Here is a 144,179-nt window from a genome sequence, read left to right as displayed (position 1 = left end):
GTCATTGACAATAACCCTGTTTCTTCATTTGAATTAAAAAATAAATAAATTACATTTCAAGATTATAGAGTTTTAAAAGGAATAATTTAAGTACTTAATAGATTGTCTTTCACATGGGTAATGCTCACAAAAACATAAATCATTTCCTCTAATACATTCTGACTTCTCTTCCATGTTATCCTAAATTCACTGATAGCTAAAATGCATCCTGAGAGGTAAGCAATATTCAAAACCACATTGCCTGGTGGTGGGTATTATGGAGGGCACATATTGCATGGAGCACTGGGTGTGGTGCATAAACAATGAATTTTGGAACACTGAAAAGAAATAAAATAAAATAAAATGGAAAAAAACCCACATTGCACATTTCAGGTTAGATTAAGTTATGCTGTAGTAACAAATGACACCAATATCTCAAAGTTTAAAAAACATTATTTCTACATCTATTAAATGTTCAGTACAGGTCTGGGGGAGAGTGTTTACTATGTACATCTAATATTAATCCTTGGATTTAGACAAATGCAGTCTTATCATATAATCCAGAGAAAAAGAGATCTGAAATATTTGTGGCAGCCCTAATAACTGGTACAGCATTCCTCATGTCCTATCTTTCAGCTTTTATTGATAATGTTCAAAGTACACCATTACTCAGCCAAAAGTATGCCTAAAATGGAAAAGAATAATGATACCAAATGTTGAAGAGGATCTGAAACAACCAGCATCCTCATACCCTGTGCTACTGGGAGTACAAAATGGCATGATTACATTGGAAAGTTATATAACAATTGATTAAAAAGTTGAATACACACCTAACCTTCAACGCCATAACCCCAATCCAAGAGAATTGAAAGCATATGTTCACGCTAGTATAAGAATGCTCAATCAAATTTATTCATACTAACCAAAATCAACCTGGATGTCCACCAATAGGAGAATGGATAAATAAACCACAGTTGTAGATTTATACAATGTATACTACTCACAATCAAAAGAGACAAACCACTGACATATCCAAAAACATAAGTGAATATCAAAACAGTTTGCTGAGTGAAAGAAGCCAGAAACAAGGAATATTCTGTAGATTCCATGTATATACAGTCCTAGAATAAGCAAAACTAACTTACAATAATAGAATCATAAGATCATTATTACTAATCATTAGATCAGTATCTGCTGCTAGCTTCAAGGGTGGTAGAAACTGAACAGGAAAGAGCACAAACGAATTTTTTTTTACTGACAGAAATGTTCTGTGTCTTGAGTGAATGTGCATACATTGGTTAAAACTAATTGAACCATTCACATAATAATTGGGCATTTTATTCTATATTAATAATAGCCTGACTTTTTAAAAATTAAAAAGTATTCAAGGACATTTCAGCCATATAATTTTTAATATTACTCTGACAAACCTAATACTATTCATTAGCCATTTCAGGACATTCTCTTTGACTCAGATTTTTAAAGTAATGTTGTACTAAGAAGCTTGGGGAAAAAATTAATAAAAACATCAACATCACCCTGAAAATATGCCAAGACAGTAAAATTTTCATGGACCATATTTTAAAGTCTGTAAAATTCAACTCATTTTAGACTGCTTTGGCTGTTCATTCAATTTTTTTAAATAAGGAAACTATATTGAAAGAAAGCATTAAATCACCTAGATGCTGACATCTGGTGAAGCATTTCTACCCTTTATTTCACCAGTTATACAGCTATTTAACTATTTACTAACATCACTTAGGATAAAGCTGTAAAGAAAACACTCCATCTACTAGTAATTGAGCAAGAGTTCTAATTATCTTAGCTTGTTTCTCACTTGCTAAACAATACAAAAAGCATCTGAAACAGTGCCTGGCCCATGATATAAACTTACTAAGTGTCAGTTTCACTCTTGTGCATGAAGCATCCTTAACCAATGGGTTTGTTTCCCTTTTCTTTCTCTCCTTCTCCCTCTTCTTCTTCTACGTCTTCCACTTCTCTTGCCTCTTCCTTTTCTTCTCATTTTCTGGCCTCTTTTGCTTCTTCTGGCTTCTCCCTGTTCTCTCCTACTTGCTCCTCCTCTACACCCTCTTCTTTCTCTTTCTTCTTGTAATATATGCCCATGAAAGGGGTGGCAGGGAAGAATGAGAGAAAACTTATATATGAGGTTTATAAAACTGTATTTTCCAGTTGTTTTCAGATGTTACCTAGTGAATTTTAGTATTATAAATAACAAAAATGTAAAAATCATCAAAAACATATTTCTGTTGTATGAATCAATTCCAAATAATTTTTAAACTTCTAAATTTAGGCCTAGAAGATGGTTAGTCACAAAGAGTTGGAGTATTTTCTACAAATATGGGAGAGTTCCTGATGTATTAACTTCCTGACTTAGAGAAAGAACAAAAATCTCTGGGCAGCTGTGGACACCATCACTGGGAAAACTTGGCTGACCCAACACACTGAACCTAACCTGACAAATGCACTTTCTCGCTTCTCCAGAACAAATGGGCAAATCAAGTCCTTTAGTATACACTTCTGACAATTGTATTCTTTTCCCAATGTTTTAGCATTCAGTGATATTTCTTATCTGAATTATTTATTATGATGGCTGTTTGTGATTTTTCTACTTCTGTTATTATAGGCTTATGAGTTAATATTGTATTAAAGAAAATCTATTTATTTATTTATATTAGTGTGGACACATGGATTCTTATCTTATTCCATAGATTATGATATATTATTATTAATTTTGTCCCAAAATTATCCCGTTTGGTCACGGGGAACCTCCTGAAGCTATCTCTTGTGTCCTTCTGCCATGATGACCCCCAACATTCTTTGAGACCTCCTTACTTTCTAACACAAAATACTGTTCCAGGCTCATCTTGTGTTTTCCCTCTCCAATCTATCAAGCAGTCATTTATTTCTTCATGAAAGCCCAGTTCTTTCCATGAATTCTGTTTGATAGAAATCAACATCTGGGTGATAGGTATGCTCATTATTACTGGGGTATTGTTATTCTCAGAACTGGGAAGCCTGCATTATATATATTTATTTATAACAGTTATTTCCACATTAAAAACCATCAGTTTTCATTGATACCATTAGAACCCTAAATCACAGGTTTTATATTTTTCATATTTGAAACTCTTCCCATATTTACAACTCTCATTTCTGGCAGCTCTCATTATCCTTATTTCTGTTGTATCTTTATACAACAAATGCCCCGATGCTTCCATTGTCCTTCATCGCTAATGCCTCTCTTCCTTCACTTGGATTCTGACACCTGATGCTGAGCCCTTGCAGCCACCACTGCTCTCCTTTGCCAATGCTCTTTTCTCCCTGCTCTGCTTCCAGCACCTTCTACCAGGCCAAGGTCACTGGCACGCCCAGAGAACCCTCCCCACGCTGTGCAGCCTCCGCACTCTATCAGCTCTGATAGCAGCATATCCTCATTCAAAAGCCAAAAAGCTAAGTGATTCCAAAGCACTTATATCAGCCCCGGTCCTCCAAGAAGTAGATGCCAAGACTGGATTAAATATGTAAGAACTTGTTTCAAGGAAATGACTGTGTGAGATAAAATAGGAAGGTAGCTAGACAAACCTGAAAGAGCCACCAGAGCGAAAAGAAGCCTGACTCCAAGTGAAAATACAGATGAGAAAATCTGGATGGAAGGGTCTAAGGAAAACGCAGCAAAAACCTATCAAGGGGTCCTCGAGCCAAATCAGACTATCAGAGGAGTCCCATCACTGCCAGAAATCTTGATGCTTCAGTATCCATCCCTGATATACTGCTATTGAACACAAAGAGCCTGTGGAACGTGTGGAAAGAGCACAAAGGAGGGGGTGGAATAAGAAGCACAACAGCTGGGAGCCCTCAGCCATTTTACCCCTGTACTCCATCCCAGAAGCAGGATCCATAATCTCACAGCTGCTCCAACACCAAGATCATTTTTTTCTTTGATTTAATATTGCCTCTCAGAATCACAATAAAACAAACTTTTTCTTATAAATTGCATGCAGTAACAAGAAAACATTAAGTTAAGTTAAACCCTTTCTAACATAAAGAAGATTTTTGGAAGGGTGTCCTTCAGAAAATTTCTGGAATGGTTATTGCATAAGTAATTATCAGTTATCAAATCTCTGACCACATGTCTGACACTATGAGACAATGCTGAACATGGTGAACCAGAGGTCTAACTAGTAAGTACATTTTTGCAAGTACATTCTTTATTTGTGGCCCACAGCATTTCAGAACTTTAATTTTCACTTAGTATGTTTGTATTTGTTTAAATGCTGTGTCCAACATTCTCAAATAAACATATACAAAGAACAGGTAGACTGTTTACACTTTGGAAAATGAAAGATAAAAAGTGGGGGGGTATCATGGCAATAGAGAACTATTTTATTTTTTTAAAAGATTTTATTTATTTATTTGACAGAGATCACAAGTAGGCAGGAAGGCAGGTAGAGAGAGAGGAGGAAACAGGCTCCCTGCTGAGCAGAGAGCCCCATATGGGGCTCGATCCCAGGACCCCAGGATCACGACCTGAGCTGAAGGCAGAGGCTTTAACCCACTGAGCCACCCAGGCACCCCGAGAACTATTTTATATTACATCATTTTATTGAGCAATTGTAGACATAAATCCAGCTCTTAGAGCTACAATTCAGCATTCATCTCTCCTGGATATTACCTCTGCATTTAATCCTCACATTTTAACATCAATTTGAGTGGAGGCCATATGTTTAAACTTCATTAGCTCGGCTTAAATTTTGGCATAATGCTGAAAAGCCCTGTGGTCCCTAAATACACAAAAAAGTTACTCAGAGAATAGAACAAGAAATCATATAGGTATAAAACTAGGTACCTACAGCAAACAAATACACATATGTAAAAATTAGACACTTGTAATGACTTTCTGAATAAAGTTTTGAAATCTAATTTTCACGAATATCCCTGAAATTTAGGATGGCCTTAAAGAAACACAAGAATTGGAGAAGACAAAAACCAAGATCTGAGCACTATTAGTATGATAAAAAATAAATGTAAAGCTATTTTAAAAAATATTTCTGGCTTATTCAACATTCTGTACACATTTGCACAATGTCTACTGTGTGGCAGATACAGTACTTACGTGCACAAATGCTGTCCAAAATGGCAATCTCTAGCCGCCTGTATTTATTAAGCATTTGAAATGTGACTAGTTCAAAATGGAGATGTACTCTACATATAAAATACACACCGGGGCACCTGGGTGGCTCAGTCGGCTAAGCATCTGACGTGATTTCAGCTCAGGTCTTGATCTCAGAGTTGTCAATCAAGCCCCACATTGGGCTCTGTGCTTGGTATGGAGCTGTCTTAGGATTCTCTCTCTTCCTCTCCCTTTGCCCCTCCCTTTCTTTAAAAAAAAAAAAAAATTCACAGCAGATTTCAGAGACTTAGGATGTAAAAAAGATGAAAGGAAAATATCTCATTAATACTTTACACTAATGAAATGTCAAATGATAATATTTTGCATATTGGGGGTTGATAAAGTGTATTATTCATATTAATTTAACCTACTCCAAGCTTTTCTAAAGTGGATACTAGGTAATTTTAAATCACATATGTAAATTCCATTATATTTCTATTGGGAAAAATGTTAATACATACTATTGTGATAGATAATCATGTTTGCCTAGAAATCTATCTTTCCATCCTTTTGGGGGGCTTGGTAGGACAGCACTTCCTCACTCTCTTTGAAGTTAACTGGCCAAGAGGCTTCCTTTGATTTGGTCAATTATGAGGAGAATTATGGAAATTATGAGGAGATGCAGCAAATGTCACTTCCCAGAAGAGGCTTTAAGAGTCTGTGTGAGTTTTATTTCCCCGCTGCTGTTACCACAGAAACAGACCTTGTGGAGAGGCCTGTGTCTTCCCGGCTGCTTAGTGCCTAAGAACCCCTTCATGGGCACTGCAGACATGGAGTCTGAAGCTGATATAAACTTAATGTTTTGAGGCACCGAAGTTTGGAGTTCCATCATAACGCGGTGTGGGGGAAGGTCACCAAGAGGATGTGACCATCAGTTGACCCGAGAGCTGGACTCCAGCAATCAGAGGCTCCTCGCCCCCTCCCCTGTCCTTGGAATGTGCATTCTACTTGCCCTCCCCACTCCCACAAACTCAAGGGCACGGCCTTGAGATAGTAAGATGGGGCTGGACCATCTGAACAGTACACATGACTGAATCCAATAAAGTCCCCTAGACAAGCTTTTCAGATGTAGCGTGTTGGTGTGGAGAGTTACTCATCCTGAGCCACCCAAGGTAAGTAAATAAATTCCCTTTTTAACCGGCCACCTACCAGCCTGCAGTGGTCTTCTCTCTCCCGTCTCTTCCGGCCCTCCGAGGCGGGTAGCGGTTTCAGGTGATACCCCTGAGGACCCCCGCCAGGTTGCGGACAAAACCACCGGCAGCTGCCAGGCGACAACGGAAACAGTCCTGGGGAAAGAGACATCCGTGGGGGCAAGCCCGAGTACGTCAGCCAGGGACCTCCGCGTGCGGAGAGGTGGCCCACACACGAGGGCTCGCAGACCAAGCCTCCCCGTGAGAACAAGGCCCGGCAAACACCAGCCGGTCTCCCGCGCTCCTTTGCGGAACTGCGCAGACCGCACTGCGCAGAGCCCCGAGACGCACTGTTTGCGCAGCGGGTCGGCGTCGGCCGTGCGCGGTAGGGCTGCACGCCAATACCCTACCGAGGCTGAAGGTCAACCTAGAGAACTGGAGAAGAGCAGAGGGTAGAGAATACATCAGCTTCAGGGCTGGCAGGCAAGGTGGGGGAGCAGGATGGTAAATTGGAGAATTTGGCCTGGGTTTGGAAGGTGGGGCGGGCGCAAGCTGCCACGGATTAAGTCCAGGGCTTCTAACTGAGGTTGACCCGGAGGTTTACAAGTGAAATCCCTGGGAAAGGGATGAGGAGGAAGATGTTGTGGTGATGGCCAGTGAAACAGAACAAACGCTTTGTGTCATCTGCCCCACTACAAAGGAAAGCAAAAGCACAGCAACAATGCCAGCTGGCCGAGCAGCCCCCAATTCCAGGAACATTCATGATGAGAGAATTCACTTCCACTTAGCATATTGATAGAGCTGCCAAGTTCCAGCAAAAGGCCAGGGAAACTATCCGGACATGGTTCGGGCGGCTATAGAATAGGGGAGACAATGGTATTTCTCTGACGTGGTAGGAGGGACAGATAATGAACATCACCACCACACTTCACACACTTGGCCTTGTGCCAGTGCCTTCATGGCACTTGGAGGGTGAACGAAAGCTGTTCAAAGATCCCTCCCCCCCCCACCCCCCCAAGTCTACAGACGAAACTCACAAGTGTCTGCACTTGGCTCTAATTCTGTTTTTCCAGGGGGTGGTGCCTTCCATTCTCGGAAAGTTGACCCCAACTACAAAATATACTCTTCTCTAGCCTGACAACAACCCATATCCCAGGGGAGATCAGAACAGACCCCCTTGAAAAACCTGCCACCTCCTATATCTGGTCAAGAGCCAACCCCCTCTTCAGAATTCCCATCCCTGGGCACGGCTGCAACCTTCTCACATCCTTCAAAACCCCTTGAAAGGCCCTGCCAAATGATGAGTGCTGTGAAATGTGTAAGCCTGACGATTCACAGACCTGTACCCCTGGGGCAAATAATACATTATATTTTAATAAAAATAATAATTTTTTAAAAGGCCTAGCCTAATAGAAATTCAGGATGATATCTCTCTTGATGTCTTGCCTCTCTCCTCCCTTGGAGAGTGAATGAACTCTGTCCTGCTTGTGCTTCTACTCTTGGTGCAATTCTTTGCCGCCCACATCACCAGTAGCTCTAACAGGGGTTCAAGGTATTCATCCCTTACAGGTTATTATCTCTCATGGAAGCTTGACCCAGTGAGCATGAACTTCCTGGGCATGTGAGACTGAGGATATCTATACAGAATGCACAACAAATTCTTAGGGATTTGGGAATGAGATAGGCAATTTACATACCTGTCTTTGAAGGTCCTGACTGGGCCACATTCACTGCAGGAATAAAAGCTTAAATACTCCAGCATTTAGGGTCCCCACCTAAACAGATGGATGGACAACACAATGCTATGTTGGTTGGCCTATGGAAAGGCTTAAAATATGAACAACAGTTCATATCTGCCCCTGCTGCTCTTACCACCCTTGATAACCCCCCTGCTCCAGCAGAGGCCTCAGGGTTATAGTCCTAATCAGGGTGGGTGCCTCCCACATCCTGGGTAGAGGATACAAGCCAAGATGTCCTCCAGGTAAGAGTTACTGGAGGTGGCCGAGACCTCATATTGAGCTCACTATTCACTGGTTCTTCAGAAATAAATGAAAGGTGGCAGCTCTGGTGGATACCAGAGCCAAATGTATTCTGTAGTGCATGGTAACCCTCCAAAGTTTTCTGGTTCCCTCAGCAACACTGATGGTTACAGTGCACAAACAGCTATGATCAGGAAGTTCTTTTTGACCTGCAAATTGGGCATTCTACCACCAAGAAAATAAGATTTTCATCTCTCCAATACCAGAGAACATATTGGGCATTAATATCCTACACGGTCAAACACTACAAACCTTTATTGATGAATTTCACCTCCACATTAGAGTACTTAAACCAGTTCCATAGAGAAATACCATTTGGGAACTGACAAGCCTGCCACCCCTATGAAGAATGGTAACTCTCAGATAATAGAAATTGCCTGGCAGGCATAAGCACACAGGAGAAACTATCCAAGAACTGCACCAAATGGGTATTTTATGTCCTTCCCATAGTACTTTCAGTAGCCCCATATGGCCAGTAAAAAAGCCAGATGGATGGGGCGCCTGGGTGGCTCGGTGGGTTGGAGCCTCTGCCTTCAGCTCAGGTCATGATCTCAGAGTCCTAGGGTTCTGGGATCGAGCCCCACATGGGGCTCTCTGCTCAGCGGGGAGCCTGCTTCCTCCTCTCTCTCTGCCTGCCTCTCTGCCTACTTGTGATCGCTCTCTCTGTTAAATAAATGGATAAAATCTTTAAAAAAAAAAAAAAAAGCCAGATGGTTCATGGCAGATGATGGTGGACTACCAGGAACTGAACAAGGTAGAGTTCCCCATCATGCAACTTTGCCCAACATTGCCATTTTGTTAGATACCTTGGCCATGATCCTAGAAATATACCATGTTCTACCAGACTTAGCAAAAGCCCTTTTCAGTATGCCCCAGCTCTGGGTCACAAGATCAATTTATCTACACACAGGAAGGGCAGCAAGGGGTCTTTTGAGTACTTCCCCAAAGTTACCTGCCCAGGCCCACCATATGTCATAGAATGGTAACCCGAGACCTGTCCCTATTCTTCTTCCCTATATCAATAAAATGGGCCCATTATATCAATGACATAATCCTAACATGGGAAGACTTGCCTCTGCTGCTGGCTTTGCTGGAACATCTGTGAAGGAGAGGATGGGCAATGAACCCACAGAAAATCCAAGGCCCAGGCACCACCATCAGGTTTTGGGAATCATTTGGTCAGGTAAGATGTACGTGTACTGTGCTTAAAAAGATGCAAGCCTACCCAACCCCTAAAAATATAAAGAAAACACAAGCCTTTGTATGGCTTCAGGATTTTAGGAGATTTTTTTCCCTACCTGGTAGTACCAGCATCCCTTTGCACTGGAAGTTGCAGTGTTCTAAGGAGATTAACTCTATGATTTGGACAATGGGAACCCAAGGGTTGGATGATCACTAATAAGCCCCTGTGTGGTCAGGATATATGGAAAGTCATTAGATTTGCCTGCAAGAGCCTGAGGCCGTCTCCACAGTTTTCCACTTCCCAGTCCATAAGGAACTGACACCCTGCTGGCAATCAAGAAGCTGTTGCCCTGAGGGGACCTGAGTGGCTCAGTTGGTTGATTGTCTGCCTTTGGGTCAGGTCATAATCCCAGGGTCCTGGGATGGAGCCCCGTGTCAGATTCCCTTTTTGGTGGGGAATCTGCTTCTCTCTCTCCTCCCCATTCATGTGCTCTCTCTCGCTATCTCTGTCTCTCTCTCTCTCTCTCTCAGTCTCTCTCTCTCAAATAAATAAAATCTTTTAAAAACAGAAAAAGTAAAAGAACCTGCTGCCCTCATTCAGATATGAGCTCTACCAACTGACCATTCTGTAGATACACCAGATGGGATGCACCGAAAGAGTGTCCACCGTTGCCCCCCAGGCAGGTTGGTATATTGGCAAGGATGCAAGATGGCCCTTAGAATACTTGCTTAATGCAATAACAACATGGCATGTGTGTTCTAAACAAACTGCCAAAGGAATCTGGGTCCATCCATCAGAGTTCCCAGACAGTGAAGAATTGGCAAATTGATTATATTGGCCCCTTCCCTCTGAGTGGGAATTCTAAGTTTACCTTAGTTTGCATGGACAGTGTGTCCATCTCAACCCAAGCTTTTTCCTGTCACTGTGCAAACGAGGCTGTCACCATTAGAGGATTGGAGAAGCCAAGCATCATGTATGGATACTCTCGTTGAATAAACAGATCAGAGGTCACATTTCAAAAGTCGGAATATGTAAGACTGGGCAAAAGAACATGATAATGAACAAAGGTTCATCTGTCCTATAATCTACAAACAGCAGAGTTGGTAAAAAGAAAAAAATGGAATATTAAAGCACCAAATTAAATTACTAAAAGGTAAAAGCATTTGGCCAGGAGAACTAAAGTACGGTCCCAGGCTTTAACACATATGAATTATCAACCATAGGGCCTATTGCCCTATATGCCAGACTGGGACCCTTGTCCAGATACCCAGTACCATAAAGGTGTGGAAATCACAGGAAACAGCCATTGCCCCAACCCTCATCATAAATTAACATGCTATGCTGCTGAGAATACTAAGCCCCACCATGCCTGAAAAAGGAGTTATGTATCAGAATTTACAATGGATGGGTGAGTTACTTGGCACCTCTGAGGGTGTGGGGTTAGGGACTACTCAGTCTCCACTGGAATCCCACTGTCCTGCTACTAGCTGGACCTGTTGAAATACACTGTGTCCAGAATGGAACATCCACCATGAAATAGGGGTGAAAGCTGGAGTCCTGGTATGGCATACCCCACCCTCAGACCATCTTCTCATGCCTGAGAGTGCTGCCTCTCCAAACCAGTATGTATGGTATATAAAATCAGGTCAAGTTCCTAAAGCTGCCAACCTCCATCTCCTTAAGGCCAGTTAGGTATGTTCTGTCTTCTACTGGTACAGTTATTTGGCAGCTCTCCTTGTTCTCCCACTGTCCTGGAGGATATTATAGCACACACAGAAGCCCTCACTAAATTCCCTCAGCAAGCCTTCAATGATAACCAACAAAACCTGGTCTTCATCGGACACTGGAATGTCTCTGATGAGAAAAGCTGTCCTCTAAAATAGGATGGCCTTGGATATTATTACTTCCTCATAAGGAGGCATCTTTGCCATTATCCGTCTAGAATGTTGTGTTTATACCTAATGAGACTGTTAATGTATTATCTTTATTAAATTACATAAGGATAAAAGTGAATGTCCTGAATGGTCTGATTCCTAACCTAGGGGACTTAATAAATCAGTAGTTCAGATCATAGGGCTCTTGGTGAAAAAATTGTCACTGACTTTGGGAACCATTTTCTTAATCCGTGTTTCTGCTTGCATGTACCTGTATCATTGCTGTGTCATCTGCCTCCAGTGCAGCCAGAGAGCCACCAAACAAGTGGTACCTTGCTAGTGAAACCCCTTGCTGACCACTCAGGGCACATTGTGGAAGAGGCAGCCATAAGAGATTTTAAGAGCTGGTCACAAGGGATAGAGTATTGGGTGGGGTCGCTGAGAAGCTATGATGGTGAGTTGACCCCGAACTGGACCTTACCAATTAGAAACTACCTACTCCCTCTCCTGTCTCTGGAATGTGCATTCAGCATGCCTTCCTGCTCCTAGAAGCTGCGCTAAGGACAGAGCCTTGGCTTAGTGACGTGGTGTTGAAAACACCTGGAAGGCATACATGTACAATATGTAGAGAGACTTGTACAGTCAGACTGGCTGGCTGATGTAGAGATCTGCTTCTTTTATGGTTATCCAAGACAAGGCTCGTAGTAAGTTCCCTTATAAAATCTGCCACGTACTGACCTGCAGTGGTCCCCCACTTCTCTTCAGTCTCACCCGCCTTCTGAGTACTGGGCTGGTTTCTGATCCCACCCAGAAATGCCCTAGGTTAAGAAATAACACCTGGAGTCCCATGTTTCCCAAACTTCAGTTTGCATCAGAATCACCTAGAGGTTTTGTTAAAAACAGACTGCATATCTGGTAAGTTCCCTGGTGCTGCTGATGCCACCGGTTTGGGGAGCACACTTTCAGAACCCCTGGCATGGCCTAGCCTGGCTGGCAGCAGCTATGAAACTTGGGACTGAATAATAGTTTGAAGAACTCCTACGTAATTGTAGATAATGAAGCCAATATTATTGTTTATCCTAATATGCTAATGAGATGAACATCAGCCCATCTATGTTGTGAGAAATTAAGATTATGTATTAGATGGAATTTTATTATTATTATTATTAAATAATTAATAATTAATTATTATTAAATAATTAATAATTATTAAATGTACTTTGATTTACACTATTCTATCTCAGGTATTGTCTACATCAATACAGTGGCATCTCCATGCATCCTTTTCCTTCGCCAGCCATTAGAAAATACAGGGGTTACATTGTATTCCAATAAGGCTAGTCACGCAATTTAAAACTTGGCTAGGAAAAAAAAAAATTCCTCTTAGATGGTCTCCGACAAATGGTACAATTTATTTACTAATCAACAAAAAAGTAAAACTAATTTTGCTGAAACAGTTTTTAATAAAAATTAACCTGGAAATCACAGAAACGTCTCTAACTGCCCACAAAGGATAAGGACTTTATTTTCAGCAAAGATATCCAAGAAAATCCACTGCTTCTATCTAATGTGATTAAACACACACACAGAAAGCACAGACAAAACCCCTCAATACCCAGGTATCTCACTCTCCTTCACTTGGGGGCAGTGTGGGTAGCCATATCTCCAACAATGCCCAACAGAAAATAACCAGCCACATACAAGTAAAAAGTAACTTTTAAGAATGACTCTGTAGCCTGTGCCCAGTTCTTGTCTTCTAATGCCACTCTCCAGTTTTTCCTTGAAGAATTAGCTGATTATAGGATAGGACAAGGTGAGCCTACAGCATTTTGAAGTGCCAGAAAGTAAGAAAGTGTGTAAAAAAGGACACAGAAGCCCACAGAAAGAGCTCCAAATGGCTAGAGTTGGAAAAATTGGAGCAGCAAAAAACAACACACTATTGCATTATTACTTAAAGTACAAAATAAATATCTAAGAATCCATAGTCAGATAAATAAGTCATTAGATAAATATATAAATAAATGGGAGAGAGAAGACAAATCTCCCCTACAGGTAAATTCTAAATAAATCATATAATTAATTATGTAGATATCCCCGACCCCCAGGGAAATGGTGATTTACCTGTGGGCTATGCTTAGTGATTTGTTTCCAACTACTACATACAGTGTGGAAAGGGCAGTGGGAGGAACAAGTTATTTTATAGTGGAGAAGACTGGCAAATGCTTCCTTTCCTAGGTGATAAAGACTGGCAAATGCTCCCTTTCCTAGGTACATACATAAAGGTATGTACATGGATCATACATACCTTTCATTTATAATGTTGAGAATAGCGTTTCACCTCTGTTGTCTTCCTCCCAAAAAATCATAATCCACTTCGCCTGAGAAAAACATCAGACAACCCCAGACTGAGAGACATTCTACAAAACATCTGATCATCACCCTGTAAAACTGTCAAGGTCATAAGAAAGCAAGGAAAGTCTGAAGAATTGCCGCAGCCCAGAGGATCCTAAGAAGACATGAAGACAAAATATAATCTGGTATTCTAGATGAGACTTGGGAACAGAAAAAGAACATTAAAGAAAAACTAATAAAAAATACAGTATGGGCTTAAGCTAATTATTTTTAGCTAAATATTATATATATATTTATATATATAAAAATTATATATTGGTTCATTAGTTGTGACCAATCTGTAATATTAGTATAAGACAGTAACAATAAGAAAACTCAGTATAGTATATGTGAAAACTTTGGAACTTTCAATAAATCTAAAATTTCTTTCTTTGGAACTTTTCAATAAATCTAAAATTTTCTAAAATAAAACTTTTATTTAGATATAAAAAGATGGTGACTACTTAAAAAGAAAGTCCTCATCTTTTAATTATGAGATAGCTAAGACAAGATTTGAGTCTTTCACATCCTGAATGAACTTCTAGAAATTTTTCCTGACCAGCTTTCTCAGAGGGTGTCTGTGTCAAGTAAGGAATGCTCCCTTCCTGAAGACAATATGTGAGCCTTCAGTCTGGTGAGATTTTCTAGTGTTCAAAATGACACAGGTAATTGTTTCAACTAGGCTTGAAAATGAGTTTCAATCTATGACTTGAAATAAACTGGACAATGGAAATGATTCCACTCAAAGTCCCTGTCAACTGATTTATAACATACATAGAGTGTGGAAGCCAGGAATGTGATATGTGTTCAGATTTCATACATAGACTTAATCCCCAGTTGTTCTCAGGGCACCTCTGTGGCTCAGTGATTAAGTGTCTGCCTTTGGCTTAGGTCATGATCCCAGGGTCCTGGGACTGACCACATCATCAGGCTCCCTGCTTAGTAGGGAGCCTGCTTCTCCTTCTCCCACTCCCCCTGCTTGTGTTTCTTTCTCTCGCTGTGTCTCTCTCTGTCAAATAAATAACATTTTAAAAAAAATTCCCAATTGTTCTCATATAACCAAATTCAAATTTCAAGCTAAAAATGTTTTTACAATATTTCCTTTATTTTTCCCTCTGACCTCTCTCTCTCTCAATTTTGGAAGCTTGTTCATAGTTCTCCATGTCCTAGAGAGACACCGGAGGATGGGAGGTTTCCGGGAAGCCTGGGGGCCTGCTGCTGGATGGGACAGAATGGGATGTGCACACATACGCCCATATCCCCGTGTGATGCAGGGCCAGCCCAGGGACAGCATTACCTGCCCTGTGTATTCGCACAGCTGCAGAGTCATTGAAATGACCTATGGGCCCTATCGCTGTACATATTCAATTAGAACCCTTTATTAATGGGCCAAAGATGAACAGGGAAATGGGAAAATTACCGTGCAAATTGCTTTAATCCATCCAGTCCTCCTTGGCTGTGCCTTCCCTGATTAGTCTCTAAATTTTTTCTCTTTACTTATCCTCTGTCTATAAAATCTATTTACCTTACTTTGTGGTGTTCTACATTTCTTTTCCTTTCCATTTACCATGCACACACATGCACACACACACACATCCCAGAGGTGCACTAATGTACCCCTCCCTGTGAAGGGTTTCTTGACTAAACTACTTACTCCTCCCTGCATATAACTTCTTGAAAAATACTGCCTAACATAGTGTTCTAAATCTCATAAAATGAATAAATATATGGACTAAGGGGAGAATTCAGTGTTTGACTACAATTTTGCAGGAATTATATAGTGCTACTGACTTCTAGATAAGAAATTAAAAAACCCTTAGTCAAATAGTTCTCTACATATATCCCAACCATGTCCTTTAAGAAAATCACATTGGGTTCAATTCATCAGACATCTTAAAGTTCAGATAAAAAAAAAAAAAAAAAAAAAAGTTCAGAATAACAAATCAGAGGTCATCTTTTAAAGTAAAATAACTAAACAGAAAAACATACCTACTGATTATTATATAAAATCTACTTTTTCTGATAAGGTTAAAGTGAATCATCCAGACAGTAGTTCAGACCCAAATAATTCTTCCTGGTTGTATATAAGCAGAATAAATCTCCCAAAGATATTACTCAGATCTAAACCATGGATTAAAGATTGTGAGTCGATGATTTCTGCATTTGACTTTACAAACATCTGCCTTTAGCCCTGCATAATTTTTTTGGTCATAAATTATTTATTTTGCCAAATCTACCATATGGGCCATATTATGCTGTTGGGTTAGGTGTAATGGAAGACACCGAGGATGGTAAAATGCAATTTATACCCTCTGGGAAATTATCATTCATTTATCATACTATTATAATATAAAAGAACACAGTTCTGCCACCATAAATGTGAAGACATATAGGTAGACTGAAAGAGTCAATGTTACAGTGACATTCCTCATCGGCACCCTTACCCCTTCCTATCTACCCATATCTAAAGAAGCGCCACATTAAACAAAAGATACTGGGCTTATTTAAAATGTTTTTTAATATTTATAAGTTTCCCCTTTCCTTTTGAACTACTGTGTGTATCACCTCTCCTAGTCTTTGACTCTTCTGTGCTTTTTTTTTTTTTTAATTTAATTTAATTTATTTGAAAGTGAGAGAAAGAGTACGAGCAAGGAGAAGAGGCAGAGGGAGAATCAGATTCCCCACTGATTAGGGAGCCTTATGTGGGGCTCAATCCCAGGACCCTGAGATTATGACCTGAGTCAAAGGCGGGGCTTAACCCACTGAGCTGCTCAGTCACCCCTGACCCACTCTATTTTTAATCTGGAACTGGCTATGGGGAGCTAGGGCCCTGGAATGTACCTGGCTGTCTCTTGGGAAGCTTTGTGCCCTTGAACAAGTAATTTACCCACTCTGCAACTCAGCCTCCTCCTCTGGTAAATGATGTTAATAATAGAACTTTCAGCATTTTCATGAGGGTTAAATAAATAATGGTATTTAATGTTAGATATTAGATAACAAGGTTTGATATATAACAAGCACAATCATTTAATAAATGTTGACTGTTATTACTGATCTAGTGGTTTGCTGCCTCTATTAATTGCTTCTTTGGATGTAGGAACTAAATCACCAGCCAGATGCCCCAAGCTCCTGCAGCCAGATGATGCTTTAAGGCAGCAACAGCCAGACCCGTATCACTAGGCTCTGGGAAATGGGGCATACAGCCATTCAGAGGGTAGAGAAATTGGTTTTTCAATGTAGGACAGTCAGATAAAGCTTCACACCAACATGAAATTTGTGATTTTCCCACACAAATATATAATTATATTGAAATTCTCTTTACAATGCTTTCTTCAAAAATTAAAAATAGACTTGGCTTTTAATACAGGTTGAAATGACAACGTGTTGTATTGATCCATGACTCCTCTCATGGAAATCATGCTGATATATTACCAATTGAAATTTAATTTTGCCTTGTTCTTTCGTAGCTCATTTTAACTATTACTTTGGGTTAACTCTTTGCTCTGAGAGCCTTAGGTTGACATTTAAAGGCAACCTCACATCTTCAACCAGGGAAAGGTCTCACAGCGGATGAGAAATTTGAACGTACAAGAATTCTTATTGAAGCACAGCCATCATCAGCAGACCATGAGTAAAAATATAAAAGCATAGTACTCTACTTGTAAAGAATTAAAGCATTTCCACCATGTAGAACAAAGAAAAGCTACACAAAGGAGAACCCAGGTTCTCTAAAGGGACTGCAATCATTTGGCTTTAAGTGACAAGGATAATTTACATCAATTTACAAATTAACCACCAGTATGACAAACATGAAGCCAGTCGGTATTCGACGTGGGGATATTATTAAATAACTGTCATCTTGCAGTATGTTTAAATTAGTTAATTTGTTTCAATTCATTAATTTTTAAATTAATCAGTTCTATATGTTCTTTTGCACAAAACAGGAAGGATTTTCCTGCAGCTCAACATTGCCCTCCTATGGACTAAAAACCATAATACGATATTTCAGATAATTAAAAAAGAAATAGGAAAGTCATTCTCCTATATAGCACAGGTTTTAAAATAAGCAATCAGTCTCAGAAATCTGAATAGCAGCATTGTTAAGTGATCGTATCGGATTTGAACACCTCCTTCCACAGATCAGTTCTGCCCTGGAGAGATTTCCTGACCTTAGACGTTCATGTGGTCTTGTGAGTGGGCAATCATTACAGAGAAATGAGCAACATCGTGAAGAATCAGTTATTTCACTGAATCTCACCAGTCATTACAGGGACATCCCAAGGTGATTTTGCTTACTGGGTATCAGGTATTTTCTAAGGTAACAGTTTATAAAACCTGGTAGATTTCTGGGAGGGTTGGTGAGCTTACAAATAAAGGATACTTTCTACCAATTAGGATTAGATTATAAGTGCTTGCCAGTTTTGTAGTCTAGGCTGCCCAAGAGAAATAAACCCGATTCTGTGAGGAATTCAACTGACCTTCTGGACTGAATTTGTGTAAGCGAGAGAGTTCAGTGATTGAGCATCCTAGAAACAACCAGGGAGTCATCAGATGGGATCAAGCCGGGTCAAGGAAAACAAAATACGGGGGGATGGGACAGTGATATTTTTAAAATAAAAACCATAAAAAAAGAAAAAAATTAAAAACCATTACACTCTCCTTTTTTGAAATTACAAAATTAAGAAAATGTTTTATGCATATACAGCATATACAGATAATAGTGGGAAAAGTGCTCCAACAGCAATCACAAAGTGCATGAAAAGCATATTCCTAAATGATTGTAAAATAATGACAAATCCATAATGATAAGTTATTTTCACCTTTATGAGTCTCAGTTTTCTCTTCTGTAAAGTAGTACTTCTGTTCCTATTTTGCAAGTTTGAGGGTAGAGATAAGAAACAACCTGGGGAAAGTCTCTCACTTAGCACACGTATCAGTACAGCCATTGTATAAAGGGCAACTGATTAATAAACAGTATCCATAATTGTCACCTTGGATTTTAGAATTTATCATGCTTTTTTACAGATATTAATTAATTTTATTTTATTAAATTTGGTAGCATCGTCACAGCCACTACTCAGTGGCGTAGCTTCCTTCAGAGTAGAGAACAAAGAGATCATTCTAGCTTGGGGAACTTGAAAGAATGTAATGAGAGTAAGCAACAGATTCATCATCTCAAATGCAACCGTCAAGAGCACAACCTTTAGCCAAAGCTTTATTAAAAAAAAAACCCACATTCACAATTGACCAATTGACTAAATCTCTTCTCATCACTTTTACAAATCTACATTCCAAAAAAAGTGGTAGGAGCCATTTGCAAGAGAAACTGGAGAAATGAGGCCAAGGCCTTCATCTTCAGGTCAAAGTGTTCCCAGAAGTCTTTTCTGGAAATCTTATCTTTTTCCTCAATATTCTTGGTGTGCCAGGATAGGAAACTTCAGCCATTCACTCTACAAAGCTTTACTGGAGGGACGCCTGGTTGGCTCAGTCAGTTAAACATCTGCCTTGGCTCAGGTCATTATCCAGAGTCCTGGGGTCCATGCTCATTGGACTCACGGGGCTCCTTGCTTAGTGGGGAGCCTACTTCTCCCTCTGCCTGCCACTCTCCCTGCTTCTGCTGGCTCTCTCTCTCTCTCTCTTTCTCTGACAAATAAATAAATAGAATCTTTAAATAAATAAATAAATAAATAAAGCCTTCTTTGCGCTTAACACACTCTAATCATTTTGGTCCCAAGGACTATTTACCCCATATGCATACTCTTCAACATCCAGTATGTTTAGGTAATTCAAATACTAGCTGTAAGCAACGGTGGGGAAGGTAAAGCTTCCATTTATTAAATTATGTTCCAGTCACAGAAAGGAGCTGAACGAGTCTTCTCAGGCAAAAGAAAACACAGTATGTTACTTGCAGTTCTCAATATCAATAGGCCCAAAATATTAGTAGACATTAACTGTCTAAAAAAACACTATCAAAATATACAGAAAGGAAATGTAAGCCAAACCATAAAGTGGTTTGAAATAATAAGAGTTAGTATTTCATTAATGCTAAGGCACTATTCTAAGTCCTTCACATGAATTGACGCAATTAATCGCTATAGCAAACATATGAAATATGAATGTACTATTATACACGTTTTACAAATTTGGAAACAGGCCCACAAAGGATAGGTTCCTTACCCAAGATTATGTGTGTTAGCTAAGTATACCCATATTAAAACCACAGACAGGGGCTCCTGGGTGGCTCAGTCAAGCATCTGCCTTCGGCTCAGGTCATGATGCCAGAGTCCATGATGCCAGCCCCACATCAGGCTCCCTGCTCAGCGGAAAGCCTGCTTCTCCCTCTCCCACTCCCCCTGCCTGTGTTCCCTCTCTCACTGTCTCTCTCTCTCTGTTAAATAAATAAAATCTCTAAAAACAAACAAACAAAAAAAGTCCAACAATAACGAAGATAAACCCAATACACAAATCAAAGTTATCCGAATCTAGAGCCTGAGCTCTTATCACTCCCTGGTACTGCCTTTTTAAGATTATTAAAACCATTCATACATACTTTTTTTCTCATAAAATATTCCACAAATCAGATTTCTTTGTATTGGTTAAGACACCTAGTAAGTTTGATTTAATATGTCTCCTTCTATGAGGTAAAAATCTGAGCCAATGTAATTAGACTTGTACCTTACTAAGAAATGACACAATGAAAAATCACATCTTCTGCTTGGAGAGAGGCTTGTGAAAAGTTAGTGTTCTTTTGAAGGGTGTCATCTTTGTGGGAGAATATGGAATGCCTGGTCCTGAGTCACAGACCAGGATTGCTTTGGGTGACATTCCATTGTCCCTAATTAGATGCTGCTCAGGGATCCAAGTCCACCCTGCTTATCTCTCTGAGGCATGAAAATGTAACTCTATGTCCCTGAGCCATGGCAAGAGGGCATCACTTTCAGCAACTACAGAAATCATTACTTGTTCCAGGGGAAAGAATGCCTGCCCCCTAAAATTAATGTATGCTCCAATAAAGACAATGAAAAGATCATAGTTAATGACACTTTCTTCTTTGTTTATAATACCCAAACACTTTTCTTTTCCCAATGTAAAAAGTAATTAATTTAGTTGATCATTTTGTTTGGGGATGGAACAATTTACAGGAGCTTCTGGAAAACTTGCCAGGCTGGTATGGAAAGCATTCTGGAACAGACCCTTAAGCTGAGTCTCCCTAACAAAATGCTTAAGCGGAGTGGGACTTATCAGGAGTCAGACTAGTTCATTTTAGAACTGACTTTCCACAAGTAGAAAGTTAAAGTCAGTTATAGCATACATAAATGAAAATAAAATGAGGCTCAGTTTTGTTCAAAAGGAAGAGAGTAAGCATTAGAAAACAGACTTTCAAAGTCTTGACTATCTGGCTCTTATGGAGGAATTCAAAACCCTATCAGAATCTTAACCAATTTTAATATAAATTTCTTATTAAAGACAATTATTGATGTCAGAACAGTAATGAATATTAATCAACTGTAATCAAGAACTTTGTTTGCGAAGAGAGCACATTGCCAGAGAAGGAAACAAGGCAGTAAATTAGAAATAGTAGTAAAATTCAGCCCTTACTAGCTTTGAAAAAGACACATCTATTCCAAAGATCAGCAGAGGACTAGATTATAAAGGGGAGAGGGGATGGAGTGTAGCCAGATATCACAAGGTAAGTACTGCATGTTAATGAAGAGGAGCACTGAAAATAGTCATTTGTCTCAGAAGAAGATATAGACAATTTTCACAATGCTTCAAAGTATCACCATTCAGAAACAAAGATAAGCCAATTAAAAGGTTTGAGCTTGAGAGACGTTTATTTTTAAAGTTCCCACAAAATTCATGATCCCAAACACAAACCCTGCCTCCAGAGACCAACTGTACATCATGATTGTGCAGATTCCTTCTGTAAGGCATATTTGAAAAAAGTTAACAGAAAGATTTTCATGTTCAATAATACTTGATATAACTCCAATTTCAATTAGATATATAAATGTTGCAGGATGCATTGTCAGGTTTAAAAAGAAATGAAACAAATTAAATACACCAATGGCCCTGAACTTAATAGGAAACATGGAAAACCATTCGGAAACAGGCTCCAGGTGCCTGCCTTGCCTCTGTTTCCTTGTTCGCCTCACTCACTCAGGGGATGAGAAGGCAGAATGAAGAGGGGAGAGGCAGACAGTGGTGAGGGAGGAGAAGGGGCTTGGAAAAGGGGGAGACATTCTGGGGATGAAAGGAAGAATAAGAAACAAAAGGAAGAAGTGTGTATTGGGTGGAAAACTTGGGGTGGAGAAAGAGAAGTAGATAGGATATGGAGGGAGGAAAAAGCTTCTTGATCTATTATTTCCCTAAAAGATGAGACCATTGGGAGAGTCGCCTATGTTGGAGTTGCTTAAATTCTCAAGCAAATGCTTTGTAAGTTTTAAAGTTGCATGCTTTGTAGTCCAACAAAAGAATCAATTCTAAAGGAGAACAGGAAGCCATTTTTTAATTACATCATCCTGTTATGAGGATATGGTGGTTAAAGAGAAAGTCAGTGTCTTCAAAAGATGCAGGAAGATACATGGTATAGAAAGTCTGCCACCCACAAGGAGAATCTGGAGGAGAACAAATTTCTGGTTATGTTACTTAAGTCTGGTCTTGTACTAAGGTTTTCCAGCCTATTTGCCAGGTTGCTGAAATGGCAACATAAATAAGATGTAATTATTGGCTTGCCTTTGAGAATTACAGACTTTCTGAGATGAAAGGAAAGCATCAGAGAGGTCACAAACCTAAAATCCCTTAGGTCACAAACCAGACATGTGGACTGAGGCCAGGGGCATGAGTGTCTGCGGGGGGCCCAGTGGGGAGCTCAATGAGCAGCAGAGGTGAGCCTGGGGAAGGGGGCAGGCGACATCACTTAGCCCCAGCTGGTCTTGCCATGTGAGAACCCAGGCTCTGCAGGGTCAGATCTTCTAATCTCTCACAAGAGACTGGAAACACAGATTTTTTTTTTTTAAAGATTATTTATTTATTTATTTATTTGACAGACAGATCACAAGTAGGCAGAGAGGCAGGCAGAGAGAGAGGAAGGGAAGTAGGCTCCCTGCTGAGCAGAGAGCCCGATGATGCGGGACTCCTTGATCCCAGCACCCCGGGATCATGACCTGAGCTGAAGGCAGATGCTTAACCCACTGAGCCACCCAGGCACCCCTGGAGACACAGATTTATATGTAAAATAACCTAGTTTTCTTTTTATATTTGCTTATTTATTTTAATCAACTGTTTTCTGAGTAGTCTGTTCATGACAAGATTGAACAGAAGGTAGAGAACTTCCATATACCCCCACACATGTATAGCTTCAAATCATGTTTGTCTGATTCCACATGCCATGTTATTTTCAATGAGTCAAATGACTTCTCAATTCCAAATGCTTCCAAATGCCCACCAACAACTTTTTTTTTTTTATTAATAAACTTGATTTTTTAGAGAAAACTTGAAGGAGTGGCAACTGAGCACAAATGGAATGGAAAATAAGAGTCCTGGGTGCCCTCCTCCCCGACACATGCCCAGCATCCCCCACTACCAGCATTACCCACCAGAGTGGTACATTTGTTACAACTAATAATCCGACATTAACTCATCATTGGCCCCCAAAGTCCACAGTTTCCACTGAGGTTCACTCTTGGCGCTGTACATTCTATGGGTTTGGATGAATGCATAATGACATACTGTACACTATCATACAGAGAAGTTTCGCTGCCCTACATATCCTCTGCTCCTTGCTTGTCCATTCTTCCCTCCCTCCAACCCTGACCACCACTCATCTTTGTATTGTCTCCATAGTTATAGCTTTTCCAGACTGTCATCTAAGTCCCTAATCATGCAGTATATAGCCTTTTCAGATTAGCTTCTTCCACTTAGTAATATGTGTTTAAGATTCCTCCATGTCTTTTCATGGCTTCATAGCTCATTTCATTTAGCACTGAATAATATTCCATTGTCTGGAAAGGACCTCAGTTTTTTTATCTGTTTACCTACTGAAGGATATCTTCATTGCTTCCAAATGTGGGCAATTATAAATAAAGCTGCTTAACCATCTGTGTGTAGGTTCTTATGTGGACATAAGTCTTTAATTCTTTTGGGTAAGTACCAAGGAGTCCAATTGCTGGATGGTATGGTAAGAGTATATTAGTTTTTTTTTTTTTTAAATTAACATATAGTGTATTATTTGCTTCAGGGGTACAGGTCTATTAGGTTTTATAAAAAACCAGCAAACTCTCTCCCAAATTGGCTGTACAATTTTGCATCCCATCGGCGATGAATGAGAGTTCCTCAGACTCTACATCCTCACCAGCATTTGGTATTGTTCGTGTTTTGGATTTTGGCCATTCTCATTGGTAGTAGAGGTATCTCTTTGTTGTTACTGGAAGTTTTTAAATGCTCAAGAACCTTTGGGGGCACCTGGGTGGCTCAGTCTATTAACCATCCAACTTGATTTTGGCCAAGGTCCTGATCTCAGGGTTGTGAGAGTGAACCCCACATTGCACAAGGTCATGCTCAGTGGGGAAACTGCTTGAGGTTCTCTCTTCCTCTCCTTCTGCCCCTCCCTCACACTCAAGAAAGAAGGAAAGATCTTTAACAAAAAAGAAATGCTCAGGAATCTTTGACTAAAAGCAAGAAGAAAGAAAGAGTGAGAGGGAGGGAGGTAGAGAGGAAGGCAGAGCACTATGTGAATCAAATAAATCACACCTAGGGGCTACCAGAGTTCTGATCCCATGCAGCATGTCAGAGACAAGGAGACAAAGAGCTTGGTCCACGAGATGGGAATGACTTGCTCAAGATCATACAGTTAGTTATTGGAAGAGCAGAGGTCATCTTAGGATGCAGGTTTCCTTTTCCTCAGCTCAGCTTGCCTGGTTTGTGCAGATTCAGATATTTTCACAAATTCACACTGAAATTCTTATGTCTCTTCAGAGCTTGGCAGTGGCCTTGTTTGTGTGCTTCCCTCAATTTAGCAGTTTGGTTGAAAAGTTTCCAGAAAAACTCTAGCTCCACAGCCAACGTTGCTCTGGTCCATCAAGTAAATCTTCTCTCAATCTGGGAGGCAAGTTGGAAAAGAAGGTTAAACATTGATGTTTTATGGAGGATCTGAGAGTTGGAGTCAGTGCAGTTGAAACCTTCACTCCATGCTGGGCCTAATGTTCTGGAATCTATGTCTTTTCTTTCTACTAAGTATTTCCAATGTGTTGGTGCTGAGGCGAATATAAAAGTGGTTCAGGAATAAGTATTTAACAAAGGTTTTTGTTTACTTTTGTTTTGTTTTTAAGTACTCTGACTTGACTTATATAAGTAAACCCTGGAGACAAAGCTTCCATGAAAGAAACCGAGTTCTAAGTAGTCAGAAGCATAAAGATGTGCATAAAATGATGATTATTAAAGGCCAAGGGACAGAAAGATGACAAAAAATGAGGGGGGAAAGTGTGCTCAGCTAACACTATTATGGAATGATACTATTTCATTAAATTATAAACATGACTCAAAAGGTATTTTTTAGAAAAGGGATCCTTCAGTACACCTTCAATGATATACAGGAAAAATTAAGGCAGTTTTTGAAAAGTAATTATGTAAAATAAGTGTCTATGGCTTATAGCCCCTTCACTGTCAGAACTCACTCTTACAATCAATCACTCAGTACCACATGTGTCTGTTTTTTTACTCTAAAATTGGCCCCGAACAGAAACTTGGTAGATTTCTAGAAATTCTCATATAATGATGATTAATTGAGGAATTAGGAGTACTGTGAATTATAAATATTTTAATTATATCTGCTTTTATATACCAAAAATACTTACCATTTTAATGTGTGAGAGATTTGAGGAGGGCGATATTTTATAGTAACGGAAAAGACCTGGTGATCCCAGAAGCCAGAGCATTATTTTCTTCTGGGAACTGATGTGGTTATTGTCATTAGAAATCTCCTTCAAAGACCTGGAGATTTTGATAAAAGCAATAGAGAGCTACACATAAATGGGAAATCTTTTATGAGCATTCAACCAATAGAATTCAATAAGATACAGTTCCTGTGTTTTGTATCTTTTTAATTCAAATCTTCAGATTTGTCTGCTATTGTTGATAACTTTAATCAGCAAAACGAACATTTTGGGTGAGAAGAGATGTAGGCATAGTATTTACCATTGAAATTGAGGAAGGGAGGAAAATAAAGGTAAGGTGGTTTGGGTTTGATTCTTTTTCTCTATCAGTATTAATAAAGACACAACTTTCTGATAATCAAATTCATTTCCAGAAATGCTGTTACAAAATTGGGAATATCTTTTGTCGTACCTCTAGAGTAAAGTCTTTTCTTTCTGCCTTGCTTCCCTATTGAGGCAGCCTGTGGTCAGTCTGTGTGGGATGTATAGAACCTCCTAGGATAACTACAAACATGGGGCCCTCCCCTCAGTTGGTAACTTGACGCCCCATTCCACAATTCTTTGGATTGTGTCATCAGCCCTGAACCTGGAGACTGCTTTATCTTATGCCCTAATACTCTTCTTGGGGTTAGGGGGTGGTTTCCTCATCTAACCACATGATGGGAAATACTACCTTTATCCTTAAGTCATATGGATTTCTGAGGAAGAGGATTCAGATAATAGGACAATGCACACAAAGACAGATGGGAACTGAGCCTAATCTAGGACAAGAAGAGGCTTAGGAAGCAAAAGGAGAAGATAGGGGTGAGAGCAGAAAAGAGGGACTAAGGGGCAGATGGCACAATCATTAGGCCACTGACAGCTCTCATGTACACTCTGGTTTTATTTTACCTAGAATGGAAGCTATTGAGTTTTAAACAGAAGAATAATGGGACCTTACTTAAAAGGATAACTGACTGCTGTTTGGAGAAAAGATTGTAAGAGACAAGGGTGGGGAAAAGAGAATATTTGGAAAACTACGGCAGTCAGTAGTCTTGGCAAAAGCTGATAGTTTAGACGGCTATGTAGTGTTGGAAGCAGTAGGAAGTGGATGTTCTTGAAACACATTTTGAAGGTAAAGTCAAAAGTATTTGCAGATGTCTGGGACACAAGTTGTGAGGGAAAAAGAGGAGTCAAGTGTTAAACCATAGTTTTTATGTGAGCAACTAACAAAGTAGAGCTACCATTGTGTGGAAATAGAGAAGTCTATGGCAGGGCCAAAGATGGTAGGGGGAAATCAAGAATTCAGTGTTGGGTGAGGTAGATTTGAGATGGCCGTGAGGGATCTAAGTGGAGATATAGAGGACCAGTTGGATATATTAATCAGAATAGATGTTGTAGTCTCCTGGCTTTATCACAACCTGAAATTAAACTATGTGAGGATTAGGACCTGGATTTAAGTTTTTGTTTTTTAACTTCTAAATTCCTATCCTTAAAATGTGCTTGGTACGGGGTAGGCATTCCATAAGGAATTGATATTTGATTAATAAATGTATAAATGAATTTCTAGTTTCATGATTTGGAAAGGGCCTCAGGCATTTTGGGTGATTTCTGAGTCACCACCAATGATTCTATGATTTCATTTGATGAGAAACAATGTGAATCGGGAATGAGGAAATGTTCACTCCAGAAAAGTGTACTCTGAAACAGTATCAAAAAGACAATACAACTCTTTTTCACTGGGCAAACCAGTTGGGGAATTGTTTACTGGAAAATTTACAAATTTCACCTATTCAAGGTCTAAGGGTCTATGATCTTGTATCCAAGAGATACTTACTAAGCTCTGTTTGCATAGTCCACCTGTGATAGCCTAAGCACTTCTTCTTTGTAACTGTGATGAAGTAGAGACAACCACCTTCAGTCAGCAGTCACTGCCAAGTCTAGGCAGGAGCTTGCAAACTGCCCTCACAATCTAGATCTGACTTTATTCAGTGTTGGCCTAGAGAGTGCTAAAAGAAAATTAACTGTCAACTAATAAATAATGAGAGAATTTTACTAGTATTTGGATTTCTGCTTTTTAAAAAATAACAAAAAATGGTAATATTGAACCTCACAGGGCCAGCTCTCTGGTTCTGCATTAACTGGCTGGCACTGAGTGGCTACTGTGCTCTAGGATGGCTTTGAGCTCCCACTCCAGGAAGCGATCTAATTAGCATTATATTAGGCTGACAACAACAACCCAAAAATTCTCTTTCTTAAAAATATATAGTTAGGGGCACCTGGGTGGCTCAGTGGGTTAAAGCCTCTGCCTTCGGCTCAGGTCATGATCCCAGATCCTGGGATCGAGCCCCACATCGGGCTCTTTGCTCAGCGGTGAGCCTGCTTCCTCCCATCTCTCTCTGCCTGCCTCTCTGCCTACTTGTAATCTCTGTCTGTCAAATAAAATAAATAAAATCTTTAAATATATATATATAGTTTAAAAAAAGGTATCAGTATTGTCTCAGTATTGTCTGGGGGAAAAAAATGAGCTTCAACCCATACCTCACTTCATATAGAAAAATTAGTTTGAGATGGATCATAGTGCTAAATGAAGAAGCTAAAATTATAGAGTTTCTAGAAGAAAGCGTAAGAGAATATTTTCATAAATTAAGGTTAGGCAAAAGTTTTCTAGATAGAATCTAAAATTAATTATTCTAAACTATTTAAAATAGACTATTTTTAACTATCAATTATTGAAGTACTAAAAATCAATGCAATAGACTTTATCAAAATTTTAAATTTCTGCTTATTAAAATGTTAAATTTCTGTTCATTAGGTTACCACCATTGTGTTCTATTCATTAATACATTGAATAGGAAAGTCTTGGACTGAGAGAAAATATTTCCTATACATATAAACAATTCTAACTCAATAAGAAGGAAAAAACCTAATTTAAAAACGGGCAAAAGGCTTTTGCAGACAATTCACAAAGGAAGAAATACCCATGGCCAAAGAACACATGAAAAGATGTTCAACATCCTTAGTCATTGGAGAAATGCAAATTAAAGTCACAATGAGAAAGCATTACATACCCACCAGAATGGCTAAAATAAAAAAGTCTAATACCACCAAATATTAGCAAGAATATGGAACAACTGGAACTTTCATAAATTGCTGATGTATAAATCAGTTTGAAAGTTAGTCTGGCAATTTCCTATTCAATTGAACATGCACCTAGTCTGTGATACAGAAATTCCAATTCTAGGTATTTACCCAAGAAGAATGAAAAACATACCTCCACAAAACAATGTGTACAAGAATATTTATAGCGGCTTTATTCTTAGTAGCTAAAAACTGAAAATAATAAAATGTCCATCAGCTGTGAATAAAGAAATTAGGGTGTCTTCACACCATAGAGTAGTATTCAGTGACTGGTAGTATTCAGCAATTGACTAGGAAGAATTTCTAGGGTGTGAAATATTTTCTGTCTTCATTATATGGGTATATGCAAATATCCACACTCTATAAATTTTATATTTAAATCTATGGATTTCTCTATATGTTAATTTTACCTCAATTAAATATTTTTCTTTTTTATTACCAAAAGAACATTGTATTCAATTAACTAAATGTAATTATCGCTACCAAGCACCAAACTAAACATAAATACCCAGTAAGTAAATGTTTAAAGAAAACAACAGGGACCGGGTGGCTCGGTCGGTTAAGTATTCGCCTTCAGCTCAGGTCATGATCCCAGGGTCCTGGGATCAAGCCCTGCATGGGACTTACTGCCTGTTCAGTGAGGAGCCTGCTCCTCCCTCTCTCTCTGCCCCTCCCCCAGCTTGGGCTCTCTTTCTGTCTCTGACAAATAAATAAATAAATAAATAAAATCTTAAAAAAAAAAAACCAACAGTTGTTTTCTTCACTTAGTACCACTACCTCAGATATCAATTTAACTAATAAACCTCTTAGCGAATTTTGATGAAACTATTATGTTGTTTTCATCAGCTTACACTTTGTACATCTTAGTGGTGTAGGAAAATCAAACTCTGACAGGTCCAGGGGTTACTGCAGCTAAACACGGCTTCAAAAAAGCCTAAGCAGAATCCCTCCTTCAGCAACAGAGGCCCCAAAGAGCAAGTGAAAGCACATACTTTTTTTTTTTTTTTTTTTAAGATTTTGTTTATTTATTTGACAGAGAGAGTGCAAGCCGGAGAGGAAAGGCAGACAGGCACAGGGAGAAGCAGGCTTCCTACTAAGCAAGGAGCCCAATGCGGGACTCCATTCCACCACCCTGGGATCATGACCTGAGCGGAAGGAAGACGCTTAACCGAGACACCTGGTGCCCCGAAAGCACATACTTTTGCTAAACATCAGAAGTTCTGCCTCTATCAATATTTCTAATCCACAGCTCCCCACCTGTCCCTTCCCAGTTGGCAGAAACTGACAGAAAATAATAAGGATTACTCAGTTACCATCTGTGTAAAATTCCACCAAGAAATCCCCTCCCCTGTGTCTTTGTCCATTTGGACTGATTTAACAAAAATACTAACAACTGGGTGGCTTATAAACAACAAACATTTATTTCTCACAGTCCTGGAAATGGGGGAGCCAGAAATCAGGCTGTTGGCAGATTCAGTGTCTGGTGAGAACCTGCTTCCTGGTTCTTAGTTGGCTGTATTTTCTCTGTGTCCTCATTGGGTACAAGGGGACCACTGTGGTCTCTTGAGACTTTTCCTGCTGTTTGTTTCTTTCTTTCCTTCTTTTTTAAAGATTTTATTTATTTATTTAACAGAGAGCCTAAAAGAGCCAGAGAGCACAAGGGGCTGGTAGGGGTAGGGGTGGAGGGAGAGGGCAGGAAATGGCAGAGGGAGAGGGAGAAGCAGGCTCCTGGCTGAGCAGGGAACCTGACTGGTGGCTTGATCCCCAGGGTCCTGGGATCTTGACTTGAGCTGAAGGCAGCCTCTTAACTGACTGAGTCATCCAGGCGCCCTTTCCCTTCTGTTTTCTAAAGAGGGCACAGTCTCCCCTAACCTCACTCAGATTTCTGATTCCTCAGGAAGCCTCTGAACTACACCAGCACTTTCCCTTGCTGCCCTCAAGAGCGTAAAAGCCTGCGACTCTTCAGGGCTCTCTTTCTGGAACAGCTTGATTCTCTTATCACAGATGATTACCTTTTGAACAACGGTTTCAAACTAAAACTAAATGAGACTTTAAAAGGCGATATGAAATAATTTTGTTTTAAAAAATTGCTGTATTGGGGCGCCTGGGTGGCTCAGTGGATTAAGCCGCTGCCTTCGGCTCAGGTCATGATCTCAGTGTCCTGGGATCGAGCCCCGCATCGGGCTCTTTGCTCAGCGGGAGCCTGCTTCTCTCTCTCTCTCTCTGCCTGACTCTCCGCCGACTTGTGATCTCTCTGTCAAATAAAAAAAAAAAAAAAAAAAAAAAAAAAATCTTTAAAAAAAAAAAAAAAATTGCTGTATTGACTACCCAAAGGAAATAAAATCTTTTCTTGCTTACTTTAATCCTCAAACACTAAAACCCCATATATTTTGTTCCATAGTAAATAGAAGTGCAATTTTACTGGAATCCAGGGCATCTCCACAGTCTTTTCAAATTCCATTTCCCCACAATATAATTTTTTCCTCCAGAGACCAGTAGTCTAAGGTTGATGTGGTGTCCCACCCAAGGAAGGTTGAGAAATTGAGTATTTCCACTCTCCAGCTGTGATAGTGACAAGAGATGAGAAATCTGAATGACATGTAGGCAGCCAAAGCTCACACCTGCCTATAAATTGACATTCTGGATGGCTTGATGATGACACAGAAGGGGCACCAAAAGTCACAATCTATAAATGAAATTCTTCTGTACAAATATAGAGTATATCAGCCTTTTGCAATAGCACCTCTCACAGAAGTTTTGACTCTTATTCAGAAAAAGATGAGATATAGACATTGTTTAAATCACTTAGAGTGTTTGCATATTGCCTTTAGCTAGGGTCATCAGATGTTGTTCTTTAGAACACAGTTGATCTCTCAATAATATGAGCCAGATCTTGGTCAGATGCTAGATGTAGCTAGACTTGACCCCAAATGTGGCTTTGCTGTTACTGCGGTAAGTTTGAATTACCATTCTCTGTGCTTTATTTATCCTAGGCTTGTAAATTAGCAAGTCGTGGCAGTCTGTACTCTCAAAATGCATGCTTGGCAAACCTCAGTATTGTCTGCGTGGCACAGACTATGAGCATACAGGACTGATAAATTTCACTAGGGAGAAGTAGCGGTGAACTAGGGCCATAATTAGAGCTGGATTATAATGTGATAAAATGCATAATGATTACCTTTTTAAAAAGACGATTCTTGACCAAAGTTCAGGTCTTCAGTACATGTAAGTTTCTCTACTTACTACCTCTACTTACTACCTTCTGAAGTACACATATAAATCAATAGATTGGCATTTTAATGATCCCTTTCTAGAATTAGATTTCTTTGTATTGAATTTCTTTGTATTGTATAGATTCATAAATTAACATCCATGCTTTACCTTCAAAATACCAAATTCCTTGTCTAAAGCTATACTGTCTTCATTTTCTCTTTTAATAAGTATCAATCTCCTTGCATTTCTTTTGTTTATATAAACTTACTTACACAAAAACCTAAAGTCGAAGAGAAAAATTATTTTGAATTGTGTCCAGTCTTGACCATTAAAGATAGGAAACAGGAGTCCTACAAGAAAATGAGGTTACATACATACAATTTACTACTGTGTTATGTTCCTTAATTCTTAAAATTACTTTTTAACTGAAAGAAGCAGGAGTTGTAAACAAGGATTCAGATAACACTTTGCTAAACACCTGGGCTTTATCTCTAATATAACAAATGGTACAAGTACATAGCCTGGATTTTTGTGGCAGTCCCAGATTCTAAGAGGGCCTTCTAATTACTTTTACATAATAGACCATGTTGTGAAAAATAAAGCCTTGAATGGAACTTTAGAAAGATAACCAAATATACATTATTTTATTTTGTGTCTGTGGTTCTTTAAAGCCTCATGTCCTCCCCAAATATCTTTTCTTTCTATAGTCACATGCCTGTCACTGAGCAAGACTTTCCATTTGACAGGTAATTAAAAGGTGTAAAGATTTTGCCAAGGCTTACAATACTCTTATTCAATGTTAAAGATACCATAGAGAAGACTTTTCTAGAATGTAATTATAATATATAGTTCTCCATTTATTTCTGCTTAAAAGACCAATAGCAAGGAAAATAGCTGACAGACAAGTCCCTAAACCTATTCAATTATTTCTTGGGAACTCAAAATGTACAGTAACCTTTCAGAGACTCTAGGAATTTCTGCTGTAGTAAAAGCTGTTTAGCTTTGTTTAACATGGGTTCTCAACTTTTCAGGCACTGTAATATTTATTAACATGTCTGTGTATGTTTAGGGAACCACCAAAAGTGAAAAAGTTGAAACAGGATAAAATGTTTTCAAATTGCATGTAGGTATTCAAAAGTCAATATATCACCATGATCACAATCCTAGGGTACCTTACAGTTTACAAAACAATGTCAAATATGCCATTTCATTTTATTTCTGTAAATATCCTGGGAGTTAGAAGAGGCAAGTATTAATCACATCTACTTTGAAGATGAAATAACTAAAGTTTACAAAACTTAAGTGAGGTTTCTAGTTCTGGGGAAGATGAGATAAGCAAGTCCACTCTATCTTATCATCTGAGTTGACCAAAAGTCCCTCCCAAAATGCATGCAGTGAATGCTCCATGACAGCTCTAAGTAAATGGGAGCAGGTGATTTGGTGAAGAAAACCAGAACTCAAAGTAGAAGAAATCAGTGGAAAGTTTCCTTGTTTTGTTCTTTTCCATCCATATTTTTTTGTCTTTGAGTCAGCACAAGTCACAGAATAGTATAGCAGGCATGGACAAAAAGAGCTCCAAGAGAATTTTGTTTGTTTGTTTTTTGTTTTTTGTTCTTAGTACTGGAAAGTGGAGCCTCTCAAAGGAGGATAGACTATAGAGAAATTTATGGTCTTTTTTCTTTCCCTCTCAACTTTATCTCCAGCAAGCCCCAGTCTTGAAGCTGTAGCCATGTGGCAACAAGAGGTAGATACTTGAAGGGAAGAGAATGCTTCTCTCTAACCAGAGAAACTCTGTGATTCAAGGACCATGGAGGAAAATCTTCATTTTCCCTTCCATCCTCCTGCCACTTGCTTCTGGAAGCAGAGGGAGACTCAGGACATGTATGTAGTGTAAGGAGACTAGCAGCGGACAAGGAAGGAGGAACCCTAGGAGCCAGACCATCTAGGGAAGCCAGTGGAGAAAGAAAAGGACCCAAACATTTTATATGAGCCCTTGGGTTTACTCCTGAGCTGAGTAGTGGATCTGACCATAAACAATATATCAAAAGCCTTGAGGACTGAAGTAGGAAGTAGACAACCACCCAAGCCTCAGACAGGCCCCCAGGTGGGACACATGCAGGAGAATGCTGAATAATAGCAAAAGCTTTAAACAGTATAAGGACACTTGAACCATAGTCCACATAAGCATTTCAGACATTGCAGCCAGTACCTAACTGACTCAACCGCCTACTAAAACAAAACAAAACAACAATAAAACATTCTCCATAGGATTCAACCAGGACCCAGATCCTCATAACTTAATATTCAAAATGCCTAGCATCCAACCCCAAATTATTCAACTTATAAAAGAATAAAGAAAATCTGACAAATTACTAATGGAAAAGAAATCAACAGACATCAATTAATATGAATCAGATGGTAAATTATTAAAGACATTAAAGAAGTTACCCTAAAATGCTAAAAAAAATGTAACATTCTTAAAACAAATGGAAAGATACAAAGTGTTATCAGAGAAATAGAAGTTTTAAAAGAGAATCAAACAGAAATCTTAAAACTGAAAAATACAATTACTAAAATTAAGAAGAAGAAAAAAAGAAAAGAATCACTGAATGAGCTACATAGAAGAATGGAGGAGGAAAAAGTTAATGATAGATTAGATAGATCATAGAAATTATCCAGTCTGAACAATAGAGAGGAAATAGTTTAAAGAAAAAATGAACAGTCTTAAAACTTGAGGACAGCATCAAAAGGTCTAACATTTCTGTCATTAGAGTTCCAGAAAAAGAGAAATGCATTTGGAGAAATCATGTCTGAAAACTTTCCAATTTGGATAAAGATATAAAGTTACAGATCCAAGAAGTTCAGCAAACCCCCAATAGGATACACTTAAAAAAAAGATCTATGCCCTATTGCATCATAATCAAACTAATAAACATCAAAGATAAAGAAAAATCTTGAAAGCAGTTAGAATTAATGTATTACATATAGAAGAGTAACTATTTAAATGACTCTAGATTGGTCATCACAAAGAAAGCATTGGAACAAAGATGATATTGTACGATTGAAATCACAATTTTAAAATGTATTTAAACTAGTAAAACTAGTTTAAACTATTTAAACTGGTAAAAATAACTTTCATTCACAAAATAAAGACATTATCAAATGGATGAAAACTAAGGGGATTCATCACCAGTAAAAACCTGCTATGAAAGAATTGCAAAAGGAGTTTCTTTAGGTGAAAGGAAAAAGATGCCAGAGGGAAATAGATTTGAAAATAAAAGAAGAGCAACACAAAAGGTAAGAACCTGCATAAGTAGACTGTACATTCTTTAGTAGTTGAAAGTAAAAATTATATCATTTTCTGATGGGTTGTCCAATAAACATATAGTTAATGAATATTACAATTGAAACATAAAGGGAGATATGGTGGTAAGGTTTCTAAATTCAACAGAAAGAGTAAAATATTAATTAAAATATGTTAAAATTTACAGAATTATACATCAAAACCAGAAAAGGTTAAAAAACAACAACAATAAAAAAACCATTAAGTGAATTACCCAAGACTGTGTGACTTTTATGTGGTGAGTCAGAAGAAAAAGCAGATGCATTTGTACTGGGTTCTCAAATATTTGTTGAAAGAAATGAATTGATAAATGAACCAGCACTCTTCTCTCAAAATAATAATTTAGCAATCTAGTATTTCATTGTAAAGATTGAAATCACAATTTTTAAGTGTATTTAAGTAAGGCTTTATACCTTTCAACAATCCTCCTTGCTTCAACAGTGTGCCATATGACTTTGGAGTTTTTAAAGGTTCCACGTATATTTCTCTAACCCTCAGTCTGGATTCAGCTACGTGACTTGCTTTGGCAAAAGTATAAGGTAGAAGTGATGATGTGACCATTCAAGCTACAGCCTGAAAGGCCTATGTTTCCATTTGCCCTCTTATGCTTCTATCAGTGCTATGAGGAACACGTGCTAGGATTAGCCCACCAGGCCTGGGAGGGAAATAAGAAATTTGTAGAGAAAAATCCCATTATACTGAGCCCACGGGACTCACAGATCCATGAGTCTTTTGTGTGGCAAAGTCTGACTGCTAGCTTTCTAAGCATAAGCTGACCCCTAGTCCCTGAGGAGATCCCAGTCTTAGGGTAATAGCAATGAGACTCAAGATATCTAGGAAGGTATATCAGACACTCCATTCTAGCAAATGGAGTGTATGATTTCTCCACAGTCTCAAAACAAAACTTGGTTAACAGATCTGAAAGGGAGAAGTCAAAGGAAGACAAGCATCAATCTTAACTTGTTACTTGATCTTCTTGGGGCCCCCTTAAACACAGACAGGATTAGAATGGAGTTAAAATCAAGCAAGACTGAATCTCTAGGTTAAGGCCTAATAAGTACAGAAATAGAAAAAAGAAAAGAAAAAACACAAGATGGTAGCTGAGGAGAAAGGAATGCCTTTATGGCAACATAAAGAGGCCACGACATAGATAAGCACTGTGTTTCTTCTTTTGACTTGGATAGCAAGGGAGCTTAATGATAAGTTTTATGTGCAATTACCGTAAACTTCTTACCACTTCCTGCAAATGTTTCCTGACCTTTTTTAAAATTTTCAATTGAATGGTGTAAACACTATTCCTTTGGATAAAATAAAAAACGAAAATAAAACACTATTCCTTCAGACTACCCATAATTCATTTTACAGATAGGTATGACAGATATTATAAGTATCAATGTATGATGCCTTAGCCTATGAACTAATGCCTTCAAAATTGTACATTATGATCATCATCAACAATGTACTCAATATACCAAAAATAATGGGGGTTACTACATGAGGGCTGCTTCTGGCCTTTTAAATAAAGGTCTAATAACATTGACTTTTGTGAAATTCTCATTCATTACACTGAAATATTCAGGCAATATTAACAACTTCAGAAAAAAAATGCCTTTGCCAAATGCCCCAGAAATGCAAATTTAAGTAATTACAGTTGTTCCTCTTAACTCTTACTCAATACTGTGATTAATTTCAGATGTGCCAGACTGAAAGCTTTCTGCTGCCAAACTATCTGAAAGAATGCTCCTTTTAACAGCTGAAAGATATCAAAAGTCAAGGGACCAAAAAGTAGTTTAATTTCGATACGCCTTATAACCCAGTGCTTTGAATAAAAAGAGAGCCAACTAGCATAGCATTAATGCTTGTTTTATTTGGAAAGACCTTGAATTTGGAAAACCACTCTTTTATCCCATGCTTACTGGGCCATGTCATTTGCTATTGATGATCATCCAAATTTATTCATACTATGATGGCAGAATGCTTTTATATACAGTACAATTATGTTGTGCATAAATTCAATAAGATAAGAAAAATGAAGTTGAAATGAATTAATCTTTATGCTTTTTCAAAATGCTTTCCAAACTTTTCTAAACATTTCGTGGACATCAATAGCAATTTCAATATTCTAATTTAGTTGAAAATTGACCTCATAAAATTACATTTGGATATTCTGGGAATCTTATTATTAGAGATAATTACACTGGAACAGAACAAAATCTGATATTTACATTCAAACTTCAACAGTGCATTTACACATAGGTGGAGAGAAACATCACTTAAGAGCAAAACCCATTTTGTTACACAGTAGAATTGCTGAAGCATATTTAAAAAATACCTGTATGTGGGCCTTCCCTCCAGAGATGCTGGTTTATTTGGTTAGCGCCAGAACATTAGGCATCAGTATTTTTTATTTTACTTTTTCTAAAGATTTATTTATTTTAGAGAGAGACTGAGAGAGAGAGTGTGGGGGAAAGAAGCAGAGGCAGAGGGAGAGAGAATCTCTTCCAGCAAACTCCCCGCTCAGTACAGAGCCCAATGTAGGCCCAGATAGTGGGGCCCTGAGATCATGATCTGAGCTGAAATCAAGAGCTGGATACTTAACTGACTGAGCCACTCAGGTTCCCATGCATCAGTATTTTTTAAAAGCTTCACCAGGTGATTTTAATTTGCAGTCTGTTTTTAAAACCACTGATCTAGTATTTTCCTTTAAGTCATTGTGGTATGACCCCCATAAAAATTAATAAAATCTTAAGTGCTCTTTCTAGAAGTACAGTGACTGGACCAAAGGAAGCAATCAGAACCACTGCCATAGTAAATGCCCTACTCAGATGACACATGGCAAGTGTCATGTTGACAAAGGAGAAAGCAGCAGGGAGTCACAGAGGACAGGATGATGAGATGGTTGCGAAAACCTAAGATATTTACTTTGGAGAGCAGACTTAGGAAAAGTACAATCCATTGGCATTGCTAACACATGGAGAAAGCACTCAACTTAAGTCGATGTTCCTCCAGAAAGCAGAACTAGAGCCAAGAGGAAGAAGTTAAGAGGGTAACTTGTATCAGCTCAATACACAGAAAATTCTGATAACAAAAGCACTTCATCCACAGATGAGCAATCTAAAAATCCTCAAGTAGAGGCCAAGTGATCTGTCACTGACATGGGAAGGAGGTTGGACAAAATGATCTTTTCTTTCTCATTGTACTAACAAGCTGAAAGAACATCTTGAAGTTTCGTGAAATTTCTCAAACTCTGTTCTAGTGCTTTGGGAGCTAAAGCAGAAGAAAGAATTGACTACAGGAACTTGGCTGGAACCAAGGCTGTCTATAATCATAAACTGTTTTTTTTGTGTGTGTGTGATCACGCTAGGTCCAACATGGCTGCCTGAGCACAGCTCAAGTCTCTGGATATAGTAACCTAGGGAGAGGTTGGTTATTTTTGCCTTCCAAGATAGAAACCTTGAGATTTCATTTAGATTGCCATTTGACTATTAGACACTTTCCATTTAACACAATTCCATTGATTAGCTGAAAACCCTCATGCAGTAAGCTAAGTATAGGTTATGAGTATTGTATGATAATAGAAATAACATCTTTGTTAAAGAAAAAATATTTAATGACACCATTAAGTTATAGTAAGGCGAACTTTATTCAGAACCATTGCAATAGGTACAGGGACCACTTGCAGTGAGGGGTAGAGACTGGGGTCAACATGGAACACAGCTTGGGCAGTGGGAATATACAGTGAGGAGCAGGGTGGAGGTCAACTGATGGAAAATTCTTAAGAGACAACACCGGGGAAAGGAGGAATTCTGGCCAAACCAACCTAACAGGATTCTTGCTGAAGGCAGGCCAGAGCGATCAAACGTCCATGGACATACTGATGGATCATTCCAAGTGGAAAGGAGAGTGCTTGCTGTGATGTTAACACTTCGTAAAATCAGCAAGCCACACTGAGCAGGAGGGAGGTCCAAAGGTCATCATACAAGGACTAGTGGAAAATATGATATTTTAACTGTGGAAAAGAAAATATGGCGAGGTGAAGGGGTGAGGGTAGGAGCAGGGCAGAGATTGGACTACCTAGCTTCTAAGACTGCTTCCAATCCTGAGAGTCTATTGTCAGATGAGCAAATTAAATTACTAAACCCTACAATAACTCTAGGTTTTTATTAATTTATAATCAATACATATCTCAATCCATCTTCTCCAAGCAAAATATGTATCATTTTCTCAAACTGTGATTGGTTTTATAAATCAGGTGAAAAGCTATCTTTCAAAGCCTTGAAACCTTAACATATAAAGCTTCATTTCTTTCTCACACGCATCTGTTGTGGGCCTGGCACCTGTTAAGGCAAACTCCCTTCCAAATAGTGACTCGGGACCCAGACATTTCAATTATATGCTTTAAGGGTCACTACTGTGGGCTCTTAAATGGTTGGCCTTGGGAGTGATCCATACCGCTTCTGCTCATAAGCCACTGGTCAAAAGCAGTCATATGGTTCCACCTATGAGTGGGAAATCTGGAAGCATATGGATATTCTGTGAAAAGCACATGAAATTGTCACAAAAGGAAACCATCATTGAAGATTTAGATTCTGGGCTACAAGCATCTGAGAGTGTATACCAATTAATCATGTCACATAGACAAGCACATATTATTCTGCACTTCTTGTTCCGTATTCACTTTGCACCTTAAAAAATATTGTAACATTGGGCTGAATATTTGCAAGAAAGTCTGTTGACGGATGAAACTGAAAAACAGTGCACACGACATACAAAAATAATAGAATAATCTGACATTTTAAGGTTGATACAAATGTCCCAAGTTAGTAGATGTGACCCTTCTAATTCATGGTAAGTTAAATGTAGGTTTTTGCCCATTTGTCATATTCTTGTTTTTAAATATAATTAGATTGATTATAACTTCTGAATCTCATTGCTCTCTCCCAAGTTTTTACACACTTGAATTCACTGTTTGTTATCTTTTAAATGTTTCAGAGCTACCAAATCCTTAACCAATTTTTAAAAATATTTTATTTTATTTGTCAGAGAGAGAGAGCAAGTGAGAGAGAGCACACAACCAGGGGGAGTGGCAGGTAGAGAGAGAAGCAAGAAGCCCGATGCCAGGCTCCATCCCAGGACTCTGGGATCATAATCTGAGATGAAGGAAGAAGACCCTTGACCCACTGAGTCACCCAGGCACCCTAATCTTTAGCCAATTTTAAGTAGTTAAAAATAGCTCCTCCATATTTTATAAAAATACTGCTACCCAAATCTGCTTTATTCAAACTCTTCGTTACATGCAGTCAAGAAGTTTCTAAAAATTCTGGGTTTTTCTGACATAATCTCCATCACAACTCTCCTACTAAACAATTCTTTTTTTTTTTTCTTTTTTTTAGATTCATACAGGTCCATACTTCTGAAATTATGAAGTTTTAATGCCATTTTTCGTCACATTTCTAGGACCACACTGATGTTAAAAATGGTGCTTGGTCAAAATCAAGGAGCCACACCCAACAGCAGTGCAATCTGTAACCATAGTAACAACCTTAGTTCAGTGAAAATGCACATCAAGGCCACACTCTCCTTGAGGTTTCAAAATGCACTGTTTTCCATTTTTCTATTTTATATTTTTCTGTTTAAAGTGGGATGATAAAACAGAGTTTTTAGCTGCTATATAAGCATAATGCTTTTTAAAACATTTTGTTAAAAACTGTTTGAGGATAGGTAAAAACAAATTCATGCAATTCAAAATACTTATTGAAATTCTAATACATATATGGCCACTAAACAGGTTACTCATGAATTGATCACTCCCTGTCTCAGTTCTTCAGCAGAAAATACTGACAGTAACAATGAAATCAGTTTTTTTTAATTAAATTTGTGTATTTTCAGCATAACAGTATTCATTAATTTTTTCACCACACTGAAATCAGTTTATTTTTACATCATAGTATATCATTCTATCCAACTTGAGGCCACCTACATATCCCTTTATTCAAGAACAAACTGTACAATCTTTCTCAAGTCTTCCCCTCACGTCTCAAAACCGAAATATACATTATTAAAAACAGATTTATTTTTATTTTTAGTCTATCTGTTAAATTCAAAACTCTTATTCCCTTCAGGGATCATTTTGCTTCAGATACAATAAAATCTGACATAAAACCAACTCTCCATTACTTATTCACACATAAGTGTATACTATATGCCAGGCTGTATGCTAGGGTCTAAACAGAAAAGACTAAAAAGGCCTGATCCCTTTCCTCAAATTGCTTATGACCTCACTGAGGAAAAGGAAAGGTAAATAAACAATGCAGTATGTTAAGTGCTCAGAAAAGCAGGGGCAATTAGAGAGGCAGGATAGGAGATTATCCCTGTTTCAGTTATCTGTGGCTATGTAACAAACTACACAGGACTTAGTGACTTAAAAAAGGTTATCTATGTTTCTCATGGTTCTATGGGTCGACCGGGCCTAACAGGTAGATTTTTCTTGGAGACTCACACGTGGTTGCAATAGGAAGTCAACCATGGAGACACTAGCCATCTGAAGATTCAGGTGGGCTCATCACATCCAAATAATTCACTCACGGGGTGTCAAATCACACAAGAGCCCAGCTACAGCTGTTAGCTAGACTGCTTGTACATCGCTTTTCCATGTGGCCTGGGCTTTCCACAGAATGGCACCTGGATTCTAGAGGGAGTGTCCTAAGACTGAATATTCCAAGACAGCAAAGCTGCAAGTTCTCTCATGACTCAGCTTCACAGAAGACCCACCCAGATTCAACATGGGAGGGAACAGGACAAAGGTATGAATCCTGGAAGTCATGGCTCATTGATGACCACTTTTGGAGACTTACTGTCAGAGGTACCAAATCATTTAGGTTTCAATAATACATATGTTTTTTACATTTCCTTTTCTCTTACCTCACAGAAGATCAACAGAGAAGCTGTCTTGAGACAATGTGGAAATCCGTGGAGTCACTCTAGGGTTAGAAGAGGAACACCTGAATTCAGTCAAGCAGCCAGGGCACAGGGTGACCCAATGGAAGGAAAGGCGATGGAGAGGATGTGTGGTCAACATTCGAATATAGGAGAGCTGGAGTAAATTAGCACTATTTTAGTACATCTCCTGTCAACAACTTCAGCAGAAACACATTTCATTAATCCTCAAAAAACCAAAAAGGAGATTATTAACTTTCTAGTTTGTCTGAATCACTCAAATTTCGTACCACAGGAATCCTGTCCCCATTGCTGCCCTTACTAGCCCTTTGCTGATTATAAAGGAAAAAAAAAAAAAAAAAAATCATTGTGATCATCTTTGCCTACCATGGAGTTTTAAAAAATATATTTATATTTACAATTAAACTCTGGAACTGTTCTAATGTAAGGTATTTTGTCTACTCAAAACCAACTATTGTAGCAGTTGTAGTTGAGTCTGACCTTTTCTACACTGATTTTATTATTCATCTAGGCCCATATTCCATAGTGAACGTAGATTAGCAGTTTACAAAGTAGGTAAAAAAAAAAAAAAAAAAAGAAGAAGAAGAAGAAAGAAAGAAAAAGAAAACAAATAGGGACACTTGGGTGGCTCAGAGGATTAAGCATCTGCCTTTGGCTCAGGTCATGATCTCATCGTCCTGGGATCGAGCCCCCCACTCCTGGAGTCCTTGAGCACCTACCTTGAACCCCAAGTAATCTGCTTCTCCCTCCGCTCCTCCCCCTCCTCGCTCACCCCCTTCCCTTGCTCATGCACACTCTCTCTCACATTCTCTCTTTCTCAAATAAATAAAATCTTAAAAAAATAGAAAACAAATTATTTCCTCAGTACAAACTGAAAATAATGTTGGCTATCCTTTATTTCAGAATAAGGTATCTAATTCTCTTTAAAATATTGTATTATATTACCAAAATAAATAAGAGCTCCCCCAAATCATCCAATGTTATCATTTTTATTCATATTAGCCTTTAAGAAAAATTTTGAAAGTATAAAAAAAATTAAGGTTCCTGCAAAATTTTTGTATCAATTCCAAATAACTCGACTAGTTATCTACATTGACCACAAGATGGGGCTGTGATGTCACAATTTGGCAAGATTTATAAAATACATAAAGACAGATAAAAATAATTTAATAAAGCAGAGTTTAATAAGCTAATCTCATGCTTCAGATATGCATATATTTTCAATTAATCAATTATCCAATCTCTAATGCTCAGCAAAGGAAAATCACACTGTAATTTGTCCATTTCTCTCTTGGAGTTACTGAGCTTTTTTCAAACGCTAAATTCTCCTTCATAGGTGCAAAATTATATATAATGATGTGATTTCTTTAAGGATTCTTGCTACCCCTTCACACTGCATTCTTAAGTTATTGAACTTAAATCAGTGTTAGGAAAAATGTCTTTTAAAAAGAGTTTTAAAATTATTATATAAGCGTAGAGAAGTTCATTCCTCATCACAAATCTACATGAAATTTTTTTCTCCTTTTCTATCCCTTAGTTCTTTTTTTGTAATCTAATATAGTTGACCCTTGAACAACACAGGTTTGAACTGCACGCATACACTTGGTGAGGTTTTTTTGCATACCGTACTGTAAATGTATTTTCTTTTCCTTACGATTCTCTTAATAACATTTTTTTCTCTAGCTTACCTACTATAAGAATACAGTATATAATACTGTAACAAAAAGCATGTGTTAGACTTTATATTATCAGTAAGGCTTCCAACCAACAGGAGGCTATTAATAAATTTGAGAGGAGTCAAAAGTTACACACGTATTTTTGACTGTGCAGGGAGTGATGGTAGGAGGGTGGTCTGGGTGCCCATAACCTCTGCATTGTTCAAGGGCCAACCCGTAGTTACTTTGGGGTAAGGATGATTTGAAAGAGACCGTATTTTCTTTATGTTATTTATGGCATCATGATCTCTCCATATCATCTGTTAAAACTTCTTTTAAGTTGTGTGTTTTGTATTGTTAAATAGGCCAATATTCCTTTCCAATTTTCAAAAGATTATATTCAGATTTCTCAGTTAACCATTTTTCAATTGAGACACAGCATGCCAAAATAATGTTACTTTAGTAAAGAAGCAAGCACCACCACCTCAAAAATCAGCGAAGAAACTATTTTCACATGAAGTGTTTTCTTTCTTTCTTTTTTTTTTTTTTAAGATTGTCTTTATTTATTTGAGAGAGAGAGCAAGCGAGCACAAGTGAAAGGCCACAAGCAGGGTCAGCCGCGAGGAAGAGGGAGAAGCAAAGTCCCCACTGAGCAAGGGGCCAGACAAGGTCCTGGAGCGAAAGGGAACAGCTTAATTGACCGAGTCCCCAGAAGCCTCCCACGTGAGTATATTCTAACCTATTTTAATATATTAACAATGATACAAAAATATAATTTAATCTTTTAAAAAAAGCTGTCAAGACAAATTTAGAAGTAGAAAGTCCTCAGATCCCTAGAAAGATGTATATTCATCTTTCCAATTTTTCTAGTTCCTTTTATTAGAATAATTAAGCTATATCATACTTTGCTTGTTAAAGCATGTCTACATGTAGTTTACTACTCTTTTCACTGCTTATTTGCATTTTTCTTCAAATTTCATCCAAAATTCATTGCTATCTTTAAAGAGTTTATACCCCAAGGGCTTTTACTTAAGAAAGAGTTATTCTTAAGTTTGTACCTTGCTATTCTGAAAGACCACAGGAAAAAAAAGTGCTGTTTGATAAAGACTGCTTTCATGAAGTCTTAAAGACTTTAATTTTCCAAAATAGTCAACATCTAGTCAAAAAGGGCTATTTGCTGAGACTTTCAGCTGTGACTAAAAATTATATCTGGCTTTTCCTGCAACTTGAAGAGATCTGTTGAATAGACTACTCCATATTTGAAATAAATGACAGGCCCCTAAAATGTCATATAAGATGGACTGTATGGCTTAGCAAGCAGAGAAATTAATAAGTGCAGATGACAGACAAGAAAATGGGAGTGAAGGAATATATAAAGAAATTCTGCCATTAGGATGGACAGAATGGACTCAATTCATATGGTAATAGTTTTCCTTATTTTAATGCTATAGTGGGGTATTTGATCTCTTCGGTAAGTTACCAACACAAGTAAATTATTAGTGTTTTTCAAAAATTAGCAGGATCAAGAAAATCAATATACTAGACTACTGCTAAAGTATCTGTATTAAGGAAAAATATTCACATTAATTCCTATGCATACTCAGAATTAGGAAAAAAGCCACCAATATAAGCATTTAAAGCTCTCTGGGAATACATATATATACACACACACAGACACAAACATGAATCCATAAACACAAACAGTTACTATTGACATCAATATACTTCAAATAGTTACTATTGATATCAATATACTTCCAATTATTCAAATTAAATGTTATAGGAATTTTCCCCTTTTCTTTCTACTGTTTTTCTTTATATTTAACAATTAATACACAAATATATATCCACAGTAAGATTTCAGTTCCACAAAACACTAAAAATAGCAAGGATATGATCTAGCAATTTCATTTCTGGAAGTGTATCTAAAAGAAAATCATTATCTCAAAAAGCAATCTCATGTTCACTGTAGCAGCATGATTTATAATAGTCAAGACATGGAAACAACAAGTGTTCACAGGTGGATGAATAGATTAAAAAACGTGGTATATATGCAAGGGAATATTATTCAATCTTAAAAAGGGAGGAAATATTACCATTTGTGACAGTATGGACAAGTCTTGAGGGCATTATACTAAGTGAAATAAGTCAGACAGACAAAGGCAGAGACTACCTATCACTTACATGCACAGTCTAAAAAAAAAAAAAATGAACTAACAGAAACAGGAGAACAGATAGGTGGTTGCCAGAGCGGAGTTCTCCATATATCCAATCCTACCTATTTTCCATCTTTCCAATTTGCTGGTCTACTTATGGGAATTTTTCACACTTTCCCTCACTAATCATGAATTGTTCTTTTTAAAATTTCATATTATTTCAGGAAGACTGGGACAAGAGGGAAGATAGAAAATGCTATTGACTGCCTTGATCCAATTTCTGAAAACAAAGCATGAGATTAAAATAGTTACTATAGGTTGCCACAGATATGAACCACAACTAAAAAGAACGAGGATCTAGCAGATGTCTTTCTTCTTAGGTATACAAGGGGCATTATGCTGGCTTGCACTGTTTTTTTATAACCAGAGTCTGCTCTGATTGGCTGACATCCATGATATATCAGTTGTTACATATTTAGAATACCATCCTTGAAGTATAGTAATGTAATTCAGAAATAATAACATGTCTCTTCAACAAAGTTGATGGGCTATAGGAATTTACTTTGAGTATTAAGTGCCACCAAAGAAGAGAAAAGAGATAGAACCCAACTTCCTTATTTCCTAAGTCCATCATCCAATAATCATAATCTTGATCATCACTATCTCCTCAGTGCTTGGAACATTGCATGGCCCATAGTAGGGACTTGAAAAACACCACTGAAGACATAAAACACAATGGAATATTACTCAGCTCTCAGAAAGATTGAATACCCACCATTTGCATTGACATGGATGGATGCTAAATGAAATAAGGAGAGAAAGACAATTATCATACGGTTTCATTCATATGTGGAACATAAGGAATAGCGTGGAGGACCACAGGGGAACGGACGAAAAACTGAACAGGAAGAAATCAGAGAGGGAGACAAGCCATGAGAGACTCTGGACTCTGCGAAACAAACTGAGGGTTATAGAAGGGAGGGAAGTGGAGGGATGGAGTGACTGGATGATGGGTATTAAGGAGGGGACGCGTTGTAATGAGCACTGGGTGTTACACACAGCTAATGAATCGGTGAACACTACATCAAAAACTAATATGTACTATATGCTGACTAACTAAACATAATTAAAAAATTATCCTCCTAATAAACATGATCTGAAGAGTCAATAAATAAACAAACACATAAATACATCACTGAATAAATATGTATTGAATGAATGTTTTGTCTCGATTTCTTCACTTGTAAAATAAATTAGATCAATCCCTAGTAATTATGAGACTGAAGATATTACAATTCAATTCATAATTCAATAAGTGGAGTTATAATATTGTTATAATATTAGTAAATATACCAATCAAAATGAAAAAATCATAGCCTATTACATCTAGATATTCTTTTAGGATACTCCCAATCATACATTCTCTTCTAAAGATAAATCACCAGTAATAAAGAGACCAACAGAAACTTATTTTAAATTATTTTATTTTTCATAATTTTCTAACACATAGTGTTAGAAAAATGAATTTTGGCACCATGACTTAGAACTTTTTTTCAAGTTTAACCTTTAAATTAAAACAGTAGCTACAATAAGTATATTTAAATCTTACTCAGAGAAATGGTGAAAAATCAAGTCACAAATTTTTTGTGCTGGGGAATTTTTTAAAAATGAGATTAAGAAAAGGTAACAAAAAGAGTAGGAAGGATGAAAGGAGACTATGCTGGAAAGACAAAAAGGCAAATAACCTTCTCTAAAAAAAGAATAATGAGGGAGACAAGGGGCAAGGAGAAGAAGAAAGGCTCACCAACTTTATTTTCCTGATCTAAAATTCAAGTACTTAACAAAGTTTTTAAAAAACTATAAAATGTACTAGTAATCTCGAGAAATTTTCTTTTTCCTCATTATTTTCTAGAATTAAAATCAAAAGCCTGTTTTAACTTAAGGACACTTGGCGATCTTAAGTTCATATTTGATATCCTTTGCAAAACGGAAAGGCTTGAAAACTTCCCTAAATCTAATACCTACTCAATATAATCCACCTTGGAAAATTAATCTGAAGGAATATAGGGTTCGATTTCTTAATACAAACGTAACAACAACAAAAAAAATCTAACAATCTAAATAATGTTTTCAACCGGCTCTAAACCTCAGTTGTATTCTGTACCAAGTTTCTTGAAGAAAAACGTTGCGTAATATTTACTGCTCTTTGTATTCCTTCAGTAACTACTGTAAAAGATATCTGTATAGGTCATCAAAAAAGTTCTTACACAATTAGTTGCATACAAATTCAGTTATAACTCCAGTTTTCCAATGTTTCAAAAATTGCCAATTTTCTTATATTCATTTTGTTCATATGTTAATAAATAAAATCCTTCCCATGCTTTTTTAATAATAAAATACTATGTCTCTTGTCCCTTGTACATTTATAGCTGAGTATTTTATCAACTGAAACACAAATCCAGAAAACTGTCGTTATTCTCAGAGACAGTAAGGCATAGAAATAAATATTTGTTTTTGCTTTTTCTTTCTTTTCTTCTTCAATCTGTGTTTTAAGGCTCAGAGCAGACATTAAGAAATAACAAACAATTTTTTACAAAAAAGTTTTTCAAATGTTTGGCCCAAAGTGAAGTTGTTCTGTTGAAGTTATTTAAATATTCCTCTCATCTTCTCAAGCACAACTTCAAAGACATGTCCGTCCATTCCAAAAGAAAATTCAATTCAATGAAAAGCAAATAACTTAGGGGTCTATAAATGACACTGCAATGTATCTTGTTCCATTTTTAACAGGAAGTCCTTCATGCAAATGTGTGAGTCTCCCTGGATGCATGAAACTCCAGCCTTTTCTGGGTGATTCAATAGAGCAATTGTACCTTAGAAATTTGCATCCGCCTCCCTAAAAGAGATGGAACAAATAAATGTATCAGCTTATTATGTTTAATGTTTAATCTTTAGGAAAATTCAAATTATGCCATCTAACCAGAATCTAAAAAAATAATAATAATAAGGCAAAGGCCTTCTCGTGAAATTTTTTACATTTCAAAATGTAAAAAATCAAAGCCATAATTACCTGAAAATCTTCTCCCACGTTATTGAGTGCAATGTTGATGGTAAATGTAGAAGCGTCATGATGAGGGCGAAGAGAGCGCTGTCTTTCAGGGGAGTATTTTACTACAAAATTCAATAGTGCAAACCCCTAAAAAGGCAAAGTAAACCAATGGATTTGTTTATCAATAAAAATAGAAAATAGCACATTTGTGTAAAAACGAGTAGGAGGTAGATGGGGGGAATGGGAAGATAACTACCTTCGTATAATAACCTGCAAAGACCTTCAGTGTAACAGGTGCAATAAACTCCCGGATAAAATGAAGCCATACATTCTCCAGATCAATTTGCTTCATGTGGATATCATCGGTTGGGACATTTTCATAACCACCAGATATACGGCTATCCTAGAAACAGCATTAATGATGTCATAAAGTGTGGTCCACATGCAATTCACATTTATATTACCTTGGATTTTTTTTCAACCATGAGATCATAATAGACAATAAAAATAACAGTTGTTCAGTTATGGTGTACCATCTGCTTTAATAGCAAAACTATCAAAATAATATATATAACATGTTATATAACATGGTGTTGCAAATGTATCAATGATGAAGCAAAGTTGGGCAGAGTCAGTAGACTCCTTTTTTACTTAATATATATGGGCAGTCTGACTATAAAGTAAATAAAACATATTTCCAAAGCCCTCTCATGCCTCCTAAAAAATTGGTTTTTTTACAGTAAGCCTTCAGGCAGTCTTAGCTACTTGACCGACAAAGATCCTGCTTGTCTGCCTTTGAATCCCCTACCACTGAAAACAAGCTTTCCCTGCTATGTTCCCCACTTCAATTTTAGGATACCCAAAGTCCTTCCATGATTGCTTTCTATTATCCTACAACCTGCTGACTCCAAGTTCTTCCTCATACTTTGAACTTCTGTCTCTCTGGTCATTTGACTAGCTAGAGTATGAAGTTGAGCAGAGGCAGTAATATTCCAGAGTATTCCCCTAGAATTCCTTGGTATTGTTAAGGAACAGGCATCTGTGGATACTCTGAGGAAAAGAAACACACTGAAACAAAAACAGCAATACTTCCTGCCAAGCCTTTGACACTGAATATAAATGCAAAACTGAATTACACCAATGGCATTCAAACAGATTTTTTCTACCAATGTTTACACACCCACAAAAAGCTTTGGCAGTCAACCAGATAAACTTTGTCTCGGTACTTCCACTATAGCTCACTGTGAAAATGGAGAGAATAGGAAGTAGCCCTGGAGAAGACCAATACCACATAATAGACATAAATTACCTTACCATTCCAGCCTAGAAACACTGACCTTTAGAAACCATCCAGTGTAATTATATACATAAAGGACAACCTGAGGCCAGACAAATTAAATGCTATCAGAGTTCTCCTGCCAGCCTTGTCAGCCTTACATTTAGGTCTAAGAGTCAGAGATACACAACAAGACAGATATATCCCCTCTAAATTGTCTAAAAACATTTACCCCGCATCTATCCCCACATACACATTATAGTTCTTTGTGTGAAATTACCACTTACATGATGTTTCCCCCCAGACCACTGGCCATAATGCTCCATTTCTTCCACCAATTCGTCACAGGCTTTTTCAGAAAAGATGGGAAACCAAAAGACATCTGGACAAGGCTATAAAACAAGGCATCACCAGGAAGAGAATAATAGTTTTTATCTCTTAAGTAATAGTGGCATTTCAAAAGTAACAGGATGGAATATTCAATATTCATCTCACTTAGATGCCTTTTTAAGAGGTTTGGCCAATATTACTGACATTACTGTTACAAATAATAGTAGCTTTTCTTTAATGCTAAAACTTTTTCTTTTTTTGCATTTTACATCTGTAAAATCAAGACAGATCTTAGTCTCACATTTGACCAGGCAGCCACTGATACAGCTGTAATGCTACAGTCTGCCTTACCTTGTGTGTACGCGTACATCTGTGTGTGTGCACGTACGCACGCACACCCATGTACTGGTGTTGCACTTGAGTTCACTTGCCCTTTGAAATGTTTTCTAAATAATTTATACTACAACTTGCCATTGAAATCAAAGTTATTTTGTATACAAGGCTCTACGACATGTGATAACATCTATGCCTTAATAAGCCTAAATGAGATCTTCTAATATGTAAAAAATAAAAAATTTCTAAATGACTAGACAATGTTGTGTCCTAGTTTAATTGGCAGTATTCTTATTCTTTCTCACAGTACACAAAATAACAGCATCTCAGAATCAAAGATGCCTTACATTCTCTGAAATAAGCTATTAGCAACTGTTTGGAACATTTAGAGTTCACTTTTTAAAAAAATATCTTTGAAAAAAGACTCCTGAAGTTCAATTTCTTTCAAAGATAAATTTAATGAATGAGGCCTACACTAGAGATTTGCCAAGGGTTCCTTATTTTCTGTGGTTTGAGAAAGATACAGCATTTAGAAGCATCCCCCCAAAAAAGGCAGGATCTTAAAATTATTGTTCAATTCCATGTTCTACATTTTTACAACTACATGACCCTTAAGGCTATAACATTGGTAATTAAGCCACATGATTTTTACCTAAGAGATGGTTTCTGTACTTTCACAACATCCTCCGCTAAAGCCATACTGCATTAATATTGTTCCCTTCTGAAAACAAGGCAAAAGTGCCTTACACAGCATAGTAATTATTAATACAAACCTGTTCAACTATATTTTCGGTGAAAATCTTTGAATAATCACGGTTTATATACTTTTCCTTCCAGTCCTATAAAAAAATTAATTGCACAGATTAAAGCAAATACCTTTTTATAAGTAATAGAAAATCCAAAGATCATGCATTTTAGAAATTGCTCAATTTATAAATGGCTGTGTGTACTAGACAAAAAGGAATTTTCAGAAATCAGTTTATGTTTTTTAAACATAGTCTGAGTCTGCATATGCTCACATCATTCTATGAAAATCAAATTTTTATTTATGAAGTTATACCTCAAGATTTTAAAACCTGAGTAATCTTATAGCAATTAGATTTATATACTGTATTTTATGCATATACACAGGGATAGGTAAATATGTGCTTAAAAGTTAATGATAACAAAATCCTTAATGATAACAAATGATAACAAATGTTAATGATAACAAATGTTAATGATAACAAAAACAAATGCTAATGATAAAAAAATCCTATCAACAAATACTAGTAAAATCAGCAAATTAATAAACTAAAGTCTTATATGTACTTTAGTAGTGAATCACTCTAAAATAATTTGATTTTTAAAATTATTTCAACATTTTCTCTTCACTTCAGTTTTTAATATGTATCAAAGAATGATCATGCATTACTAACATTTTCATTTCTTTTAATTACTGAAATTAAGGTATAGAACCATACATTGAGAAATAGCTTCTCTTCATGCTAACTTAGGAACCTGACTCTTCTCTTTGATAATGACACCTGAACCACATACTAAGATATCTCAATTTTTGTAAACATCAGCTAAGGAATCCTTTTCCTTGGTCAAGTGTTTTATTTAAAAACCACATATTTAGAGGGTATATATGAAAATATAGAGTGATTTAGTATCCAAAAAGATCTCTTCTTAAATATATTTAGACATGTTTAACAAACTTTCAATTTTCTCTTTACCAAGTAAGACAAAGGGAGCCAGGAGGGAAGAACTGAGGTATAGACTTAAAATAATTCCAAACAAAATATGTTGCAGAAAATGTCTCTGAAATACATCTTTTGAGGTCAGATTTCAGAGAGGCCCTGATAATTTATACACCATTCTTAGTTTTGTACATCTTTGCCTATATGTAGCTCAGATATTTTTGATATGAAAGAACCAAAGTTATCTTCTAATTCTTACATTTCATTTATACATAGTATGTAATTATAAGAATCAAATTATTGCATTATGTCATTAATCCCTTTAATAGTGGTTATTTTCTGATTCCAAAATATGGTGGGAAATTAGAAAAAAACAGTCATTCATAACATTTCAGAATCTTTAAGTATTTTTTTCCTATGCATCATTATTGATTTTTTGGAGAAGGAAAAAAATCCCTAAGATCTTACAGTAAGGCATTTATTTCTCATTTTAGGCTAGCTTTCAAGTATCAATAAACAAACTGTGACTTTACTCATTGCTTAGAAATCCTGATAATAGGACAATAGTCAAATAGTTTGCTATGGGACATCCCTCAGGAGGCATTAACCATCAGGCTAATTTACCAAAACAAAACAAAGCCATGGAAAGAAAAGCAGTTCCTACTTACTTCTGATGTTTTCCTTTCATATTCTCCAAAGATATGAATTCTGACACAAATGTCTACAATTCAGGATATAATTTGGGACATTTTTTCAGGAACTAATACTACCCAAGAAAAAATTCTATTCCTCAAAATAACCAAGAGACTCAGTGCCAAAGTAAAATATGTAATTCCATCCTCACCACTTTAAAAAGCCTTTTTTTAAAATTATACTCCTGTGAAAGATTAAGATATATAGCTAAGATGAAATGAAAATACTTCTAAAATACAAAAATGTCAAAAGACATTCTTTTTCTATTGAAGAGAGTCTTCAGAGACCACTAAAATTCCTATACCTGGATGTCAACTACTCCTACAAAATAAAAGACAATTCTGACCAGGTGGCTAGAGTCTTTGCAATTTAAAATTTTTACTATGGAAAAGGGGAAAACCATGAACAGTAGCATTACAGAGATGATTACTAAAAAGAGTATTTTCACTTGAATCAATGTTCCAAATTGACAAAAATAGGCTCCCATAAAACAAACAAAAAAAGGTAGTGAATTCTTGTACGATTCAAGTCTTTAAGATACGAAATAATTTTAGAGTTAGAAGGTAATAATTTCTTCAACCTCAGACTTTTGATATATGCTGAATCCCCTTCTCTGACTGCTTTGGCATACATTCACAAACTTGTTATTAAAAAATAAATAAAATGATAAAATAAAATGTATGTTCCCATACTAACTTCTTGAATTCTCTTCTTGAAAATCAAAACATAATATTGTCATATGCGAGCTACTTGTAAACAGTTTTTCCAAAATTACAATTAAAATTTTTATAATGCTTTTGAATATATAAAACAGAAGTACTGAGAAAAACCATAGAAACTGATAATTCTTTTACCCACACCTAATATGCATCTTAATTTAAAAAAAAAATTCTTGGCAAAAAAAAAAAATTCTTGGGGGGTGCCTGGGTGGCTCAGTGGGTTAAGCATCTGCCTTCGTCTCAGGTCATGATCTCAGGGTCCTAAAATGGCGCTCCACATCAGGCTCTCTGTTGAGTGGAGAGCCTGCTTCTCTTGTGATCTCTCTCTATCAAATCAACAAATAAAATATTTTTAAAAAATTCTTGGGAAAGACCAAAGAATAAATTATTACAAAAAGTTTATAAAAAGAAGAAAAAAAAGAAAAATTTTTTAAAAATTTAAAATTCTTGGTCAAGAAATATAATTGCCTCTTTTAAAGAATAATATAAATAATAATATTTCAAATTATTTTATTTTTAAAAGGCACAATTAATTATATTTCTTATGCTGCTTTTTAAACTTTAAACCTTTTTAAAGCCTCTTACCATATTTTCATATTATTCATATTATTTTCATATTATTTTATTATTATTTTCATATTATTAACTCAACTGACTTATATCCATTTAGAGTTATAGGAAAAGAAATGAATGAAGTTGAGTGTGAAATACTTACCACAGGATTTTCAAAAATCTGCCAGAGGTCATTGTTATAATGGGAAGTATTGTAATTAGCAGTTGATAAAAGTCTTCCAAATTCATGTCTATTAGAAATGTACATAAATACACCCTATGTGCCAAAGAATAACAGTATTAACAATCTTACAGAAAAATACAAGGAAATAAACTTAATCATAGGAAAAATATAAATGAGATATTAATTTCAACTTTCATCTCTCATTCCTGAACATGCATTTTTATTTTTCATATAAAACATGCATGATTTAAAATAAAAGAAATAACATTTTTATTAATTATGGATTCAGACACCACATAAAGCTAATTGATAGCACTGACACTGAACTGAAAAAAAGAAGAGGAAGAACGACTGTTTTTGTCCCTTTCTCATTGATCCTAGATGTAGACATCAGGGGAAAAAAATCCTGTTTGAAAGCAGAAATATTTTTGAGACACCAAAGTGCAATGAATTGTACCTCTTTTGGCTTCTTTCCCTTTCGAAGAAAATGTCATATTTTTAAACAAGAATTCAAATGTCAGTATTATTTCATCAGACTATGTCATTCTTTTTGTTGTCCTTACATTTAAAAACTGAACATAGAAATTACTTATTCATTAAAGGCAGCTAAAGAAAACCAGTCTCATTCCCTTGCCCCAGACCAAATAAATGTGGCAAACACCACTATGGTAAGTTTGTTTCTTTTTGTACCTGTTTTAATGATAAAGGGGTTAGTTATTAATAAAATATAAAAATAATGAAGAGTACCGCAATCTCATTGTAGTCAAGATGTACTTTATACTTACTCCTATGTTTTCTCCCCCTTAAACACAACAACAACAACAAAAAAAACAACCTAGAAAAACTAGTAAAAGGGATTTGGGTTTAACTTTCTCATTTATCAACCACAAAATATGAATCGGCCCAAAGAACTAAGAGTTGAATATCACAATTATGATACCCCAACACAAAACATACACACACATATACAAATTAATAACCTATGAATACCAACATTTTACTGGGCTAAATGGAAAGAAGACTCTTAAAGAAACTTTACTGGTAGGCAATATACCATATCTAGTATTAATTAAATAAACAAAAACAAATAAAAATAAATAAAAATAACACCTTTGGGGGGCTGAGCATTTGGAATGTTTCCGGAGTAGGGGAGTCTTTTTCCCTTTGTAAAGTCTAAAATGAAGAGAAGCATTGGGTAAGTTGACCTGCACACCCACACTCTCTCAGGTAATCTTAGATAAATAACATTAGCAGCCCTTGATCAAAAGCTGGCATTCTGAAATGTCCTTCAGAGACAACATGCATAACAAGCAAAGCTTATAGCGCACACAAAGAAACAATTCCAGCCCCACCCCCTTTTTTTTGGTCAAATATAAATCCAAGCTCATTCCTTAGTAGAATTGTCATTAGACACAAAATTAAGACAAAGGAAAAAATGTGTAAGAGAGGCCATTCCAGGATGCGCTGTTGAGTCAAATTAGCAGAACATGAGCACAAATTACAATCACAAGTACTGAAGATACTCGATATAACAATGCACATAGGTTTGTGGGAAAAACAAATATACTCGAACAATACATGCCTTATTAAACTGGAAAGAAATATTTGCCAACTTTCCTGATTTTTCCCCAAATCACATCTGCTTATATAAATTTGAGTAAAATAACCCAACCACTTCTAAAATAAAAAATTATAGAAACATGTTTTAAAACATTTACACATTTTGAAAAACAGATTATTTTCCATAAACACTGAAGTTTTAAAATGAAAGTACATTTGTAGAACAGCAATGTATCATTACTTTTCACACAGATGAAATATACTACATATCCCAATCCCTCTCTCAGTTTAGTGGTAAAGAACTGCCTTGAGGAGTGTGCAGTTTATAATAATAAAGAAATTGACATTGATTTCAGAACAAAAGTCTGTTCTTCTTAAATGTGTAAATGATTATTTCACCCTAGGTCAGTTTTCCACTATAAAATTTCAAATGGAATTGAAGATGAATTCCTAAAAATGCAAACTTATTTAATGGGCACCTGGGTGGCTCAGCTGGTTAAAAATGCCAACTGAGTTGTAACAATTCCATGTTTATGACTGAAATCTTTCTGTTGCTTATGAATTAGTCTAAGCACAGAACCTAATATTTTCCAAGCTATTTCTACAGGTAAATGTTCACAAATTATCTCCATAACTGCTCCCAATTTTTCAATATGGAACCAAAAAAATTGGCAAGTACTTACAAATTAGAAAGAAAAGGGGCATCAAAACACAATGACACATCAACTGGTAAAGCAAGCCATTTTATAGGAACATTCATGCAAGCCATCATTGTATACCCTACCATTTCTCTAGCATTTCGGCACAGAGCCATATCAGGATCCAATTTATCACGAACAAAATAGTTCCTTTCATTCATCTCTGATCGAAGCGTTTTTCCCTTAATTAAGTACACATTAGCCATGTATGGGACATTCCATATCCCTCTGAAAGTAAAGACAAGACATTCCAAAATACCACAAATAAAAAATATTTAAAGTTTTATTTTTATGTTCTCAAAACAAATGCCGTGTATGTTTTAAATTTTGTATATATAAAGCATTGAATCAAATTACATGCAAATGTAAACACATGTAATGATATGTAACATATACACACATAGATGACATTATTTACTATATACCACACAATAAATCACTATCTCCCTACATAAACTTCATTTAGGGTTATCTGTTTAGCATTTTGGCTATACTCTTACACTTCATTTATAAGAGTATAATATTCTGTTATACAGAAAGAGCTTCCATTTAGGATCAAGCAGTTTTTTGTTGTTGTTTTTTTTTTTTTTAAAGATTTTATTTATTTATTTGACAGACAGAGATCACAAGTAGGCAGAGAGGCAGGCAGAGAGAGAGGAGGAAGCAGGCTCTCCGCGGAGCAGACAGCCCGATGCGGGGCTCGATCCCAGGACCCTGGGATCATGACCTGAGGCGAAGGCAGAGGCTTTAACCCACTGAGCCACCCAGGCGTCCTTAGGATCAAGCAGTTTGACAGCAAAAATAATCACATACAACCTGTGGTGTGCTAGAACTAGCTCACACTGACTCCCCAGAGCACTTAGCTATGCTCAATGACTTCATCTTGGAAGCTTGAAATCAGTTATGGCAGAAGCCATTTACGCCACAAAAATGGGCAAACACTACAAATCAGGGCAACCCTCAACCTCAAGATCCAGTTGTTAGACCCTTACCAGCACACCATTGAGTAGAGCCTAAACTTCTCCTAAAATATATTCTTTGAAATTCACTAAACTATCTCAAATTTCTTGAGAAAGAGAAGATACGAAAAAATAGAGCTAGAAGTACGTGAGGGGTGGAGATACTTTATTTTGTCCTTCATTCTTCCTGACATTTGTCTTTTTACTCTAAACATGACTCATTTCCTAAGAATAGTGAGTAGGTTTCACCGAAAGGCATATAGGCCTGTTGCTTTTAGAGAACAGAAAGGAAAGATTTTGACCAAGGTAATGTAGTTAGATATTAAAAGGAATATGATTTCCTTTTGTTTTGCTAGATGAATCTCAAGGGAAATAGCCATAAAAGATACACAATGTATCATCTGAACTCAGAAATTTGTCACTGGCAGAGTATGCAGTATCTCAGTTTTGAAGAAACACACCAGACACGCATACTCGTGTGCATACATGTCATAAGATGTCATTCCTTCATGTAGCTTTTGGACATGAAGTGCATTTTTGTATTAACTACATCAAAAACTTCTCCCATATTCTTTTCCTAATACTTTAAACAACAGTGACAGGAGACTGTACAAAATATCACCAGTGCCTAAAGCAACTTAAAGGAAACATTAATTCTATATTCTACTTCTGTAAACCCTTACTTATTTTGGTTATACCCACATACAATATAGGGCATTTTGTCTACACAAATCATCCCAGAGACAATCAAATATTTTGAAACAACAGAGTATGATCTGAACAGTGTTTTCTCAGCTATCATGCTTCTTAATTGCAGCTAAAAAAAGCTTTTATCATATTATTCAAATCTACTATTACTATTTTCACAACTAAAACATCTTTTTAATACTCAAATATTCATCAAAAAATATGTGGGGTTTTTACTCTAAATTTAGAGGCACATATCTTTAGTCATGAAAGAATGTTTTCCTTTTTAAATTGGGCTGATATATCTGAGAAATTAGGCAAAGCCTTTAACATCTGTCACTCTGGTTCATCATCTATATGAAGAAAAAGGACAACATTCCACTTTATTACTACCTTAGCAAAAAAAAAATATTTCAATTCTGATTATTTTTTAGTTTAAAACATATCAACTGTTGTCTCTGAAATAAATATCAATCACATATACACTTGGTAGCAAGTATATTCTTTTCAAACTCTAGAAATGGAAATCAGATATTGGTGAAGAAATTGATCTTTAAAGCAGAATATTAGCTATGTTACATAGAAAACTCTTGCAGTAGGAAATGTTAGAAGGTAAATCATTGCTTTTGGTATTGATTTTGTTTGTTCACTTGTAATTTTTTTTTAATTTTTTAAAATTTTATGTCTTTATGTGAAGGGAGAGAGACTGCAAGAGAAGAAATACAAGCAGGGGGAGTGGGAGAGGGAGAAGCAGGCTTCCTGCCGAACAGGTACCCACCCCCGCTTCCACCCATACTGGGCTTGATCCCAGGCTTCTGGGATCATGAACAGATCCAAGGCAGAGGCTTAAAGACTGAGCAAGGGGAGGGTGGAAGGGCTGTTCACTTGTAAATTTTAAAAGCCATCAAAACAACTGTCATCCTGGCTTCATCCTGCCAATAGATAAGCTAAATGAAATTCCTTTTCTAAACTTTTAACTAAATAATATCAGTCTTCTGACACCATCTCATGGCTACTCCCACCTACCATGCAGTATCTTAGTATTTTCCACAACAGTTAAGTTTGTTCCTGGGAAGATTTAGAACTTCAATGACAGATATTTGTAATATTATTTTACACTAGTATTTCAGGATCTCAAGTGGTCTCCAGGTTTTCCGATTTTCACTAATCATGAAGAAAAGAGGAAAAAAAAACTCAGGTAATGTGAACAAGACCACATTTAGAGATTATGGCACTTTACATTAAAAGACTGACCAAGTAACTTACACTCTATTTCCTTGAACAATATCCACATAATCTTCAGATCGGGCATAGTATCCATCAGGACTCAAGGCTCCCCAGAAGTTGGACCACAGCTTTCCATGACGAGTTACGAGAGGAGCAATGATCTTTCTAAAGACAGCGTGAAAGGAAAAACAAATCCAAGTAATTATGTATTCTTAAATTACCACAGAATTTTGTTTTGGGCTTAGCACGATACATGCAACACTAAAGTTATTTAATACCTATGTAATGAGTTTTTTAAAAAGTAAAATAAAAGAGAAACAGGAATTCCCACTTTTTCTTAAATAAGCACACTACTGATTTTCAATGATGTTTCTTAAGAGTAAGAAGAAAGGCAAAGTAATTGAAAATTCTAATGAAAGTATAAAAATGACTTTTAAAAGTACTTACTTATATCCAACTAAGTCAAATTACCTTAATTATTTAATTATTTTAAGCATTTCAGAAATTATACAAAATGAAATAAAATATTTTTATTGTCATTGAGAAGGCATAACAATCCCTGGTGCATTGATGTACCAATAAATATTTGTTGAATAAAAAAATGAATAACAATGAACTGAGATATTTGTAAATAGGCCAGTTTTCCTAAAGTTAAGTCCTGAATTACTTTAAAGTATGTTTCCTTTTTTTTAAAACTTTTAAAATCGGTTGTGCTAGTCCTGGCAATACTGGACATTCTTCTGGCCCTTCAACTACTTAAAAAAACAAAACAGAGGGTAATTGCCATAGCACCCTGTCTGACTACCTACCATTTCCTTTGAGACAAGCACATGTTACAAATTCAAAATATGTCAGATTTTTTTCTTAGGAAAATCTGATTTATAATGTGTCAACACTTTCCAAATGAGGTAATTCTGAAATTCTTCTAGAATTACTGTAAAAACGAAGTGAATTATAGTGGTGTCAATTTTTAAGAAAAGCTCACCCAACTCTTCCATGAGGAAGTTTATGAACCACGTATTTGCCACAAAAAAACCTATACTCCAGGGGCGCCTGGGTGGCTCAGTGGGTTAAAGCCTCTGCCTTCAGCTTGGGTCATGATCTCAGGGTCCTAGGATTGAGCCCCGTATTGGGCTCTCTGCTCGGCGGGGAGCCTGCTTCCCTTCCTCTCTCTCTTCTTGCCTCTCTGCCTACTTGTGATCTCTCTCTGTCAAATAAATAAAATCTTAAAAAAAAAAAAAAAAACCTATACCCCAGTCCTGTGAGCACCAGGGGTGCTTTTTCCCTTACCTACAGAAAAGTGAAACATAGTCTGTAAATACTTATCATTCAAAATAGTGATTTTTGTTATTTTTCCTGGTTCCTATTAAAAGGAAATGTTAACCAGAAACATTTAAATGTTTTTTTTTGTTTAGAATATCTATAATATTAGAAATGATAATATAAATTAGAATTTACATATTATGTTAATTTAAGGAATAATTCAATAGTGATATCTGATAAGATCGAATATATACTAGAAAAACAAATCTTGTAATTTATAATCCCAGCTACCTTCCAAAGAAGGTTGGGCAAAGAAATGGAACTCAAAATCCATCTTAAGTGTGCCTCAATGTTTTGTTTTGTTTTGTTCAAAATATTCTATTTATTTATTTAACAGAAGATACACAGCGAGAGAAAGAACAGAAGTAGGGGGAGTGGGAGAGGGAGAAGCAGGCTTCCCACAGAGCAGGGAGCCTGCTCCATCCCAGGACACTGGGATCACCACCTGAGCCAAAGGCAGACGCTTAACAACTGAGCCACCACCCAGGCACCCCTCAACGTTTTGAGTGCTGAAATACGGTAAAGCCCCCATCCATCACTTTCCATGGTTTCTATGACCCAGGGCCAACCATGGTCCAGAAGCAGATGACTTCTTCTGAAGAATCATCAGATCAACAGTAGCTTAACACTAAGGCATACTGCCTGTGTCATTCACCTCCCTTCATCTCCTCACACTGGTATTTTATCATCTCACATCGTCAAAAGAAGCATGAGTACAGAACAAAAGGATATTTTGAGAAAGATTGCATCCACATAACTCTTATTACAGTATCTTGTTATAACTGTTCTATTTTTATTATTGCTGTTAATCTCTTATGTGAACAACTTATAAATTAAACTTTATTGCAGGTCTGTAAGTATAGGAAAAAAACAGTGTATATAGAGTTTGGAATTATCTGTGGTTTCAGGCATCCACTGGAGGTCTTGGAACGTATCCATCCCTTGCTCCTCTAAACTTCCGTCAAGTCTGCTAAATCTTACAAATTTTTGTTGTATGCAAATTCTTTACGAAAACTATACGCTTGGATACAGAAGCAAGAACCATAAGTATCATATGAACCTAAACATTTGATCAGTAACAGAAATTTATGGAATTGGAAAAATATACTAAGTTTTATTGGCCTTCCAAGGGCAATGGCTCCAGAGGGCAGTTGAGTTACTTATGAGGGAATTTTATTTTTTACAAGGTTTAAAACATTAGATTAACATTAAAGGGATATATATATATATATATATATATATATATATATGTTAAATACATAATATGAATTCATTAAATAGTTCACTGTAAGAATAAGTACCTGCAAAAGTGTCATATAATAAAAACATATAAATATTATCTAAAAAAATGTACATTCCAGGGATGCCTGGGTGGCTCAGTCAGCTAAGCGACTGCCTTCGGTTCAGGTCATGATCCCAGGGTCCTAGGATCGAGTACCACATGGGGCTCCTTGCTCGGCAGGGAGTCTGCTTCTTCCACTGCCTGCTCTGCCTGTTGCTCCCCCTGCTTGTGCGCTCTCTCTCTCTGACAAATAAATAAATAAAATCTCTAAATATAAAAAATAAGAATTGTACATTCCATAATATTGAATTTAAATCAAATTAAGAGGCAATTAACAGTGCAAATTCAAGAAAGTATTACTGAATTCCGCTAGGTTTTAAGAGTCACAAATTGCAATTCAATCTCATATCTCTAAGATAGGCTGTTCTTCCTTACTTAATGATCAAAGCATTATTTATATGTTTTGAAAAATTGCTTGCAATTTATAGATATACAGTGGGGCTGTATATACAGATTAATACTAAGCGGTCTTAGATTTTGAAGTAATAACTGAATTCTCAAACTGGCAAATCATGACATATAGAGGAGATTAGTATAGTATAACAGATTTCTCATATATTTTACTCAGCAAAATAAAACCAGTAATTCTAACATTTCACTGCTAACCGTACTATTTGCTAAGAGAAATAATTGCATTAATATATGTAAACATACTTAAAAACAATACCTGGCATTTAGTAAGCGCTCATTAAAGGTGGGCTATTAGTAGGAGGATTAATGACTACTAGGAGCAATAGGTGTAATATAATAAATAATGATTAATATCATGATAAGCTGATATAGATGATTTTTCACACTTCAATTTCATTAAATAAAAATAGTCACTGCCGAGTAGTAATTACTAGTTCAGTACTAAAAAAAAATCACAGATTTCCGAAATGTCTTTCAAATCTAAGAACTTAGATCTTTGTTTGCAGTAACTTTTTAGGTTATAAGTTTTATGAAATTCTACTTCAAAAATATGTACAGATAATTTAAAAATTCCAAATTTACAGATATATCATGATTTCACATTACTTTTAACAGAAAAATAGGTCAAATATAATCGATAAACACTGCATTTATAGTTGTAACTAATATTAAATACTTCTAATTTTCATTAGGTTGTTTTCTATTTAACTTCTTTAAAAGAAAACTAATCAGAATTTTAAGTTTATAATGCACAGAAAATAACTTCATGTGATTTCCCTTAATTCACTAAACACAGGTATGTAAGCATAGTGTGTCCACATAGACACAGAAAATGATTATCATTTTAAAAATAAATTGACAATGAATCTTATGCAGTACCTGTTTTGTTCAATCAAAATTTTTAAGGTCCTTGGATTTGTCAAAACAACATCTGCATCCATACTAAAATAATAATCACAATTTTCATCCTGACGGCAAAAATCCCTAACATTGAAAAAGAAATAAGAATCAGATAAAACAAATAGTTGCTAGTTGAAAAATGTCAACATAAAGCTTATATATAAAATAAAGTTTCTCTACCATATTCTTCTAATCAAAATAGTAAGATAGTCTCCAAAGGGATAAATATTGTCTTAGATTTCAAAATGGTCACTTTATCAACATAGATATTCATATGGAGATCAACACTAAAAATTTTAGGTCAAGTATAATACATTTTCAAGCTACTAAAAAGTTTAAGGCATAAAAGACCCAGTCAGAATTACAATTTAGAAGTTAGTACTTAGACCTCTCTAAAAGGGAAACAGAGTTTATCTCAATATATTTATCAACAACTTTTTTTCACAAATCAAATGTTTTTTTGCACACATACACATACACACAGTGCAAAATCTCGTTTATTCAACAACTCAGTTTTAAGTGAAACTTGGAGATACAAATGTGAATCTTGGAGATACAAATGTATTATTGTTGATAACTGATTCCTAGATATTTAGATATACAAATATCTTGGAGATACAAATGTGTATTATCAATACTTTTTAAACTTGATTTGCATGGAATTCTAAGAAATTTACTCCCCTGCTTCTTATCAGGGGTCAGGGATTATGATATATGTTTTTGTTGGGAGAGTCTGTAGCATTATCATCAGGAACAAGAAGGAAAGAACTACTTTTGGTACGCAGGATGCTTCCAAGTATTAATGGTTTCTACATTCGGGGCTCTCACCTTTTGAGCTCCGCTCCCTCACTGCTGATCCCAGTTACCACTTTCCACCATTGTCAGTATGTATCCCTATTCCACATTTGTTTCTACACAAATTTTTTTAAAGTTTTGTAATTATGTATGATGATAGATGGTAACTAAACTTATTTTGGTGATCATTTTTCAAAATGTATACAAATATTGAATTATTATGTTGTACATCTAAAGCTAATATATGTGAATTATACCTCAATTAAATACATAAATAAAAGAAAAAGAAAATAGCCAAAATTATTTTGGAATAAAAACTGAAGGAATTAGACTACTTGATTTCAAGATTAATATAAATCCCTGGTAATAAAGTGTGGCATTGATCTAAGATCAACAGAAGACAGTAGAGAGTTCATAATCACTCGTAAATATTCAGTAAATTTATTTTTTACCAAAGCCAGGTCAATTAAATAGGAAAAGAAAGCTTCAAAATAAAAAGGAGTGTTGAAACTACTGAAATTCCTTTTGCAAAGAATAAAATTTGATTCCTACTTCACTCCAAACACAAAAATATATTCAGGATGAATTGTAGATTGAAACATCTTAAACGTAAATGCTAGAACAATAAAGCTTATAAAGTTCCAAAGGATGTTTTCATGACATTGGAATTAAAAATATTTCTTAAATAGAAAATAAACTCAAAAAGCACAAAGCATAAAATTTTAAAAAAAGAGAGAAATGGAATTTTATTGAAATTCAAATTTCTTCTCCTCAAAAGACATGGTTAAAAAGTAAAAAATCAAGCCACAGAATGGAGCAAATATTCATAAAATATCACACACACCCCTTGTATACAGATTATATAATGAACTCCTACAAATAAACAACAAAAAAGACAAACCAATGTAAACAAAAATGCACAAAAGACTTCAACAGATACTCCACAAATGAATATATACAAATAGCCAATTAATATACAAATAGGGAATTCACTGTCAGGGAATTAAATTAGAATCACAGTAAGATAGTTTTGTTACCCAATAAAGTAGCTAAAATGAAAAAGATGGACAACATTAACTGTTGACAAATGTAAAGTTGCCAGTGGTCTAGACTACCTTGCTGTCAGCAGTATACAATGGTATAATGGTTTGGAGGACTATTTAGCAGTTTCTTATAAAGCTAAACATATATTGACTCTAACCCTACGCCCTAGTTAGTCTACTCTGGGGTATTTTCCTAAAATATACTGAAGCAAAATATGTACACACATACACATAGACATACACTTCTAATAAGGAGTCTTCATTAGCAATCTTAATCAAGTGGCTCCAAACTGGACATGATCTAATTCTATCAATCAGTAAGTATAAAATCATTTGTGGTATATTCATATGACAGTCTTAGTGATGAAAAGAATGAATTGCTGATAACTGTATTGACATGAGTGAATCAAAATACACTGTACTGAGCCAAAGAAGCCAGACACAAGAAAGTATATTAAAAAAAACTTAGAGAAAATAAGTTCCAAATGTGGATCCATTTATTCATTCTCCAATGAATAAATTATGGAACCATTAGTTTTGTCTTTCTGAGGCCCGTTTTCCTGCTTATATCTTTATTCTCACACAAGGCACTACCCATCACTCTGTACCGTGAGCTTCCACAACACATGAGAACATCTGAAGAGAAGTCACATGACTTATTCACCTTTTTCTCAGCAGCTCTTAACTCACTGCTGGCATATTCAATTAACATTCACTGAAAAATGATTGTTTTATTATAACCAGAATTTTACTAGTAATCTGGCTAAACAAAGAACCTAAAACTTTCTTTGGAGGGTTATAGTTTTATCTAGATTAGTAGGTGGCTAGAAAATAGGAATACCCTTCACACCCCATAATCTGAAATACACATTTTCGCCACACATAATCTTCAGATAGTAAACATTTAACTCACTGCTACCACAACCATACTATTGATTTGTCTAAGGATTTTTTTAAATATCTTATTTTAAGTAATCTCTGCTCCCAATGTGAGGCTCAAACTCCTGACCCAGAGATCAAGAGTCATATGTTCTTCTGACTGAGCCAGCCAGGCACCACTGTTGGAGTATGTTTTAAAATCTTGATCTGCAGTTCAATTAATAGTTTGATTAAATATGTTGACTCTTAGCCATATCTGTCTGTCTCTCTCTATATATGTATATCTATATGTATTATGTATGTAATTTCCATTGCCAAGTAAATACACACAAATGTAGATACAGTGTAACAGTAGAGGTGTGGCTCATGAGCATACACAAGTACATACGCGTGAACACATACACACACACACACAGAGTTGACATACTCAAGTTCAGGATACTAATTTTGAAGAAAAGTTGTTTTTCTTCATATTTCTTTAGTAGCAATTACTTAATTTAAATTGATTAAAACATACATTCCCATGTTCCTGGCTTCAGCTTGACTTAGATTTTCTTCTGGTCCTACTATTTTTATAGTATTGATTTCACGTTTAGCTTTATCAAAAAATACTTTGATGTCCTTTTCATGATAAACTTCCTGTAATATATTTTAGAAATGGAAAATTAGTGTGAAAATGACAATAGGATGACTGAACTATTCAGAAGTATTCATATGTAGCTTTGGCATCATATTCAAAGTTGTGAATTCCACAATTAACATATTCCCTCAATTACAGATGAAATAACCTATATCAAACACATTATATTTAAATGTCACCTAAATATCAAATGAAGAATCTAAAATAGATACATATCAATATCTTATAAATAGAAGATACACAAGATTTTTCTAACATCTACTCCTGGACATGTACTTGAAGAAATATTTAAATCCTGAGTGCTACAAAATGTTTCTCTTTGAAGGAAAAATGGCTCGTAGACTGAGAATTTCAGACATGTGCTTTAAAACATCCAATATCCAAAAAAAGTCTATTAAACCTAATAGATATTAATCTAAGTTATAAATATAATATTTTATAAAATAAGTATTATAATTCTCTCTGAAGCCAGAGAGAAAATGGTCATATATAAAATTGTATTTTTACAAAAAGTAGGTAAAGTTTAACAAAACTTCGTTGATAAGGAAATATAATAGGAAATCATGAGCATAAAACTCATCAAATTAGTATGATTCAACTGTGCTAAAATTTAGATAAGATTATGTGTGTCCAACATTAGAGCATTTCAGAGCTTTTTGTGTATTGTTTCACTAAGTTATTTGAAAGATTTTCACAGTTTGTTAAAACTACTTATAGCATAAAAGCTGCACAGAGTTAATTTTATATATAAAAAAAGAGAAGACAAAATCCCTTCTCATCACAAGGTCCTATGAAAGGAGGGGGACATAAATATAATGACACAATATAAAAAAAAAAATTTCAATGTAAATAAATATATCATGACACATTTTACGAAGCAAATGCTAAATGATTCACCCTTTAAGCTAATTTTAGCTGGTTTTCTGCAAATTTAAAATATTCTCTGGAAAAGGCAAATGATAAGCTGACATATACCTTAGGAAGAAAGAACAATGTTAAACAAAAAGCATTGGGCAAAACAGAAAATGCATACTTCATAGTTATTGTATTTTTCTAGAAGATGTTGAGTGTCAATTGTTTTAACTGGAAAGAGACAAGTAAATGGAAAAATGTTGAGGAAAAATGTCTTTAAGTTTAGATTATATGTGGGAGGTTTGGGGGAGGTTCTGATTATTTTTGGAGGAAATGACAGATTCAAAATCCTTTAGGGAAGAGAATGTCATTATATGATTAATCAAAACAATACAATATCTGGAAGCTATTTTCAGTTCTGATGTCACAGTATTAACTTAAACTGCAAACAATTTCATGACCAGTTCCATCAAAGGTCCTAGAACTAACCCAAAGGCAAAGGGATATAAGGACCTTTGGCATTTCTTCACTTATATATTAAACTGAGCCATATGAAAGTAGCTGATATTCCACTATTTGGGGTCTACAAAATTGGGTTTCATGGAACTCACTCCAATATTGTGATACTAGTTTTCAGACTCTAAAGTCCTTAGGTCCTAAAAAACCAGGCAGTAATTACCCCTCAAATTCTCCACTGTATTTAGCTCAATGGGTTATTTTAGACATAAATAAATAATAGCAAATAGTTCCAAAGAAGATCAAAAACAGTTTTCACATAAAATATTCATTTCTCAAATACTTACTTTGTTATGAATAAAGAGTTTAAGTGCGTCTTTTGGGTAATCCAGTGTCAACAATATGTCCAGAAATCGAGGTAGGAAAGGGGTTGGTTGTTCAATAAAAACTCCTATTGTTACATTTGGATGGACCTTTGTTTTATGGCAAACATAAAAGCAAATTATTACTAGTGTGGATGTACTCTAAATACTATTTAAGTCTTAATCAATACAACATAAAATATATTAGGAATATGAGTTCAACATAATCTGCTAAATATAATCATCCCGTGGCAATTGTCTAACACTTAGAATACACTCCTATGGCCCCCATCAAAGTGATTTACCCAACCATATCTTGACATTATGACTTAAGTTTGAAGAGGAAACTCACTATCATATTTATTATATAAAAGTAATAAAGGAAATTACCTACTCTACCATTCAATGCTTCCTTTATGATAGTTTTTAAAGAAATGTCCTTTACATTTGAATCTACTTATCATCTTCATCTAAGAATCAGAATGCTAATTGTGTTTCCCTTTTGGTTTCTATGGCTTGGAAATTCAGCGTTTAATTTATAGCTCAGATAAAGCAATCATAGAGGTCTTGAGCCTTTATCTCTATCTTTAAATATTTCTTTTATTCTCCTTTATGGATAGTACTTTATTTTGCTTCATTATTATATATATAAGAAAACCATTTTCTTTCACTAACATAGTTTATCTTGTTCAATCTATTTCTATAGATTTTTAAGAATTCTTTTTGGTTATGTTTTAGAGGATAGTTTATCTTTCATTCATTGCAATGAGAACTCTTGAAATAGTCATTATTATTTGTTCATCCTTATGATGAGCAACACTTACAACAAGGAGTAAAACGTTCCTGGCTTAAAAAATTTACAAATGATTGTGGAAGACCAAAACGTAAGTAAATGACCATGTAATAGTGTTATTATCAAAACTATATGAAAGATTTTGTTATAATGCCTTTTTAAAACATGTCTTAAAGCCTGAATTTAAAAATTAAAGATTTTTATAAGTATCATATATGTTTGTACTGAATTAGGTACCTCCTCTCCCATCTTTTCATGATGGATGCTTCATATATTTGTTACCTGGATCATAACTTATTATTTGTTTGCATTCAAGTACACCTTATATACTATCAGACTTCTTTATCAATTTATTCACTCACCCAAATATTTATTACTGAATAAAAGAATACAAACAACTAAAGACAAAATATCTACCCTCTAAGAGTTCTCAGTTTAAGAGGGGAAATAAGTAAAAAGAAGATTACAACTCTCCCTTATTAAATGAAATAATACATTTCATAATAACTTTAGAGTTACTTATTATTCCAAATTTCCACATGAGGAAAATGGAATTTACAGAAATTAAGCAACTCAGAATATGTAATTAGTAGGTAAAGATCAGGGTTTCAATGTGTTACCTTTTCATTATCCATCTAAGTTTGTTTTATATATTAATGATAATACAACAGTTAACATATATTGAAGGCTTAGCACTTCATATGTATATATAATTTATACATATAAAATATTATTTATATAATATTTCTTTACATAGAAAGAAACTTGCCAATGCCCACATCTAAGAATATGGTGGCCTGAGATATTAACTACCCACATAATTTTAATTTTCATATCCCTACTGCATAATAACTAAAATGTTTAAAAATTTAAGTAAATATTTTTTAACTTAAGTAAATATTTTTCTATCTTTGCACAAGAAAGTTTTTGTAAAGGAAGACCAAACAGATAAAAAGCATTAATGCTCCCTCTAAAGGACAACGCTACTTTCTGCAATAAAGATCAGGATGGATTTTTAAACATCACGGTGCTGCTTCATTCAGAAATATTCTGGCACTCTTTCCAGATAGGAAATATTCAGTTTGTTATTTGAGACACCAGCCAAAAAGTCTTATTTTTAAGAAAAGTAAGGCTCTATTCAGAAGCTCCTAAATGTGCACAAGTTACTCTTTGTCCTCCTTTTAGACAGTGATAAGCAGAGAAACTAATTCAGGAACTTCAGTTCTTTCCAGTTAGAGTATATTATATTCACACGGATCCAGGAGTTACAAAGACCATATAACTGGGAATTTTATTTTTGCTTATATTGGTTCTACCTATCTGGCATGTGGTAGAAACTCAATAAACCTATGATGAATGAAGGAAAGAATCAGTCTTAATGACAAAATCATCCCTAGAATCCAGCTGTTCATATACACAATAAATCTTCCAAGTAACGAGCAATTTCTTGGAAGAAAAATGTTACTATAAGGTATCCTAAAACTGCTCTGGTTGATGACAGAAGAAGAATGCATCAAAATGTTCTATAGGTAAATATTATTTCTCATTGCTCCTTTACCCTCAATGTATAAAAGATAACCTACAGCTATAATTGTATATGAATGTCTATGAAACATATAGCACCGTGCCTGGCATATAATATGTACTTGCAGTGGTCAAGAACACAGGGTCTAGAGATGACTGCCTACATTCAAATGCCACCTTTAATGCCTAAAAAGACCGGGTGTCCTTAAGCAAAATTACTTAATTTGTATGTACTTCAGTTTTTCATTTGTAAAACTGAATCAATGGTACTTAAGAGATTTTGTGAATTTTAATTGAGTTACTTTATGTAAAATACTTACAATAAAATCTTTGGTTCTATAATCATATGTTTTTTTTAAATCATCAATTTTGAAAATTAAGCACAGAGAATACTAGTCAATACAAATGCTAAAGCATTTTTCCCTCAGTGTTTTTTTTTTTTTTTTAAGATTTTTTTTTTTAAAATTTTTTTATTTTTTATAAACATATATTTTTATCCCCAGGGGTACAGGTCTGTGAATCAGTGTTTTGATTAAGTTAGCAGACTAAAAACAAGAGCATCCGATCATAAAAAGCTATTAAATATTTAACAACTAAGTCCCTTTTGTTGGGATCAATTACTAGCCAGTTTTACTTTCAAAAACAGTTCAGAAACACACAAATCTAGCAATTTTCTGAGTCATCATGTTTTGGCTTTATAAATCCATTATCTACCAGATCACTAAAACTATAAAATAACACGCTTCTTTTGAAAAATCATTGCATTTCATGACACTGTGCTTTTTATTTCTACATTTCACACATAGTCAATTCACTCACATCTACTGTTGATAAGTCAATGGTATCCAGATCACAAAGAGTGCAGCCATTATCCTGCGTCCATGCATTTGGTACATAGTTTCCAAAATAGTTCAGGAGAATCTAGTAAATGAAGGAAAACTGTATTAAGAAAGTAAGCCTTTCCTATCAATGTGCTTTCATTCCATAAACATCTAGCTTCAAAGCAGGTTTTCTGCATTAGATAGATTCCTTAATAATTCTGCTAACATTTAGCACCTAGAGGTATACACTGAACTAAATTCTCTCCAGATGATGAATCATAAAATCAGGGCAAACTTTGTCTAGAAAGGCCAAAAAATTATTTATAACTCACAAGGTCACTTTATTTCAGTATGTAAGAAATAATACCAGATGAGACAGAATTTAAGAAATATGCCAAATAATGAAACACAGTTTTAACTGAGTTAATGAGACTTAGCAAAAACACCATTGATAAGAGCCATCATGGGAACTGTAATCTGGTAATAAAATAAATATGATAAAAGGCCTAGTGCAGACACCTGCAGTGGATGGGGGCAGTGCCAGTGTAATCTCTTGCCAACCATCACCACACAAAACAGGTATTATATATTTACCTTATCACCAAAAAGCACTAAACTCTTCCAGGAAGCTCTGTGACCTATGACTATAAACTATGCTTCTGGGCAGTGGTTCAGAGGCACTGACTTCAGGAAAAGAAAGCTTACAGATTAGAACAGATCTAGAACAAGGTCCTAATTACTGCCCCCTACCCCCCACAAATCCTATAAACAGTAAACTGAAGTATAATACTGCTTCCCCATCTACCCCTTTCAGACCACTCAGAGCATCTCCTTTGTAACTCATCTTGCCCTCTCCTCAGGCATCTACTGGCAATCATTTCATTTGTAAAATATGAGTCGCTTGTGTGTGTTTTGGGTGAAGAAAATGAAGATAGAGACATAAACACTAAAATATGAGCCCTCGAACAAATTCAGAGTATTTCTAGAGTGCAAACATTATAGGGAAAATTCTGATTTACTTTTTAAAAAATCAGCACACTTTTCTACTGCAATTTCAATACCTGAAGTGGTATGAACATTTGTAGTTTTTAAATTTTTATGTTTTTAATTTCTTTTCAAAAACTATTTTACCTCAAGATAGTGAAGCTGCAGCAAACTAGGTTTAGCTGTGATTTTATAGTACTGTGAAAAGGAAGCACATAAAATCATCACTATGCTTATAAAATCATTAAGTCTTCATTAGAAAGGTGAGATAAACTCAAAAGAAAAACATGTCAATATATTAAAGATGGTCAAAAATGTACAGAAGTGCCAACTGGATTTTTCTAGCTTCCTAAGACCATAAAAGATCCTCCAGTTCGGAATAGGCGAGGTAATTAGTATAGTACCATTTTTCTAGATTCCTCTCAAATATTTCAGATACCATCCACATATTTCTTCTGTACTAAAACTGAAACAAATGTTGTTCAAACAGTACAATATTCATTACAATGAGAAAATCTTTGTGTAATCTGTAGAGTATGATCATAGGACGTGGAAAAGTAACTCATTCACATCTCTTTTGTACTACATGATAATTCAGAAAACAAATTACAAGGCAGGAAATATGTACTCATGAAATTCATTAATGACATTTCAAGAGTCAATGTGGTCATTTTAAATGTGCCTCTAAAGTAAAAACAAAAGTTTTGCTATTGTCAAATTACAAATGCAAACATCAATCATTCACATTCTATATAATATGGTTTTGAAGGAAGAAAAAAGATTCATGTGAAAATGGATCCTATACTAAGAATTATTTCTAAAAGAAATTTTAAAGCCCCTTTTTAAAGGCTAGTGGGAAATATAATTTTTGTTTTTTTTAAAGAAAAAACCTCCCCCAAATAGTTGGCCATATCTAGAATTCCCAACAATGTGTAAACACTGGGACTTTCCTCATCTCAGAAATCTCATAAAAATTAAATATTTATTTCATGAATTATTGATCAGTCTATTAGAATGCTTATGTGAATGTGAAAATGATCAATCTCTTTTAAAAGGTTAGAGCATAAAAGGCATTACTTTTAGTTTTCAGAATTAAGAATTTATTTTTAACCATTCCACTTTCTTTTTATACCTCAATTTAATTTTCATAGGATAATTAAGATATTTTAAAAGCATTACTTATGACTGGACACCTCTCTCTTTTGGATCTCTCACTACACATGGAGAAGCTTTCCATCACCCACCCACCCCCCTTCATTTACATCTGTTTTCTTCATTAAAATCTGCACACATTTATGCTGGCAGCTTTGGAAAGTTCAGAAAACTGTTTCTGTCGTTTGGCTGTTCCAGGCAGTTCTCAGCTACTAGGTGGTAGTACTTTTCTGATCCTTCTTGCACAATTATCAAACCCTTTCCAGGAATGATGTCATTTCATTGGCAGAGAAACTTTTCCAACCAATCTTTTCTTTTCTGTTTCTTTTCTTTTTTCTTTCTCTTTCTCCTACTCTTTCTTCCAAATCATCCAATTATTCAAGGTCATAGTGAACAAGTATGTACAAAATTAACATCCCTATTTTTATTGCAAATTATTTTCAGAAATGCTTATTTTCATATGCAAATTAGGTGATTGGATCTTCTTCTGTTCAATCTTAGCTTCAATAAAAATACCACCAATTTCATGATTACTTTAACATGTATATTATCTGATATTTAAAAGAAAAGGTTAGGTATTAAAGTAAGCATCTTATGATGTGTTACTAACAGTAAATGAGCTTCAAGAATAAAAAGTAAAGTTTCAGTCAGAAATCACAGTTCCTGTCTAAAAACTTATTTATATCAGATTCTATGTATCTAACCAAGTATGAAAATAATTAGGTAGATAACATATTTCAAATAAAATGAAACTTTATTTTAAATAACACATTTTAAATAAAATAAAACTTTATTTTAAAGAACATATCTTAAATAAAATATTACTTAAAAACAAAATTATTTACATATCATTATGAAAACAAATGAAAACTTTAATGCTTATAGATATAGACGAAAAGGACATAAAAACCGAAAGAAATCATGAACAAAACAATATCAAAGTGTAGGTTAGTGGAATAAAGTGATTTTTTATTAATTAAAAATTTATATATAAAAATTTAATTTATAATTAAAAAATTTTAATAGCATGAGATTTAGAGAAAATAACTTTAATAACTTCAGTCCACAAACACATTAAAAACAATTTATCATTTACAGATTATGTTCAATTTTTAAATGAAAGAAATGGCTTAAATATTATGTTAGGTCAATGTTATGGTCCAAAGACACTGACATTATAATCACCCTTTACTAAATAAAATAATAAGTAAAATTAACTTACAAAAATTCATACAGAATATCCTTTTGCCTTTCATGAGGACTAAAAAAACCAAGTTTGTATCTAGAGAATAATCTGCTTTCTTTCCCCATTAGCCTGGATGCAGGGGAAAATGTGATCTATTCATGTGCCTCCAACTTTAACATAATATTACTAAATAAGGTATTAACATAAAGTAAAAGTTTATTTACATGATCTTTTCTCAGATGTTTTTGTTATAGTAAGTATATTTTTTTAAATTAACATATGATGTATTATTTGCTTCAGGGGTACAGGTCTGTGAATCATCAGTCTTACACACTTCACAGCACTCACCAGAGTGCATACCCTTCCCAATGCCCATAACAAATATAATTTTTATAATAAAAAAAATTTACTTCACTTTGTTGCCAAATAGAATCCCAGGAATATACACAAGATGGGATCATTTCACTGTTTCAACTTTATGGAAGTATATTTTAAAACCTGAATAAAGTGCATGATTGTGTAGGAAAATATAAGATATTAGAAAAAGGGCAAGGATGAGGAGATTAAAACAATGAATTTACATTTGATTTAAAAAATTACCAAGAAGCAGCAGCACCCTACTTAGTTATAAAAGATGTCCGGTTGTGCAAAAGTCCTGGCCTAATTGGCACTAAGGGTCTCAGACAGAGAGCTAGGACAGACACCGTGAGCATGCACGCACACTCACAAACACACGTGCATGCACACACACGCACATCCTGTAAAGTGCTTCGTAGACAAATCTGTCCATTTATCTGCTTATGGAGAGTTCCAGGACCCACCTCCATTTTATGAATTTTTGCTCTGCCAAAAAATCATCTGTCTTAACACTTTCAAGAATAATGCTAGGTCATTAGATTGTTTCTATACTCTTAACATTTTTTTGAAAGGCTAATATATGCCAGACATGGGCTGGACCCTGGGGAAACAAAAAGTAGATTTCACCCCTGTCCAGCATGTGGCAATATGTACTGTGACAGAGGAAGTTCCAAATATTATAAAAGTATGCAGGAGACCTAAGTCTTTAGTCCTTAGTCCTAAGTCTTTAGTCCTTTAGTCTTTAGTCCTTTTAGACACCTAAAAGGTAAAGAAGATTTAGTAAGTGGGTACAGCAAGTGGGAACTGGGGCCAGAGATGTGAATGAAAGGCAGGTACATAAGATTTGTAGAAAGAGAAAACACTAAACTTGCAAAGTTCAAAGTAATTCAGAATGGTAGGAGTTAAGGGAGAGAAAGGGGGAGAGAATGAGTGAGTATGAGAAATGGATGTGTGGATATTTGTAGGGTCAGGAGAGGGGTAGTAGATGCAATGGTGACCACTAAACCCAGAGTGAAATTTTAAAAAGAGCTTTAAAAACCAGTTGAGAATTTGGATCTTTACCCTGAAGTCCACCGAGGGCATTACACAAGTAAGTGACGTGACTGGCTTTCTGCTTTAGCCAAATGCCCTAGTTCCAGGCTCCTGGTGGGTGAATGTGAGGGGTGGTAGGTTGCAGGTGGCATGAACTAAGGAAGCTATCAATGGCACTGAGAATATTAGACAAACCTCCATGTACAGAAGTCAGAAAAAGCAGCTCTTGGATTGGGAGTGGGCAAGCGATCAGAACACAACAAAACCTAGTTTCCAGTTAACCAAATGGATGAAAGAAGAGGCAGAGCTGGTCTTAAGCTCCAGGTCTCATACGATACACAAATAAATCTACCAATGAAGTATGCAGACGTGGAGGTCAAGGAAGACACAGGAGCTAAAGCAAGGACGTAGAAATCACCAGCATTAAGATAGGATTGGCTGACCTAGGAATGAAGCAAATTAACCAAGAATTTGTGTAGAAGAGAAAAGGAAGATGTCTCAGATCGATACCTGTGGAATGCTTCACTGAAACTAAACTAAGTAAAGGGAATGCCCCCAACCACCCCCAAGTCACCCCCACACACAATGTGTTAGATTTTTTAGATTTAATAAAAGAGAAAAAGAGAGAGATTCAAGAGGCCAGACAATTAGTGGACAAACCAGCAGAGAACTGTGCAAACAAAGAGAAAGAGAACCAAGTGGGATGAACATGGTCAAATGTTATCTTTGGGTAACGTAAAAATGAGGGCTGAAAAGGATGTCACAACAGATGTCAGCGGAGCACTTCCTGTATGGTGGGAAGAGGAACTAAGGTGGCAGTAAGTTGTCTCTTCCTTAAAGAATGTGGCTGTGAAGAGGGGGGAGACACGCAGGATGGAAGGCTGGGGATGGAGGAGGATGTTTTAGTTTGTGCTGGCTCCGTTTTGTTTTAAAATGGGAAAAACTAGAGGATCTTTAAAATGCTGATGAGTAGGAGAGGATAGAGCAAGGAAAACTGATCCAAGATTGAGAGTCGTTACTGACCCAGCAAGAGGGATTTGCAGGAGGTCTGGAATGGGACAAAAAACAAGGCAGAAAGATGAACTAGAGAAGAGGAATCTACTTCTTCCAATCTGATCACGGAAAAGCTGCCAGTATGGGCTTCCCCTTGCATTTCTTCCCATCCATGTAGCTTACACTGGAATTCCAGACTACTCAGTCCTCTGAAACAGCAGACATCACCCTACCCCCTCTTCCCACAGCGCAGATCTGTTCATCTCTTTTCCAGGGACTTGTGAGTACACTAGGCATCTTAGTATCTCCTAACACTGCTTTAAGCACAATTTTTATGAAATAGATACCTAAATGATAAATAGATAGATAACTACCAAACTTATCCATGAATTTTTCTCTCAATAACATTTTCAGCAAGCTCAATTATATATATTTGAAAAGGATCCAAAATTTCATTAGTCCCATTAAATCTTTGTCAATGATAACCCAGTAAACTTTGTAGAACATAAGTGCAAGAAGCTTCCGGCCATAAAAAGTTACACCTCAATCTCAACAGAGTTGTTAAGCAAGAAAATGGTGACTTACAGACCTGAACATTTCCTATTCAGATAGGGTATCCTGTATGAGGGAGATACGACTTATTCTCTCGTTTGCTGTTATTATTAAGCACTAAAGTGAAATGTGTTAAAAACAGAATGGAAAGGTATCCCTTTGCTTAGGCGATCTCATCAGTTGGATGAATCTGAAGGAAACCACATAATTTACAGTGTAAAATATGAAGCTAGTAGATTGCTAGCACCAAAATAAAGCCTCTTAAAGACACTAAAAAAGGACGAGGAGAAGGTGAGGCAGGGAAGGGAAGGGGATGAAGGAGAAGGAGAAAGGACATTCTATATGTTGCTCTAAAGTCTATCTCCAAGAAATAAAGAAACGGGGAAAAATCACTGTGACTCACCTTGGTGGGTCCATTTCCATTAACTGCCACTGGTAAGGTTTCATAAAATACATTCTTAGCTCTGGCTTTGCCATTTTCAAATCTCAAAACAACTTCATCTAGGTTAAAAAGAAAAAAAAGGACAGATTTTAGTCATTTAAAATGTGTGTGTATTCATATCTACATATATGTGTGTACATTATTCTCTATCTTCTGGTTGTTGGAGAATCTCCCGCAAGTGCCATTCCATGTGCCACAACATTTCTATGAATTTTGCCTAAGCCACACCAGAGAGCACTTCAATCACTCCAGCCAGGCACCAGCAAACTGAGGTGCTAAGCCACTGAGGTTTCCGGCAGAAGGAAAGCTTCTTTATAATCCTGCCCCCAAGGACTCTGGATAGTCATGTGATCCAGGATGAACTAAACCATTGAATTGATTCAACTGTGAAATGGGATCCTTGCCTGCCTTTCAAAGTTCTCATGATGATAATAACAACATAAATATGGGAAATAGAACACTGCCAGACATAAGCAAGGTCTCCACAGTTGGACATCATTGAGAGCACTGCCAGTTCTTGAAAATCAGGCCTCATGCCAATTCCAGGAATACACAGGTCAGGTGGTGTTGTTTCCCACATTTTCTAAACACTCCAAACTAAATGCTTTCATCCTGAGAAACTTTATAGTGTATGCACTGCCTTGAAGAGTTGTACTGAATTGCAATGTATTTTTAATGTTTAAAGTATTAATGCATTAGTGAATTAATGTGTTTTTATTTTTAATATATTAATTAATTGATGTATTAGTATATTTTTGCTAAGATATATGTCTATCAAGGAAAACAAACACAGGCATACATGCATAGGCACACAAAAACACAGACACACAAACACCCACACATTCCATAGTATATGTGCCTGATTACCAGTTACCTTCAGCTAGGTAAAGTACTCTAATACTCATACTCCTGATAATTCACAATATGAAGAACTTATACTGAAAAATGTGTAATAATAAAGTATAATTAACTTAAAAATATATCTACAGTCTCCAGATGGTGAAACACTAAATTCTAAATTACCTAAAGCGAGAAGCTTATCTTTTTTTGCACCAGTCTTAGGACATGATTTTAAGTAAATGAATTTCATTATGTCAAGTTAAGCTCGCTCAAGTCCATTATTTTTTATTTTTATTCTATTTTATTTTTTTAAGATTCTATTTATTTATTTGACAGAGAGAGAGAGAGATCACAAGTAGGCAGAGAGGCAGGCAGAGAGAGAGGGGAAAGCAGGCTCCCTGCTGAGCAGAGAGCCTGATGAGGGGCTCGATCCCAGGACCCTTGATCCCAGGACCCCGAGACCATGACCTGAGCCCAAGGCAGAGGCTTAACCCACTGAGCCACCCAGACGCCCCCTCAAGTCCATTATATTTTAAAAGTGGTAATATCTATACAATAAACCTTAATCATACCCCCAAAATAGATATGACAAAGGACAGACAGTTGAAAACACTTGTATTCATTTGCATACATGAGCAATTCAGTATTTAGGAAACATACCTACAGCTCCATTTAATGCCTGGAAAATTTTGCATTTGTGATCCAATGTGATGTTAATAGCTTCCTAAAAAGGAGAATACAGATACCATTGAAATATGCAAACAATACTATCATGTTACTATATTTTATTTTTTGCAGATTTTAAGGATCTTATTTGTGAATTTTTCCAGCAATATTCTTCTGAAAGACAGAAAGACTGTAATTTTATAGTTGATTGAGTTAAAGGATAAAGGGAATGGCAAAGTATTCATGCTACCCTCCAAATATTTCCACTTCCTTACCTTATGACTAATTCTGACCAGTGACTTTTAGCAGAGCTGAAATATTTTGCTTCTAACCTGGAGCATGGAGCTTACAGTTTGAGACCCTAAGTGTGCTCTCTCTCTGGGACATGCACTGGTAAAGTCTAAGATGGCTGCTCCATCAGCCCGGGTCCCAGGTGAGAACGGTAAGCAGAAACCCTCTGCGGACCTAGAGTGGACGTAGAGCAGGAGAATCAAACCTCTGTTGTGTTACGCTCTTGGGGTTGGGATTATTATTGCAGCATAATCCCCAATCCGCCTACTACAATAGGTTTATAATTATCAGTGTAATCATAAAGATTAATCTGCTTTACAAACTTTATGATTCTCAACATACCAGTTTTTCTGCTACATTTCTCTGTATAATAATACTCCTAAAATTGACTTTATATATTGTTAGAGACTGATGTTTGTGTCCCCTCAAAATTCATATGAAGCCCTAATCTACAATGTGATGGTTGGTATTTAGAGACAGGGCCTTTGGGAAGTAATTAGGATTAAACTGAGGTCATGAGGGCGATGTCCTCACAATAGAATTAATGTCTATATAATAAGAGACACCAAAGAGTTCATATATACTCTCTCGCCCCTTCATGTATGTCTGAATGTGCCTTTGTGTCTGTGTGTGTGTGTCTCTCTCTCTTCAGCATGAGAGGACAGGGCAAGAAGCTGCTGTTGTCTACAAGCCAGAGAGTCTACACCAGAAACGAACCAAGCTAGCACCCTGATCTAGGACTTGCAGCCTCCAGAACAGTCTATGGTATTTTGTTATGACAAACAGACTAGGACACATGCTAACCAGATAAAATTTTATACTGCCAGAGAATCTTTTTTTTTTTTTTAAGTTCAATTAGCCAATATACGGTGCATCATTAGTTTTTGATGTAGTGTTCAATGATTCATTAATTGTATATAACACCCAGTGCTCATTACCACATGTGCCCTCCTTAATACCCATCACTTGGCTACCCTATTCTCTCACCCCCTTCCCTTCTGCAACCCTCAGTTTGTTTTCCAAAGTCCAGAGTCCTGAAAAAAATCTTAAACAGGATTTATACAACTAAAAATATTATGGACTCAGCAGTGAGAGTTCAGAGAAAGCATCCTGAAGCAGAGACAACTAATAAGACTGAAAGTGCATTCATAGTTGAACTACACTGAGAAAGACAAGCATGATGCTTCATGGGCTAGACCTCATGCCAACAGTAGGTCTCTCCTCTCAGATTAAAAGCAAGTCCTCAGGCTTGCTCTGTCAGGCACATAAGTGGGAAAGCAAAAAATTGAGATGAAGAACAATAAACATTTTAAGAATAAACATTTCTTCAGTATTGTCTAATGAAAATATTTAGATGATTAAACTATTTATCTAAGGAACAGAAACAGCTAGAGTTGGAAACTCACCATAAAATATACTTTAAAAAACTTGTTTAGAGTAATACCACCTAGAAATTACACAATTCAGGACACTTGAGAACTATATCAGTTCTAACTTATATCAGTTATATACAGTGAATTTATGAAACATTAACTTACATTATGTAAATATACTAAAAATATTCTCAAATTAGGGAACTTCGGTTTTACTTTTCTCCAAGGTTTCATTTAAATCAATCTCAGGATTATTCTCTCAGGGACTGGTAACACAGCTATTGTCCCTACATTCCCTTCCTTAATAATTATTTCTGCTTGAAATAAAGGCCAACATTTTCTTTCCATATTGTGCATAGCCACATAAATATGTTCTGGTAAAAGAAAAGAGAATTTTTTTTCTTCTAGAAAGGTTATTTAAAGAGAGTTGATACAACTGAGATGGCCCTTTATTTACTATTTTGCCTGTTAACTGCCTAGAATATGGATGCAATGGCTGGAGCTCCAGTAGCCATCTTAAACTAGGAGGTTACATTGAAAATGGGAGCTATTCCATACCCTCTTCAGTGGATCAATGTAAATTTTGGTGTAAAATAGCTGATCATCATCATTATCCTGGAGATTCCATTGTTGAACAATCTTGTTGATATATGGAGCATAACCAATAAATCCTGCAATATAACAGAGTGAGATTAGAGAATTTAGTAGTCAAAGACCAAAGCTTGTGTCTATAAATTCCACTGACCAGTTGCATAGAATTATAAAGCCATTAGGCCTAATCCTTAGGTTGGAATTTTACAGCTCACCATGAAAAAAATGTTATTGAGCATTGTTTGTTTTATATGTAAACTAAAATAGAATGAGTTTTTACTACCACCAACTACAAATCAGAGACTCACATAAACACATTCCCCAAATTAACTGACACAAGAGAGGGAGTAATGTTTTCCAAGGCCCCTAAGGGAAAAAGTTACTAGGAAAAGAATAGAATAAGAGAGAATTTTCTTCTTGACCTTCTAAAATGCTCTTTCTTGAATCCTTTGGAGAGAATTCACTGTTTCTGGGAAAAAAAAATGTCTCTACTACAGTGGTTTTAATATCAGTGCCAGTGATGCTAACAAAATCAAAGGAATGTTGGAAATGTCACTGACTGCAAACATCTCAAAGAAATTCTATATCTAGGCCATTTTGGGAATTTTTCCTTTCCTTGAACTAGTCATTATTGTACCTGCTAAACCATTTTCTGGCAAGATTTTGTGTGTCATAGTCTGGAGAAGGAAGTCTAAAATTGGATTGTTCCCCTTGGCCTTCGAGCATAAGTATTAAATTTGCCACTAACAGTTGTTTATAAAAGACAAAAGGATCATTTTCCCCCTTTTGAATCTTCCTCTCCATTTCAGAAATGCAGCCAAGATGCTAAGTTTCATTGACATGCAATACTTCTAAAAAGGGACCAATTTTAAACTCCTTGAATTGAAAGAAAACCTAATTTTTTATACTCAATATTAAAATTTCCTTGTAGGAATAAAAGAATGAAAAGAAATACGACTAGGAATAATGTTACCTAGAGAAAACAAGACAAAATGAAAACATGCTTAAACCAATCATTGGTTGCTCATTTTTATTATTTTCATCAAACTAAAAAATTCTAAAACACTGAAAAATAGTGCATTTTTAATTCCTATGGCCCAACTACTATGATGAAAAATATGTCCAAGTAGTGACACATAACATTTTCCAAAGGCTTATATTGCTGTTTTTCAAAAATTACTTTCTCTTATCCTTTTTATAAATCTATTTCAAAATTGAAAAGAAATTCCATCTATTTTCAAATTATGTGAGATATATTTCATATGGTTTATATTTTTTTATTAAACTGCCATATTATGTTTATAACATTGTGAAATTTTCCTGGTTAGGAACCATGTTTTCTTTCCATGGCATATATTTTTAAACTAAATGATAAAATCACAAACAAAACTCTTGTCCCTTAAATAACTCCCCATTCATGAAATTACATACACTTTTATTGAATATATTTAGATTTCCCAGCATCACTTTAATTACTATGACTTCAGAAAGCACAAAAACCATGTTTTGATGTCCTTATATGATCTCTTTCCCACTTAAAAGCACCTTTTCCTTAATTAAATTAGCTCATAAAGGCACTCACTTGCTAGTCTTCTGCTGTTTCCACAGCACTGTACATCTGTCTGAAATTTAGATTCTTGAATAAATATATCAATATCTAGATGAATTTACATATGATATTTTATTACATATGTCATGTTAAGAAAGATTAATATATACAAAATAAAACTTCCCCCAGAGGTCCATAGCTAAATGGTTTTTAAACAATCTAGGACATCGGATAAATTAAAAGCTGTGTGTTACTGAGAACCTGACAGTTTGGAAGTAGAAGTTGCACCAATCCATAATTAAGAATTCAGACAGAGACATCAAAAGTGAGCAACAGGGTGCCTGGGTAGCTCAGTGGGTTAAGCCGCTGCCTTCGGCTCAGGTCATGATCTCAGGGTCCTGGGATCGAGTCCTGCAATCGGGCTCTCTGCTCAGCAGGGAGCCTGGTTCCCTCTCTCTCTCTCTGCCTGCCTCTCCATCTGCTTGTGGTATCTCTCTGTCAAATAAATAAATAAAATCTTTAAAAAAAAAAAAAAAAAGTGAGCAACAATCTTAGGAAAGGCTTCATCAGTATATAAAACCATAAATCCAAGAGGAAAGGATGGCTAAGGCAAGGAGGTCGGAGCGACCAATCTGAGAAAACCTAGGTTCTGACTTGAATGTGGAAGTAAAATCCAAAGGTGGTAGATAGATTGGGAGAATAATAAAATGATCAAGAAATCCCCCAAACGATAAACTATGGTTGTATTGAAATGGAGAGAAAAAATGAGCTGAAACTAGCCAATACAAACTGGAATTTAAGGTTTCAGAAGTGCAGTATTTATAATGGGCTGACCAAGTTCCAGGGTACAACTATGGGAATGGGTTGCTAAAATATATTGTGGGGAAATAGAGCTGGCATTGATGCATCTCAGAGAAACTGTATTACTTGCTAAAGGTTTCATTGCTATAAGCAGCTTGAGCAGAGCCTAGAATCCAAAAATGTTGTTACCTCAAGTAGTACTTACTTGAACTAGACTGAATAGCATCAGTTATATACATGCAAATCACCCCCAAAATTTTGTTTTCCCACTTGCAAATTCCATCCAAACCGTTTTTCTAACACGTCCCCCATCCTATTTGGTTACATCTTCTGGTCATATGTTTATATTAATCTCAGTCTAAGGAAAACATTTTGGAGTCATAATAATGTCCAAAGTCAGTTTTATTTTATTTTTTGAAATGAGAGGGAAAAATGTAATAATTTGTTTCTTTAATCCATGATTAAAGCTAATGCAGTACTTTATACCCAGACACTCAATGCCGAACTTTTTGACTAGTGACTCTGATATATTTAAAATATAGATAAAATTAAGTAATGCCTATTTTTACAGCTACGTAATTGTACCTTGCACTTATTCCTAAGTATGGGAACTTACTAAACCCATTATCCTATAGCCAGAAAATTCTCCATCAAACTATGATCAGAAGACCTGAATCCGTGTTGTTTTTCCTTGAACAACTGGATGTCTTTAGGAAAAGTCACTTAAATTGGGGAAACATGGATTTTCCCACTTTCAATCTGGAAATAATATTTATACCACTTAGTTTTGTTAGGAGTATCATATAATATGATATGTGGAAAACCTTTTGTCAATTACAAAACACGCCATGGATTCTAAACTGATATATTTTTTCATAGTAATAAAAAAGATAATGGTTATTTAAAGTTTCATGTCTATAGCTACATATATCAAAAAAAGGTTGTTTCCAAGGACAATGGGGAGGGTATGTGCTATGGTGAGTGCTGTGAAGTGTGTAAACCTGCCGATTCACCGACCTGTACCCCTGAGGCTAATAATACATTATATGTTAATTAAAAAATTTAAAAACTTTCAAAAAAAGGTTGTTTCATCAATCTTTATAATTTTCTGTGACTAGCATTAAACTTCTCTGCCAGTATCTTACCCACCTCCCGAATTCAGGTAGCGTTTCCCAATGTGCACAATGGGATACTTGTCTGCTAGTCTTTTATCTGGCCACAGAATTCCATCTGCTGCAAACACAACTTTGTGGTTTGACTTTTGGAACTTTTTTAGAACTTCTTCTGGACCACCAGCAAATATGACATTAAAGCTGTTTAATGAGGGGGGAAAAAGAAGTTTTAAAATACACTGTGAGAATTTAGGCACATAAACCAAGAAATAGTCACTAATAAAGTTAGAATTTAAAATCCAACCTAAGATTAATACCAGCTATTTACAGAATACTCCCAAACAATTTTCCCTCAAGTTAAATTATATGGATTTTATTAAATTATTCATGTTTACATTACACTGGCAAATGAAGTCCAAACAAAGACAACTTTTCTTAGTACTAGCTTAGTATCCTCCCAAATGAAAATGCTAAAGCAGTGCTTAAAGGTTAAGAAATCAATAACTCGCTATAGAACTTAATAAAATATAGATGCAAAAGAAGCTGCAATTATAATTGCCTAATGACATTTAAAAATTTTTCAATGTCATTTGTACCCTTCCATTATAATGTCTGAAGATTTTATCTTTGATGAAATGTGTTCAACTACTCAATATCACCTATATAAATTTATATTTGAATCACTATTTAGCCTAAAATCTTAAAATAAAAGTGTTTAGACAACTGCATCTTTTTAAAACTCAATATATTTGAAAAAAAAGTCTAAAAGTTGACACTAGAATTTAATGCCTATGGTTTCACTGATTTTTCTGGAGACATTATTGCTCATTGTTCATTCATAGAATGATAATGATTAACAAAACTGGAAGTGTAACAGTCACTACCTGATATGCTTCCACTCCGCAAAAAAAATTCTTTATTTTCGTTATAACCGACAAATTCTTCCGCATCCTTTTTTTTTTTCCACATCAGACCAAAAGTTTCTAAAGATCATAATTTATTGGCCTGACATCCCAGGCAGCAAACAATAAGAACAAACAAATGTTGATGAATTCAGCACCAAGTTTTCCTACCAGCTGATAGTCTAGAGACACTGCTGTGATATGTGAGTGGAGGAGTAAGGAGGCTGTTCCACTGCCTTTGCCAGCCACCCCTGCTCTCAAAGAGCTTGTTAATATGCCAAGATAGTAATAATGCATCAGGCAAGATTTAAGAACTTTCTAGATGTGAATTATTTTATCAAAATAAAACACACTATTGCTCATCTCTAAGTTTTAAAAATTGCTTTAGCAAGAATAGTGTAAGTTTATCCTTGTGGCAGAGATGCTGACTGATCCCATATACTTTCCTGAGCATTTATGTGAGTAATGGAATCCCCCTGTGTTAACTGGGCACATGGCCATCCTGCTAAAGACTACTCTGAAGATAGATGTGGCCACATGATTACGTCTGTCCCCTGGGATGTGGGCGGAACTGGTGTGCTTCTGTAATCTGCAGGTCCTGTACTTTACAAAGGAAGCTGCTTGTCCTCTGTCTGCTCCTTCCCTCTGTTTCTTCTGCTTTCATGGTGAACTACACTTCACAAGTAACAAATACTTGACATACACACACCCTCACTTTATAGCACATTTTTGAATCTTAAAGCAAAACTGAGAGAGTTAAAATGTTACTAATGTGCAACTCAATTTAGTAATTGTGCTCAGCCAATTTTTTAAAAAGTAAAAATAAGGCTGGGATCAGAGAGAGAAACTATTTCTTTTCATTTTATGTTGTTCTAGAGGATTTAAATTTTATGATCTATTTTTTCTTCAGTTACAGAAAACAGTACCTCAAAATTAAAACATGTCTAGATATATACATTTTGATACATAGCTTTTTCTTTCTTCCAGAATCAATTGGCAAGCTTCTGTTAGTACTATTAATAATACTATTAATAACATATTCATAAAGGGACTGAGGCCATGCAATTTGAAGTCTGCTAGTTGGATTTCTAATTTCAGCTCTGCCACATGCTATCTGAGTAACCTTAAACCAGTTACTTAAACTCTTTATGCTTCCATTTCTTCATGTAGAACATAGGAGAAGGGAGCACTGATGTCATCGAGTTATTGAAAAAAAACCAAAAAATTAAGAACAATACATGGCACATTATAAGTACTCGCTGAAGTGAAAATTAACATTATTGTTACTAGAAGAGACTGCAGTAATGAGAAAAGCAGAAGAAAAACTCACTTTTAAGTTTATACCAATCTGTAATTTAAAATAATTTTATTTTTATATACACGTGTGTTAAGGTAAATTTTAAATCAGAATAAATATGTTCTAAAACCTCAGACTAACTTTTCCCTGTTGATTTAAAAAACTGAATCTGACTACACAAAATAATACTTTAAAAATATCAATTTCCTCTTTTTCTTATAAACAAGTACAACCTAGCTCCTCAGTATGACCACTTTATATTTCTGCCTACTAAGATAATCCTATCTTTTCTAACAGGGCTACTTTCCTGAAGACTACCAGTTGTTGATATATGCTTTATAATATTAAAGATTAGGAAAGAAGACCAGTATCATAGGTAATTGAGTCACAAGAAGCAAGGCAAATAAATTAAAACTTCTGAGAGAGAGACTGACCTACAAGTTGCAGAAGAACCCCAATACATTGTCTGGACACAGAAGAAAGGGCTTATTATGTCAGAGAATCACATGATTGGATACTGAGGCCAAATGACTCAGAAATTTTGCAGGTAGCATTGTGTCTTTAGAGGTATAAATACACATTTGGAAAGTGAGAACTTTCTGTCTTTATAATCCTAGTGAAGGATATAGTATCCACATTGTATGTCTCAAACTATTAGCAAAAGCCAGTAGCTTGAAAAGGAGGATTTGTAGCAACTTTTACTTTTATGATTCAGTAGTTTATAAGTATGCTTTACCTTTACAACAAAAACCAATTATTTTAAAGCAAAATGTAAGTGCAAAAATTACATTCACGTAATTCAAGTAAGAATCTGAATAAAAACTTAAGGTTGCTAAAACTTTCCCATCGTATTTTAGTGGCATTGTTATTTCTGTGTTTAAGTACTTTAGAAAAGCTCTCTAAATTGATTTAAAACCTTTCAAAGGGAAGAAAGTTTTTCTACTTAAAATTACTTTGGCCAGAAGAAACCAAATAATCAAATTTTTTAAAAATGCACAACAGTCACAAAAATAATTCTCGTAGGAATTTGGTCCATTTAAATAGGAATAATAAAATTTCTCCATAGTTAACTCTGGTAAATATTCCTGGGTCCTGCAGAAACTATAAGGTCCCACCTTATGTGGTCATATTGAGTTCTCTAACAGACATGTCAGCGTTCTGTCTCCAACAGTTCATTCAAACATTTACAAGCGTTTGTCCTTCTGTGTTCCCTGTTTCTGTGGCACCATCAACCACTCAGTCACCCAAGTTGAAAATCTTTCCTCCAGCCTTGCCTCCTCCCTTTCTACAGCCTCTCTCATCAAATATTTCACCAAATCTTACTGATTCCATCTACTTAATCTATTTAGCATTCAAATCTTCTCCACTCTCTCTAGAAGACACTGGAATAGATTGATTCAAAAACCCTAGGAGCCCTCACATTACCTATCTCCACTCCACTTCTGATAAGGACTGTCTAATAAACTCTCCTGAAAACCATTCCAGCCAAGACTGGATCACTGGTTCCCAACTAGGTCTAAAGCAGGACTCTACAAATAATTACTATCTAGCCTTTTACAGAAAATACTTTTGGCTTTGAGGGCAAAAAAATTTTAAAACAATTTTTAAAGCAATTTTTAAAACTTCATGGGGTTTTTACAGAGATGAGCAATAGTGTGTTTTATTTTGATAAAATAATTCACATCTAGAAAGTTCTTAAATCTTGCCTGATGCATTATTCATGTCTTGGCATATTAACAAGCTCTTTTCTCATTTTGGGTCTCCTTTTCAAGGACACAATTCTGCTGTTGTGATGCACAAGCAGGCAGAAGCAATGGATGTAGCTGTGTTCCAATAAAACTATTTATAAAAACAAGAAGTAAGCTAGACCACGGTTTACCAATCCCTGACCTTGATTCGAATAAAGTCTAAAGTAATCAGCATCACAATAATAACATTCTATTAAGTAACCTGTTCTGAGACCAGACTAAATTATTCGATCTGTCATCTGTGTTTACCCATAATGTTCCATCCACTTAGCACATCTTTTCCCAATTGGGTCCACACCATTCACTCTTGAGGCCCATTTCAAATCTCACCTCTTCTAAAAACTTCTAGTGGATCAGCCTAAATGGAAAAGATCACTCCCTTTCTTTTAACTCCCACAGCTCTTTGCATTTCCCCTTTCATGAAACATTTTATTTCTTGCTCTCCATGCTAGGAATGCCTATTTTATACTAGACTGCCTATTCTTCCTTCATCGACTTGATCCACATCTTTATTTATCCATGTATTCCCTTATGCCTTTATTTTGAAGATAGTAAGTATTTGTTGAACAAATGAATGAACAAACAAATGAATGAATGAGTCATCTCCAGTCTTAACAAGAAGCAAAAGTTACTGGGTAGCCAGAAAAGAAAACAACAGAAGTGTTCCCTAATTTTATTTATTTGTTCCTCCCCAATCCAACAATTTCTTCATCACTGACACAAACCTAAGCCAAAAGTTTTAATCACCCAAACTACTTGCAGAGCAGAGAGCCCAACATGGGGCTCGATCCCAGGACCCTGGGATCATGACCTGAGCTGAAGACAGAGGCTTCAACCCACTGAGCCACCCAGGCGCCCCAATTTAACTATTATTTAAATGTAGAGGAAATTTTTTCATTTAATTAACCCAACCTTTTGACTTTTTATTTTCCCAATATGGAGAGTGACCCGGAAACAAGTAGTAGTGACTCGTGGCCTCACAGGTGGCTAGCTAGCAGCTTGAGTAGTTTGGTGTCTTAGTGCCATTCCTGCCTTGGCTGCCTTCTTTGTTAGGTTACTCCAGCGCTAGCCACTCAGAAAACAGTCTGGAGAAAATGACTCTCCAGCACGGCAGTGTCCTCATTAACTTCTACCTCTACCCAACCTCAGTAAGAATTCTGTACAGGAAATGAAAGTCTGTACCATTTGGAAAAATAAGTCTCCTAGTAATACTTAGTTTTTAAAGTAGTACCGACTTTTTAAGAGCTAATTCTTACCCCTTCCTTCAAAATTCTTGCAGTAAATTTATTTATCATTTTATACTGTGCTTTTATTGTAATGTATTTTGTAAGTTCAACTGAATCAATGTTGTTTAAAAAAAAAAATTATTTATTTTTTTAAGTAGGCTCCACACCCAGTGTGGCATTTGAACTCATAACCCTGAGATCAGGAGTTGCGTGCTGTACTGACTGAGCCAGCCAGGTGTCCCCTGCTTGATAGTTTTAAGTGCCTTTTTTTTTTCCCTAGGGGGAAGGGACAGTGGTTTCATAGTATTGGTTTGTGGTATTATCTATAGAAATATTGACATGTATTAAGATGAGGATGTGATTAAAGGTGTGTTGCTACTTGTGTGCTTCAGTTTCATTAGACTTCAGCCTGCTTCCTCCTCTCTCTCTCTGCCTACTTGTGATCTCTGTCAAATAAATAAATAAAATCTTAAAAAAAAAAAAGTTAAATTTATCTCTGCATCATGAGAACATTTAAACCTGACACATATTAAGTACATAGTAAATATTCAATAAATCAATGAGGGAATTAAAAAAACTTTTAAAAATCCCCCAAACTTATTATTATGCAGCTACAACATGCCAGATACAATATTTATAGAGTTATGGATGGAAAAACATATCCGGGGGCAAGATTTCTGTCCCATTCAGCCCTTTCTTCCTGATTCCAGTTCCAACCACGGGGGCTAGCACCGTATTTTGCACATAACAGATACTTAATACATGTTTACTCAAAAGAACAAACTTCAAGGAGTAGGCAATCTGGTTTGGAAAAAAAAATTATATATATATATATATATATTACATATTATACACACACACACACGTGTATTTGTATACATACATACACAGGCAAATTAACGCCATATGAGAGTATCATATATCAATTTACATATAGACAGATAATATATAAACATACATTTATATATATATAAAAACACCCAATGCTTCTCTTGCATATAACTTATTTCATCTTCATTCCAACATTCAGTAACTATTAACAAGAACATTTGAACAATTTGAAAAAAACAAGTCACTCATTTCCTACAAAATTCCTAACCATATTTCAGACTATTCTGGATGAGCCAGAAGGCAGTGCAATATATTTAAGCGACAGCTAATGATTTCAATCTTCCATTCAAAAAAGGGAAAAAAAGAAAAAGCAATACTAGAACTAAGAACTGTGATACACTTTGCTCTTCTTTCACACTGATATAATGAAATGTTGTCCATTGCTAATGAGTAGGTCCTTTGTGTCGGCACACTTAAATTGTCATCACTGCCAGGAAGGAGGAGTCCATCAAATAAATCTGCCATAGTTGGTTAAAATTATAGTCATCATACTTGGAAAGCTTTGCTTTCAGAAAATTTTTTTTGTGTCTTCTGTATCAACTATGTAAGACAAAAACTGCAGGCATATTGGGTATGTAACCTGAACTATGAAAGATATAAAATACTTATTCCATAGAATAAAATAGATAGGATCTGATCATCTATTAAATGAATAATATAAATTATATTTATGACAACAATAAAATCATAAAAATATTTTTATAAATAATCAAAACAATCAATAAAACATAATCTTTGACAATTTTCTAAAAGTAAATGATTCTAAAGAGACTATGCCAAAATGCAATTTTTTTTAACATCCAAACTTTTGGATACATATTATGTCTTTCAAATTAAGTCTGTTCAGTTTTATTTGCAAAATTAGTATAATGTAAATTCCTTGAGCGTGGGATCTATGTTTATCTTTTTCGTAGTGTTAAGTTTAATCCCTAGATCACAGTTTGTGCTTAAAACATGAGTACTAAATGTAAAGTGAAAAGTCTTTCTACTTACCTCACTTTCTCAACAAAGTAATATTTAGATAAAGTAAAAAAAAAAGAAACATTGGCCTAGATATGGAAGACCAGAAGCATCATATTCATGACTTCTGACAATCAAAATTTGTTTTTCTAATAATTTCAATCTTTGAGATTTAGAAAATTTGGATGCTTTCCTTCCTTTATAAATCATTTTGTTTCTCTAAATGAGTGAATGAATGAAGAAATGAATGAAGAAAATCCATGTAACTGTAAAACAGTTACAGGGCACCGGGTGGTGCAGTTGGTTAAGGGCTGACTCTTGGTTTTGGCTCAGGGTTGTAGAATGGAGCCCCACTCAGCAGGGATTCTGCTTGGGGCTGTCTCTCCCTCGGATCCTCTCCTACTCTCTCTCAAAAATAAATAAGTAAATCTTTTAAAAAAATTACAAACAGTTTCAAAACATCCACTCTATTTCTCCTCTTGGAAGAACTATTCCTCGCTCTTTTAATGCAAGTTTCTGTTAGCTAATATTTATGGATACCTTGCTATTTACCCAGACAATATTTAAATCAGGTACATCCCCCAACTTCACTGAAATAAGGAGAATTAGAATCCAAGATGATAAGTGAATGGAAGCTAGTAACATACAAGAGGTAAGGCATACACATTAACACAGAAAAGATTTGTATGACTAAGATTATCCCTGCATTTTGAAGCAGTGCTACTTATCCCCAATCCATGTCCCAGAACAGAGCCAACTAGAAAACTACTATAATTATGGCTTTACTTTATATTCATTTTAATTCTATATTGACTTCTGTATTGTAACATTTACTACAATTCTAAGTTTTTAAGTTCAGTCTTCCTTACCAATATCATTAAATAGCAAGAGCTTATAAACAGCAAAGTCAATTCCTTTATGTTACCTCAAAGTCATAAAGTTAATTATATTTAAACAAATACTTAAATGAACGGAGGAGTCTCTATCTACCAAAATTCTTGATATTTTCAGAAAGGAAATACTCCTTTTTGGTGAGGCCAATAACCCCCACCAAATAAGTCTTTTAAATATCTCACATATTGAGAGTCTTTCAAAATGTAGCACCATCTGCATTCTGTTTAATGCCATTATACTCAACACCACCAAAAAAACAGAAATTTCTGTTTTGTCCAAATCCAAACTCAAATAATTATACCAACTTTATTTCTAATTACTTCTAAAGAATCTTGGAACACTGAAAAAATGAAACAAAATTTTTAAAAAGGAATTTTCTTAAGTCTAAAAGAAAAAGAATAAAAGAAATAACCAAAGTTTTCATTGGACATTAATCTGATACCCAAAATATTCTACCTCATGCTTATTTTGGGGTCTGGATTCTGCTAGTTTATAATTTACTGTATCTAGTACAGAACAAGCCTGTGGAGATATTCAATTCGTGTCTAATTTACTTTGTTACATACTGGTCTATACATTATTCTAAAAAAACAAAAAAGGAAAAAACTCTGTTTATTATGTAATGATTATTAGATCTGACCATCTGTCTTCAATGTGACTAAAGTAAAAGAAACACATAATTTACAAGGTAATTCTAAAAGTATTGCAATGTGCCTTGTAATAAAACTCAAAGGGCTCAGATACCTTGATTAAAGTGAATTATAAAATCATTATGGAATAATTTTTCTCCTTAAGGGAATATGCAGCTACAAGCTACAATATTTGTCCTCAAAATTGTTATGAGTCAATTCCAAAAGAACTCCTCACACTCCTCAGTTACAAGTCATCAAATTCATTATAATTATTGGTAGTTGCTCTAATTAAGAGAGTGTCAGATTTATAAAACATCTAAATTATATTCACACATATACACAGACATACACACACTACAGTATGAAATAACTTGAAAAAAGTTTGTAGTACTTTCTTATACGAATAGCTTCAGTTTTCATTTTAAGAACCCAAACCCTTGACAAATATTTGTTTATATCTAAATTAAATACGATAAATCTTACCCTACAGAGTACATTTATAAATATCTAGTCTCTTAATTTTTTTTTAAAGATTTTATTTATTTATTTGAGAGAGAGACAGTGAGAGAGAACATGAGCAAGGAGAAAGTCAGAGGGAGAAGCAGACTCCCCATGGAGCTGGGAGCCCGATGTGGGACTCGATCCCGGGACTCCATGATCATGACCTGAGCCGAAGGCAGTTGTCTAACCAACTGAGCCACCCAGGCGCCCTAGTCTCTTAATTTTAAATGTTCATCCAAAAGACAGTTTAGAATACATATTCCCATGGAAGAAATGTTATAAATTGTTTCCAGATTAATTCACAAAAACCTATCTAAATAACACAAGGGATTATTTGGAGGTACTGGAAATGTTCTAAAGGGCATCTGGGTGGCTCAGTTGGTTAAGCAACCAACTCTTGATTTTGTCTCAGGTCATAATCTCAGGATTGTGAAATCAAGCCCTGCATTGGGCTCTGTGCTGGGTATGGAGTCTGCTTAAGATTCTCCGTCTCAGGGTACCTTGGTGGCTCAGTTGGTTAAGTGCCTATCTTCAGCTCAGGTCAGGATCTCGGGGTCCTGGACCTAAGTCCCGCATTGGGCTCTGTGCTCATTGGGGAGCCTGATTCTCCTTCTCCCTCTGCTGCTCCCTCTGCTTGTGTTCTCTCATGCTCTCTCTCCAATACAAAAAAAAAAAAAAAAAAAAAAAAATCTTAAAAAAAAAAAAAAAGACTCTCTTTTCCTCTCCCTCTGGCCCCTCCCCCCAAATAAATAAATCCTACTGTTGTCTTTTTTGTCAAGCTGGATCTTAACATATCACCTGAATAAACAAATGCAACCTCAAGCAGTTTTCAGATATCTCAAAGTATCCCTGCATCTTATTACATCAGCTTCTCCCAAGGCTAAATCTTAGATTGTGAGTGGTGGTGGGAGGAGGTCGAATGGGGCAGGAGGGTAAAGGCGGAGGTTAAGAGGTTCTTCTGTAAACACAAAAGGAGGCTTGGGTGTCTAAAACCATTACTGACACATGTGTGGTAACTTTCACAAGCAGAATTTGCCTCAAAGTCAAGATCAAAATGTACATGTGGCAAGTGCAAGCTCACCAAAATGGTTGTTTGAAATCCATGGTAATTTTAAACCAAAACATACTTAATATTTCATCTGAACAGTTATTATGAGCTTTCTACTCTTTTTCTCAAGGATAAAAAATATATAATAATAGATTCTGCAGGAAAATTGCCAGTATGCAAGCTGATAACAGCTATCCCACATTTCATGTTGCAAGAACAGGTTAGCTATAAGCAGAACTTTATTTCCTTCCTGGTAGACATTAGGGAATTCTAATGAAGCAAGTATACAGAGCCTCTCAACTTTTAATGGTTGATGGCACCAGGACTTCATTACGTCTATTTTCATTTTAAAATTTATGCCTTTCTTATTTATATATCTGCATAAGTTATGGTTTGGGATTTTCAAATTGAGGGAGAGATATAGTTTATGTGCTGCTGAAGCGAACACACAAATTGAGGGGGAGATATAAATAAACTGTCCTAAGTTACAGAGGAAAGTGCATGGGGATTTGAAATGAGCAATCAATGACCAAAAAAATAAAAATAAAAAGGTAGAAAAAAATGGAAGAAAGAAGGTAACAATCACTAATAACTCATGACAACTTGACATTATAAAAACTTGTAGAAAGAAGGTAAAGACGTACAGTGGACACTTGAAATGAGGTAGAAGGAAAGTAAAACAATATGCAAAAAGATATTCACAAATTCGAAAGGCTTTTCTTTTTAAAAATGGGCTTTCTCATTTCTCACTTATAGCTTTTCATGATCTGTTTCTTTCTGGTTGACCAGGATCCACTGAGTTATTCTCAACAGAAAAAGCTCAACATGATCTTTCTTCTACCTCAAGTTAGGATTAAAATATGAATTTCATAAAAATGTTAGCTCATGCCATGTTTTCTCATTGTTGCTTATTCATCAGATTCAATCCATTACACAATTATATCAGACCATGGTTTTATAATCATGAGTAAAATCTACTTTTTAAATAATAATTCCTTATGAATAAAATAATTTAATATATAATCTACAAATATGAATTTTGACACTTTTTATAAATAATTTCATGTAAACTTAAAAATCTATAGAGTATTTCTCTTACCATTCAGTAAACAAAATAACCAAATCCTCTTGATTGGCATAATGTTCCATGACTTCTTTCATTAATCTCACTTTCTGGCCCCCTCCAATACTATTAATTCCATCACCACCTCTCCACTCTTCTCCTTGACCAAGGACCTATAAATGAAATCAACATGTATCACTGAGTAAAACTCAAGTGATGACAGTAACATAAAAGCGAGAAGTCATCAACAACTTGTAGAGTATGACATAGTATCCACTCTTTCAACATTTTACAAAATCACGAAATCACAATGCTACAGAGAAAAACACTTGATGCACAGGTCAGGTCATGATTCTTCAATGTTATCCACCCCATAAAACGCCATTCCTAATTTTACCATTTCAAAAGGAGAGTCTAATCTAAGGAGATCAAGAGATGCGGGGGGGGGGGGCAGCGGCACAGATAGTATTTCTCATATCTTATTTTTAATTTGTTCAGATAAAATAAAAAAGAAAATACAGAAATTTCCATAACACTTTTCAATCTGGCAGCAAATCTGTATGATGAACACTGAAAGCTCAGTAACTCCTGGACAGGGCCCTTGGATGATTTTCCTACTGAATCATATGGGTCATTCAAGGAAAGACAGAGGGCATTAGGTCCAATGTCACTTACTTTACCTTATAAATCTTAAAACTCCCATAACCCTCAAAAGCATCATAATTTATCAATGCAAGAAACTGCCTAAGCACAGTTAATCAAAGTTAAACTTACAGCTGTTCTCCTCACTGTTTGCCTTAGGCTCAGCAGTTGGCTCCCACTTTGGAAACGCGTGGTAACACGGGGCTGCTTCCATAATTTGGTGATTATAAATAATGCAGCTATAAACATAGAGGGGCATGTATCCCTTGAATTAGTGTTTTTATATTTGGGGGGTAAAAATCCTATAGTGCAATTACCGGGTCATAGGGTAGTTCTAGTCTTAACTTTTTGAGGAACCTCCATACTGTTTTCCATAGCAGCTGCACCAGTTTTCATTCCCTCCAGTAGTGCAAGAGGGTTCCTTTTTCTCCACATCCTTGCCAACACTTCCTTTCCCTTGTGTTTTTGATTTTTGCCATTCTGACAGGTGTGATGTGATACCTCATTGTAGTTTTGATTTGCATTTCCCTGATAATGAGTGATGTTGAGCATCTTTTCATGTATCTGTTGGCCATCTGGATGCCTTCTTTGGAGAAATGTCTGTTCATGTCTTCTGCCTATTTTTTTAAATTGGATTATTTGTTTTTTGAATATTGAGTTGTATCAGTTCTTCATATATTTTGGATACTAACTCTTTATTGGATATATCATTTGCAAATATCTTCTCCTACTCAGTAGGTTACCTTTAAGTTTTGTTGCTTATTAGAAAATAAATACTATTAGCTCCAACATCACTAAACCCTGAACCAAATATAAACCTGGCTGGCAAAGCCTATGGGGCTCCTAGCCTCAGATCTCTAGTTGTTACTTGATCACCATCTCTACTGCAGGTTGGAGATAAATGCTACCAAGAAAACTCAAAATTGATGTGCATCTGGATTCATATTGAGGCTAGTCTAGAAGAATTATTAGTCTAGTAGAATTGCTAGTTTTTGTCCTAAAAACTGCTTTCCTATAACCCTGTGTTTGCTATACTTCCACTCCAAAACCCTTCTGGATTTCTCCAATATCACAGTAATACCAGACCCAGCCACATGCAAAAGCCTACTCTGCGCAGTGCACCACGCTAAGCTCTATTCTCTATTTTCTTTCCACTCTATCAGTGTGTCAAATTTTAGTATGAATCAAAATCACACAGAGGGTCTGTTAAAACACAGACTGCTTTGGGGTGCCTCGGTGGCACATTCATGATCCCAGGGTCATGGGATTGAGCCCAACATCAGGCTCTGTACTTAGTAAAGAGTCTGCTTGAGATTCTCTCTGTGCTCCTCCTACACATGACCTCTCTCTCTTAAATAAATATTTAAAAAAATATAGGATCCTACTGTCTCTGACAGGGTCCTGCTGCTAGAGGTTGTGATTCAGTAGGTCTGATAGCAGCCTTGAGAATCTCCTTTCTAACAAATCCCCAGATGATGCTGATGCTGGTGTTCTGTGGTCCACACTTTAAGAACTATTACATTTCATGATTGGGAAGACAGCAAGAGTCACTCAAATGGGCTGGTTCCAAAATTTGACATTTCATAGCTATACACCCTAGGGCAAGTTTTCCTTACCTAGAAATGAAGTAATATCTAGCTTATATGGTTTCAACAGAATACAATATATAAAGTTCCAAACAGCTTCACATATAAGGAATATCCCACACTCTCCCCAGTCCAAACTCTATAAAGATTCCCCCCCACTTACTGGATTTCAGCATTATGTTACTCTGATTTCACTGTTACTTCCATATGTCTCCTATCAGTACATACTACTATATTTTTCCTCTACCCTAACAAACTTCTAACCTATTGCTCATTTATTCCACACTAAACATCTGGTTGTTAACACTAGATCTCTTTTCCAGCAGAGCTCAGCCTCCTTAACAGCTGTTCTATATTAACATTTGTACCTAGTCTCCCAGGGGTTATGTACGTGAATTCCACCTTATTTCTACATTACATACTAAAACAGCTCAGTTTTTCCCTAAGCAAAACAATCTTCTGCTCTTCTTTTTTTTTTTTTTTTTTAAGTTGTTTTTTGTTTGGTTGGTTGGTTTTAGGTTGGTTGGTTTTGGAGGGGAGGTTTGTAAATGTGTTCAGTTTGTTGGTTAGTTGGCTGGTTTGTTTTCCTACTTGGGATACCTCCCCATCCACCTCTTATTTGTGAAAAGACTTGGCTGACAGATCCTCATTTCTATTTAAAAAAATGTAAGTAAATAAAAACGGCAGGCCTTTCACACTCAGTTTACTAATTCTACCAAAGTCCCCAGGTTTCCTCTGATCATTTATCAACGAGATATTCTCCTGGAGGTCAGTCTTCTAAAAAACACTTTTATACTTTTATAACCTTCCCAAACTCCTCTAAAACAAAACAGGAGGAACAACTCTCAATAATGGGACAGAAAAGCTATTCTCCTCACAGCCATGTTTCTAATTCTCTATAGACAAAGAAACAGACTATGACAGACACACCCATTACAGAAAAAAATCCTTCAAAGTAAGTGAAAAACATTACTGTCAAATCTGTTATGCTGTGCTTATATATGACCCCTCAAAAGAAACATATATATATATAAAACCATATTTTATGTTGTTTTATATAATGTGTTTATATAAAGCATTATCAAATATGAAGAAATTATCTAAGTGGCACAGTATTAATAATGTCAAAGTATACCCAGAAGACAATCAACTATATACAGAAACTCAACAACTATGCAACAAATTTCAACTCCCTTGTGTGGACTGCAGATTGTGGTGGTGGTATTGTTACTACTATGAAAAAATGTACTTTAGTCATATATTCTAACATCTCCATGAATTAAAAAGATATACCATACCTTCACAGTATAATTGAAGTATTTGGCAGACTGCATAAATCGGTGGAATCCATCACTTTCTTTCGTTGCTACAGTTATGACTAATAATTTATCTGCAAAGACAGAAGGGCTTACATAAGATAGTTTACCAAGAGTTTAAATGATCCCACTTTACAACCTACAATAGCGATTAGAGTCCTCACTAAACCTACCCGCCTATCTCCTGTTAGTTTTTGTAATGAACTCTTAAAAGCCACAGCAACATTGACATCACAGTCAGTACATCGTTTTTTTAACAAATAAAGGAAACCAAATCAGCACTGCTCTAGTAAATACACAGCTTTTAGTCACCATTTTATAAAGGATGATGATTATTTTCTATCCAACATAAAACCACTTCTTAGTAGGAGTAGGTAGATTTAAGAAATCATTTCAAAATATCCATAAAAGCTATTAAGGAGAATCTTTATCAGGAAAAGGCACATTGGAAAATATACAAAGGAAGCAAATACATTAGCAGATATCAAAAGTGCTGGGACATTTCTTTTAACCATAGGACATGGAAGGACCCATGGACTAAGAAAGCAAAAATTAACATCTTTTCAACATTCTAAGCACTGAGCTGTATTGCTTGATTCTCACTTGCCTGTTACCAATAACCAAAAATCCACAAATTTATAAATGTCTTCTAAGTAATAGGCAATTATTGGAAATAGCATCAATGCATTAAAGAATTTAATTAGAGGGGTGCCTGAGTGGCTCAGTGGGTTAAAGCCTCTGCCTTCAGCTCAGGTCATGATCCCAGGGTCCTGGGATCGAGCCCTGTGTCGGGTTTTCTGCTCAGCAGGGAGCCTGCTTCCCCCCCCCCTCTCTGCCTGCCTCTCTGCCTGCTTGTGATCTCTGTCTGTCCAATAAATAAATAAAATCTTAAAAAAAAAAAAAGAATTTAATTAGAAATAATTCCATATAAACCAAAATAATTTTCCATCAAATTTTTTAAATAAATAAAACAATACAATATATAGGTGCAATACATATAAAGAAATAGCAGATTCAACATTCATTAGTCAACCAAAAAAAGAAAACATTTCCATCGAGATAAATATCAATATTCTTAGGGTTTTTTTTTCCTGGAAAAAGGTGTATCTCACATAATTTTCACCATTATGAGAAAAAATTTAAGGAAAAATAAGTTATTTTCATAAAGCTGTCAGGCCCCAAATGAATATATTTTAAGAGTGCTTTTTAAACTAACCATTCTTTAAAAAAAAAAATTTCATTTGTAAAGTTTCAAACAAGGCTTAACTGACTGAAAAAATGTGATATACTACCATTCACAATGAATTTTGAAAGAGAATACCAGATTTTTTGTAAATATGTTATACACAAATCGTAAGAATTATCCACCAGCTTAGATTTTGGTCAGATGGATTTTGGATACTTACTATTTTCAGTATGAAATTAACAGCAAGGATTTCAACATCCTTAATAGGAAAAGTAATCTTGGCCAGACCACTGTGTAGACAGAAATGTTACCAAATCCAATGACTCAGAAGGCAAAATTTAAAATGTGTAGTCTGACTATGTCTGGCAATCTTTTGCCAAATAAGGACTACTGTTGTTTTACTATTGTTTCTAATTACAAAACAAAACAAAAACAAAAACATCAAAAACAAATAATGAATTAGTAATTTTGTTAAAGAAAGTTATGTTTAATAGCATTACATATAAGCATGTTTCCTCTGACCTGTTATTCAGCATCATTGCTAGGATGAGAAATAAATCTTACTCAATTGGGAGCAATAAAAGAAGAAAGTGTTGACATGTACCACTCATAAGTTTTCACCCATCAATTCCAGAGTCTAACTTGGTCACCATTTATGAAGTACCCTATCAAAATTTTAATAAATTTGATACATACTTGATTTCACAATTGATTAAGGAATCAGTGGCAAAAGGGAAAAGAATAGAAGGGAAACTAATATAGTATATTAATAGAATTAAGAGATAATTCAACCAAGTAAACCATGGAGTTTAGCTGGGTTCTAATTTGAAAAACTAACTGCAGAAAGATATTTTTGAGAAAATTAGGGAAATCTGAATACTAATTGGATATTTGTTGTCTAGGAAATTACTGCTACTTTTTTATTGTGCTAATAGCATTGATTTTTTAAAGAGTCCTCATAATTTCGAGACACATATTAAGTATTTACCCAATGAAATAATATACAGTATTTACAGTTTGTTTTAAAATTGTCTGAGATTGAGAAGAGGCAATGAAGGAGGAGCATAAAGATTAAATAAGACTGGCCATATGTGATGACTGTTAAAACTGGATTCTTTTGTATATGTTTGGAAATTCCTACAATTAAAGAGAGTTCAAATTTATACACAATCCCTAATCTTCCAATAAGAAAAATTACAGAAAAATATTCAATATGAAACTCTTAACCATTTAAATAAGTAAAAAGAAGGATGAAACAGCAGAAATAGTCTAACCCAAAAGATTGTAATTTAATAAACTACTATTAGTACTTCACTCAATTCATGCACCACAACCAAAACGATAATGTGAGATGATGGAGGAAGGAAATGGGCTTGAATAAGGGGCACCCATCAACCATTACCAAAACCAATCTATAATGGTGTCAAAGAAAAGGCAAATGGAAGTTTAACTGTGACCAAATGTAACCTCTATTGCCACAGTCTGGTCCTATCATAAAATAGATTAATACAGTTTGCATGAGGAAGAAACACATAATGCATCTATAAGTGTGGTAGATTAGAACCACCATTTATCAATGAAAATTCACACCATGGCAAAAAAAAAAAAAAAAAACCACAACATACAAAAACTTCTGTAATCATCTTTACAATCCAAGTGCCTGTCATTCTAATAAGATTTAGTAAATATGAAGTCGCTAAATATATAGCTCTCTATAAAAATTCAGATGAATATCAGAATTTCTCAAGAAACCAAGAAGTCAGTTTATCTAGAAATGCCATCAGTATGCTATATTCTCTCTTATTAATGCAGTTCTGGAGGCAGGAGAAATACATTGTTAAAGAGGCATTCTTTCTCCAAATAGTTGTTGCTATAAGAGCAGAATTTATCAATATTTAGTGCTGACCTAATTTTTCTTTTCAAAAGCAACCATGGGTTTTAAAGACAAAGTTTTGTGATAATATACCATCTCCAAATGCTAAACCAGCACATAAAAGTCATCTGAAATTCAATGTCTTAATGACAGTCATCACATTAATTAACTCAGCATTAGCCCTGCTGCTTTTGATCCTATTATGGAAAGATAAGTTTATCTTTCCAAGAAACTTTCTCCACACAAAGTCAAACCAGTCCTCAATTTTTAAAATTTGCAGATAGCAAGAAAAATAATTCTAAAAACTAACTCATTTTATGACCAGTCCTTTAACAATGACTCTCAACCTTCTACTAAAAGAACATATTATATCTTCTTAGTAATGGTTAGCATAGTGCAGGGACTAGCAAACTTTCACTGTAAGAGGCCGAAAAGCAAATATTTTGGGTTTTGTGGACCATATATAATCTCTGTCGTGATTCTTCTTTATATTTATTCTTTTTTTTAAATGCTTTTAAAACTTTTTTTAAATTATTAATTTTTTTTGGCTCTCTTTACAAAAACAGTGGATCAGATTTGACCTAAGAATCATAGTTTGCCACTGGGGTTGCCCAAATGAATCTTAAGACAAATTCTCGGGTTCAAATCCCAGCTCTTCCATTTATTTGTTAGAAATTGGTCAGCTCTGTATGTCTCCAATTATGCTTCATCTATAATATTATGTGTAATAATAGCACCTGCCTGATAGGTTTGTTGTGAGAATTAGATTAGTTAATATATACAAAGTGGCTGACACTGTGAAGTCTACATAAATCTACATAGATAATATCCTCTTATTTCTACTCAACAAATGCATGGATAAGGTAGGTTTTAGTTGTGCAAATCTCAGCAGGTTATAACTCCATCTCTAACCAGAGTTACACACTCAAGAATCTGATATCCCTTCCAACTCTCAAGATTTTATGGTGCTAGTAATGATTGAAACACACAAACACAGAAACCCAACCTCTGTAAAAAAAGTTCAGCTTGAAGCTATTTATTCAAATAGTTTAGCAAGAAAATGCAGATATGACTTCTCAAATATTTACATTTCTCCCCATCTCCAAGGAGGCTATAACACTAACTCAAATTACGGCCATCAAGCCCAGGCTTCTGCAACAGTCTCCTAAACCCACTTAACCCACTCCAGTCATAGCTCTACAAAGCAGCCAGAGTGATCTTTTCAAAACACTCACTGCTAAACACCCTTAAATGGCTTTCCATTGCTCTTCAGAAGGTGCCTAAGTGTGGTCTTTGACAGTGGCCCTCTCCAATGTCATCCACTACCGCTCTCTCCTTTCTTCTCTCTGTTCCAACTGCCCTGGCTGGTTTTTTTTTTGTTTTGTTTTGTTTTGTTTTTGTTTTTGTTTTTTTTGTTTTGTTTTGTTTTCTCATTAAGGTATCATTCTGTTTTTATTTATTTTGGGTAAAACACATGTCTTTACCCTCCCCTCTTTATTTCATTGTACATATGTTCATGCTCCTAAGAAAGCAACTTCTGGTAAACCTGTAACATACAATTTCTGGCCTTATAACTTAAAATTAAACACAATTTACCTTGTTGGAATCTAATTCAAACTACCTACACCATCTTTCTTTCCAGTCTCTGTACTAGTCATAGGTTGTCAACTAATTTGCTACTGTATTTCCTTACTTTCAATTCATCTTGGAAATGTTCTCCTGGGAAACTGGCCTCACAGATAAGACACTGGTTACTAGAAAAGCTCTAAATAAATATTTGCAAATAATTTGGGCTAGGGTAACAGGATTTCCTGAGGGGAATCCCAAAGAAAAAAGATGCCAGACAAGTTTAATATCTTGAAAATGTATAAATATATTTAGGAAGCTAGTAAAAATGCTTCTGATTTTACCATATCTCCACAAACTGCCTGGAATGAGAGAAATTTGAATCAGGGTCTTATTTAAGTATTTGCAACATATGGTATTATTACTATTGATATTTAAACACAACACAAATACTTCTTGATTATTTGTTAAGTTTCTTCAGTTTGGGTCTCCCTGAAATTTGACTTCTTTTTTTTTTTAATATAATTTTTTATTTTTTATAAACATATATTTTTATCCCCAGGGGTACAGGTCTGTGAATCACCAGGTTTACACACTTCACAGCACTCACCAAAACACTGTTTTTGACCCTCCAACAACACCTACTCCTTCCTACCCAAAGAGAAGAGCCTATACAACATCATTATCTAATTCCCCTCCTGACCTCTTGATGGAGTCACTCCCTATTGAAATTTCAGATTCTCAAAATAGGCTATTTCCTTAGGAAGACGGTCCCTGACTACCTCACTTTCAAGGCACTTAGCACAAATTGTGTATTAATATTCACAATTATTATTTGAGATTAAAGTCTTCCCCCTCCCAGCTAGACTATAAAGGTCTTACAGGATGTCTTTTTCTCAATACTACCCCTCTAAGGTATATCAGTGTTCAGCATATAGTAGGTTCTTAATAAACATTTGTTGAATGAGTAGATTCAGGGACAAGTAAATCTATGCTTCATATGTATGTATATATAAAATAATGTGTTCTCAACAAAAGCCCATGTCATTAGCTTTATTATCTCCAACTCACAGATGAAGAAAGTAAGGTTTAAATAAGTTAAACAATTTCACTAAAGCCAACCAACAAATTATTCGCAAAGCCAGGGATAGAACTTCAGTTATTTCTCAAAGTCCATTTCTTTCCATTGTTTCACGTGGACTTACTTGCTAGTGAGAAGTTAAGAGACTAGATACGAACTTTGAGTTTTACTACATCTGTAGAAAAGAGAGAATGTGGCAAGCCTGAAGCTTCTATTCTTAGAAAGACCTGCATGCAGGGCTGGTCCTTAGCTGCCATCTGGAAAACTGGATATAGGGAGGGTTCCCACCATTCCCAATAGGAATGGTTCATTGTGCCTAAAACGTAGAAACAATGTTCTTATGCTGAACAACTGCTTTCCTTCAGGAGCTTGGAATTTTGATATAGAGCTTGCCTATATGACCAGCCCCCACTAAAAACCTTGGGCACTGAGTCTCAAAGGAGCTTTCCTGATGAGTAACATTTCACATGTGCTGTCACCGTTAGTTGCTAGGGGAATTAAGCAAATCCTGTGTGACGCCACTGGGAAAGGACTGTTGGAAGCTGCATCTGATTCCCCTGGATTGGCTCATGTGCCTTTTCCCTTTGTTGATTTTGCTTAATATCCTTTCACATCACAACAATAAGTATGACTTAAATGTTACATCCTCTTAGTCCTCCTAATGAATGGTTGAATCTGGGGGTGGATGGCCTTGAGGATGCCAGACCCCACATGCTTCTAATTACAAGCAGCAAGTCTTCATCTGAAAAAAAGACATTATGGGCCTAATTGGTTATGTGCCTGATAAAGGGATAGGTATTAGGTTTAGGGCTCAAAGGTCACACTACAGAGATACAGAAAAGACTCCAGACTCCAAAGAAGAAGTATTTGGTACATAAGACACTCTGTTCCTTCGCCAAGAGTAATTTTATTTTTATTATTTGTTTTTAAGATTTCTTTATTTGACAGAGCAAGAGAGAGCACAGGCGGGGGGGGGGGGGCGTGGAGGTGCAGAGGGAGAGGGAGAAGTAGGCTCCCTGCTGACTGAGTGGTTGGATCCCAGGATCCTGGGATCATGATCTGAGCCAAAGACGGATGCTTAATCCTCTGAATCACCCAGGCACTCCAGAGTCATTTTATTTTAATGTAAATTGTGACTTCATGAATAATATAGCTAAGTCTACTTCTTTTACATAGGAGAAAACAAGACCTAAAGAGAAAACACTTGTTCAGGATCCTGCAACTCAGTGGTAACCAATCTAGGACTGGACTTCAAGATTCTCAGTTATTAAAAACATAGTTTTCCTAGGTCCTATTGAACAATTTTGTTGCTTTCTTAAGTACTGCATCACCCAAACACTATGACAATTAAACCAAAGCTAAGGTAGCAAACAAATCATACTCTGTGAAATTCTTGGAAAAAAGAAAAATCAAAAGAATAATGCCTCAAAAACAACTAATATCTAAAATTCCAACAAAGAAAAAAACCGAAAAGGGGTATGTCAGACATCAAAGAATTCCTTAGGATTTTTGTAGGAAAGGGTGGGGGAAGAAAAGGGGACACTTAAAAAAAAGTAAAGATAAACTTTCAACTACTAATGCTACATAGGGAACAGCTTCACACATTCGCATTCTGATGGATGCCTGAGCTTCCACAGCCTACTCTGGACAATGCACAGATCTACAGCAAATCAAGAGATATCCCATGGGGTAGAGGGGAAGGGCAGTATGTAGGGTGACCTATCACTCCAGTCAGCCCTGAACTAAGAAAGTTCCCAGAGCATGGGGATTTCCATTTTAAAACTTGGAAAGTCCTGGGGCACCTGGGTGGCTCAATTGATTAAGCATCTGCCTTGGGCTCAAGTCAGGATCCCAGGGTCCTGGGATAGAGCTCTCCCCGCCCCCCACCCCCAATTTGGCTCTTTGCTCAGCAGGAAGTCTGCTTCTCCCTCCAATTGCCATTCCCCCTGCTATGCTCATGCACACACACTCGCTAGCTCGCTCTCTCTGTCTCTCTCTCTCTCTCTGCCAAATAAATAAATAAAATCTTTAAAACACACACACACAATTAAGACAAGACAAAACAAAATAAAAAACAAAAACAAAAACACAGCTTGGAAAGTCCTGAGCAAATCAGGATGATTTGATCCCTATGGCATTATGTGCAGTGGGATTAGAGAAGGTGAGATATTGCCTGTTACATATAAAAGACTGAATGACAAATGGTCCAGGAGCCAAATGGTAGGAGAGCATCACGTTAAGGATAAACACTTCTAGAACCAGAAGTTTAACCAACACCAGATATCAAATGAAGCAGGACCAGAGTAAGACCACCAGAGGCCTTAGGTACCTAAAAGGTCAAAGTCGACAAAGACCACCTCTCTCCTTCATAAGTATTTCAAACCATAATATACATTTCTAAACTTTTTTTTTTTCAAATAAAAACTTGTACATACACTAAATATCAACTTTTTAAAAAATGTTTTCTAATTTTCTTTAGGGGGTCCCATTTTTCCTGATAGTATATACCCATGTTTAGTTTATTAGGTAACCTAGTAGTGAATGAAAGACAAATTTCAAGACACGGACAAAAGAGATATTTAATATTATGCCTAATAATTCCTAGCAGCTAGTTGCTTTCACAGTGCTATGAGAGGTTAAAGGCATTTAAGAACAGCATTCAAACAGACAATTATATTACAAAAAACATCAATTTTAGCATACGTGTAGTCAGTAAAACTTGAATAACTATTAGGATAACATTGGAATTTTAGAATGAGGTGAAATTTTTAATATCAAAAATTGTGTGCTCTCTATAACCATATTAATCATAGCAACCATTGAGAAAATTATTTTAAAAACATTGATATAAATACATATTTAATAAATTTAAATAAATTTATACTTAAATAAATTTGTCTTCACTTAATCACAAAAGTATTTGCATACTCTGGAAAAACATTAATATGAACAATATAATCTTTTCAAACTGTGTAAAAACAAGAACAACAACAACAACAAACTTTAAGAACTTCAATTCAATAACTCTCTTTGGTTATACCCCACCATCCTTCACAATAAATATCTGTGACCTAAATTTTAAGAATTCAACCTAAAGGTGATAGATAAGATGAAAATTAAAGGAGACCCACTCCTCTACAGTCATCCCCATCCCCTTCCAGAAACATGGAGATAAAAATGCAAGAACTTGATTGCAGCCAAACACTATACACTGAGTTCCGACAAATTGTTTCTGGAGTTTAGAAGGGGAAACTAAATTTTAAACACCAGGAATGATCACAGTAAGGGGGGCTTTGATCAGGGCAAACAAAACATGACTTTAAAAAATGAAAGGATAAAACGTACCCTACAGGCTTTATGAGAATAAAAACTCAAAAATGAGCCAATATATGAGACAGCTGGCCAAAACAAACAAACAAAAAGCTATCTTGACAAGAGGGGTGAGGATCCCTCTGTAATCAGTGTAGCTCATGCATGAAAAATTATGAGATGTCTGGCATGCTACACTGAGGAAAATTTTGACAAATATGGAGTTTGACCATCATGGTTAGAGGTCTGACAATTATTTCATATACTGAATAGTTGAGGGATTGAGAATTTTTCTACCTGAAAAAAAATCCAACATCTCCTTACCTTATCACATTTGAAAAGAAAAAAAATAGACTTCCTCTATTTTATTTTAAAGAAGATAACTGGCTGGGGAAGAATTAATGGAGAGAAGGCAGATTTTTATATCAATATTGTCTTAGTCCATTCAGGCTGCTATAACAAAACACCACAGACCCTGTAGTCTATAAACAACAGAAATTTGTTTCTCACAGTTCTAGAGGATGAAAGTCCAAGATTACCTCACCAGTATGGTGACAGCCCTCTTCCTGGTTTACAGACAGCATCCTCTCCCTGTGTGTTCACATGGTGAAAAGGGCTGAGGTCTCTTTGGAGCCTCTTTTATAAGAGTACTAACCATATTCATGAGGTCTCTATCCTTGTGATTCAAGCACCTCCCAAAGACCCCATCTTCTAATACTATCACATTTGGGAGTTAGGTTTTCGACATAGGAATATTGGCGGTGGGGAGACACAAACATTCAGACCATAGCAAATACAAAGTATGATTAAAAGGATCCAGGATGAATGGACTGTCTTGGAAAAGCAGTGTTTCCTATCTTTATAAACATTAATACAAAGAGGACAAGTCAATTTTCCAGGATTTTTGACTTGGGGGGTATACTTGATTCATTCAAAATAAGAAATTTGTACCTTGGTTATAATTTTAATGTCAATGGGAAAAGGTGCTGCCCCCTTCACGGACAGAACAGATTTTTTTTTTTTTTAAGATTTTATTTATTTGACAGAGAGAGATCACAAGTAGGCAGAGAGGCAGGCAGAGAGAGAGAGAGAGGAGGAAGCAGGCTCCCTGCTAAGCAGAGAGCCCGATGTGGGACTCGATCCCAGGACCCTGAGATCATGACCTGAGCCGAAGGCAGCGGCTTAACCCACTGAGCCACCCAGGCGCCCCGACAGAACAGATTTTAATCTGTAGAATTCCAAGGGTTCGAAGGTTATAGAAACCTCCAAAATAGAAAGATGTAACAATAAAGAGAACCTCCGTTGAGTGGACTGGGGGAATCCATCTGCTAGCCAAATGCTTTAGCAGAGACTATGAACTGTCTGCCAAAAATCTGGTCCCAAGGTTATGTAGTTTATTCAAACAATTTGATTTATTGCTGTTTATTCCACATTTTACATAGGCACTAAAAATATTTCCCAGAGTCATAAGCAAAGGGCATCAACTGCAAACTTAACAACCAGTATAAAACAGCAGAGGCTAAGATAACATATTCCTGCTAATTCAACTACAAATGAAAAGAAGATCTGCCCTTGGGCAGAGGCCAACTTGACATGGACTTGTGGCTAAGCAAGCCACACTCTGAGAGAAAGTTGGAAGGATAAAGTGTCTGATCCAAAATGGCCTTACTCCTCCATAATGGAAAAAGAAAAGTCATCATGAAGTCTGCCTAACCTAAAGGAAAAAAAAATAAATGAATCTGGGATGCAAAATTAAAAGCACACCTAATAAAGTATAGGCTGAAATGGAAACAAGAAAAAAGTCATAACTTTCCTTCCTCATCTTCAAGTATAAACATTTGCTTCCTCTACTCCACATTGCCATGAACACATTATAAATACATTTTTTCAAAGAGGGTATTTTCCATTGTATCCATCTTGCACAAAATGAGTACATTTAATCTGAGCAGCAGCCCATCCCCACACTGTCTGGAAAGTTTTATGACATCTATTTTGGCAGCTCAGAATCCTCCCCCAACAACTTCCTAGTTCTCCACATTGTTCAACAAACTGAACCTGTCATATTTAAAAGAGTTCTAGAAAATTGAATCTATACATCTGATACCTGGGGAACGTAAAACTAAATGTAGAGGATTTGATATCTACAACTTACGGATAGCTCCTTCTATGGAATTACTATAAGACTCCAAAAGAAAAAAAAAAAAGGAGTTTTATTGTTTAATTTGTGTTGTAAACTGTCATAAGCTTTCATCTTTTTATAAGAAAAATATTCTATTTTTTGGAAAGTATGTCCCAGAAAATGTAAGAAATATTCTAGGATTCACTGTGCCAAGCTAGAGATTTAAAAAATATGTTTATATATACCAATGACTGATTTTTCCTTCCCCAGCCCTTAAATTAGTAATTCACTTTTTTGGATTAGGTGATAAAGTAGGAAGTGATATTCCTTCCCAGACCTTTCTCCGAGACTTCTAGCTGAATTTCCCCTAGGAGATACCAATAATGTTGTTTTTATGGATGCTTCAAAAGATGTCAATATATATCCTACACTCCAATTTTGCATATTTTAAATTTTTTATTATTCAGGTTATTTAAAATTTTTTTAAAAAGCAAAAAATGTTTATCCATTTTTCCTTCCCCTCCCCTATCTCTGACCTCTGGCAACCACCAAATCTGTTCTCTGTATCTATAAATTTGGTTGATACATATTTTAGATTCTACATATAAAAGTGATCATATGACATTTGTCTTTCTCTGACTTATTTCACTTAGCATAATGCCTTCATGGTCCATTCATGTTGTCGCAAATGGCAAGATTCATTCTCTTTTTATGGCTGAGCAAGCTTCCATTGTATATATGTACTGCATTTCTTTACCTATCTAGCATCGATGGACACTTAGGTTGTTTTCAGATCTTGGTATTGTAAATAATGCTACAATGGACATGGGGTGCATACATAACTTAATAGTTAGTGTTTTCATCTTCTTCAAATATCCAGAAATAAAATTGCTGGATCACATGGTATTTCTATTTTTAATTACTTGAGGAATCTCCATACTGCTCTCCATAGTGGCTAAAACAGTTTATATTTCCATCAAGAGTACACAAGGGTTCCCCCTTTTCCATATCCTTACCAATACTTGTTATTGTTTATCTTTTTGACAATAGCCATTCAAAAAGTGTCTGTGATCTCACTGTGGTTTTGATCTGCATTTTCTTGATGACTAATCATGCTGAGCATCTTTTTATGTATCTGTCGGCCATCTGTATTTCTTCTTTAGAAAATGTCTATTTAGACTTTCTGCCCATTTTTTAAAATCAAATTGTTTTGTTGCTGTTTTTGTTGAGTTACATGGGCTTTTATATATTTTGCATATTACCCCCTTATCAGAAGTATGGTTTACAAATATTTTTTTCCCATTCAGTAAATTGACTTTTCATTTTGTTGGGTTTCCTTTGCTATGATGAAGTCTTTTAGTTTGACACAGTACAACATGTTTATTGGTTTCGGTGGTTTTCTCTTTCTTTTTGCTTTTGTGTATTTTATTGTTGCTTTTTTTTTTTTTTTAAAGATTTTATTTATTTATTTGACAGAGAGAAATCACAAGTAGGCAGAGAGGCAGGCAGAGAGAGAGAGGAGGAAGCAGGTTCCCTGCTGAGCAGAGAGCCTGATGCGGGACTCGATCCCAGGACCCTGAGATCATGACCTGAGCTGAAGGCAGCAGCTTAACCACTGAGCCACTCAGGCGCCCTTTATTGTTGCTTTTGATGCTTTCGATTTTGGGGTCAGATACAAAAAATCAACTGCTTTTGTTGCATCTCGTGAATTTTGGTACATTACATTTCCATTTTTATTTGTCTCAAGGTATCTTTCCTATTTCTCTTTTGATTTCTTCATTGATCTATTGGTTGTTTAGTAGTAGTAGTATTGTTTGTTTAGTAGTATGTTGTTTCCCCCACAGACTTGTGAATTCTCCAGTCTTCTTCATGTAATTAATTTCTGGATTCATACCACTACAGTCAAAAAAGATGCTTGATATTATTCCAATTCTCTTAAATTTATTAAAACTTGTTTTGTGGCCTAACATATGATCTATCTTGGAAACTTTTCCATGTGTTATTAAGGAGAATGTATATTCTGTTGCTTTTAAGTGAAATGTTAACTGTTAAGTCTATCTGGTCTAATGTATCATTTAAGGTTGGTGCTTTCTTACTGGTTTTCTGTTTCAATGATCTATCCATTGATGTAAGTGGGATACTAAACTCACCTACTGTTACTTATTGCTGTCTATGTCTCCCTTTAGATCTGTTAATATTTGCTTTATATATTTGTTTATATATGTTGGGTGCATAAATATTTATAAATGTTATTTCTTCTTCTTGGAGAGCCCTTTAACATTATGTAATGTTCTTCTTTGTCTCTTACTATATATAGTCTTTGTTTCAAAGTCCATTTTGTCTGATATAAGTATAGCTACTCCAGCTTTCTTTAGTTTCTATTTGCATGGAATATCTTTTTCCATCCCTTCACTTCCAGTGTGTCCTTACATCTAAAGTGAGTCCCTCATAGGCAGCATATAAATGTGTCGTGGGTTTTTTGTCCATTCTGCCATTCCATTTCTTTTGATTAGAAAATTTAGTTCATTGACATTTAACGTAATTATTGATAAATATGTGCTTACTGAGGTTTTATTAAGTTTTTTGGCTATTCTGTATCTCTTTGTAAAATCTACATATCTTTGAGATATTTTCAAATGTATTCCAGCTACACTATATTCCATCATATAGATAAACTACAATTTAAAACACTATGCTAGTGACAGGTATTCACATTGTTTCCAATCCAATGCTATACTTTAAAAATCTGTAATGGATAATGATTTATATAAGTTTATTATGTTATGTTAGTCACCATACAATACATTTTGATGTAGAGGTCCATGATTCATTGTTTGTGTATAACACCCAGTGCTCCATGCAATATATGCCCTCCTTAATACTCATCACCAGGATCACCCATCCCCTCAACCCCTCCCCTTTAAAACCCTCAGTTTGTTTCTTGGAGTCCATAGTCTCTCATGGTTTGCTTCCCCCTCTGATTCCCACCCACCCCACCCCACCCATCATTTTTCCCTTCCTTCTCCTAATGTCTTCCATGCTATTCCTTATGTTCCACAAATAAGTGAAACCATATGATAATTATCTTTCTCTGTTTGATTTATTTCACTTATAAGATTGTGTCTGTAGAATAAATCCAAAGTAGAACTTTCAGGTCAAATATTTTTCTCCCATTTACCATTTATCTTTTGACTTTGTTTTGATTGTATGATTTTTGCCAGGCAGAATTTCTTTTTTTTTTTTAAGCACTGTTTTTAATCAGCCATTAACTCTTTTATGTCTTCTAGGTTTTAGAAAGACTTTTTACCTTCTATAGCTATACAACAATTCTTCCCTCTTTTCTTCTAGTGCTTTCAGTTTCATCTTTTTACATTTCTTTCTTTTCTCATATCTCTGATGTTGCACTAATGAAGTAATGAACCTGCTGAGATTTTCTCTCATATTACTCCAAACAAGGAAGTCGTTAGATTCCATTCTGAATTATCAAAATTTATGATGAATTAACACAATAATGCTTTGTGAAAAGTATTACTTACTTCAACTCTGACCGGATAGTGGATTGAAATGTGATTGTTTTAAAAACAGAATAAACCAAAAGGTAGTTTATATGTCTCAAAGTATACAAATCCCTGAAACACTAAAAATAACAGGAAGACTGTTTCATAAAGGTTTTTTCTAAGTAAAACTGGCTTTCTAACACTATTTTGATTAGATATAAAGACTTATATAGAAGATTCTCTATAGAGAAGGTTCTCTATTTGCTCCCACCTGCCACACTGACAAAAATTCACCTAAGGTATAAATACCTCTGTCCCAATAGGCTCCCTATTGTCTAAGTGCCAGTTTTTCCTCCCTTCTTATTTCTTCTCTCAATTTTAAATAGTGACTTACTTGAATTCTGAACCAAATCATATGTTAAAATACATGCATGGATGATTCTCTCTGACAAGTCATTGTTAGACAAATCCAGCCTGTGTCTGATTAACCTCACAATCTTAAAACAGCCATCCTCCCAGTACAGCCTCAGTCATACCAGTCATCGTGCATCAGAACCCCTGCACTACACACCCAGATCTAGGCAAATTCCATGAGGTGAGGATGATGTGATATGGGTAAGCATGCACCTCTAAGCCCCTCATGGGGCTTAGAACACTTGAAGGACAGCAGCAGAGAAACTCTACACAATTGAACTTCTATCTTATTTCCTGCAAAATATAAAATCCTGAACATGTTCACTTTTCTAAGTTTTGTGCCCATGGTGAGTCAGTTACAGCAGGGGCCAAAAGTCTTTCTAAACATGTGCTATATTATCCTGGTGATTGAAGCACTGCTTTATTCAAGTTCAAAATTAGGGGAAAAAGGTAAAAAAGATTGATATTACATAGTAAACACATATATACAATTAAAATATTTTCTCATAAACAGAAAGCTATGAAAGTATTTGATTTCAATCCATTATCATTCTGGCAATGAAGAGACAGAAAGATGTATAATTTATAAATCACCTATCTTCAAGTAAAATATTTAATTTGATATGTAACAGAGTAGACACTGTTGACCTTAATGATTTATGTGAAAACCAGCCCCTCTAAACACTACGTCTGAGGCCATTTAACTTTGTTCCAGCTCACACTGACATATTCTCAGTGCTCAGATTCTTCCAATTCCAAGCTCTTCTGCAGAGATATATTCCTTTCTTAATAACTGTGTTTCTTAGCCTACTTCCATCAGAAGTCAGAACTCTATCATGACATATCATTTCAGTAGGTGACTAGAATCTGGTTTTGTACAATTTTCCTTAATTTTAGCTCCTGTCAAAAGAGCTGTTATCTCAAAAGGATATATGCATTGCCTTAATCTTTGCATGGCTTACCATTCTCAAGATTTGCCTGATACTAACACTTATAACTTCCAAGTTCCCTGCTAACCATCTAACTTCCAAGTTCCCTGCTAACCATCTTTTTTCCAAAATTTACTTAACAAGAAAGTCTTGGGCAGATTTCTATTCCCTTGACTCTCCTTTATCATGCAGACACACTTCTCAGTTCCTGAGAAATGTTTTTGTGTACTCATTCTTGGAACATTCTACCTCTGGACCTCCTATACCCAGCTTAGTTTCCTTCTACCCCTAGAGATCCCTGAACCCTGAAGATCCAACAAGATCCTTAATCCAGACGTTCCCAATCTGATTAAATTATGCCAATGTCCTTGTCCGGTGTTTCACAAATATTAGCACGCATCAGAAATACCCAAAGTTTTATTCAAGCAAAACTTTTGAGACCATGCCCCCAGAATTTCTGATTTGGTATGTCTTGGGAAAAGCTTAGGAATAACTTCTGAGCACCAGGCTTCAGCACCAGGAGATGGTGATGATGCTGAACAGCTATGACAATGAATATACATGGTTAGGTAACTCCAATTATAAATTATAACCCAGTGAGGATGTTAAACAATGAAGGAAGAAGTCAAGAGTAGTTGAGATATTCGCACATAAGAAAAAGTTTTAGGTGGGCCTCAAAGATGGGATTAGACTGCCATCGTGGAATTTACATGCATGTGGTAGACAAAAACCAAACAAAATATGTTCACTTGACTTATAGGATTAAAGAGAAGGGGGTAGATTAGGGAGTCTTGAATATATTACAGTTTGAATAGCATAACCAAATTTCGCTTAGAGGGTAACATGAAGCATAGGAAGTGAGCCTGCTAGGCAGACACCTCAGGAAAAGCTTTCCAGTAAAAGGAAGCAAAGAATACAAAGAATCTGACTAAGCAGGATCCAGTTCTCATATGTCCTTGGGGGAGTGAGGAGAGGACACTACAGATACCAGAATGGGCAGAAGAGACTAAACAAGAGAGAAAAATGAGATGAGTTCAAAAGTCAGAATAAATAGATTGCGCAAGGCCTAGTAAGTAGGTCATTGTAAAGATTTGCCTTTTGTTCCAAATGTAATACGAAGCTCTTAGAGGATTTTGAGCGAAAGGGTGACATGACAGTTGCTAAATACTACTATTAGTACTACTACTACTACTAATAGCAGTGTCTACCATGTAGATACTATTAATTAATTTAATCTAAGTACTATAGTGTGATATAATGATTTGTCAGAAATATATATTTGATCATTCCAATGACCAAAGCTTATTTCTCAGGTGTAATTTAGTCTTCCTCCACAGTTCCTAAAAATGCCTCAGAACCATGAAGGTGAAAATGGGTATCTTGTTATTAATGAAGGTGGGGGTTAGTTGTCAGGAGGACCAACCATGTGATTAGAGGGTTGGAACCTTCAGTCACACCCCCTGACCTCTGGAGAAGGACAAGGCACTGGAGGTTGAATCAGACAATGGCCAATGACTTAGTCAATCATGACAATGCAATGAAGCTTCCATAAAAATCCAAGAGAACAGGGTTCAAAGAGCCTCCAGCTTGGTAAACACATCAAGATTAAGGGAGAATGGCACATCTGGAGAGGCATGAAAGTTCTGCACCCTCTCCCCATACCCTATCTTATGTATCTCCCCCATCTGGATGTTGATACATATATTTTACTATGTCCTCTAATAAACCAGTGGTATGTAAGTGTACCTCTGAATTCTGTGAGCCACTCTGCCAAATTAAAAGAACCTAAGGAATTCATTGGGACCTCTAGTCTACAGCCATTTGGTCAGAAGCACATGTAACTTCCAACTGGTGTTTGAAATGGGGGGTGAGATGCAATCTTACAGGATTGAGAACTTAAGCCATGAAATCTGATGCTATCTCCAGAGTAGACAGTGGAGAATTGAGTTGAATTCTCAGACACCCAGCTGGTAACTGAGAATTGCTAGGGGTTATTGTGGGGAGCAACCCCAATAGGCATAGGGTCCAGAAACCTAAAAAGATAGTTATTCCTGTTTTACATTTAAATATGTTGCCCTAAATTAAACAGACTGTAAATGGCAGGACCTAGATTTGAACCCAGACAATGTGCCTCCAAAGTCTGTGCTCATAACTGCTATGCGATAATCAGACTGAAGTTTAACAGGATTACTCTGACTGCTATGACTGAAAGAAGTCAAGGATAAAATTGGGCAGCCTGACTAGGAAGTGTTCACAATAACAATCTAGGATAGAGGCCATGGTGATACAGATCAAGGAGTAGCAGTAAAGAAGATAAAAACTGGTCAGTTTGGGTATGTTTTGAAAGTAGATTAAACAAAACTGACTGACTTATTAAATGTCAGATTTGAGGAAAGGAGTGAAGAAGAACTCCAGGTTGTTTAAGAAGACAGATTTTAAAAGACGGGCCTGCTATGTGGGTAAAGTGGTGGGAAAATGTTTAAATTAAAAGTATTTACTGTGCCCTTCTAGATAATAAAGATGCCAACTGCCATATCCCCTATCCTGAAGGGGATACAGGCCTTATAACTTCCTTTTAACATCTCCTTGTCATTTGTTTGCTCCTGGAGGAATTATAGACACCCCTAAATGTAGATTAAGGTTTTATTATAATGCATAGAACAGGATAATGACTGAACTCATCCTAAAATGTGAAGCTTTTCTGTACTTCATAATATTTTATTTAGATTTTTATTGGTTTTAGGCAGAAATAATATACAGAAATTTTTTTATAAAAAAATGATTTTAGAATAAGCAAGGCATAACTGCACATTCCTGTATAAATGTCATCACTTTGAATCATTAGTAAGAAATGTGTTACAAGGATTAGAACATGTACTTTGAAAAGCAGCTGAGGAAAAAAAATATCAGCTGTTGGCAAAGAGCATTGTTGGAGGATGGTCACTACGTAAAAGCTGATCTCTCCCTCCCTCTCTTTTCCTGTCTCTGGTACAATCATGTTCTACTAATACCTAGCTGCAACACATTGGAAATGAATAGTTCAACTGTTTCTTCAAAAAGAACAGAGGGGTTGGGGAGAAGGGGGTGGGATTATGGACATTGGGGAGGGTATGTGATTTGGTGAGTGCTGTGAAGTGTGTAAACCTGGTGATTCACAGACCTGGGGATAAAAATATATGTATATAAAAAATATATGTTTATAAAAAATAAAAAATTAAAAAAAAAAAAAAAAAAAGAACAGAAACATAGCAAGGCATTAAGTAGCCATAAACAAGATGCATATTTAAAACAGATGTTTATAAAATAGCTCTCTTCTGAATGCAGTCTAATCTCAGCAGTATCAGTCCAATCAGGGCAGGTTGCTCTTCGGTACTGGGTCAGGTTGTTCTGAATGAGTCCGCATTTCAGCCAGAGAACTTCTGTAATAGGAATGAAGATCCCCTGGTTGGAAAGCTCGGCCCATGTCATGTGGGACCCACTGATGTGAGGAATCCCCCAAAATCCAAACTCTCAAGAGTAAAACGAGGAGACATTCCCACTGCTAAAATGGTTCCTGACAGTACTCATCAAAGCCCAGCTCCCCAGTGAAGTCTGATTTCACTGTGACCTAGTAGCAGGGGTAAGTGTTCCACATTTCTCAGCATCAAAGACCTCTCGAGCACCCCTCACTTGCTCTTCATTCTGGAATTTCTCAAAATAGACAAAACTCACAGTGATTTCACAAATAGGTATATTGCTTACATCAGAGATTCTGGATTAAGCTACATTATTTATGTGTCATTTTCCAGAAATATACAATATGCCTTAAAGTAAGAACAGAAAATATTTTCCCAAAGTCAGAAATTACTCTGTTAGCATTTTTAGTCATTGAGCATTCCAGTCAGTTAAACCATGGAGCCTTTGATCTTCCTCTAAACACTTAATAGAAATCATTCTATAAAATACTCTAATTAAGCAGAGAATACCAAATATAATCTCTTCCTGATGTTTCATGATCACTCCTTACTTTATCTTCCCATGATACAGTAATTCCCCAAACATCTAATTCTATACAGCTATTTATCCTCACGCTTTTCACATGCTATTTCTTATCTTTATCTTCTTGGTCTCCATTCTGACGTCCGAGCGTCAGTATGTCTGCTTCTATCAACAACATAATATGTTTCTCCAGTTACTGCCCCCTTATAATTTTCATAACATACTATGTACTGAGAGGTAGAAGACTCATTTGTTCATACTCTATATTAAATAAAGTCAATAAATGGCTTTCCTATCTTTAATTATCAGTAATATCAAGAGACAGCTAGATGTTTAGATTATATCCAAAAAGTACAAATTTAAGTATATTAAAATTAAAATATCTATATTTCATAATGTTTATCAAGTGATAACTACCACTGGAAGTCTTTAGAGATGTATCTTACAACTTACTTAAACTATATAAACTCCCCAAATGCAGTTATAAAATATTATCTAACTTTAGGGAGGTTCTAGTTTTTATTAAAAAAAAAAAAAGTTATGCTGACCTAAAACATTCTCGGGCTGAAGCAGTGAAAAATATCTCTGGCTTCCATGGTATTTGGTGAAAATTTGTGTTGCTTTGATAATTATTAGAATGGCATGGAAAAAATTCAAAACTCCTTCTGGGGGAAAAATGTACAACCAAACATGCACACACCCTACCTAAAAACTCTTCTGGCAAAATAAAACAAGCAGTATTTGAAGTGAGAACTCTCTAGACATAAACTCCATTCTCTTGTTCCTTTAGGATAGTAATTTTGGACCTGGTATGCATAATGCAAACACCTAAAGAAAAAAACAAACAACAACAAAAACTGGTGCCCCAACTCACCTCAGACCACTTAATCATTCAGTATCTCTGGATTATTCTTATTTCCCTTTTCAGAGAGGTAGATCACTGTGGTTAGAGAGAAACCCTTGTTCACCAAAGGAATACCACATCAGCAGGGGCACTTGACAATTTCAGCCTGTGACAGGGGAAGAGTCCTAACCTCAGCAGTTTATATTCCTAACTACAGATCTAAACCTTGACTGCATTCTATCATCAATGGCTTTAATCTTCATTCTTTCAACAAATAGTTATTGATGGTTCTCTGAGAACCAGGACCTGTGTGCTAAATGTTAGAGAGATAAGCAAACACCAGAATTTAAGACAATGTAAACTTTAAGAACTGTGTTCCCAACTCCTAGTTGACACATAAAAGGCACTCAGTAAATATTCTTGGAAGAATCAATCAGTGCTTTCATGGATTTTACAAAATAATAGGGAGCGGGGTGGCAAATAATAAGAACATAATTATATAACTAAGTATAATTGGAAATTTTGGTAAATGCTAAGAATAAATTCAAAGCCAGAATGAGAAGTTGATTTTAATAAAGGAAACTGTTTTAAATTGGGAGGTTAGGAAAGAACTCTCAGGAATTCACATCAAAGCTGAGACTTGGAGGAAAGATGAGTTCAGGTGAAAAAATGCACTGTTTGTATAGAGAGTGGAATTGAATATAAGCAATTTTTACATTGCAGGAGTCCCCTCTTTAAAAGACAGCTATTCTGGATTTTTTTCATTTCTGTTCCTAGAGGGTTAGAGATGTTGTCACAATGTCTCTTATTGTATCAGTTACCAAATGTTCCTGTCAGAAGAACAATTCTAACAAGTTACAACTTAACACAATAAGAAAATATCCTTATTTGAAAGTAACTATAAATAAACTATAACTGAAGCTACTATCTACTACTTAATTCCCTTCATTAAAATAAACTAATTTTTTCTAAACAATTTTTGTCACCCAAATCAATGGATGGCATTTTCTTCTCAGTAAACAGAAAATATTATGCAATCCAACAAGTCTCCTTATTTGATTCAATTAGCAAAAAAGTTTACCACCAACTTCACTGTCTAGCTGTATGAAACTATTCCCTCCAGATACTTCTCTCTACTGTTTTTTTTTTTTCTCCTCTCTTTGCTTATTCATTCTCAATGTGTTTCTCCAGTTTTTATCTACCCATTTTCTTCAGAAAACTAACAGTGGCACGTATCAGAAGCCCTGGGGACCTTTTTCCAGCTACAGGGAAGCTGCATGTTCTATGCAAAGGATAGTCAGTGAAAATACTGCAAAATCCAACCCTCTCTTACATTATTAATTTTCCCATTGAATTAAAGGGAAAGCAGGTAAGGAGAGTATTTTCCAGGTACATCCATCTCCTTCCTAGTGTTTGCCTTTAAACGTATCAAGCATGATAAATAACAAATAATAAAAGCTGAATTCAAATTAAGGTTTTTAATTAATACACTGCATTAAATTATAAGAGAAAGGCATTGCCAGCACATTCCAATCTCCAGTCAAATCAAATGCAATGATGCCTTGATGTAAACCACAGCTCACTGAGGGGCTGCAGCAGCACTGACAGATCTTCAAGTCATGAAGCCAGAGCTTCCCCCCATTTGTTCCCATCTTCCTTGTTTTGGTTATATGGCATTTCTGTAAACTTAAAAATCTGCTGCAAGTTGCTCTGTAATTTTTCAGCACTTTAACTATCATTTTTGCCGAGTGCTCCCTCCCAAGCTCACAGGTCAGTAAATCATAACAGCTGTTTTGGCTTTCTTCCTGGAGTTTAACACTCTGACTTCTCTTGCAAAATTTCTGTTGTAAGGGATCTGTTTTTCAGTACCAGCAACTTACCGAATAAACATTTGGATAACAATATTATAGACACAAAACAGAGTTTAAGTTTTAATAATGGTGATTATTAAAATAACCATATAAAATAATTACCAAAATCTCTCAGGGAAGTTCCAAACCACAAATCTCACAAAAATGAATTATAAGAATGGCAGCTAGACTATATTACTAATATAAATTTAGGTAAATTTAAACTTTTTACTAGTTTTATTGAGAAATAATGGACATACATCAATGTGTATGTTTAAGACGTGCAGCATAATGGTTTAACATATATAGGAGTGCCATACTGCGTGCGGGCGCACACACACACACACACACACACACACACACACCGCTTATTGGTGGGGGATATATTCCAATAGGTGCCTGAACTGAGGACGAATTTAAATTTCTAACATGCAAAACTTTGACTCCCTTGTTCTGCTCACATTCCCCATCCATCTGCAAATTCTACCAGCACTACAGAATCCAGCCTTACCCAACCACCATCTCTGTGAGTGGTCTAAATCTGGGTACCATGCTCTTCCCTGGACTACCAAAATGGCTTCCAGAAGGATTTCCCTGCTTTTAGTCCACTCCAAACTATTCCTTACACTGTCCCTAGAATGACACATCTACAACACTGTCAGCTGTTCAGTATCTAACTGAGCAGTTGTACTCTACATAGCCACCCAGGAAAGGGGCTTGTTCTCAATATAATTCAAACTCCTTACCACAGTCTCCAGGTCCTTAAGTGATCTGGTGACCTTAAGTGACCTGTCCTTCTGAGTTCCTCTTCCATCACTAGCTCCTCCCTGCCCCTGCTGCAGGCACATGGGAAAACCTGCTGTTCCAGGGACACATCAAGCACATTCTAAGGCATTGGTACTTGTGATTCCTGCTGTCAAGAACGTTCTTCCCCCAGCAACAATTCCTCCCTTCAGGTAACCAGTATGAAAAGTCCTCTCTGAAAACAGTACCTAAAATGGCACTGCCAACCTCAGCACTCTTGGCCCTCATCCCATATGATTTTTCTTTGTGATACTTGTATCTACCTAGTACACCTGTTTATTGTCTTTTCTTACTCCACTAGAATGTATGCTTCATTGATCAGAAGAGGCAACTTACAGAGGAAATAGCAAGGACAAAAAAATGATTTTATTTTGACAAGTAAAGAAAGAAATCATTATAAATTTGAGAATCAAATTCTTACTTCCCATAGAAACTAGATGAAAATCTTTTAAAAGTAATGTTACTGAGAATTCCACACAACAGACCATTTGTGTGGAAAAGATGGAAGAGATGGGTAAAGATGACAATCCATATAACCTCTGAAAAGCAACTCAATAATGTGCAACAAGAGATAAAAAAAAGAGTTCATACCCATTGATTTCCAAATTTTGTTTCTTGGACCTGTCTTGTAAAAATGGAAACCAAAACACATTTTCAAGAATATCCCTACAATGTTATTTCTACTACAAAATAGAAAAGAAACCATATATCCAATAATAGAATAATGGTTATACAAATTATGACATAACCCCACAACAGATATCAAAATGTTACTGAAAAATCATGACTTGATCAGTATTTTAAGCCATGAGAAAATACTTACAATGTAGTGTTTTGTAAATAAAGGAGAACATAAAATCATCTCTTTATGGTTTTCAATATGTGTATGTGTCCTGATTTTATAAAGTTTATGAAGAAATATAAACCAAGAAAGGGAAAAAACTATCAAAATGTTTTATATTATTTACTAATGATAGTGGGATTATGGATAAATTTAACTTATTCTTCTTAAATGTCTTAATTTTCACTTACATTTATATTCATTGTAACCAAAAATATAATTTTTTTAAAAGATTTTATTTGGGGTGCCTGGGTGGCTCAGTGGGTTAAGGCTCTGCCTTCAGCTCAGATCATGATCCCAGGTCCTGGAATTGAGCCCCGCATCAGGCTCTCTGCTCAGCGGGGAGCCAGCTTCCTCCTTTCTCTGTGCCTGCCTCTCTGCCTACTTGTGATCTCTGTCAAATAAATAAAATCTTTTTTTTTTTTAAAGATTTTATTTATTTGACAGAGATCACAGGTAGGCAGAGAGGCAGGCACAGAGAGGAGGGGAAGCAGGCTCCCCGCTGGGCAGAAGAGCCCAATGCAGGGCTCAATCCCAGGACCCTGAGATCATGACCTGAGCCAAAGGCAGAAGCTTAACTCACTGAGCCACTCAGGCACCCCCCCAAAATATAATTTTTAAATGAAATTACACCATCTTCATGAGTCTATTGTATCTTAGTTCTTACTGACTCCCACTGGTGCTTCAACATGTCTTAGGAAAGATCTGTCACTTTTTACTAGTTTTCAGAATGATTTTCAGGTGAGAAACATGTTTAGAAAGGGATAAACTAACTGCTTGCTGGGCACATGCCATCAAAATAAATCCAGATTCACCAAAGATTTATTTTTATCTTCATCAAAATGAAAGCATTTTTTTTCGAGATTATTATTTTAAACACATACACATAAAACCAAAAAAGCTAAACTTTCCATGGCTGCATATTAAACCTGTATTAGCATTTATTAATCTAACCCACCCATCTCCAACCTAGTTTTGTTTATTTGTTCATTTTAACACTGAAGTGTATGTACTTATCATCTGAGATTGTCAAAAATTATCAAAAATAAGCAAAACAAATGTAATTTAAAAATAAATAAAGGCCATGTGTACTTTGCAAAGAGCTTAGAGCCTAGAGAAGTAAAATGAAGCATTGTATGTCTCAGCTCTGATAATTGTAAGGAAGCCCAACATTCTAATTATAATGCAAGATTCTCCTGTAATTTACTCAGCAGAACTTTCGGCCACAAGCTTATTTATAGTTTCCACAATAAGCAAAGAAACTACAAAAGTAAAAAAAAAAAAATTACATGAAAACCAAATTTACATATAAAAATCATTAAATCTATAATTGTGAAGTATAGTTACAGTGATCCAAAAGTTTTCTCTTGTACTTTTGCTTTCATGACTACTTAAGAAGTGGAGTCAAATTAAATCCTTCCTTCCTAAATGAACCAGAATTTTCCTGCTATCTCTTGACCTTCTCAAATTCCAGAAGCCTTAAATAAGCCCCAGTTGTTTCATCTCAGAAAAGTTACTTTAGTTAGCTAAGTAATTACTGAAGACTAATAGGGTGTTGTGTGAGATGAAAGCGCTAAAAAACAAGATGAATGAATAGCTGAAAGTCAAATAAACACTATAAAATTTTAATTAGCGATAAGTTGCACTACATTGTCTTCCACATTAAGTTATGATCCACTGGCCTAAAAAAAGAGAGAGAGAGAGACTAAGGGGAAATAAATTCCTATTACTATAGTTTTATTCCATTTTCCCCACGACTTTCTTCAGCAGTTGTTCTTAAAATTTGAGAAAGTACTCAAAAATCTTAGAATTTTATAATAGACTTTCATATTAGTAAGTAGAGCATGTGTTTTATGTAATGCTGACCCCATACTTGGATTCCCCACAGCCAAAAAGACATAAAATTCTGAAATTACTGAATCATTTGTCAACCTTCAAGAACAATCACTGAAAAAAGTCATACAAAAATAAATGTTAAAGCTATATTTCTCCAACTCCTTTGGAGCTAAACTTCTAGAAGAAAATTATGCCCCATCTTTCAGATTCATGTGTATGAGATGTGGAAGACGATGGTCTTCTCCCCATGACTTCTGGCTGTTTCTACTGGGAGATATGTTTCAACAAGATGTGGAGTTACCTACAGTAGTGTTCCAGTCTTCCATTTTGTGTAGGAAGAAAGAAGAAAGGGAGAAAAAGGAGACAGGGAAGGAGACACACAGACAGACATGTTGCAGAGGCAGTAGTTCAACTCTGCTTGCTAGAGTCTAGTCACCAGCCTCATGTGAGTAAGGGGTCAGTGGAGACAGCTTCCTGATCCCTGAATTGTATTTATGTCAGCACATTCATAACTCAGTACACCCTAACTCTAATCAAGGTAGTAATGTCCTACTTTGGTCAGCTGCTCTGTTGTCCTAGGTGTCAAGGCTGAAGGCTCAGTCTAAAGCCTGCCCTTCCAGCCTTCCCCACAATTGTGTAAGCCCATACCTTTTGTTAAATCCCTTTCTGCTCCAAATGTCTAAAATGGCTTCTCTTTTCTGAATGGAACTCTGACAGACATAGGTGCCCACTCCTCTCAGTAGTTGTGACTGAGGTGAGCCATGGGTTACCAGACCCCTCTATAGGATCCAAAAAGAAACTTCCAGAGGCTTGCAGTTCTAAGGCATAGCAATTCACAGACTTGGTACTCAAAATAAAAGATACCGTTTCTGTCCTCTTTTATGTAAATCCAGCTAAGAAAATGAAGTTAATTCATATGAAAAGACTGAGAATAATATATTAAGTACCTAATTAAGTAACAGATTATATATTAGCATGGGGAGGGACAAAGAATCAGGAGACACCCTGAATGTATCACTTAATACTTCTACATACAGTTACTTGGATTAGAGAAGCGGGGAGGTAGGAAGGGAAAATATGAACATCCGTCTTCTTTTAGAAAGTTCCCAGCTCTGGGGCGCCTGGGTGGCTCAGTGGGCTAAGCCTCTGCCTTTGACTCAGGTCATGATCTCAGGGTCCTGGGATCCAGCCCCGCATCAGGCTCTCTGCTCAGCAGGGTGTCTGCTTCCCTTCTCTCTCTCTGCCTACTTGTGATCTCTCTCTCTGTCAAATAAATAAATAAAATATTCTTTTAAAAAGTTCCCATCTCTAATAAGATGATTTTTGAAGAATAATGCAATAAGGTGACATCAAAGCCATCTTAATGAATGGTCAAGATGGAGGTCTTAAAAGGGACAAGTGGGATTATGACAGTGGGAGGGAACTGGAAAAACAGATATGACTTAAGAAAGGTGAAAAAGCTTGATATCTTCCCTGGATAATGAGGAGTCTGGTATGAATACAGAGTGAAAACTGAGAAATAATAAATACATTTGAAAATAGGGAAGGCACTGGAAGCTTCTGAATAGGGCAGTGAAATTAGAAATCAGAAACATGAGGAGCCTGGTAAGTCTTTCTTGTGGGGGCTGTGCTGTGCACCACAGGATGTGTGAGCAGCATCCCTAGCCTCTGCCCACAGAATGCCAGTGGTACCCACCACTCATGACAGTTAAAAATATCTCCAGACATTACCAAATAAACCCAAGGCTGGGAACAAAATCACTCCTGATTAAGAGCAACCAGACTCCAGAAAGATTAGTGTGGAAAGATGAGATAAGAATAATAATTTAAGAAGCAATTATATCTATCTCATCCTGTGATGTGTGCCCAGATCAGGAGTTGCAAACACACATTAGTGAAGAGGCCAGGTGGGAGTTGTGATGAACACAGGTGCATAAGCAGCATCTCAAGGAGAGAACTCCCCAGCATCAGTCAGCTGTTGTTGCCATGGGAAGGCAAATCCAGGCTTCCAGGTCTTTCTTCCCTACCTCCCCTTCCAAAAGAAGAAAATTCCAGACTTTTAAGTAAAATTCCCTGATTTTAAAAATATAGGACTTAGTTTAAATTTTCTGGAAAACAATAAACAGGATGGGTTTAACCCTCAAGCTACCCAAGATCTGCAGCCTGGACTAAGGTGATGATAGCTTAGGGAGTTTAGGAGAAATTAATGAATACTAATCAGACAAACCCACTGTAAAAAGGTAATTTTGAGAACAGCTGGAAAAGTGAACTTGAATAAGCATTAGAGGACATGAAGGAGTTACTATTGAGTGTGATAATGGTATTAAGATTATGTTAAAAAAAAAAAAGACTCATCTGTTTGAGATATTTAATTATATGTTATATAGAGATATGCTTTCCATTATAGATGAAACAAAAAAAGAGAAAATGAGTGGAATTCAACACAACTGAATATCAAGGATAAATCTGAGGAATGAGGAAAAGGGACTTCAAAGATTTGAATTTGAGGAAATAAAGAATATCACCAAAGAGACTGAACCACTAAATTTTTTATTTATCTCCTTTAGATTCTCCTGGAAAAACCTGTCTAGACATCTTGTTGAAACTTATTTTCTAGAATTTATTGACAGCCTATTACCAATCAGAATACAAGAATTAATTCTATACAGGAAGTCTAGATTCCACTTTAGAATAATGTCAAACAGAATTCTGTTTAAAATAATAACATTAGTTAGTAGAACTTACTGGGCACTTTCTGTTCCCAGACACTGTGTTAGGCTTTACTGGCATTACCACATTTATGCCTCAAATCAACCCTAGGCAACAATTATCATTATAAAGAAACTATGATTCAGAGATCTTAAGTAACTTGTTCCAAGGATAATCAGCAAATGAGTATAGAAAAGAGATTTAAATTCAAGCTGCCTGATTCCAAAACCCTATCCCCTTAACCATTACCCTATGCTGTCTCCCACAGTGATCTTTCATAATCATCAGGCAAGCAGTATATTAGCCTCTGGCCTTAAAATAAATCATGTATGCCAGTGAGCCAGGCAAGCCCATACATACCTTTAATTCACAATAAGAGGTGTCCAATCCTCTTCCTGTATAGTAAACCCTCTTTGGCTATATCTAGAAAGCAAACATTCTCTTCTGTACCACTTAATCCTTGAAGAACAAAGTAGCATTTCTCTCAAAGTATTAGTATCATATTCAAGATAGAAGTGGGACCAAGACAGTTTTCCAGATAATTCAAAGCACAACAGACTTGTACTTCGGTTCATCACGCATACCAAGAGATATGAGACATCCTCTTCCACCATGAACACGGCCACGGTTGGCTTCACAGAGTCACAGTATCTATGTTTCTGAACTTCTGCTGATCCCCAAGACAACCAAATGAAAAGGGAATGCATATTGCACGGTCCCTGGTGTGGGTCCCACTAGGGTCCATGAACACAGGACAGCAGGCTAGGGGTCAGGGCATGCTATTATGGTTAATATGAAATGCTATACCAGCAACTAGCATAATCCAGATAAACAAATTCATTCCATATGAAAACATGCAAACCATATTTCTGTTTGGTGCATACCCAATTTATCATAAGCAATATTCCCTTTTGCTAGCATTTGGGGCAGTGGCTTCTAATGCTTCTACAGCAGCGTTTTTAAATTACTTGTCTGAACACATTCAAATAACATTATTTTATAATTTTCTAACGTGCTTACAAGTAATTTCACCTCCTTTTCTCCACTTACCTTCTACCTTCCACCACTTCTTCACCCTGAGTAGGATTCATTCTCAAAAGGATTTTCTACAATTCAAACATGCTTGAAAGTAATCCAAGTGTGGGCTACTCTGACATTTAAGAAAAATTCGTATCTTGCAACTACAAAGTATTTAAATACAGTTACAGAAAAGAAGATGTAACTATACCGTAGTCATTTCTTAGAGTTTGCATGTTTGGTTTAAAGTATGTTGCTTACTTTATCTTTCACCTCAACCTGAAAAATCTTACCTATCCACTCGTCCATAAACCATAGCCCATGATGGGGCTGCTGGTACTGCTGCAATAGAGCCATTCAGTGACTTGGCTGTTTAGGATTTTATACCGTATGAAAAAACCAATGCTTATATTTGTGGGATACAAAAATACCAACCACTTTATATTAAATAATAATATAAAGGTTAGTCTATCAGTTTTAAAACAGATCTTTCTTTAACTTGCCTAACCCATGGGAAAAACATCTGCTAATGCTTACTTGCTTATTCAAAAAATCACAGTTAACCTCCAAACACAACATCCAGGCTAAATGGTTCTGTGATTTTTGGTAATCTTACTTGAAAAAGCAACAACTGTATATATTTTCAAAATTAAGCCACCCTCTTCCTCCTCCAATTGTTTTATTTGAACTGCTTCCTTCAATTTACATAAAATCCCTCTGCAAATAGTAGGGGGAAAAGCCAAGAAAAGAGAAAAAGCACACACCACTATCTCCTCCAAAGACTGTATCTAAGACAATACCACTTGCAAGATATGTTCCATTCTAGAGGTAGAAAAACATGTTGAATAAATGTTACTGTGCCAATGATCGAGCAGCATATCAAAGAAAATTCCAGATCAAAAAGCATTCCAACTTTCTACTCCATTCTTAAGGCTTAACAGTAATCTCCATGGCTAGAGACACATACACAGAGACAGATACACAACTACTTTTCTCCAATAAACTGATTTTCTTTTTATTTACCATGTTTCTAGTTTACTGAATGCAATCACATTTTAGTGAAGACATTTTAGTGAATCTAAAAATTAGATAGGTGATTTGATAACTGTTTCAGGAACAATTTGGAAGAGGTCCCCCAATTTTTAAACCACACATTTCATGTGGACATATGTGCTATGGTGAGTGCTGTGAATTGTGTAAGACTGATAATTCACAGACCTGTACCTCTGAAGCAAATAATACATTGCATATTAAATAAATAAATAAATAAATAACCACACTTTTTTCTAATTTTAAAGAGTTCCAGTATCATTTCTGCTAATCAGTAGGGCTTAAACAGTCAAAACTGAAGCAGAAAAATATCAAGTTTTTTTTTTAAACAGCTTACAGTATTCAAATGTACTGAAGAGTATATGATTCCTTTCAGAAGACAGAAAATAGCTTCATATAAACACCAGATTATTTTCTTGTCTCACATTAAAGCACTTTGGAATATTTTTAAATGTAAATTTAATTCCAGTTATTCTTAGATTTACTTTCTTAACTCTAAATCAAAAGTTAATTACGAAAAAAAGCAATCTCAAGTTTTGTCCAAGTCCAACTCCTGAGTGAATAACTAGACTTTTAAAATACAAAACAGGGGCACCTGGGTGGCTCAGTGGGTTAAGCCTCTGCCTTCCGCTCAGGTCATGATCTCAGGGTCCTGGGATCGAGCCCCGCATCAGGATCTCTGCTAAACAAGGAGCCTGCTTCCTCCTCTCTCTCTCTCTCTGCCTGCCTCTCTGCCTACTTGTGATCACTCTCTCTGTCAAATAAATTGGGGGAAAAAAAAAAAACCTTAAAAAAAATAAAATACAAAACTTTGTATCTATGCTTCCTTTGGCATAACGAATGTATTAATAGTAAGTTTCCTTCAGGCCTGTTTTCTGATTCCTGCAGGCTTTGTCTCTACTCCACATCCTGACACTTAGAATTCAAGAGCCATCAAATAACAGAGCTATAAAGATCATAAATTACAAAGGAAGTCTGGAAAGCAAGGTAATTGGCTCAACGTTGGTGGATGGAAGGGTTAGATCTTAGAGCAAGGTTTCCTGATGCCCAGATGTCAGTGCTCTTCCCCATAAGCCAGGCTGATTCACTTTAAGTGCTTCTTTGGTTTGTTCTGTTTTACACACGCAGTATTTCTCCCACAAGAATCTTAGAATTTCAGTGCGGAGCAGGAACTGAGCCTAGTGTGTTTTTTGTTTGCCTTGTTTTGTTTTTCTATTTTTCTTTCGCATAAGGCAACACAGAACACAGGCTAGTCACTAAGTAAATACTTGAATTAAATTCCGAAATATTAATTGTCATATTCAGAGTATTACACAATGTGAATTGTTCTTAGCATACATTTGTATCTAGGAAGTTACAATATGATAGTTACCTCGAGGAAAAATATATTCTGGGAGAAATGTTGAAGTTTAGTTAATTAAATAAACATACGTTTATTAAAGTATGTAGACTCATAAAATGTAAATTGCTCTACAAAATGAATTAAAGCAATACCAACAGAGTTATAAGCAAAAAATGCATAAAACGTTTCACTCACAGAAGAAAATAGATTGCCTAATGGCTAAGGTAGTGCTGATATGTCCCATGAAAGTATAAAGATATCTAGTCTACCTATGTCTACAGAATACACAGTCATGTCTCTCCTCTACCACTCATACATAATACTTTTGATACCAGATGTATAGATTTTTTTTCCCACACTGCCAATTTTCCCACAGCAGCTAAGTGTCCGGTAATTCAATTCAACTCAACCAGAATTAGCACAAACCTTACAGGTTAAGAGCTCAGTCCCAAAAGACTGCTCACACTTCAGATGCCAGTCACAAGTAGTAGGCCCCCAGGTTACCCACAACTTCTGTCTGATTTGACTACAAATTAGAAGTTCCGAAGACCTCCTCCTCCAGTTTGATAGGTTGCTAAAGCAGCCCATGGAACCCAGGAAAACAGTTTACTATTGCAGATTTATCACAAAGGATATTTTAGAAGATGCAAATGAACAGCCATATGAAGAGGTAAATAGGATGAGATCTGAAAGGATCCCAGTGTCCCCATCAATTTGCGGTACACCACCTTCCTCGCACATAGAGGCAATCATCAACTTAGAAGCTCTCCAAACCCCATAATTCAGTTCTTTTTGTAGAGGCTTCACCATGTAGGAAAAATCAATTATTAACTTGTTTCCTAACCCCGCTCCCTCTTCAGAAAATGAGGTTTAGGCCTGAAAAGAAAACTTCAAGCTGCTGCTGCTGCTGCTTCTGCTTCTTCTTCTTCTTCTTCTTTTTTTTTTTTTTTTTAAAGATTTATCTATTTTAGAGAGGGAGTATAAGGGAAGGGTCAGAGGGAGAGAATCTCAAGCAGACTCCCACCAAGCGCAGAGCCCCACATGGGGCTCTATCTCATAACCTTGAGATCACAATCCACGTCAAAATCAAGAGTCTTAACTGACTGAGCTACCCAGGCACCCCAGAAAGCTTCAATCTTCTAATCATGGCTTGATCTTTCTGGTGACCAGCCCCCATTCAAGAGCCCAAAAAGAGTCACCTCATTAGAACAAAAGATGCTTTTTTCACCCAGGAATTCTAAGGAATTTAGTAGTTCTATGACAGATACTCCTATCACTCAAAAATTATAAGGGTTTTAGGAACTTTAAGTCAGGAACAAGGGTGAAAGACCAAATATTTAACAAGAAACAGAGGCAGAGATCAAAATATATTTCATACTATTTCACAACATATTAACACTTATGGACTTCTAAAGTCCTTGATTTTATAGACTCCAACCCTGGAGAAGAAAGAGCTGTGTATGTAAAAGAACACGATAAGAAGAATTAGAAGTGGGATCGAAGTGTGGAGAAAGAAAAGAAAAGCTGAGCAACCACACAGAACCTAGGAAGTCCCCAAAATATGCCAAGTATGCAGGTTTCTAACTATACTCAAGTCAGAGTAGAGTAAGAACTCTGAGTCTCTACTTTGTAAGTCTGTTCATTTCTTTGCTTTGGTGGTTTTCCAGTTTGGAGTTTTATTTTGTTTTGCCTTGGTTACCTAGTAAAGTCACTATTTTAAAAATTCCAACCCTGTTTAAACTAAACTAAGAAGAAAAGGAGAATTGTCCTTCTCTAGATGTGGCCGACAGGAATTTCAGAGGGTCTGGACAAGCAGAGCAGTCTGGTCACAGTGGTGCCAGCTGGAGGCCAGGAAAGACCTAGCATGGCTAGAGAAGGAGAGGGGGGACTTCTGAACACAAGGGGCCTCAGAGCTGGCTTGGGCATGACTGGAAAATCCCATCAAAGAATCAGTTTGCTCACTGCATAACAGCTCTGTGAGACTTCCCTAGATGACTGAATTAGGAAGGTCATTTTAGTCTGCCTGCAAAATGTTTGCCAGCTTCTTTTTGGTTTTTTTGTTTGTTCATTTCTAAAGAAATGATTTAAATTCTATATTTGCTGATAATTTTCTTTTGAGACGTTGAAATAGCTGCTGGTGTTTATCATCCAGACAATCAGGAAGAAAAGGACTGAAAGTTTAAAGAACTGGTAGGAGAATGAATTTAAAATATCTAAAAGTAACTGGCTTCCTTCTTAGCCCTGTGTAATCCCTATAGGTAATTAGCACCCTACGGCCCCATGAAAGTTGTGGCTTCAAACCAGTCACCAATCAATGACAGAACATTGCTAATGGGGCAATGTCTCTGTGCCAAGACTTTGTGGCCACTGGAATTAAGGAGTATAGCTTCTGGAGTTTCTCCTGAACAATGCCCAGAATCAAGAATCTGAAACTGCCAGGAGTTCTGCTTGCTGCTGTGTGGGCTGAATATGTCCTGACGCATATTCAACTTCCTGTACTTGAGTGTCTGGGACTGAATGCAGATGGTGGTGAAAGAGATAAAAATTGCATGTGCTTGAAAGTTCCTTCATGCCCTAAGAACGTTTACCTTGTGAGGACCACAGTATGAATAAGCAGGACCACGTTAGCATTTAAATCAGAGGAAAACCGTCTCTCTTTCTCTTTGGAAGGCCCTTTAAAACAGATAAACAGTAACTAGAAAATAAAGAGAATTCCTTCTACAAGTTTGAGAATGGAATCTTAATGGAAATGAATAGATGACCAGTAAACATAATACACACTGGGATGTCTTATCACCAAAAATAATGAAGGCAATTATTAAAATCAAAATAACAATCTAACAAATGAGATTCAGAAACTGAGCCATTTTAGAAATTTAAACATATTTGTTAGAAACACTTTTCCTCATTTAGCCCTTCACTTTAACTGTATGTTCACCACAACTTTTATTAGTATTAAAAGCTGTATATTATATTTGTATACTTATTATACATTTTTGCATGTTCCTTGAATTGTATTAAAATTAAAATGTGGTGGGTTTTTTTCCCTTGATAGTGAAAACTTTGATTATAAAAGTAATAATTCTCCAGAAATATGAGCCTTCAGCCTAAAGGGAGAAGATACTCAGATGTAGTAGACCCTGCTATTCCATCTTAATAATGACAGGAGTGCTCCCATCACTCAGAAACATGCACAGAAACTGGATGATACTCCCTTGGAGGAAGAATAAAATTCAAAAAGAACAGAAAAAGAAAATACTTCAGTGTTGATCTTAAATGAAAGCAAAGACAAGACTGTCTACTACTCACTGTTTAAAGCTTTTCTCTTGACAGACAAAATTTAATTCTAAAGTTATGCAAACTAAACTTTAAACCAAATTTCTTGGGGTGCCTGGGTGGCCTAGCCATTAAGCGGCTGCCATCGGCTCAAGTCATGATCTCAGAGTCCTGGGATTAAGCCCTGCATTGGGCTCTGGGCTGGGCAGGAAGCCTACTTCTCCCTCTCTCACTCCTCCTGCTTGTGCTCCCTCTCTCACTATGTCTTTCTCTATCAAATAAATAAATAAAATCTCTAAAAACAAAAACAAATTTCTTATAGAAGAGAAATAGTCAACAAAGTATATTTCTTTACTAACAAATTAAACTTCTTCTCACTTAATCACATCTTCTTTAAGATATAAATTTAAGGGGCACCTGAGTGGCTCAATTGATTAAGCAGCTGCCTTTGTCTCAGTTCATGATTCCAGGATCCTGGGATCCAGCCCTCATCAGGCTCCCTGCTCAGCAGGGAAACCCGCTTCCCCTTCTCCCTCTCTCTCCCCTTTTCCCTCTGTCCCTGCTCCTATGCTCACTCTCTCAAGTGAATAATTAAAATCTTTTTAAAAAAAGATAGAAATTTAAGATGGGAGAAGATACATGCACATTTCAGCAAAAATAAAAAATGATTGCTATTTTCCCAAAACTGCTACAGTATGCTACTAATACAATTTAAGGCCTGAAAAATACTTGAGTCAACTCAACAACTAAGTATATAAATCCACTATCCTGAATTAGTTTTTTTTATTAAGAGATTTACATTTAAAAATTAAGTAAAATTATTAACAGAAGTCGATTTCCCTCTTTCAACAAAGGAAAGAAAATATGTAATAGAAATCTTTCATCTGTGTATAAAAATAACATACCTCCACTCTTTGAATTATATTTTTTAAAATAAAGTTATCTTGAGTGGGAGGTACTGAAAGTTATTTTCTCATCATAAACAATAGTTTTTGAAGGGGCATTCTTTTTTCTTTTTTTTAAAGATTTTATTTATTTATTTATTTGAGAGAGAAATCAAAGAAAGCACAAGCAGGAAGAGCAGCAGAGGGAGTAGGAAAAGGAGAAGCAGGCTCCTCACTGAGCAGGGAGCCCCATGTGGGGCTTGATCCCAGCACCCTGGGATCATGACCTGAGCTGAGGGCAGACACTTAACAGACTGAGCCACCCAGGCATCCCTTGAAGGGGCATTCTTATGACATAACTGATACGAGAGTAGTAAATTCTGTACTGCTAGACCATCCTAACAGCATTTCAAACACAGGTTGCAACACATAAGCCTTAAGGTAGTCAGCAGTACAATGACAACAAATCATAACAGACTATCTATAATTCTACCCCTCAGGCTGACTGTTTCTTGGCTAACTATAATTTTGATAGCTGTAAAAATTAGTTCTGTTATTTAAGTTTAATTTAGTGAGGCAAGCACAGTACTGCAAAAGCAAACGAGTAAAATGTAAAAGAGAAATAAAATATCTGTCACTTTAAAACCCACCAATTTCTCAGTTTAGCCTAATTCACAGCAATTGTTGAAGAAAAATAAAAGCACTCACTGATAAATGTGCTAATCATTTCTTCCCAGGAATGGAGCCACAAATTCATAACCAAGTTTCTAGACCAAATTGTAGAACACCCACAAGCTATGAAGAAGAAACATGCATCTCCTTTCCAATCGGTCATCAGTGTCTTCTTCCTTTTTGATCGTGAGTACACTCTTTTCACCACAGCAACATGTCTATTTAGTATCAAGGGCCATGTTTAAAAAGACGTAACAGAGAAGCTCTATCTTTGAATTAAAAACACCATAGAAATCACTGGAAAGTCTAAAATGAAAAACAGACCATTCAAATGCCTGGAATCAGCTGTTACTGTCCAGAATCCAGCTCCTTCCAAGAGAGCAGCAGCTCTGCCCGAGCCACAGCTGAATTGGGGATGTCACCTCCTAAGCAAGGATCCACAGAGTTTTTCTGTACAGGGCCAGATAGTAAATAATCTATACTCTACAAGTCATACAGTCTTTATGGCCACTATAAGGCTCTGCCTCAGAGCACCAAAGCAGCCACAAACAATATGTAAATAAATAAATAGAGCTGTCTGCCAGTAAAATTTTATGGGCCCTGACTACTGAATTTCACAGAACCTTTACATATCACAATATACTACTTTTCACTTGATATTTTTCAACCATTTAAAAATGTAAAAATTATTGCTAACTCAACAGCCGTACAAAAGCAGACAGCTGTGGCCTGCCATATTTGGCCCATGGGCCACCATGTGCCACCCTGGGCCAGGGCCCAGTTTTCCTTCAGCCGTGCCAATCCCTTTCCCCTCCATTTACACAAACCTACAAATACATGCTTTTATTTTAGCAAAGCATTCCTTTTGCTTCTTTACGTCTCTGATGTCTAGTCTCTATTTATTTCCCATAGGTTCCAAAAGCCCAGCAGAATAAGGAGGTCAGGGAAGACATAGAACACAGCCTGGAGAAAGGACACAAGCTCCAGCCATGTTGCTTTCCAGCTCTGTGATCTTCTGCATGTTATATTACCATTCCAAATGTCTATTTCCCCACCCATAAAATTTTAAAAAGAAATTAAAATCATGGTATCCAATCATCTGAGAGTACTTCTGAAGGTGTAACTTTATCTTGAGGAAGGTAGGTAGAGCAGAAAAAAAGGACATGTGGAGAAATTTTCCAAACTTCAGGCCAGTCCTTGCCAGATATTTCATTGATAAATTGCTGGATCATGGTAGTGTATGGGTCCCTGGGTAGAGAAAGGATGTTAGGGGAATTCAGTTAAAATCCTAGGAAAATAAGCATCCAGCAGTCTCACTGAAATGCCACTTTTCAAAATTCTACAAGTGGGTCAGACACTCAACAAACACACATTGAGAATCTTTGTGTTAGAACACGGAAGAGACTATGAGGAGCCCCAAAATGAGTAACTTCGTCCCTCATTTCAAAGAATCTACAATTTATTAAACATAAAAATCCATCACACAAAGCAGGTGTGATCTATATAAGCCAACGGCAGTAAAAAGTTAGAAAGTGAGCCAAACAAAAGATAGTAAGGGGTGGGGTGCCTGAGTGGCTCAGTCAGTTGAGTGCAAGACTCTTGGTTTCAGCTCAGGTGGGGATCTCAGGGTCCTGAGAGTGAGCCTCTCTGTCCTTGGGCTCAAGGCTCAGCAGGGGGTCTGCTGAGACTCTTTCTCTCTCCTCTCCCTTCTCCTCTCCCCCCTTCAAATAAATAAACGAATCTTAAAAAAAATAGTAAGGGGAACAATTTCCTGAGACCTGGATTTAACAATGAATACAATTCAAACAGACACAGAAATTTGAGAGTATTGTGCATGTATGTATCTAGAATTGTGGGGTATGTGGGTTATCAATTCCTCTAGACTGCTGTCCAAAATGATTTACTTCTATCAACAGTTAACAGGTTCCCATACTTACAACATTTGTTATGATCAGAGTTTATTTTAATGCTTTAGTCAACATGATGGGTAGAAAAGCATATCTCAATTTAATTTTTACTTTCTATCCTTACATACTCCATAGATATTTCATAGGTCCCTTCTTATGTTATGAAATAAAAGGCAGAGTCTGCTTAAGCATGATGAATCGTTCTGTGCGGCTGGAGTCCAGGACACAGAAAATACACAGAGGACAAGCCTCTTTCTCTCCCTTCCAGAGGTTTCTCCAGGACCTTGGCCTTTCCCTCTCAACCCCAAAAATTGTCAGTTTGCCTCAGCAGATGGGACAAACCTTTCTTTCCTTCCTGAATGTGCCAGAGTAAATTAAAGAGTTCATAAATGAACATGGTTGAAAAATACTGGTCTTGACAGAAACATCTGAAACCATTTCCTCCATTTTGCCCCAAACTTGGTTTCTGCCCAATTTAGAACATGGAATACTCAAGGTACCTTAGAAAACACACAAAAATTTTGATCCAAGCCTGGAGACCCAGTTGTAAGTACGGGGCAGATATACATCCACACTTCTCTCCCTCTCATCCAGAAGGCAGAAAAGTAAAGGAAAGATATATCAGGGTTTTAATCTGCTGCGTGGACACTCATTAGGAGGATTTTGCCTCAAAAGCTCCCACAGGGTAAAATTTTACGGGAAATTTCCTATAAATAATTCTGGGAGAAAAATAATTGTTTTAACCAAAATCTTATTTAGATTATTTCCATGCTAAAAACAAAGTGGCAACCAAATAGGAATGAACACATAACACAGCGAAACCCTCGGTAGGTGTTACAAAAAGTAGTATTCTCAACTCCAGTCAATACACAGCATCAAAGAAAGCTAGGAAAAAACATATTCCAAAACTTGATTAATGTGATTCAAACAGCACATTCCCTACTACAGTGGAAAATTGGAAAATCACTGTAAACATTTGCTTTCAAAAAGGAGTTGCTAGTATTATTCCAGTAACACTACAATACCACATTGCCTCAGATACACATTTTTCTAATCCAGGGGCTTCAACCTGGGCAATTCTGCCCTTCAGGAGACATTTGGACATTTTCCATTTTGAGGCATTTTCCATTCTCACATCTGGAGGAGTGCTACTGGGCTGGGGCCAAGGATGTTGCTAAACATGGCACAGTGCACCAGACAGCCCCCCTCCAATAAATAATTTTCTGGCTCAAAATGTCAATTGGGCCAAGAAAGCGTGGTTTAATGTATTTCTTCATGGCTAAGTGGGACATGGTGACAAATACAGGTGGACAGAAATGTTAAGTACTTTTCTTAAAGACCACCTGTTAAGCAAAACAAGTTAGAGTTCTAAAGCTCAATTGATAGGGGCGCCTGGGTGGCTCAGTGGGTTAAAGTCTCTGCTTTTGCTCAGGTCATGATCCCAGGGTCCTGAAATCGAGCTCCACATCGAGCCCCACATTGAGCCCCGCATCCAGCTCCGCATCGGCTCAGCAGGGAGCCTGCTTCCCTTCCTCTCTCTGCCTGCCTCTCTGCCTGCTTATATCTCTGTCTGCCAAATAAATAAATAAAATCTTAAAAAAAAAAATTCACTTGATAGATAGATAAATAAAATCTCCAATTTAGCAATTTTCAGTTGCAATATTTCAGGGAGAAAATGGAACATGGTCCACGACTGGCCGTGTTACTGAGCAGTGTATCATCTGTATTTATCAGCTCATCACATTTACCTACACAAAAGTTCATAATCCAACTGGCTAGTGTTGCCTCCATGTACTACAAATTAGTATCTTCTTGCGTTTAGGCGCTAACTGAAATCCCCAAGATGAGACATCGGATTTCAGCAGTGGGTTTTATGTGGTCAGCTTCTGAGGAAAACATTCATATCTAAAATTCCCTTTCCGTTATGTTACAATCCATTAAAACTTTAGTATTCAGATCCGTGAAACTTAAAAGCCAGAGTGGGAAAGCAAGATGATTTTGACTGTAAACCTAAAAGAAGCTACAAAGCGATGCCTTCTCTTAAATGAAAAGGGGAGGTGGTAATGCACTGAAATAAAATATACAAAGGCTAAAGAGATTCCTCTAAAAGTAGCAAAGTCCTTCGAGGTTATTTTATTTCCCAGTAAGGTTTCCTTGGATGCTTCAACAAAGAAAGTCATTTTTCTGGCGATTTTTTTTTTTAATGTCTCCATTTCCAAGTTTGCTGAAGGCATTTACTTGTCTATTTTCTAGGTGTTATACTCAATGAAAATTTAAAGTTATGGAAAAACTCGGTTCAAATTTAAAAGAACCACACAGGATTCAGAAATCCATTGTGAAACCAACACATATATCTAGGAGAAAGAAAAGCATCATCTACAGGGTGAAGTTTCACACGCTAACAAAGCAAGTACTGTTTGGCAGGAATGTAGAAAGATGGGCAGTTTAGCCCACTGAAGCCTTCTGAAACACTTGAAGATGAAGACAAAACTACTGCTTAGAGGAACTAGCTGGGTTCTGCACCAAATGTCATCTTCCGACTGTAAATCCAAAATAGAAATTTGTCCTTGTGCTTAAAGTTCAAGCAGAAAAACGCCCTATTTACTTACCAAAAAGAGAGAGAGAGAAAGAACACAATGATCCTAACTAAAAAAAAAAAAAAAGGAAAAGGAAAAAAGAAAAAAAAAAAAAAAAACAGTACAGCACAAGGACATTTAAGTACGAGATCTAATTTCAGAGAGCTGAGCATAGAGTCAGAGCACAAAAGCGGAAAACTCCAAGGATATCTCCTGTGCAGCAAATGGCACCGAAGTATGTTTAGGCAAACAAGTGGTGAAACTTTAACCTTGGTAAATGTAAAAAGTTTTGTTTTACAGGAACTTGACTGGATTCGTCCCTGCAGTTCCAGCTTCTGAAAACAAGAAACGGCACCAGGCTTAGGAAAAGGGCGGCTGAGGGGAGATGTGTGTCCACAGCTTCCCCTCCAAGTCCCCGAGGAGGAAAGCTGCAGCCCCGAGGTTACTGGGTAGCCAGGCCCCTTCACTGAAAACAACCAAGGTTTTGAGCGTTGTTTTTGGCAAAAGGTAGGTGTTACCGGCTGCTTCCTGGGGCGCTGGAAGGAATGTGTCACCATCAATCAGAAAGTACACTGAGCCCCGTGTTTAGGTCACAGAGGGACTACTGCCTCTTCCAACACGCATAAATCATGCCAATTCCAGGAAAGGAGGAGAAAGGAGAGCTGCCCGAAAGGTGTCGGCGCCCAGTGACCTGCAAGACGAAAAGGAAACCGCAGCTTGTGCTGAAGAAAAACTTCGTGCGCTCCAGGTTACGGCGAACTCCCAGAACCGACGAGCGCGGGGGCTCCCACACTTCCCCGGGGACCAGCGCCGCCCGAGCGCAGTTCTGGGGAGGACTCAGCGGTGCTGAGGAGGCAGGACAGTTCCTCACCTCGGTGGTCCGGGCGAAGGACAGGCGCCCACCTACACATCTCTGCGGTCCTGGGGAGGCACGGGCGCCCCGCCGGCTCACCTGGCAAGCCCCGCGCGAAGGGCCAGTGGATGAATGAACTGCCCGCGCGGCCGAACCCCCTGGGACACGGGCAACCCGCGGGAGGGCTCACCTGTGCGGATGCTGGGAGGCTTCTCCGAGTCTGCGCCCAGGCAGGGACTCCAGAGCTGGAACAGCAGCTCCAGCAGCAGCAGCTGCAGCTTCACGCCGCAGCACCCCATCTTCGGCCTGGAGAGTCCGCGCCGGCTCCGGCGCCCCGACCGCCCAGCGGCGGCTCACTTCTCGCGAGAGCGCGGGGACCCCGGTCCGCCCGGGGCGACGACTGCGGGCGGGACCCCGGTGCCAAGTGCGCGCGGCGGAGGCGCGGCGGGTGGCTGGAGCGGCGGGCGGGCAGCCGGAATGAGGCCGTCGCGGAGGCGCGCAGGAGTGGGCGCCCCCCGGCCGCTGCGGGCAAGTTATAGGCTCCCCGAGGGGGAGGCGACAGGGCGGGCCGCACCCCGGCTATTGGCCGCCGGCTGACCCGCCGCGCCGGTGCGGTCGCCTCCGCTCGCCTTCCCCGGCCCCACGTCTGGGATTGTTTGCTCAACTCCGACCTCTTTAAGGAGCTGTCTGCGGCTACGTGTAGAGGCTCACGCAGGGCTTCTGGCTGGAACAGGGGAGCGTGTGCTTAAGTTTGGGAGTGGGCCTGGGAGAGTGGGGAGGAGCCGCGGGGAGGCTGGCGGGCGGTGCTCCCCTCCCCTGCTCTGCTGCCTCAGCACCAGAAGCTTCCCAGTAGCCTCAAGGGGTGTGAATTTGTTCTTCTCTGCTTTT

At 36.3% G+C, this 144,179-nt stretch overlaps 1 protein-coding gene across 2 annotated transcripts; it reads right to left on the bottom strand.

Annotated features, from left to right (window-relative positions):
- Positions 1 to 47,631: 47,631 nt before the first annotated feature.
- On the bottom strand, positions 47,632 to 143,858 carry PLOD2 (procollagen-lysine,2-oxoglutarate 5-dioxygenase 2). 2 transcript variants are annotated; one of them, XM_059163837.1, is made up of 20 exons: positions 143,482 to 143,727; positions 100,861 to 100,952; positions 97,371 to 97,507; positions 86,210 to 86,373; positions 82,678 to 82,790; positions 80,450 to 80,513; positions 78,911 to 79,008; positions 72,250 to 72,351; positions 69,099 to 69,224; positions 67,321 to 67,442; positions 64,066 to 64,170; positions 60,150 to 60,275; positions 57,324 to 57,465; positions 56,090 to 56,152; positions 54,959 to 55,072; positions 51,923 to 51,988; positions 50,774 to 50,878; positions 49,467 to 49,613; positions 49,232 to 49,357; positions 47,632 to 49,057 (listed from the first exon to the last, which is right to left on the bottom strand). In XM_059163837.1, exons 1-20 carry the CDS (start codon positions 143,588 to 143,590, stop codon positions 48,902 to 48,904), a joined length of 2,277 nt encoding a protein of 758 aa, XP_059019820.1. In that variant the 5' UTR covers positions 143,591 to 143,727; the 3' UTR covers positions 47,632 to 48,901. The 2 variants fall into 2 exon arrangements, with proteins under 2 accessions (XP_059019820.1, XP_059019821.1); XM_059163838.1 differs by lacking the exon at positions 56,090 to 56,152 and having other exon boundaries at positions 143,482 to 143,858.
- Positions 143,859 to 144,179: the final 321 nt, after the last annotated feature.

This window comes from Mustela lutreola, chromosome 2 (genome assembly GCF_030435805.1).
Source record: "Mustela lutreola isolate mMusLut2 chromosome 2, mMusLut2.pri, whole genome shotgun sequence".
NCBI lineage: Eukaryota > Metazoa > Chordata > Mammalia > Carnivora > Mustelidae > Mustela > Mustela lutreola.
This window is presented reverse-complemented; position numbering and strand designations above follow the sequence as displayed.

What these genes read in the sequence shown, in the direction of transcription:
- PLOD2 (XM_059163837.1), bottom strand. Translation starts at nt 143,590, where the DNA reads ATGGGGTGCTGCGGCGTGAAGCTGCAGCTGCTGCTGCTGGAGCTGCTG. An exon ending in ACGCTACCTGAATTCGGGAG is followed by an intron (nt 82,791 to 86,209) that starts GTGGGTAAGATA and finishes GTTATATTGCAG; the next exon opens with GATTTATTGGTTATGCTCCA. An exon ending in TTGACTTATCAACAGTAGAT is followed by an intron (nt 69,225 to 72,249) that starts GTGAGTGAATTG and finishes CATAAAACAAAG; the next exon opens with GTCCATCCAAATGTAACAAT.